Here is a 107,418-nt window from a genome sequence, read left to right as displayed (position 1 = left end):
CTGTGTGGGCAGCAGATGCACACAATTTGAAATGCAATTATTTAATTTTAACGATGTGTTTTTCCACAGGCGACTCGGGAGCCTATTAGATGTGCGTATGTGCGTGTGTGTGCGCGCGTGAACGGGGGGTGCTAGGGACACCCATTGACACATTCACCAGTGATTAATGGTTCAATCCAGATTGTTTCATTTAGGTCACAACTGGAAATGAAAGCTCTGCAGAGCCATTTACCCCCTTCCCTCCTGCAGTCAGTCAAAGGTGTAGCCAGAACGGTATGCTGATTGCAGATGTGGGCCATGGTTAAAATGAAAAAGGAAAACTTAGAATGAATTATTCAGTACAAGCTTCTGCTAGAAGAAAATGTAGAAGAACTGAAATGCCAAAGATCAGTTTATTTCTCTCTTTGGTCTAACAACAAAGAGAGTCCCATCCCTTCATTGAAATGGAAACTGGATTAAGAAATAAAAGAAAAATCGTTATCAAATTGCATGTGCAGTGACTTTATTTCCTAAAATGGTTACAACCACTGTACACACTTTTAGTCTTCAATTAAATTGCCATACATTGACAATTTACTAGAACAAGCGGTTGGCAACAACATATCAAAGGTAGCAGCGTAAACCATATATATAAAATGAGATGATAATGGGCACACGAGTTTTTAAGGTGCCTCTGGAACATCCACTGAATTCCTAAGTGATACACTGAAGTGATGATATAGTTCAACTGGACACGGTCAGCCCTAACAGATGGAGTAACAAAATACAGCCTTTATCTACAACAACATTTTATGCCTTCACAGGGCAGAAAGGACATCCTGCCAGATCCTATCAACACACGTGGGATTTACCCGCTAGTATTTGTACAGAATAGCGTCATTCAGACTAACTTTCTGCAGCAGCATGTCATTGATACAAAGCCTGGCCTCCATGATAGAGAGCGGGTCTTTAAGGCATGGATGGTCCCAGCAAGGCAACACAGGAGTCAGAAAAAGAAGCAGAAGCTTGCAGGAACATTAAACAAATAAGACGACTGAGCCCATTTATCTTTGGGATTTCTTCCATTCCCCTTCCCCTGGCATTACCAGAAGACTAGGATGTCAACTCCTGCTAACAGGACACAGCTCCCTTCCCTTCCCTGGGCTCCCGAAGACTTGCAGACATTTGCATTTGTCACAGAGCATTTGCTTAAAACAGAAAGTAAAAAACCAAACAGACAAAAAAAGACAGACATTGGCTATTATACTGCAGCATTAATGAAGGAATACTTTGGTTTACAATTTTCCTCTGTTAATACACTTACCTCCACTGCCACTGAATCTTTGTGATGACCTGTTACAATCATTGTTCATTCAAGTGGGACTTGTTCTGCCCAAGAAGTGCAAATATCACTGAAATCTAGTCCTTGAGGATTAAACCTCATAGAAGATTAGAATTATTTATTCTCTTTAGCTGTGACATGAATAAATACATATGTTGCCTTGTCTCTAATTGTATGATGCCTGTATTTAACTGTAGGATCTTATACAGACTCTGTGCTTGCAAGCAAGGTAACTACAGGCAGGAAGGAATCGACCTCCTAACATTGTGCCGAGTACGTACTGCCTTACAAACAGGAGACTGTATCACCCTTCTCTGTCATTTCCCTCTGTAAATAAATCTAAAGAAAAAAAATACTTAAATTGCAATTGTTCTCCATTTAAAAAAACATTTCCATTCACTTCTTCCATTGGCATTTCCAATGTTGAAAAACTTTTTCAAGATGAAATACTGGTTGGCAAAGAAGGAATACCTAAAATAATATACCACTTATTCACTGCGTAATTTTTGTAGTTTGAGATATATATAGATATATATAGATATATATCCCCTCCATGTATATAGCTAATCCAGCAACTGTACCTAACAAAAAGATATGCTCTCAGCTCTCAGCTCCTTGATGGATAGGCACAGAGTAGATTCACTTCAGAGTTGCAGGAGCTATTCCTAATACACCTTGTCATATTCAAGGCACTTAAGATTTTAAATGGCCAATATGTCACTAACAATTTAATAAACACTGCTACTCTGGCACACACATATCTTGGGTAAATCACTTTATCTATTTGCCAATGTTATTTATTTGCCAGTCGGAATAGGAAAGGATAAAGTATGAGCCTTCAAAGGAACAATGAAACAATCTGAAGGATGGCATGGATTTTTACAAATAAAGCTCCAAAGTTTTTACCACTCCTTTAGTATTTACTCTGAGCTATAGAAACTAAAATGCAACATTAATAAAAATATTCCTAAACCACAAATTTTGGTTTCAACAGTACTTGATTTCTTCTTGCAAACTATGTCTTTATTTTACAGAGTAGTTTACAATTTGTACTGCTTGATCACTTTACAGAGATACAAAATAGCCTCTGACTTAACAACTACCAGGAGACTTAAAAAAAACTTTTTTACTATGACCCCCCCCAATAACAAGTACCTTATTTCCAGTTTTGCACATGATTCTCCTAAAACTCTCCAAAAGTATTTTTATATTTTCTTAAGCATGAAACTTATAAATCTTCACTTTTCATGATGATTAACTGACAAGTGTTACTTTCTTGTATATTGTGTATAGTCTCAGTGTTATTTTTGTTATGGACAATACATTAAAGCTTAATTATCATAGCTGTCTAAAACTGACTCTTGATGAGAGAAGGTTTATCAGTTTAATAGTCAAATAGGAAATTAAAGTGCACACCTCCAGAAACTGGTTACACTAATTTACGGTGCATTCACCATGTGTTACATGGCATTACAAGATTTAATTACCTAGTAAAATACAAAATCTGAGAAGTATTCAGTTTATGGGAATGCAAAGCTCTTATCTGTATTTTGCTTCAGCAAACATGGCATTCTGGTCATGATACTTAGGTACCATGATGTGGGCTCTGCAGCACAAAACCACTGAACATTAAACAAATAACATGACTGTTCAGTGTCATTTGGACAACAAAGCCAAAGCTGTGGAGACCGAGTAACCTCAGTATCTCCTTGCTTAGTGTTTGTCTCTCACAACCCTCCGTAATGATGCCACTGCTCTTGACAACCCTGAGCATCCTTGCACACCTGTCCACACCCAGCTGGTTTTACAGGCCAGTAGGTAACAGCCAGCCATAAGCATCACCACTGCAACCTCAGGCCTTTCTTTCCTGTTAGTGTTCTTAGAAGTTAACAGTGGAGGGTCCGGCACCCTCCATCTCCCATTAAACAGTACACACCCAAAAGACCAGTGAACTGCTTAAATATCCAACAGTTTCCTTTCTTGAAAATAGGCCTTTATACCATATAGTAAATTCTGCATGGCAAATACAGAGCATACTGTAAACAGTACTGGGCTAAGACTACTTCAACCTTATGCCATACATTTCAAGACAAGGAAAACACCGTTAGGTCAATTAAAGGAGCATTCTAGCCCTCAGTAGGATGCTGGCAGCAGAAGTTAATACAAGTTAATAACCTGAAGCTCTTTGTCTGCTCTGCATTCTGGCAGGAAACCAAGTTAGACCTTGTCCTTCTGCCCAAAGCACAAGAAATTCTTCATATATTTTTTTCTGTTGAATGACCACCCAAGGGCAGCCTAGAAGGAGTCCCTGGAAGGAGATGCCCCGGACTCTTGCTGGGTAGAAAATGGATATCACAACACAAGCTTTTGTAACGATAGGAGAAACAGCAGTTCATCACATAATCCTAAGGACTGTCAAGCACTTTAAGATCCGAGCTTACAGATGTCACATTTGCTCAACATCTTCCAAAAATCACATTATCAAACTGAAGGTTGCCTGCTAACTAAGAAAACGATGTTGTTTTAGAAGAACAAAGCTTCACTAAGCAGCTGATTATGCAAGTTTCTGTTTGCATTTCCAGGAAGGCAAGAGAAGGCCACCCTTGGCAAAAATGAAATCTGTTAATATATAGTGTTTTCCTTCTGCTGATAGCTAGAGATGCACTTATATATATACTGTTTTTTTTAAAAAATAGTGGTTGATTAAAGAAGATTTGTTCATAATTATGCTAGAAAAATACAGTTACTCAGGTAGAAAAAAATACAAAACACACATCACCCATTCACATTATCTACAGTTGATAACATAGGGACATGTTCTATGCCTAAAGCAGCTAACATTACAACTGCATACTGATTTTCAAAGTTGGTTGTGTGCATATGTTTGTAAATATCTGACACGTTGCTTCCCAGATAAAAGTTTAGAAAGTATTTCCCAGATGTAGAATCACAAATCTTGTGCCTGAAGATGGTATTGACTGGTTTTGTACCCATAAAACAGGCATGGCAAAAACATCTGCACATTCCTCAGTTTGAAAATCCAGACCTATTGCTCTTCGGCTGACAATATTTGTATTTTCAAACTTGCAGCCAGAAAAACAATACATATCAGTGCTGTATCAGTATGAAACAAAACATGGCTTTTTTTTTTTTCCTTCTTTTTTTCCTTTTTTTAAATCAAGTCCTCTGTGATTGCAGAATGTTGTCCTTATCTCTTCTAACCCTTACAATACTTGTATTCTTCGTATGCTGGATAAATTAATCCTATCTGCATACTCCAAAGGGATTAAAGCTCCTCTGCTCCGCACATCGGAAGGAACCCCTTAAATAGCAGGAAGGGTGCGTCTCTCTTGTGCTGTTAGCTCAGGGTGCCACACATCCACAATGAATATCAGGCGGTAAGTTTCAGCATCCTGCCATACTTCATGTTCGAAAGAGTCATCAAAAATCAGAACTTTCCCTTCTTCCCAGGTTCTGAAACACCAAAAAGAACATGATTTAGTGTAATATTTGAAGTGCCGTGGAGCAGGCAAGATATATATCAGCTCTGAAGATGGTTTTTTACAGTATGTATTCCACAGTCAAGATTTCAGTACCTAATATAAAGAGATTGGAATATTAGAATTTTAATTGAAATAAACTACAGAAAGATTGGCCTAATGGACCTTCATGTTTCTGAGGGATTGTTTCCTCTCACTCCGCATAGTTATGCCCACATGTGCCCACATAGACATTCAGACATTTTCAATTTTTGTTATATACTTTTAATGAGTTGAGTCCCATAAGCAGGGAGCATTGATCAGGCTCACAGGTATAACGCTAGTGTAGTAATCAACTTCTCTGCTTTTCTAATCAGACAAATCCATAATGACTAATGGAAATGGAGGGAATGACCAGCAATATGGTCATATGGTTTGAAAATAAATTACATTAAATCAAGCTGCTTTTTCTAAAAATCAGAACAACAGAATTAGGCCCTGATCATGCTTAAAATTTCAGGGATGTTAACAGTCTTGTCCCATAAATCCATTCAAAGCACAGAGTCTAAAGATTTTTCTTCAGAGGAAAGTTGCAATGCCATAGTGTACACTGGCTTAACTATACAATTAAAGCTGAACTGGAAGGATGAAACCATGTAACTTAAAGTCCCTCTGCTTGCCAAGTACTGCTTAGGCAGAGCAGCTCACTGAAGTAAGTACCCTGGGTAAGTGTTCATTACAGCATGGAAGAGCCAAGTTTTAACAGTGGTACTTTTCCAAGGTCTGTACCTTTGTTAGGCCCAAAAAGGGATGCATATAATTTATTCAAAGTGGCTTGTCTTTGAGTACCTTAATCATCTGAAAAATTAACAAAATTACCAGATTTAAAAACAATGGCAAGAGGCAATGTAGAAGGGAGATATTAATTGTCAGAAGAATCGGTGTTCCTGTCAATTTTATGACAGATAGAATCACAGAATACTTTAGGTTGGAAGAAACCTTGGAAGGGCATCTGGTCCATGCCTCTGCTCAAAACAAGAGTTACTGCAAAGTTACATCCAACTGTGAGGTTAGATGAAGTATCTCAGGTTTGCAACTACTGGATTTTTGAGTGTCTACAACCAGGAGTATTCCTCCATCTCTTCCAGTATTTCACTAACCTCATTGTGCAAATTTCCTTCTATCTAGATGGAATTTCCTTCACTATCGCTTGTGTCCATTACTTCTCATTCTATTACCTCCAAAAAGAGTCTGGCACTGTCTTCTACACAGTCCCCCATTAGTAGTTGAAGACAGTAACTAGCCTTAACTAGGCTCCCCTTTAGCCATCTCTTTTTCAGACTCCAGACCAGCTCTCTGAGCCTCTCCGTGTGTTGCATGCTGCAGTCTCCTAATCATCTTTTTCATCCTCCACTGGAGTCCCTCTAGTTTATCAATGACTTTTGCGTACTGAAGAGCCCCAAACTGGACACAGTACTCCAGAGGCAGTGTCTTGAGTGCAGAAGAGAGGGAAAAAATTGCTCCCCTCAAACTGCTTCCTATGCACTTACTAACACAGTCCAGTACACAGATAGCCTCCATCAAGACAAGAGCACATTATGACTCATGTTCAACTTGTCCCCTAGGACCTCTAAGTCCTTTTCTTCAAAGCTGCCTTCTATGCAGTCATCACCCAGTCTGCACTGTTGCAAGGTGTTGATCTGTTACCATTTGCAGGGCTTTGCATTTGCTTTGTTGAACTTCAAGAAGTTTCAGCTGGCACCCTTCTCCAGCCTGCTGAGGTCTGGATTCGTAATTTTGAATAGAGGTTAAACACCTGGTTAAATGCAGTCTTGATACTGCAAAAAATCAGCAGCTGATCAGTGACCATTAGTTATAATGTCAGAACATGTCAAAAAGCCACTGTGCTAGTCATTTCTCGCTGCCCCTCAGATCTCAATCTTACCTACTGCATTTAGACACAGCAGCTGATTATGTGTTACATGATTTGCCTATTGTAAAGTCAGGCAGTGGCATGAGCAAAGCACATTTATTTTGCTTTGCAGCAGGACGAAAGCATGGACCCAATTATACCCCTTCAGGTGAGACTGGATGAATAACAGTCAGTCCAGGCAATATTGGTCAAAGAAATGTTACCTCCGAAAGCCACTCTACAATGACCACATAATCAAGTTTTCTAACAGGATCCCTTAGGAGCTGAAGCAGTCCATGAGGATGGATGCCCTTAAAGGGAATTAGGAACTGTGAATAATAGTGATGGTAAAGAAATAAAAGATCTTGCCATCAAAGATAGAAATGCATTGCTTAGCTCATTCAACTGTGTTCATTCACATAGAAAACTTTTTTTTTTTTTTTTTTTTAAAACAGGGTGAAAATGAGATTTAGACTCCCAAGTCATTTCGGCATTTTAATTTTTAATTCAACAAAAGCAAAAATTAGCCATCAAAATTTATGGGGTTGTGCTGCAATGTTCTGAAGAGAAATGGAAATTGAAATTGGATCATTTCAACTGAAATGATCACCTAAACATATTTTAAGCAAGAGTAGATAAACCAGAAAGCATAACATAGTAAAAAATTCACACTGGCTTGCTCACATGCATCTGCCTTGAAGGCCCAGATAATGAGCCTTTTGCAGGTTTCACCTATGATCATGTGTTTTTTCTGCTATCACATCAGTTATCTGATAACAAAAATGTTTTATGTCATACAGACCCTGAGCCTCTGCTACTGCACTAAAGTTACATTGGTATTATAATCAAGCCGACTTTGGGGTTTTTTGGGGGGGTGTGGTGGGGTTTTTTTGTTGTTTTTGTTTGGGGGGTATTTTGTTTGGGCTTTTTTTGTTGTTTGGGGGGGGGGGTGTTGGGTTTGGGGGGTTGGTTTTTTGCCTTTTTTTTTTTTTTAAATTAAACCAAGCCTGAAAAATCCTGCCCTAAATAGCCTGAAAGTACAGCTCAGTTAAGGACAATAAAAAATCCAAGCACCCAGATGAAGTAGCTTCAGAGGTTAAAACCCAGGATCTATCATTTGCATCATAATGGGATGGGCTGTTTTACACAACAAAGAAAAAGTCATAAAGTTGACAGAACTATTAGCCCCTTTTGAATAGATTACAAACCCCACCATTAGCATGCCAATAAATATTTTCTAGAAGCCTTCATGGTGTGAGAAACACTTCACTGTGGGACCATAGGGATGATGATATTCTGCTCTGGTGCTGAGCCACTTTGGGCTAATTTCTATGTCACCTGCACAGCTCTAGTGTCACCTGTTACAGGTGAGATCTTGGACTGGCTTCTGCAATAAGGCTGTAATTCTGCACCTTCATTTCAAAACACGATTACCTTGTCTGACAGAGATGTTTGATTTTGGTAACTAGATATCATTTACCTGCCATTTTTGTGCATTGTACCCTACACTTTACAGAGTTGGGACCTCAAAATGGCCCCATGACTTAAAATTGCTATAGCTGTACTGAATACAATGAGGTGTACCAGCTCCTAGCAGCTGCAAAAAGACTTCTGCAAGTGAAGGAGTAAAACACAGTACTAGACAGAGCCGACCTGCCTGTCCAAGTGCTGAGTTGGATTAAATGCTGAGTTGCACTACCCCTCTAACGACCCACACTGGGTGGCACAGAGGTAACCAAGCACAAAATTCTCATTGTTTCTGGTCTCTGTCTCACACACACACCAGAGGGACAGAAGGCCAGAAAAGGCCTGACCTATGCTAACCTTCATATTTGAGCCAGCTCTCCTGTTTGAAACCACCAGTTTACTGCTGCTCTGAACCACCAGGAGGGGAGGAACTGACAGTGCCCAAGGTAGGATTTCTTCCTGGCACCATTCCCTTCCACAGTAGTTCACCCACCTGCCCTTTCATGGGGGAAGGGATGTAAAAAAACAAACAAACAAAAAAAAAAACCAAACCACCCTTTTCATTGCCATCAGTAGACACACTTTCAATGTTTTCAGGGAAAATCCTGCCTTTGATTCTGAATGTAGAGCTCTTGCCAAAAGTAACTAAATTTAACACATTCCAGCACAGGCTGTAGCCAGCTCTTGAACGTTTTACATTTCAAATGAGGGAGTCTGATGCATAAGACTGAGCCAGGTTCAGGCGCCGGGACACTGGAGTGCTCGGTCTGCAGCACACAAGCAGCAACAGGCGTTTCTCCGCTCCTGACTTTGAGTGTTGCTACCAAGGAGCAGGTCATTAAGTTCATTTTCCACACTGCTATCCCTTCTGTTCGGGTTAAGACACAGAAGGGTGCCAGCCATAATAAAGGGCGGTGAGCTGTGGACACCTGCTCTCTTGGCAGCAGATGAAAACCACCACTTTGGTCACGCAGGCCACTAAAGAGCTACCTAACGGTAATGCCATTCAGTCACCACCAATCTGAATTCACAATACTGTCCTAAAGTGAAAAGACTCCACATTTCCATAGTAGTCCTCTAAGCCCGTTAGCTACCTCTCCCTCCATCCAAATGTCTATCAATCAAACTTATTTTGGATGTTGGATAGGAATGCTGGAAGCAAACGTCCATCACTACATAGATGTAGGTAGTGTAGATTGTAACATTGACTGTGACAGATTATTAAATAAACTATATGTTGGCAGGAGTCTATAGTGACAACATTTTTTGTTATTAACTGTGGGATACTTCTATCCTCAAAAATTCTAAACATTTCTTGTGGTAGTTGTTTTCAAATGTTCTGAAAAATATCTTTGATACATACTGCAGTCATGCAGACAGGAGGGGCATTTCATTCATCAATATCAAATATATCTGTACATTATTACCATGAAAAGAATTAAAAATTAATGCTTGTTGCACTCAGATGCTGCAGACAAGACACAGAATCTTCAAAAAATATACATATAGATATTAAGCATCATTAGAATTTCACATAAGTGTCAGAAAATTAAGTCTGTAAGCAAAAAGCAATATAGTTAATACTATATTTTTCTGTGTTTAATAATATAATGCAAAAACCTATCACATTTGCTCATATTTCCCAGGGGAGTATATGCCCTGACTGTAAATGTATAACTTTTGCATTTTATTTGTTTTTTGCACCGAGCAAACAGAGACAAAACTGGTCTTCAAATCAGCATAATTTTTCCCTAAGGGGTAAGAATTCTCACTTAAAATGCGCTTTAAAGAAATTTGCTACCTGTGTAACTGATTGGGTCAAACACTTCATAGGTGTGTTAATCTTCAAATTAATTTCAATTGGAATATTTTTAACTGAATTATAACAAATAATACTAGCTAGGAAGGAGGCTTCTGCAGTAATACAGGAGTATTCTGCTACAGTGGTGAAAAGGGAGGTATAGCTTAGTCTCAGCTTTTGCTGAATAAGCAAAGAATTCTAAGCAAAAAAAAAAAAAAATTCAAAACAAATAGAGGTACTCTGTTGGCAAGTACATTAGACTGATGTTATAAAAGTAAACACAGAGAGACTTCATGGACTAATTTCACTGTTATTTCCATGCTATAGCAGAGAACAACAGCTTTGTCTCCCAAGATTCTTCTGGCATTGTTTGACAAATGATATTTATATGTTTGTACCAAGAGTTAGGGTGTAAATTGCCTGTTTAATGAAATATATTACGCCTTCTGATCAGTAAAACACCTTTTTTTTTTCTTTTTCTTTTTTTTTTTTTTTTTTTCTTTTATCACATGCAGTCCTGCCCCCTTTTCAGCCTTGAAGAAGGTAGAAAAAACTCCAAAAAACCCCAAACCATACCTGTTGTCTTGGGCACACCGAATTCTGCAGCCTTCCTTAGGTATCACCAAGCCCAAATGCATCCTCAGCCGACAATTGGTGGGCCCTGTGTGGGGCCAGACATGAGTCCCTGGGTGCATGATAGAATATTTGATCTGCAAGAAGAGAGAGGCAGGCCTTCAACACGTTCATCTTCACAACATACTGCTAGGAGTTCAGGACTTCATTATGTCTCATCCTTGATGATGGGCCAAAAGTGCAATGTCACCTTTTGTTAGTCTCAGCAACAATTGTGCTTTCTCACGTCTAAAGGCATTCAGCACTACAAAAAACATGTCTTGTGGGGTGTGTGTGCATCCAGGTGTGTGCCTGTGTAAAAGTGCATATTTTTCATTTTGTTTAAAACAATCAGTATTCATATTTCAACCTGAAAATCATTATCTCCTATCTACCATCAGGAGAATACCTTCTTTCTTATGGAAAGACTTACAGACACTCTTATGGTTTAAAAGGATGGACCACAGGAGACACAAGGCCTGTGTTAGCCAGACTGACTGGCCACTCTCAGATGACATCTGGGTTGTAAGGGTCATTGTCAGCCTTGGCTGGAGCAACCATGGGATGGCAGAGCTCAGGATCACGAGGGGAGGGAGAAAGGCAAAAAGCAGGATTACTACCCACAGCTTCAGGAGAGCAGCCTTTGGCTTATTCAGGGATCTGCTGGGAAAAAAATGTCATGAGATACAGCGCTGGGGAGGAGAGGGGTCTAGGACGGCTGGCTGGTTTTCAAGGATCACCTCGTCCAAGCTCAAGAATGGTTCATCCCCATGTGCAGGAAGCATGGAGACCCAGACAAAATTGAAACACAAAAAGGATGCACACAAGAGGTGGAAGCAGGGTCAGGCCACCCAGGAAGACTGTAGAGACACTCTGAGCATGCAGGGATGAGGTTAGGAAAGTCAAAGCTCTCCTGGTATTGAATCTGGAGATGGAAGTGAAGGGCAACAAGAAAGGTTCCTTTCTACAAATACATTAGCAGTAAAAGGAAGTCTAGGGAAAACATGGCCCTGATGCTAAATGTGGCAGGATATCTGATGACAAAGCATATGGAAAAGGCTGAGGCACTACATGCCTTCTTTGCCTCAGCCTTTACTGCTACAACTGACCTTCAGGAATCCCAGGTACCTGAGACCAGTGGAAAAGACTGCAGCAAAGATGACTTACCCTCAGTGAAGGAGAGCGAGGTTAGAGAACATTTAAACAAACTCAACAAACTGGTCCATGGGTCCTGATGGGATCCACTCATGAGTGCTGAAGGAGCTGGACGATGTTGTGAATCCACACTCAATAATCTTTGAAAGGCCATGGCAACCAGCAGAAATCCCTGAGGACTGGCAGAAAGCAAATGTTGTTCCTATCTTCAGGAAGGGCAAGGAGGAGGATCTGAGGATTAAATATATATATAGGCTATAGGCTAGTCAGCCTCACCTCAATCCCTGGGAAGGTGATGGAGCAAATAATCCTGGAAACCATTTCCAAACACATGAAGGAAAAGAAGGTGACTGGGAGCAGTCAGCATGGATTTATGAAGGGGAAATGGTACTTAACCAGCTTTCTTTGGTGAGATGTCCAGCTTGGTGAATGAGGGGATATTAGTGGATACTGTTTATCTCAACTTTAGTAAGACTTTCAACACTGTTGCCATGAACATCCTCATTGACAAACTGATGAAGTAGAAACTAGGTAAGTTGACAGTGAGGTGGATTGAAAACTGGCAGTTCAGTCAGGCTCAAAGAGTTGTGATCAGAGGCACAAAGTCCAGCTGGAGGCCACTCATCAGAGGTGTACCCCAGGGCTCAATACTGGGTCCAACACTGTTTAAGAGCTTCACAAATAACTTAGATGATGGTACAGAGTGCATCCCCCTCAACAAATTTGCAGATGATAGAAAATTGTAGAGGAATGGCTGCACACTACATATTTTTTTCTGCCATTTATAGTGACCTTGGCAGGCTGGAGAAAGGAGCAAACAGGAATCTTACGATGTTGAACAAAGAGAAGTGCAAAGTTCAACAGTGGCGAGGAATAAGCCATGTATCAATACAAGCTGGTGGACAACCGTCTGGAAAGAAACTTTCCAGAAAAAGACCACAGGGTCCTCATAGACAACAACTTGAACATGAGCCAGCCATGTGCCCTTACAGCAAAGAAGACTAACAGCCTCCAGGGCTGCATTAGCCTTGGCAGCAGGTTGAGGGAGATGGCTCTTCTCCTCTACTCAGAGTTGGTGAGACATCTCGAGTGTTGGGTTCAGTTCTGTGCTACCTACTATGAGAGAGATATGGACATACTGGAGCAAGTCTACTGAAGGGCTATAAAGGTGATTAAGGGACTGGAGCATCTAACATACAAGGGGAAGCTGAGAGAGCTGGGACTGCTCAGTCTGCAGAAGAGAAGGCTCAGGGGAATATATATAAATACCTGATGGGAGGAGTGAAGAAGACGGAGGCAGGCTTTTCTCAACAGTATCCAGTGAAAGGCAAAGAGGCAATGGACACAGATTGAAATACAGGAAATTCCATTTAACCATAAGAAAAAAAATTTTTTTACTGTACACTGGAACAGGTTGCCCAGAGAGGATGTAGAGTCTCTATCCTCAGAGGCATTCAAAACCTGACTGGACACAGTCCTGAGCAACCTGCTCTAGTTCATCATGCTTTGAGTAAGGGGTTGGACTAGGTTATCTCCAGACGTCCCTTCCAGCCTCAACCCTTCTGTGATTCTACAGCAGTGCAATGAACAAGAAGTGTGAATAACGCATGACAGTGGTGAGAAGTGTCTTTTCAACTGAGATATCTGTACATCAGGCTGGGATAGGATAACTTTGATAAATCTTAGGGTTTAAGGTATTGCTTGCTCTCCAGCTGTAACAAAATCAGCAGAAGACAGTGTGTGTCTAATGCCTTAGCTGTTCCCACCATCTGCAGTTTCAGCTTACCAGCAGTTTCTTATGACAACAAGTGATAAGCTCCAACACAGATGCTCCAACCCACCACCTCTGCTACACCAAGATGCGTTAACTTGATTGCCCTGTCAGACCACAATGCAACGCCAATAACTGGCTATGCAGGATAGTTACTAATATCACAGAGAAACAATTTCTTTAATGCTAATATACCAGCACTGTGGAATGATTACTGTCATATATGTTATCTGTCCATGCAGATCAGTCTAGATATATCTAGATAGATCAGTCTGTGAATTATATGTATGTGCTGTACTCAAGTACTATATACCAATAATCCTGAACTACCGATGAGTTATACTATGGTTGTAATGCAAAACTCCAAAGAGTTAAGAAATGCCCAGAATGAAAACCACCTGTGCTACTTTTAGTTTACTGCTATTTTTAAGAAGAATGATATACCTTTAAATAATATGATCACTTGCTATTGTTCTACACAGTCTCTCAGCAGCACTGAGCAGGTAGTTGATTATTTTACATTTGTTTTGTCTTTGTCAACACATGAGGTGCCCAAAGCATCCAAATGGTCTATCTACCACAGAATTCCTAATTTCCAGATTGTGTTCCCATTGCTTCCAAGTATTTCAGTACATGAATAGAGATTAGGTGATATATGAAATTTAATTTACCAGTAAGAATCTGAGGCATGGCTAGCATAAGACCAAAATTGTCCTAAGCATCCTCTAATATTGCATCTAAAACTTAAGACTTCTAAAGCACTATTTTCCAGATCATTTTACATTTTATATGTTCAAAACACATGACTACAGATATAACTGTGAATACACAATGTTTCTGCAAACTATACCTCGGTGATAACATGTGGGGTGCCAAAAAAATGATGAACAAAATAGTAGCTCTCAAAGAGAATTTGCTCTCTGGGATAGATCCATTTTGGCTATGGATGCCACACAAAGCAGTTTTCTTGCTGTTAGCCACACTGAGCGTGATGACCTCTTTCATCAGTTATATTCACTACAACCAGCCTTTGAACAAATCAATGAAACAATAGCCTTGTTCATTCCCACAACAGTAGCCATCTAGTGTGCTTCTGCACATCAAAAGCAAGAGTCTGGTGAAAAAGCTGAACACCTATTCTCAAGGCTCTGAATTAGGGTTGTGTTAGCACTGTGTTTTCCAACTTCTGCATCCTAAATTTTATAACATGAAGGTCATTCTCATGTAGTCATTACAAATAAAATATAGTAACTTGAAAAAAAAAAATGAAAAATTCTGTCTTACAGAATCACATGATATCTGTGTTGGGCCATTCATTCAGCTGCGTATGTATTGATCCATACCATGTAAGTCTACTGCATGACTGAATGAGGTTAATTTGTAGCTCAGTAGTCGGTGTAGACCAGGCACTTGAAACCAACTTTCTTGGTACCCAAGGCCACAGTTCATGGATGTAAAATTTCCTTCCTTTACCTTTAGGAAAGAAGTATGTGACAGCAGTACTGTTGTTTGGCTTCCATGAGGCGATTCTCCTTCTGTCTAACGCAGCCAGGCTGGGGTAGATGGGTGAAGTTTATCATAGTGAGAATCTGTCTCACTGAATGTCTTGTAAAGTTAGGTTCAGACCAGGAAAAAAAATCAGGTTAGAAAGGACCTAATCCAACCTCCTGCTCAAAGCAGGGTTGGCTATAGAAAGGCTTCAGCTAACATATTTCACCTTGTATTTGCTGAGGACTAAAATTGGCTGTATTTTTACTGTTAACTTCATTGTGTGCTTGAGGCATCATTAAATATACCAAGGTTATGCATCCCTCTATGCATGTTCCTCAAAATCACCTGCTCCCAACATTAGGAATTTGCAAAAATGAAGAAATTTGCCAGGTACCTGCCCTCTTCTGCAGCCAGTAGCTTCTGGGAATCTTTCCAATAAAGCGCATGTCTTCGGAACACTTTTACAAGCATTCTCATTTTTTCTTCCTGGTGAAAATAATGGATAGAGCATTGGTAAGATCAATGAACAAACATTTCCTTGTTTTCTGCCTTGCAGAAGATCAACAAAGCTGTCAAAGAGCTGACACTGAAAGAGAGGTAAATATTACTATTCCCATTTTACAGATTATGAAACAGATGTATTAACACATTGTAATATCAGAGCAGTCTGCAACATCTTTGCTTTTAAATTATTTGTGAAGAGCAGGCTTTCTACTATTTTTACAATATGATTCTAAAAGTATAATCATTAATGAGGCTTCATAGAAAAAAAAAAAAGATTAAAAATGTCACCAACATCACACCATTTCAGCACCTGATTATATTTTGATACAAGCTGCTTTTAATATTTTATTTTACAGTACTCTTTCACATGCAGAGTCTTATAAGAATTTAAGGTAATTCCAAGAGTTGGGCCTCCCACTGCAGAGCTCAGGGACAGGGCAGCAGGCTTATTAAAGCTCATATTCTTTTGCTCATACCATTTCTGAATGATAGATCTCACCTAGCTGACAACACAGTATTGAGGATGTGCCTTCTCCCACGTTTCTGTCTTCCCTCAGGCTGATCTGTACTATGCATTACCGTGCAAAATGTTGGCAGCCTTGCCAGGAGAGGAGTGTTACCCTCAAGGAGTTCTTAGAAGTGCTTGGGGACACCATGGTTTAGAATAAAGAGCCCTTGTTCACTGTTGCAGGGGTCCTAGACACTATTTTATTAGCTCCCTTCTTCTACAGATTCAGTAATTACAAAATCAGTTCTGGAAAAAACTGTGTTGCTACTCCTTATGACACTATATTAATCTGAGAAAGTGAAATTGGAGAAGGAGAAGAAATACCAAATGTTTTACCTTGTTGCCATAAGGTAAACTGGCTCCAGTCTCCTTTTTCTCGTAGATTCTCATCTTCAGGCAGGAAGAGGCTTCTTTTTTTATCCATCACAGCAAGCCCCTCATCCCGAATGAGCTTCCAGTTCTTTTCTAAGGACTGTTTAGAGAGCCATGTTACCACACTGAGAACTTACTGTGTTTGGCTTTAGTACTGTTTTTATTTTTCCCTGCCATTGTTAACTTTTTTTTTTTTTTTAATTTAAAAGCACTAAAAAAGTGTTCATCATCATTATAAAGTTTCTTTGCATTCAATTCCCTTCTGACATGTTAAGGCAGGAAAAACAACTTTCACAGCATTCCTCAGATTCAATTACATTGGGATCATAAAATTTCAATAATCCCCAGCCTCTCTGCAGGCTAGGCCTCACTTTGACTTTCTTTTTGATTAGCCTAAGGGCTCTTTAACAGATCATTTTGTATTGCTGGCTAGGAATAGTATTAATCTTCTCAAAGACAGCGCATGTTACCTGGAAGCACTCCTGCGACTACAAAACCACTCGCACAACCTGGAACTCCAGGCGCTGGCAGAACATCATGGTTCAAAGAGTACAAATGTAAACAGGCCACTTAAGTTGACAGTTATGATTTAAACCCTCAAAAAGGTTTGCAAAGATTCACTTGCACATGCTGATGCTACTGAAAAAGATCAAATACGATTTGAAATGCCAGGTGATGATTTATGAACACAACCATTAAAAATGTGTAAGCTGCTTGTACTTCATACATACCAAAACCACAAGATTGTAGAATTAAAAATTCTGTTCTCTGCTGCCTTAGGACATTATATTTGTAAAAATCAGATAGATCAGAAAACCTTTTATTCTACCAATAAGTCATTTTACTGTTACAGCAATATAAATGAAAAACCCACAGCGTAACAATGGACTTGGATAAAAGTGACTTCCATTTCCCAGCTACTTACTTTACTCGCTAAACCTTATTTTTGGTGAATAGTTTTCATTTTTACTTTGTGCTGTTGAACAAAGCATTTCGGTAAGACATTTTCAATCAATTTCATACTGAAAATAGGCTAAGGTGTGTTCCCACACTGCCTCTTTATATGATGTGTAAAGCTGAGTAAAACTCAAAAGTCTGTGAGACTAGGTGATATAACTGCCCCTTTTTAGCCTTAAAACTCAATATGGTTATTAGCCTTCCCCATTTAAATTAAACAGTTGCATTTTCCACTTGAGTTTTTTCAATTAAAAGACAAGCTGATCACACAAAATAGGCTGTAAGTTGATATACCATGAAAGGCTCAGCAAGCCATGGCTAGAACATGCTCTCTATAATACAGTGACTTTCTCCCACTAGAACATTTTCAGGTAGGCTAAGACCTATGAAAATTAGGATTGCACTTCTGTTATTACAGTACTCCCTTCTTCTTCCTAGCAAATTGTTTTCCCTCTCATCCATCAGTAAAGGGGAAGAGCACTTATCATTTTTTCTGGTGCATTCACCTTATTCTCATCCACTGATGGGTTTCCATAACACCCGTTTAACAGTTAACATTAAGCAGAAATGTTTCTTAGAGTATCTTTGGAAAACTGACTTCTCCAAAATGCAGAGTACAAAACAAGACTGAAAATTTCCACCTGATCAGAGATGAATACAGGAACAGTGCTGGTACTGATTCAGCACTACCATATCTACAAAAGGAAATACCAGCGTGAGTACCTGATTTTGTACTGGCTGGAGAAGAGAAAGAAAACAATAACTTACATTTACACAGGCCTCAAATTAAATTGACACAGATCAACAAAACTGGAAAACTTTAAAAGATATTACAAGTACTTCTCTGTTTCCTCAAACTCCTCCTACTCCCTTGTCTGAAAAAAGGTAAGAGGGAGCATTCACCCATGCAGACAAGATGATGCATGAAGAGCACTGGTGCTCCAAGGAGTTGCAGGCAACAGCTGCTTTCTCACCTCTAATCCTTCACAAGTGGCACAGGCTGAAAGTTAACCTCCAAAGGTGCGTGCTTGTCCTTGCCTTTTAAGACTCCTTCCCTAACATGTTGGATATGAAGTGATTTAAATACATATGATTGATTTTGAACTAGCTCCTCAATGGTTTTAGATATAACTTGCACTGAAATCAACAGTGTGTCTATACTCCTATGGAAGACGCTGACAGTGCTTTACTATGAGTAATAGGCAACTCCTAAGTAGAAAGGAAGTGGAGAGTTGAAGGAGTTCAAACACAGCTCAGCCTTGATCTCCCTGATTTTACAGACTCTTAGGCATACCTTGAATGGTAAGAATGCATAACACCATTAAAACATAATGACTAAGTCCAGCACTTGGACTTAAGGCTCTTGATTCAAGAGGTAGTATCTACAGAAAAAAGTTAAATATGCTTATGCTCCATAATATGTAGGGATTCAAGCCTTAGGTTAGAGCAACAAATTCATTTTATATTTCGTGCAATATCCTGATTTCAAGTGAAGAATCAGGTGGCGAACAGCATTGGGAGCATATGTACTTGTTTCCTAGCAGCTGATTCCCATAAACCTCCGTATGGCTTTTTAAATACAGTTCCTAACAATAATGGAAGTTTACAGTTGCTTTACATCTGGCAATAGTGTAGATTTTATTGGCAAAGACGTTACTATATTTAAATAGGGATTTCTTAATATCAGTTTATTTTTATGTGTGACTATTATATTAAAAGAATCCTTACTCTATGCTGTCAAACCCTTTCAAATGCGTGGTCATAAATGACACAGGCAGAGATTAAGAGGTTAGTACCCCTCATGTGAGGCATAACTACTGACCACATGTCCATTTTAATCCATTGGACTATAAAATAAAATCATGGTGAAGACTTCAATCTATTTCACTTTGTTACTGAAAGAGAATAGGAGAGTATTCACGACCAGTTACCGTGTCTCTGCTGGGGAACGCTGAGGACCTCCAAGTAAGGGGCAATATTTTAAACCTTTCAAAATAGATTTCTTGCACCCATTCAGTCACTCAGAGAGCTTGAACATCAGCATGTGTATGCATCATCTCTGCTCTTTTCAACACTAGGCTTCCCTTAAAGGATCCAGCCACACATTAAATGCATATTTCAATTTAATTTCTCCATTAAATGTGAATGTTTCACTATTATTAGCTAAACCATTAAGCCCTAGCTGTCACTCTACAGAAAACATTATGGATATGTGCTGTTGCCAGTACTTTCATTCTCTTTCTGTGCTTTTCATGCTGCACTTTAAACTTTTAATTAATAAAATCTAAGCCATCAGAGGAAACTGACAATGCAAGATCTACTTTAATCAGTCAGCTATTCACTGTAGTACATTATTGGCAAAGCATCCTCTGGGTCCTTTCCAAAAGTCAACGGACACAACATGAGGAAAGGACAAAGTGACCTAGGTCATTACCTATGTATTAGTTTCAGAGTGGTGAAAAGTCTCTAGGATCCAATAGCATTGTACCTCTTTTATTATTTTTTTAAACGAGGATCAGAATAGAAAAATAATGCTATACTGAGGTTCTACAAAAGGTACCAGAGAATGACAAAATGACTCAGTAACATCACAGTGACAATGACTCAGTGACTTCAATCCATGGAAAGCTAATTGCCCCAAGGGAGGACGACAGGTTGTCAAAGATAAAAGTAAGGTTTCCTTTTAGCTGAGCTCAAACAAGAAAGAAAGAGTTTCTTGAATCTCCAAATCCAAAGGCCTGAAATACTGTAGATCAGAAACATTAACAGAACATTACTACATAAATCACTTGACACACTTTTCCTAATTTAAAGGCTTGTTTTCTGCTCCCTGAGAGATCAGGTGCCCCTTCCTATTCTTTCAAGGAAACTACAAAAAACTTAAGCATTAATGGGCAGCAGCTAAAGAGATGCAAAGATCCACTTCCCTTCAGCACAGTAGCACTAACCAGGATTTACCACTGTAATACACGTCCCATTAAATGTTATTGAGACATTCTCAGTCTTTTTTTAAAGAAACTAAAATAAAACCCTCTTCCTTAAGACATCCAGGCAAGTAGGTAATAGTGAAGTAAATAAAGTATGAAATTGTCTTTAATCTTACCCATCAGGCAGTTAAATATCAGGCCTAAATTAGTTGTCTAGGCTTCTTTTTTTTAGTAAAGCAGTAGCAAAGTTAACACCACAAAGGGAGACATGCCATCCTTAGATAGTTATTTAACATAGTAAAAATTAATCATTCTCTGGAAATACTTATTTTTTGACCTGTAAACTAGACCACTAGCCTCCTGTCTGTATGGCTACAGTTAGGTAAGCTGAATGCCCCTCAGAAGGAATGTATTAAACTGGAAATACCAAAAAAAGATATTTTTTTCTTCAGGTTTTCTGTGGAAAAAGCAAGGCACTGTCCAAATTCACATATCCATCTCCAATCCCAAGAAACCACATGACCCTTTATAACAAAATCAAGCCAGGTCTGTGCTATAAGATGCTACTGACCAAAGCTGTGCTGGTTAGTAGAATGAACCAAAAAGAGCTTGCCAGTATGGCTTTAGCACTGTCTCAGCCACAAATGAATCCTCAGTTAGCATTGTTAAGCTACCAAGATATTGAAAATATCTTGTTCACGTTTGACAACAAGTGGTGAAACACAGGGAGAGAGGGTCCAGGCCTCCGGTGCTTTGCCCTTCATACAGCAGTTTTCCATGTCAAATTCTATCACTGGGATTTGGTAGCATTTTCCCCACATCCCACAGAGATGTAAGAGGAACGTAACGAGATGAAGTAGTAAGAAAAAACTGCTGATTGGTTTTTGCTCTGTGGAATGGGGAAATAATGTTTTTTTAACTAAAACACGTATAGAAGTTGGAATATTTCAGAAATTAATCAAACCAATGTCTTCAATATTTTTTTTGCCACTTTCTGGAGAATACTACTTCAAATTTTGCTTGCAGCATCGTATGTTATTAGAATCAAGCCTGCTTTCTTTCAAAACTTCAAGTACTTTCTTGAGTTATGGGGGAAACACAACAATACAAATATTTCTCCTGAAGCATTTAATTTATATTTTGGGTTTATACTTTCAACTGTGAACATTATCTTGAAGAATGTAAATCTTACCACCCCCAAACTGTGATACGTATGTAAGTAAATTAGCAGTCACTATTTAGCCCAGATTCAATAGAATCATAGACAGAATCATAGAATTGTTAAGGTTGGAAAAGACCCTTAAGATCATGAAGTCGAACCGTTAACCCAGCACTGCCAAGTCCACCACTAAACCATGTCCCTAAGCACCACATCTACCTGTCTTTTAAATACCTCCAGGGATGGGGACTCAGCCACTTCCCTGGGCAGCCTGTTCCAGTGCTTGACAACCCTTTTGGTGAAGAAATTTTTCCTAATATCCAACCTAAACCTCCCCTGGCGCAGCTTGAGGCCATCTCCTCTCGTCCTATCGCTTGTTACTTGGGAGAAGAGATCGACTCTCATCTCGCTACAACCTCCTTTCAGGTAGTTGTAGAGAGCGATGACATATTGCTAATAAAACAGCTAAAAAATATACCACAAAATGACTGGATTGAAGAGGTATGAGTGGATTTCAGAGAGGCAGTTGTGCTGTGGAGATCAGGGGTGAATTTCTATCCTTGTCGGTCTTCTGAATGGCTCTTCTAGGAGCCACGCAAGATGCTGATCCAAACCAAGACCTCCATATATGGTCTGTTCCATTTGAAAAAATCCCTTCAAGGTGGAGCCCTGGCCATTTTATAACAGGAAACTGAATTCTTTCATCATTCAAAGATGACTTGTCTCCTCACGCCAAGGGTGAAGGGACCATTACCTTCTGTGATTCCGGAATCTGAATGGTTTACATGTAAGAGACTGTAAAACACCACTGCAGATAGCTCTAAAACATCAATAAAATAATATATATTATTTCTTTTGTGTTTGGCAAAAGTATGATGCAAAGTTCCCAGTTTTTCCAATGCGTTTATGGCAGGGCGTGTCTATTCCTACACATTCCTCAGGAACGAGTTCAATACAAGCACATTTCAAATCGTCCCAAATGCTAGTCCATAAAGCTAATTGCTTTTTTTGTGTGACTGAGATTACACTGGAGAATCACACTTTAATTTAAATTTCCTAGCCTTATTTGTGCTCCCATCAAAAGCATAACAAGGAGTAATCTTCCTTTTTTCTTTCTTTCCTTTTCTTTTTTTTTTAAATATAATCACCTTTTCATAGTAGGTTTTTTTAACACATTATGGTAACTAAGTGTAATGAAACAACCACTCTGAAGGAACCCATCTCTTGCAAATACACATTTATGTTTTTAAATTATTTGTGCAGAAAAATTTTGCTAAACCACACACCAATAACTAAAACATACAGGAAAAAAAAGGTTCTTCCCCCCCACCCCTTTTTTTTTTAGGAATTATGATTAAAATTATTAAAATTAAAATAATAAAAATTATGCTATTTTGGAAACACAAACTATTGTTATGAATAATAACCAGACTACTTGCCTTGCATTAAAAAGAACTTCAAAGAACTTAAATTCTGTGTTGTTATCTTTTGCTAAATCTATCACTGGGAGTCTACGCTTGTTTCTCTTATGCAATTAAAAGCTTCCAAAGAACTCACCAAATATTACACAAGGGATGAAGGACACAGCCTTTCCTGACTAATTAAAAATTCACAATGGGTGTCCCAGACATTACCAAACTTTGCTGTGATTTTACACTTGAGACATTACGGTTGTCTACCATCCAAATTTTGTATTTATTAATCATTTCAGCCATCCTGTCCCCATTCTCAATTTTGAAATGCCTGAACTCATTTTATAGTATCTTAGTTAAACCTTGTGCTCAGTCTGAGATTGGTGTTTGGTACTCACAGGCAGTGATTCAGACTTCATAGATTAGAATTTTCTCTGTTTAATACCTTAGATTATAGTTGTTATTAAAAATAATAAAATCAAACTATACAGAAACAAACTGCCTTACCTTCACCAGTTCCGTATAACCAGTTTCCCTTGCTGTCCACCAAGGCTGAGCTTTCAGTCCCTTGACATTGTAGAGGGAGCGCTGCCAAACTGATGCAAAGTGACCTCTTTGGTATCCAAGTTCATACCACTTGTATGCCTAAAAGATCACAGCTCTTAACAACCAAATTCATATCAGCTAAGCTCCCACAGAAAAAAAGTAACTTATCCTTTTTTTGGTAAGGTAACAGACTGTCTCTTTGGATGCCGGGGTTATTCTTCTAATGTAATGTAGTAACGAACACTTCAAGGAAACGAAAACAAACAAACCCAAAATCTCCAACTAACAATCCCAAAATAGATCAGTCAGCCAAGGCTGTCCAATCCAACATTAGCAAAACAGGATAATCTTCTCACAACCATTCAGACCAAATATGGGTCAGTAATCTAGGCGCTGTCCTTGGACTTGGGAGATCCAATTGTTTGTCATCTTGGTCAACCTTATTTTCTCTCTGTTTCAATTCTCTACCTATGAATTAAAGATGACTGCATTCTGTTGCCAATGGAGACGCTGTGATGATGAAAACAGTGCTGACTTTATGGATCCAAATTGTTACATAATTAACTAATACATACATGTACTTGAGTTTCTTCAAATATTTGTTGCCACACCAGAATTCAGCTGATGCTACTAATTTTTCTTGTCCCTTCCCTTTATTTCACAAACCTATTGAGGCTAATACCAGACCTTTGTTTGTCTTACTCTCCCTTTCCACAACTTGCTTTACAACTGCATAGCAGCAAAACAAGGTCCTGCAAAGGAAGAAAATGGGACGCTTGGAAAGAAAAGATCCAGCATGAGTAGCACTGTGATGAACCATATACAGAGAAGGCTACATATAGCTGCCTCCTTCCTGTCCAGCATTGCTACTACAGCTGCAATATTTCAGACAACACAAAAAAACCCGAGATATGACAGGACAGCTAAGTAGGGAGACATGAGGTAAGAAGTCCAGAGCAGAGGGAATGAGGCAGGTAGCAATCCCTGCCTTGAACAGAAACCATCCAAAAACCTCTTTACTTGGAGTCAGGCACAGAGTCCCTCTCTAGCTACACTGCTTGAAATTCGGTCCTTCCCAAGCCTGCAACCTATCCAACTCACCTCTGCCTAAGCATCACTCATCCAAACTTGGACCATGTTCTCATGCTCCTTCACCCAACCTGATATTTATTCTTATCTCACTCTACATAAAACAGCGTATAATTTCACCCTTGTGCTTCCAGTTAACAATACTCCCTCTATACCTCATCATTAGCCGCCTTCCCTGGTTGTACCCACCTCCTCACCAAGTTCTTCTCAAAAAAAAAACAAACAACCAACCAAACAAAAAAAAAAAAAAACAAAAAAAACCAACCCACAAAAAACCAAACCAAACCCTCCACTTTTCTTTCCAGAAGGTGTATTGAAAATCCGGTGTGCTGGTTTTGGCTGGGATACAGTTAATTTTCTTCATAGTAGCTAGCATGGGGCTGTGTTTTGGATTTGTGCTGAAAACAGTGTTGAGAATACAGGGATGTTTTCGTTACTGCTGAGCAGCGCTTACACAGAGTCAAGGCCTTTTCTGCTTCTCACCCCACCCCACCAGCGAGTAGGCTGGGGGTGCACAAGAAGCTGGGAGGGGACACAGCTGGGACAGCTGACCCCAACTGGCCAAAGGGATATCCCATAGCATATGATGTCATGCTCAGCATAGAAAGCTGGGGGAAGAAGAAGGAAGGGGGGAACATTCAGAGTTATGGCATTTGTCTTCCCAAGTAACTGTTACGCATGATGGAGCCCTGCTTTCCTGGAGATGGCTGAACACCTGCCTGCTGATGGGAAGTAGTGAATGAATTCCTTCTTTTGCTTTGCTTGCATGTGTGGCTTTTGCTTTACCTATTAAACTGTCCTTATCTCAACCGACGAGTTTTCTCACTTCCACCCTTCTGATTCTCTCCCCCATCCCACGAGGGGTGAGTGAGCGAGCGGCTGCATGGTGCTTAGTTGCCGGCTGGGGTTAAACCATGACATCTGGACAAGATGAACACTGTCCCCAGTAGCATTCTGGTATGGTAGTTTCCCTGCATGACTATTTTAATTGCTATTTGTTTTTCAAAGACAATAATTTCTCCTATTCTAACTCATGAGCATATGACAGTTGTCCATTAACCTGTCCACATTTGACATGAAGGCTAAAACACAAGACTTAGAGACAAAGACCACAGTACTAACTCTTTTTATGTATAGGGTCTAATGGAAAGCGAAACATACAATCAAATAAATGCATCTCTAGGAGAACAATTCATGTCAGCTTATTATTTATGTTTACCTTGAAGTCAGTAAACTAGAAGGAAAAACAAAACTTTTTTCCATACAAATCAGCCACGAGAACAGTGTGTGACTTACTAAGACTTACTTAGTCTTAGCAGTCAGTCAGTCAAGAAAACAAAGAGCTATTGGAAATTCTTCATGTAATGGATTATTTCTAAAAACTTCCAGGTGTCATCTTAGAGATCTCTTATTTCAGATATAAGGTAAGAAATAACTTTGGGTGGTTTTGTCTTCAAATTTTTACGTAAGTCTCTATATTATAACCATAGATTATTTTTTGAGGGTCTGTAAATTTTCTTCAAGCTTTTAAAAAATGTGGTCCTCTGATCTTTATAACTCTCTTGAAGTATGGACGAAAGGCCACAATAGAATGTTGTTGTACAGTATTTACCTGAGGTACAGAAAAACAGTGTGGATGAACGGAATAACAGCAGACCATATATAACCCTTCAACTTTTTTCCGTAGAGAAGCTTTGTAAAATTGTGTATGGGTTAAAAAAAAAAAAAAAAAAAAAAAAAAAAAAAAAAAAAAAAATTACCTTTGGGTAATACACAGTATATCTTTAAATTTTGATGTTATCTTGGTTAAGTCTCTGAAATGGAAGTATTATGATTTATGACGTATGTTTCCCAAGATGTAAGTTGTAATAGCAGTGAGATATCAATAGACTGTTCATGCTGACTGCCTGCATTCATTTGCACTGTCTGGAGTTAGCCCAAATGATAAGGGGAACGAATCACTCGTTTCAGCCACTGACTGATGACTATGAATGTTGCTGCTCTTTAAGATCCATCAGCTATAATCACGATGTATAATACTATTAATCCTTTTCTATTAGAAGAATTGTGCTATGAGGTTGCCATTGACGCATGGAGTAGGGTTAGGTTGCCTCACTCATCCTTTCCAGTCCTGAGTTTCCATGAGGAATCTTTCTTTTCGCACGCAGATCTTGGCAGTGGAAAGACTAAATAATGACCACTGTACTATTCACGACAGCTACAATAGTATAGCTTCTTCTCCAGCGAAGTAATTGTTTGAGATGCACTCACTTAATAAATTCTGTGTGAACAGCACTTTGTTCTATAATACCTTCCACAGTTCTAATTTATCTTTTTTTAAGTCAATTTGGCATTTTATCAAATTATAGTTGGAAAGGGCATACTCAACACTGTTTCCCTAACACTTACCAAGACCACATTCATAATTCCTAATTTAGCTCTAATAGATGAATATCTACCTTCAACAAACCTTCAGTGATGGCAATTTCACATGTTCCTTAAATATTGATCTGTTTCCTTGATTAAATCTTGAAGTTCAGCAAGCCTAGCAAGGTCAGTGAGAAAAATTTAGCTTAATAGTGGACTTTCCACTGATAAATTTAAAAGTGTTCTCTATGCCAAGAAGTTCATTTGTCATTGATTACAACTTTTTCTACAGCAGATTTGACCATTAACTCCATAAACATTAACACATAATTATCCTGGGGATTGGGATGATATACATTAATTACATCTGTGTGGTATCTTTAGTCAAACATTGTAAGGGGATGCTCTAGGCTCAATCATTCAACCCAGAATATCCCACGGAAGCATACAGGGATTTCCTTTTTCATTTTCTGTTGAGAGAAGGACAGAGTCAGACAGAGAGACAGCATACGTGCAAGCAGATGCTGTGTGTGTTTACGCACATGCACGTGAGTGTGTTTCTGTATAGAATGAGGCCAACTAATTCTCACTTGTAAATGAACTTTTAAATTCAAAGAAACTTAACTGGAAGAATATTTTATTGTACTTTCAGAGAAGGCAATCTAACTTTAAAAATACAGATATTATTACATTTCAACGTATGTATAACGTATTGTAATGAGAGTTCCACATTTTATAAAAAAAGAGAATTAACCTGATGAACTACGCTTAAGAAAGATCACTAACATAGGCTTCATTATAGTCCACCTGTCTATAGCTCATATTGGAGAACTGCCTACCAACTGGGCCAAGATACTCAAGAGGTCAGCATTCTTTACAGTATTTTACGTATCAATATTTCAGACCTATTACTAGATAACTGATTAAAAAGCAGTTCCACTATGCTTTTTTATTCCTATTCTTTTCACATTTCCCATCCAAGAACTTGAGTAGGGTTTTTTAGTTTGTTTTTTTTGTTTGTTTGTTTTTAAATTCATGCCCATAGTAAAGTTCATTACTAATAACAGTCTTCAACAAAAGCCCTTTGCTCCCCTACCATGGCAACAGTGCTAATTCACACATTTAAATTTGGCTTTTACATTAATTTTGGTTTTAAATTACAAATTGGAAACTCTTATGGTTTTCAGTTGCATATGTTTGCTTTTGTTGGGCATGCAACAGATTTGTTGCACAAATCTCTGCTTTTCTGATCTGTTTGCTACTTTAATTATTGAACAAATACCATAACTCAGACCACACATTCAGTCCTCTCATGGTCGTCTTTTATCACATACTCATCGGTGCTCAGTCACTTTGGGAAAGAAGTGAGGTTTACAAAACACTGTTATATCAGAGCTATGAAAACTTCTATACAGTGATATACATTTAATTGGTTTTTTTTAACTCTGGTTAAAATCTTTGTTGTAAGTGGTAGGAGCAGAAAACAGACTCTAAAAACACCTTGACTGAATTTTTGAAAAATGTTTGGTGTCTCAGTTCAAACTGCCCCATGCAAGCTTCAAAAGTTTAGGTTAGTTCTAAAGCAAGGGGTGCTAAGAGATTGCATTGTCACACCAATGGCAGATTTTTTGCTGTTGCTCATCTTGACCTCTACACACATATGCTGGATTGTTATTGTAATAGGACTACTCATGTTTTCAACATTGAGCCCGTGATTAAAAGTTTTTCTGGATTCTGAAGTCCCTCAGAGGTTTAGACTTTAAAGCAAGAATATGTTAAATGCGTACCTCTTTGTCCCCCATTCTCTGCAAGGCATCACCCAGATGAAAATAAAAGCGTCCGTCATTTGTGCCGGGGTCACCAGACTCTAGTCCTTCCTAAAAACAACCAAAAAAAGTATAAGAGAAACTTCAGTAGGACTTTTAAAAGAGTTCATTTGATTGCTGTAAATAGGCTGCCAATTACTATGTGAGAGACGGGCTATGAAATTGGCTGTAAAATACAACCACTATGGTAACCCGGAACTTTGGTTGAATGAATACAATACTTCAGTAAAAAAACACTGAGAAATGTTATCGGTTTTCCAAATGCCATGGCCTCTCCCCTCAGTCCCTCCAAGACAGAGGTGTATTCAGAGATGGATGCTTGCTCCTGACCCTATATACATATACACAAGCATTTTAGAAAGCTGGATTAAGGTTTTATTTTGTTGTATTTCTTCCCAAACACTCAGAATTATACACAAGCCCTCTCTGGATTTTTCAAGAACCTTAAGTTTTCAGCATACTGTCAAACTCATAACAATTTGAGACTCACAGCTGTGTACTTAGGGTTAACTACTAATAAAACAAATATTTGATGTTTAAGAATTGATGAGTCTCAATGTACCAGCTTGTTCCAGTTCATAGGCAGTGATATAGCAATATAACTCCAACATGTAGCTTAAATTGTCATTTGTGATTAGCATGCTTCTACCTTGACATGTTTTATACATTCCAGTTTTATTTTTTTACAGGTAGAATATTTACTGTAGGTGAGAAAAGAAAAATACCTTTAGATAGGGTATGCTCTCTGCTATCTTGTTTTCTGCCTTCAGGATGAAGCCATAATGCACTTTGGCAAAACCATCATTTGGAGCCAGGCTTAGAACCTGTTTGAGAGCAAATGAATGAAATACTCATGTATGGATCTATGCAAATTAACAAACCTGTGCGCATATTACTATTTAGTGATGCAATGACATTTTCTTTCATCACTGACTCTCAGATAAATTCTTGGTTTGGCTGTATTTCTTTTTCCCATTCACTTTTGTGCCTCTCCATAAAAATCTATTACAAGCCACACTTTAAAGTCTCAGATGTAAAATTATTCCAACTGGAATCTCTTAATTGCATTATTTTTTTGTTATCCATCTTTCTCCACCCTCTCTCTTGAGCTACAGCATGCTCCATTACAGAATTAACACCATTCATTAACACTTAAGTTACCTATCCCAGGTCTGACTAATCTGAAGGAAAGCAGCTGCTTTTGAACAAGTCTACAGCACATTCACGGGAAGCGCAGTGTAGAAATATACCTGAAATAGTTTCAAATTAGATAGGTTTATACGGGTGGCAAACTAGTCTTGGCAAGAGAAAATAGACTACACTGCAAAGCACAGTGAGTACAATTTAGAAAGATGCTGTGAAATAATGGTTGCATCACGTGATGGGACTGCGGAAACCCTGGGAACACAAAGGGCATTCTCAGCACGACAGTGAACTGGAGCATGCTCTGGAAGAGCTTACTCTTGCTTGGCCAAGAGAAAGCTATCAGATGGTAATGCAAGGTCTAATGCAGTAGTGATTCAACATTCTTTCACGTTAGAAGGTGATGGATAAATTATTCTTGTATAGTTGTGTGCTGCGCTCTTTGACCAAGACCATGACCTAGTGTGCTAAATTAAGCTAGAAGATTTTCATATCCTGAACAAGATTCAGATAACGTCTGAGTTATAACCTGACTTAATTTTGCAGGAAAGGAAAACCCACAAGCAAATATCCAGAGATGGATATTTCATGGGGACTGCGCAAGAGAAAGATTTGTGAATACAGGGACAGCTGTAGGAAAGGATCACTGTACGGGGGAGTGTTTCAGCGAAAGGAAGTGTGAAGCTGGCTGGCTTGAGTTCTGAAACATGTACCCCCAACATTACTGAGATAATTTAAGTGCATTTGGTCTGCCTCAGCCAAGGGGAAAATTAGAGAATGTCTTGATCTACTTTCCAGCACCACATTTCTCTGATTTATATATTCAATATCATCTTTACCTCTACCTCAATTATATGGTCAAGTTAATCTGCTGTTACACCTCTTCTCTCCTTAAAATAAGGATGGACAGTCTTATCAGGAGAGATCCTCAGTCTGTGAGGATCATAAATGCCTGGGAGTCAGTGGAATCACAAAGGCTGACACCTGCTGAATGTCTGGCACAGTCACTAAATGCAAAACAGTGGACGGATGAGCAATTTCCCTTGCCTAAATCCATTTTTGAAGCTACTAAACTTATGCCATGAATAAAATGTCTGCATACATTATAGCCATTTCCCTCTGCCTTTTCCAGTCACTGTCTAACCTAATTTTTCAATCAAAATAATTACAAGCCAAACCATAACAAGTCCTCTGGGCCAATTTCTCTGCTTTCTCAAATCTTATTACATACAAACTACATCTGAGCAAAACCAAAATCAGTGCAATGTGAGTATAAAATGTTATGAGTTAAAAATAACAGCATTTCACTTCTTTGTGCAGAAAATAGCTACTATGAAAGAACAATCAATTTGAGAATCTGTCTGAAGTCCATAATATGACACATTATTAACAAAAAGTGAACTTGGTAATTCATAGTCAGGATGAGCTTGATCCCTAGTTCAGAATATGCTACCACCTTATGCAATTTATGCTTTTGGCCCCGGCACTCTGTGTATAATCATTTTGGTCCAAGAACCTGTACCTGCAGGGTGAAATAAAATGACTGACAGAAATATTTATTAGCCATATAATTTCGTTACAGTTCCTTTAACTGTAGGATAAAGCTATCTGATTAGTTAAGACAGAATAGAATTTTCTGTATTACAGTTCATTTAAACTATGCTGAGTTGCATTAAGGCGTGATCTACATTCAGAGCCCCTAAAGAGAAGCGAAGAGATACAATCAGCAGAAATTACACTGGAAGTATTTAATGTAAATTGTATTACTCTGTTGCTGTTGCTGCGTGCAATATTAATTATGTTTAGAAATAAGTTTTACTAAACTGCTCATAGCCTATTAAATATTAATCATGAATACAGAAATTAACCTCTGGGGCTATCAATAGCTAATTAGCCAGGGCAGAGGACTGTGTTAATGTGGATATTCTGCTTTTGGTACCTGAGATAGCTCAATCAGAGCTGGCTTATGCGTGTCTGTATAATGCTGCACTGAGCCATGCAGACAGGCCTCAGCATGGCGGGCAGAAAAAGTGCTACTAGCAGAGTAACTGGTCTTATAAAGTTCTCTTCCACTGTATTTTACCATAATCTGTAGATCTTTGAAAACAAAAATAGCTCTAAATTCTACTAGGACTACTTTTAATGTTATGTTTCCATGTCCCTAAGTGTAATGTTCAAAAGAAAATGCTTTAACATTAGAGATAAAACTGAAATCCTCTCCAATTGGACACCATTTTCCATTTGTGGTTCAGCACAAAGCCTGGCAAATGCATATTAGAAAAGTATATTTTGTGTCAGTTAGACTATACCACACTACAGCTGTAAGTACCAAACTCTTGATCTGAAGTTCAGTGTTTATACACATTGCTTCTGTAGCTAAAAGAAGAAACATATCATATTTAAGACTTTTGAAATAAAAATGGGAGTATAACACTTCAACAGCTGCTAAGACACATCAAATTTGAAATGCAAAATAAGAATTGAATGGAAAATAAGTAAACTGGCTATTAAATGTAAAGCAGGAAGCTTTCATTCACTAGGATTCCTTGGGCATCTATTCAATTTCTTGGAGAGATGATGCCAGCTACAGTTAGTCTGGTCTGAAATGGTATATACTGTAATCCCAATGTAGGGGATAGTGCCTGTGAAGGGTTCAGCTGGTTGTGCATGCTCAGTCCATGCCTAACACAGGCTGATAACACTGAATTAAGATCAAACTGTTATAGCAGGAAGCAAAGGAGGACATGGGTATCTTTTGCCCAAGAATCTAGCAGATTCCCAGGATATGGGAAATTTGGAGTCTAGATTCTCGTGCATAGAAGAGCGTTCAACTGCCTGGGAACTTGCCTGAGGAGCAGAAACAAGTAGCACATACACAACTAGTTAGACAACCATGAAGAAAAGAATGGGACCCAGAGGGGAATCTGCAAGAAGCTGAGCCTTCAGTCAAACAAGGGGTATGTGCTCTTGAGGATGAGTCCTGAGCTCTCTTCTCTCTTCCTAGGTGCCCATGTCTTCCGCATTAGAGAACACTTGAATAAAATGTATGAAAAACCATGAACAACCTTACAGTGGGAACCAGAACCCAGGATTCATAAATATTGGAGGCATCTACTGTGCAGCACTGAGTTCATGCTCTTGTCTGTGGTCTTATGTTTTCCATCAAATGACTAATTTGTCCTACACTAGTGAGAAGGGGGATTTAATCATAATACAGAAGTTTCCCAGGTTTCTCAAAAATCATGGGAAGAGTAAGACGTCTCCTGAAGGCTCCCAGAACTAGTCTTCACAGTTTGCCCCACTCTTTATTGACTATACACAGAGCCTGAGTACCTATGGTAGGAGCTCCAAACCATATGGCAATCACTTTCTAAATATGCATTGCAACAGCTGAGAGAAGCACTCGAGCAGACCATATGGCCCCTAAGCGATCTGCCCAAAATCATGTAAGAAGCCTTCAGTATCACCAAAAATAAAAGCAAGTACACATGACGTTCTGCCTGTTCCTTGGGTTATATTTCCTTTCTTAAAATTCTTTATGTAAATTTATCTTGAATTACAACAAAGAAAAAAAATTACATTAATGCATTGGAATTCAACCTGAGGAATAGCCAGAATATGGACAAACCCCACACGATTTTTAAAAAGAATAAATCCAACTCCTTTTAAAAGGTATTTATTTGTTGCTCTTTTACAAGGACAGAACTTCAGTATCTATTTTAGTGTTTAGTGAACTGCAAAACAGAGTAATTATGCTGGATAAAGGCTATGGAAGCATGGAAAATAATATATTAAAAGCAGACTTGTTCTTATTTTGCATATCTGTTCTTAATCAGAGCAGTATACACTTCTGAAGTATATCAAACTCAATATCAAAGTAATTATATAGCAAACTCATTACCTTCTTCCATTTATAAAAAATCCTGTAATTAATGATATTGAGAAATTCTAACATCTATATTGTTTGCAGCAAAATACTGAAAAATTGCAAAGGAAAATCTTGCCCTAAAAGAGTATGGTTTTGTTTCTTCAAGTTCCTTGCAGCTTGCGAAGCAGGTTCAGTTAATACATTCTATCTTTAAAAGCTGATGTTTCCAATCCTCTGGGAAATTTTGACAGCAGGCCAAAAATTATTGAACAGAAATGTTTTATGGAGGGGCCTACAAAGCAGCCAAAGTAGCAAAGCAAACATTATTCTGGCAACATCTGAGACTGCCAGAGGAGCTTGAGGAAAAAAAAAAAGAAAAAATGGTATTATCAGGGTTCGGCTCCTGCTTCCAACCACATGGCTGAATGTCCTCCTTCTCTTTGAGAAACTACCTGAGATGAGAATCCCCTCAGACTCACAGATGTGGGGGATGGAAAACCAGGCCTTTATTCTCAGGAGGTGGTACTAATCATGCTGACTTGTCCTCCGTCTACATAACCAGCCAACTACTGTACTACACCTGTACTAAACAAGCACTGCAACAAGTGTGCCAACATCAACAAGACCATTTCCGATCAGGTGCTGACAGCTTGTGCTCTACCAGTGACATCAAGCTCCGCATCTGTCAGAGAGCTGCCAGATGTTAACGGGGTTTCTAGATCATAGGAGCAGAGCGGCCCTTCCTGGCAGTGAAGTTTCCCCAACCTGATAACTATAGTATAAGATAGGAATATAAATCCAATGAACTGTCCACACTACAAGCGTCATGAAGGAAAAACAGAATTTAGGCTGCCTACAATAGTCATGAAAAAACAAAGGTTAAATAGCTGTGTGAGTACTGAACTACTTTATCACACAGTTAGACACGGTGTGCCTGTAAAGAAACAGGCTTACTTCTGCTTTCCATGTCTTGCAGATAAGACACCTTTTTTTATACTATGCATTACATCTATATGTATTGTCAATATATTCCAAACGTGGCTACCAGAAGGTATTAGAAATCAAATATTATTAAGCATATGAAAAACATCTGCATTTCTCTATGAGGAACAACACTTAGCATGACAGTATCAGGACATCTGAATTAAAATTAGAAGGTAATTAAGAACTGCACAAGAAGAAAAATCATATCTATAATCAACCCTTCAAAACCAGACATGCAAAATGTTTAACAACTAAAAAAGTTAAAAGGAAGCAACCTTTAGAATGAGCACATGAATGCAAATAATATTTTTCCTCGGTTGGAATGGAAACTCACCTCTTCATATACTTTCTTGGCATTGCTGTTATCTCCTATCAAGAGGTAGCCAACACCAAGGTCATTCTTGAATGAAGTATCACTGGGAAACAGCTGAACTAATTTCTGTAGAGTAACCAGGGAACCTCTCATGCGACCTAATTTGATTGAACAAGGCTTAATTACTACTACAGATATGAGTAACAGTAGTAAGACGCTTACACAACATCTAAGAAAACATAAATCAGGGCAAAGTGTTCCACTTTCATTAACGATCAAGAAGCAGAACTTGAAAAAAACTTGTGCAGATAGGAGTATATTCAGCTACTTTGTTGTCACTGGGGGTGTATCTGTACAAGGAATATTTCAGGAAATCACTGCGAATGCATATCATGCAGTGTTATGGTAGCCTCTAGTGGAGAACCGTTCACAGTGTGGCAGTAACGACATTATTTAAGCTTTGGTTGCTCTTTCATACACAGATGTCAAAGTGCTCGACAAAAGTAGCCAAACATATGAAAATAAACTTAGTCTTAATTGAGTAAGTAATTAAATGCATTTCTAGTGTTAAGCAATGGTTCCACTATATTTCCATTATGAAATTAATTAAAATTAAGCTTAAAATTAAGGACATTCCTCGACTTCCCAGATGAGGTTTTGCTGAGGAACAGCAAGATCAAAACAAGTTGATATGAAAATCCAGCCGATGGGAAGAGAACTCTTTTCTCCACCAAAGTTGACTGTGCCTCATATTCTAATCAGCACTTCTTGTACATCACAGAATTGAGATCTAAACTTTCATATGTTATCCCTGAGTTCAATTCCATTCTTCTCTATGTTTACTGAACGTTTATTCTGGGTATGTTTACTCTGTGTATGCCATTAGTTTCCTCATGATTTCCCTCAGCTTCAGTAGAAAAAGGACATTTTCTTCTTTTTCTGTCAATAAAAATTTTTTGACCACCTACCATCATGGCTTCTCATAGCACCTAGTGTACTGCTATCTACAGACACTATTATCATACAAGTAATTATATACACTAGTTCCCTAGAAAAATTTTAAAGAATTTTAAAATATTTTTCATAAGCATTTACGAGATTAGAAACATAAGTCCTACCTAAAATTCAATAGAATCGGTACTTTTAAGTCCTTAGTGATCTTTTGAAAGTCTTGCTCACACAACTTCCATAATTTTTACTCTGTCCTCAAATCTTACCAAGAAACTGCTGCCTGTCTGCTTCTCGTTTCAAGCTCAGTTTTATCAGATCTGAAGGGACATTTGGCAGACTAACCACCTCATCATAGGTGTTGATGGCTTTTTGCAGCATCTCATTACTTCTCATTTTCTCAGCTAAGTCATCTTCAGACTAGAAAGAATCACAAAACCATTATTAGAACACATAATAAACCATTAGTCTTAAAAATAACTTTGTTTTCTTAAAAGGCAAACTATGCAATTGTTAGACTATGGGAATAATTTTAGAATTATCTTTAATCTATATAATTTTGGCATAACAATGGAAAACTTATTTGGTTGTGCTTTATGTTAAGGAAGATTAGAATTACTGTTAATTCTTGTTCCCTGCAAACTGTTTGAAAGCATAAGCATGACAAAATTTGAACCTAAAAAATACATTAACACATGGGTTTGGTTAATATTCGTAGAAGTCATAATTTCTGCTTTTGAAAATAAATGAAGCAATCTGTTTTAATAATATGGAAGAATTGTAAATCGCTGCCTACGGATTATTTGTATACTAAGCCTCACACTGGCAGTAATACACAGATCAAAACACACCAACAAACATTACTTTCATATATTCCAATACAAATTTATTTACACTTGTTGTTGGAAAAATAATTAGGAATTGGCTTTGCTCTTGCATATGTTGATAGAATAGCTACCCTACAACTCTTTAGAACTTAAAATTCATTCATCAAGCTCAGGAGCAGACCAAAGGATACACAAGATCTCTACTGTGAAACTACAGCTTCAGTGAAGCCAATGGAAGCCACTACTGATTTCACCTGGGGTATGGCACATTCATAATTTGTTTCCACAGCTCAAAAAAATACGACTATATCTCAAATGCTGAATTTTTAAAGCATTACTTTGAATTTTTTACACAAATGTATGCATTTTCGTGTGTTTAATGCATTCTTCCCAAATACTTCTTTTTATTGGCTTATGTTCTTAAGTCAATTAGCAGAGCACGGTGTGGGTGCATCGCAAACACTGCAGGTGCAGAAGCTCTCATTGGTCTATCTAAATTCACTGTTGTATCAATCAAACACATCAATTTAAACAGCTTCAACTGTGCTAGCTGCATATGCTGTAGTAAATAGTTAATATATGGAATCTTTTTGCACTTCTGTCCTTTACTTTTTTCACTTGGGTTACTTTGAAATTTAGGATGGGAAATACCAAAAAATATGGTTACTCAGCCAAACAGTTGATCAGAAGGTTTCAGAGATAACTTCAGAAATCAGTTTTAAGAAATAATTTATTTTTCTGATGTACATTCACTAGGAATCTGCTTTTCCTTTTTTTTGAGGGAATAGCAGGGCAAAGAACAGTAAAAGATACACAAGTAAGAGGCAAAAATTGTCAGCATAAAATCTGCATAAATTCACCAGTACAGACACTATCAATAATATAAGGAGGTTTAAAACCTATTTACTCTTCTTTTCAGCCTTAAAGATGTTAACAATTTCTGTAGGATACTTTTCATCTGGCCTAAGTGTAGCTCCAGAAATCAAATTAGGAATTGCTCAAATTTCTGAAAAACACTTCTAATTATGAAATTTTGCATAATTTTGGGGGAAACAGTTGCCTTTTAAAGCTATTAAAAGATCCAGAAAAATGAATCCTCATGTCTTATTAGAAACTGAATCTACAAAATTAGCATGTAACATTGGTTCATAGAAATGGAGAAGTACACTCTTGTGGTGAATTCCTGGCATTTACCTTTACCCTTCTCTGCAGTTTAACCTTTAGTTAGTGATGAGAGATAGCAAATTTGTATGTGTTGTGTTGGTATAAATACCCATTTAATTGTAACACGTTACAATGTAAATCCTAAGAATAATCCGTCACTGAAGCCCATGATTTTCCCATTCCTTCAAACACCTTCAAGTTACACATACTGGATTCAATAAATTGTCATTGGTCATGTTAATATGAGCGTTCAGTAAAAAGACTTGTATAAGCCTACAAAGGCTACTGAAAATGGAAATGAATTTATAGTTATTTTTATACATTCCCACAAACTGTATGCTAATTATGACTTCAGATCTTGGTCTGTAGGACCTTTTAAGCATTACTAAAGTATTAAGTTGTGACTACAAATTGTTGTAAAGGGACAAATAAAGTTGTGTCACTGGGGAGAATTCTGAGTAAGTTTCACAGCTGGCTTCAAAGATCTGCTCTCCTCCCTAAAAGCAGTGAGCTAATGAGGAGACAGAAGGCATATTCTCTTAGATATAATGAGCAGATTCATTAAAGGGGTAAATATTAAAAGTGTAAGTTAACAGAGTTAAGTCCATCATATATATGAACCGAAGTGGTCTCCTGCTGTAAGAAGGCAAATAGTTCAGCACACTATCCCTCACACAGAGCACTAAAGTATTTGGTCTGCTCTGTATCAAGCGCTTGTGTGATAGTTTTTTGGATAATCATGGCTTTGGTTTTAGCATGACTATTATTAACCAAGTGAAAACTGGTTGTGACTCCAATTCAAGTGCCTCATTAATTGTATAACAGCACGATTCCCTTCTACGGTAAGGGTTCCACTTTGCTCATCTTGATTAACAGGAGTTCAAGCAGTCTTTTATTACACCTAGTGCAGTGGGATTATCCTACTATTTATGAAAATACAAGGGTTATTCTCTTCTGAGATATCCCAACACGGCTCAAAAGTATTACGAATGCAGAGATTATTTTCCAATGCTTTCTCTTTTTTTGGATGAGAACAGCTGGAACAGAACTCACTCCACAAATAAAGGCTAATTAAGCCTCCTTGCCTACAAATTTGGGTTCTTTATCCTTTAACACTCTCTCTAGAAAAACTCCAAATCCCTCTCCCTATTCCCACTAAGCAAAAAACAGCATTTAGCCCAGAGCTGACAGATGTGTTGATTTACCAGCTGCAGCAAACAATATGTAACAACTAAGTTCTGCCTGTTGTTCCTGCACTAGGACATTAGTTGGGATTTATCTCTTACTGTTCATCTGACATTTTTTGTGACATCTACAGGATGTATCTTATTTTTGTGTTATTTACAATATTTCCCACTACACTGAAGTTAAGACAAAATCTTCCAAAGTAATTGGGGAAGGATAGAGAACTGAAACAGTTAAAATATGACAGACCACATAATTCTTTTTTTCCTTAGGAAACATCTCTAAAATTATAAATGGAATCTGACTAGGGTTTAGAACTCTATTTTTAAAAAAGGTTTATTTTATCTTTTTTAACATTTATGGCTTTTTTTAGTACCTGTGCTTTCCCATATCTTGCTCGAGGACTCTGTGGATATTGACTCACTAATGCTTCAAAGGCCCTTAGAGCTTCTTCAACTCTTCCCTGAAAGGTAGAGATATTTACCAGCAATTCTATCTAATAAAAATGCTGAAGGATGCATGACCTAATAACACATTAGTTTCCCCAATTAAAACCAAACCAAACCAAAACAAAAGAAAACAAAAAAAACCCGCAGACTGAATCAACAGTTTTCACTCATATTTTTGTTGGGATTGCCTGCTTATTTAGGAGAAATTCATTGTCATTACTTATGAAACAATATTATCTACTTTCCATGGTTAAAATTAATAGCTTTGTTTTTATTTTACTCACTTTCCCTTTGTTGACTGGAAAAAATGCTGAAATGACAATAACCTGTCTATATCAAAACGTAAAGATTCTATTGCTAATAACAAAATCCAAACTGAATGTAACAGAGAATAAAAAGCAAGTTCTACACACATCCAGAAATTTCCTCTCCGCATACCTCACATGACCAGCAGTATCATGACTGTGGTTCTTCTAGGGGAAATACTAGACTCATCCATAGTGTACGGCTCTTTCCTCCAAATGTTTTGAATAACCATGTCCCTCAGGACATCTCACATGTGCTCTGTGTCTCTTCCCTGTCCCACACAAAGTTCAAATGTAACTATGGTATTCTCATAATTGATGCTGACTGGCAAGTAAGGATGGAAGTTGAGGAAAACCAGCTGCACTGTTAAATAGGAGCTGAGCGCTGGTCAGCAAAATTTGGCATCAGATCTCGCTGCCACTTCCAACACTTACAGCTTTATAAATATGAGGGATTATTATACACAACTGTCTTGCTATCTTCAAATATTACATATGTCTGATTTGTTACTAAATTTATCCTGCTTCCTACTAAACAAAAGCATGATTGTCTGCAACTCATCAAGGGACACAGGCAGCAAAAGAAAGTCAGGCAACTGACCCTATCGGCTCATCAAAAGTTTCTGTTATGCCTTTCTCTGATCAACCAATTGTTTAAGCAACAAGAAGCATGAAAATGCTTTTCATTTTTGTATTCTAACATGTAAACAAGGCTCCTAGTGAAGAGAAGCAGCAGAGGCAGCCTGAGGTTAGTGCTCTCTATGTAGTAGCCCTTCAGCCCCATCATAGACCTACAGGAACTCTGGGGCTGCATGGATGGCAATGTAAAGCTAAATCTGCACAGTCAGTCTTCTGAAAATCAATAATAATCCCACATCTGCAATGACTAAAATGTTTTCTATTGTACTGTACTGAAAATAGTGTCTCTCATTGTTCAGTCATCTCAAATCCAGGGTAGAACGAAGACCTGCAGTTGTTCTCCACGTGCTATGACAGTCTGTGAAGCATACCAGAGTTTTTACAAGACTTACACCCAAAAGACTTAACGTCTTTCATTTCTAAAAGTCACGTAGTCTGGCTTCACTATTTAATCTCACATCTGGAAAAAGGACACCTCTGCAAAGGTCTTATTTTCTGAAACATTCAAATAAAAGTATAAAATTGGAAGTTATCAGAGATGACTGAAGAGTTTTTGTTTATTGTTGGGGTTTTTTAGTTTGTTTTTCACAGTCAAGTTATTAAATTCAAAACTACCAAAACTGATTAATTGATGTTAAGGTCTTGCTGCCACTGGTGAGAAGTAGGAACATCTGCTTCGTGCTGTAAGTAGCTGTACGGGAGACAGCTACTTACTTACAAAGATTTACACCTAATGCTCAAGAAGCATGTGAACACTTACTGCGAGATCCGTATTAACACACTTATATTATCTAAGTGCTCTGATAAGGGTTGACTTCAGTACTCAAATGGAAAACAATGATAGGATAGATCTAACCCTGTTCTGTGTGATTAATTTAAGCAGTTTTTTGATGATAGGAATTCAACAGTTAAGCTAAATATTTTCAAGGTTAAAGGTGAGCAAACACACATGAATAGACATACACTCATGACTTCAAAAAGTTAAGATAAACTATCCAACAGAGACGAAACTTGAAGGATAAACATGCTCTGAGTATTTGATTTTAAAAAGTTAATTTCACAGAAAGTAATCTAAAAGTAATTTTCCCTTTTTCTAAGTTAATTTTTATTGTATTCATTTTTGTCCACTATGTACAGTCCTGAGGGAAATGTTCAAAACTTACTTTTTTACGTAATTTTTCTGCAGCATCTAGTTCAGCTTTAATGGTCTTATCAAACTTGTTTAAGAGCTTTGGCTTCTTCTTCTTTTTAGCTGGAAGAGATTTAAAAACACACAGTTCATTTCCTCTTTTGCATTTCACAGCAATTGTTTGGAGTAATCATCTTTAACTAGAGACTAGTACTATGCTGGTAAAGTGTACAATTTTCAAAAAAGGCAGTTTCAAAATACATTGGAAAGAAACTGATTTCTTACTTATTACAATCACAAACTCCTGTAAGAAAAAGCAATCTTCAGTCATTCAAACTCAATAACTTTGCAGTCAAGTCTTTGACAAAGCATTTTTCATCTCATATAGTCAAGGATTTTTTTCCAAATGGTTCAATTGACATGGAAGAAGAGAAAGAACTGTTATTTTTCCACGTTTATATGGTATTATGAAAAATATCATTACCAGAACATGTTAATAATTTCCAAAGTTGTACCTATATATGTCTACTTCTTTGTCTAAAACAATTAAAAGAGTTGATAGAAATCATAGTTACACAGGGTAGGAGGGACTCAAAAAGTCATGTAGTCCAACTTCCTGCTGAAAACGGGTTCACTGCTGAAATGGCTGATCAAGACCTCTTTAAGTGATCAAGTTTCCACAGATTAGCAAGCTATCACACAGTTGCAGAGCAGCAGCAGTATGTAGCAAACCACTCGTGAAGTAAATTGTGTAAAGTACATTGCATTTGAAGCAAATTGAAGTAAATTCTGCCAATTTAAACAGCTATTTACTTCATAGCAGCTCACTCTTAAACAATGTCTATTTGGTGGCATTAAGTGTACAGATGTTAAAAAAAAGCAAATACACTACTGAAGGATATGACATGAGGTAATTGCTTTTCTCCACATTTGCTATAGCTAAACTTTGTTTTTGCACTTAATTAAAATAAAAATAAAAATAAAAAAACAAAAAAAAAACCAAAAAAACCAAAAACCTTTTCTGATACAAGTAAGGAAAACATATATTGGCTGACACAAGTAACTACTAGTTATGTACATCTGTAATTAGTAGCACATATTTTTGCTTAAATTATGTGTTACTGTTTTCCCCCTCTATGGACAATAAGTCATTAATAGCATGAAAAAAAGTAAAATTACTATTTTCTTTGTAGAAGCGTAAACAGGGAATGCCATAACTGGTATGCATAAACCTAAACCCAAACACCATACAGCTTAACATCACAAGATTCCTGCAATGCTGTAGCATGTATTTTGGATAACCGCTACAAGGTATTGTAACTAGTCATGTTTTATTCTGCTTCCCAAGTCCTCAGGTGCACTGTTCAGGGATGACAAGAGCATCACATGCTACTGGAAGCTACTGGAAGCATGATTCATTTAATAATACTTTCTCTCTGAGACTCTGATCCTACGCAGAGCTTTAGGCAGACAAACCACTTTGTCTATGTTAAACCTCAGAGAAAGATCAACGCCTTAGTTAATGCTAAACCAACCCTAACCCCAACCAAGCATTACAGGATCTCAGGAGTCTGAGCTGCTTCTGCACAAAATAAAAAAAAAACTTGACCGCCTTTGATTCTTTCTGGTAAGACTTTTACTGTTACGTTCGACACTGAACTTGGACAGCTCTGCATGGAGAGAGTTATTCTTACGTTACCTTTATAAACTATTCTGCGGCATTGGTGTGCACAGTTAAATAGATGCTATTGCTTTTCAGGGGTGGGTGGGGGGAAATAGAATTTAAGCAGGATTGAAGCTATCCTACTAAATTCCATTTACTTATTCACATAGGTCGCATGAAACTTTAAATATAAAAATGTCTTAAGATCTATAAAGGAAAGGTACTAAAGAAGCAGTGCATTAGGATTATTATATCCCTGTTGATCCTTCTTACAATAGAAGTGACTGTAATTTTCCAAGGCATTAGCTACCAAGAAGGTAAGAAGGAAAAAACTGCCTGACATACAGGGGCTTACTCCTTTTTCAGGATAATCCACCAAATAGCATACTTTTATATATTAGGTTTTGCTCCCCTAAACACTTCAGGGTTTCATTGTACCCTATGACTTTAAATCAAGCATTTATACTCAAGCACACAATAATGCAGTTAAGGAATGTAGTTATCATGGAACAGAACTTACTAAAGAGATGCTTTGCTCTTTTTTTTTTTTTTTTTTTTAATATAATAATATAGATGGTTTTCATGTCTTTTGCTCATTCCCCATAGTTAATATACTAGAAATGCATTTCAGTCTGTGGCCAATTCCAGTCTTGCTATGTCTTACTTTAATATTAACCGTTTCATAGGTTATGAATCCAGCAGAACTCACAGAACCCACTCTCATCATGAGAGCAAGGGTCCCTCCACCCCAGACCTTGCATCCACAGTGACTAACAGGTATGGACAGAAGTTTCTCACATAACATCACTGGGCCTGAAAAGAACAATCCATAACATGCAAAAGGTTTGCTGGTTTTCATGGGTTTTATATTTTCTTTTCTGAAAATATGCTAGCTCAGTTTTTCAAGAAACCATTGCTATTTCTAAGGCCTGGCTTTCTCAACAGTAGGTGTGGATGAACCCGAAAGCATCAGCCCAAGAAGCCATTAAAAGCAAGTGTCCCTGAGGACTTTTTAGGTTGGTTGAGCTCACAGCTGCTACATGAAACTGTCATTTGTTGTTAGCAAGAAAACTGAGGCATGTCAGTTCCTCTGGGTACATGATCTGGGGAGCTTCCAGCTGGACATCACCACCAAACACTCAGTTTGTTCCCATTCTCTAAGTAGAAGGCTGTAGATAGAAGAAATGATGTAACCCACAACTAAAACGTCAATTCTCAGTTCCTATGGCATGAATGAAAATGTTTGTCTAAAACTGGCCAGTTACACAGAAACTGTGGGTTCAGTAAGAGAGGACAGCTATTTGTCAGCTTTCTAACTTTCGGTATTTATGGAAAGACGTAGTCATTTGGTCCTTCTCAAACTCGGTAAGCATGGCAACAGCAAGGTTCCTTCAAGGCAATGGAAAGAAGCTTTCCCACCCACCAAGAAATTCTTACTGCCTGTGGGACACTGTTTCCACAATTCCTGTGAGTTTACAAGGAGATGAGACAGAAACAGCTCAGAAGAAAGAGTGAATGAAAATCCTACAAGTCTGTGGCACAAAGGTATGACATCTTTCCCCTCATATCTGACTTTGGTGATGTGTTGGAAGAACCTTTTTGCCACCCTCTATTACAAAAAAGTATTATCTTCCCATTTTCAGTACAATTATATACCAGCTCTAGACCAGCAGGAGATCAATATGAAAAGCTGGAAAGGAGCTGTTAACATAAATATTATTCAGCTGCTAGGCACCGATATAACACAGTAAACATTATGTAACGAGCAATCATTTTCATCTCCCATTCTACTCCTATGTTAAAGGATTCACCGGGGAGCTTTCAGTGTAACCATCAAGCATTCCTCTATATTAACCAGATAGCCTGCTATCTCCCTGCAGGGGTATTTTAATAAATTATCCATTGCCTCCTTCTAGTGTAATAATCTTTTAGCAGATGTGACCCGATATATTAAATTCAATGTTACAAAGAAGTTAACTTATCTGTTTTCAGCGGAAAAAACATGTAGTTTTTCTTCAATGACTTACAGATTTCACCATGTAGCTGAAGTAATGCATGATCACACAACTGCTAGGGTGATTTGTAGTCCAAATCTGGTTGAGAATTAAAATGGTAATAATTCTTTTATATATCATACTACGGTCTTGCAAGAATAATACTGAGGATTTTCAATAATGGCCTTGGATGTAAGGATAGGCTTTCTATCTAGGATTGCTGAAGACTCCCTCAGAGAAAACAGTTTCCACTGTCAAAGCAGCAAGCTAGGAAGAAGTCTTAGAAGAAATTCCATGCTAGTTCCTTCTGTTAGAGAATAAACAATGGCCAGTGACGACAAGCAATCTCTTATCTCCCTTCTGTATTAAGATACAGAAGAGAAGGAAAAAAAAAAAAAAAAAACTGAGAAGGAAAATATTTTGGAAGTAGTAATGTATTAAATGTGCAGTAAACTTAATAGCCTGTATGTCATCCAATGAAAGATGATGAAATAGGTATTTTATATACCTATAAAATACCTATTTATATACCTATAAAATAAAATGTTTGGTGGTGATGTCCGGCTGGAAGCTCCCCATATACCTATATTGTTGTATAAGAAGTTCAAAAATAAATGGATCAGTTGCAGATTATCTGATTTGTCTAATGATCATGCTTTTATATTCTGCAGCTTCTACTCAACCATTAAGCTTCTGTTCATCTCCTTTCTCTTTCCTTCTCCTGTCATCCTCTTCTCCAACCTCTCCCTTTCTCAATATAGGTATTTTATATCTATTTTGGCATATGAAAACTAAAATACCAGGCATATTTTATGTTGAAAGGCACCTTGTCATCACCAAAAGCAGTGACAGTCTTTTTCTACAAATACCTTTTGAAAAATAAGGAAGGCGCTGCTAGATACTCTTCAGACCACAAGAGTATCACGTGAAAAATAAGGAAAAGTAACCAAATGATTAAAGGTGATTGATTGAATCACTTCTGAAGAATGGTTTAAAAATATTTTCTCTTTAATTGTTGGGGGCGGCAGAGGGGAAACATTTACATCTGAATAAGCAAGAACAAAGAGGAAAAGGTAGTAGTAAAGAGTTTGCCACTGGAAGAGGGGTACATACCACTCTGTAAAAAGTAGCTACAGAGATGAAATGAATAATTTGTTCTCTATATCACCATAGTCAGGACAAGGAATAAAAGGCTTAAAATTGCTACAAGAGAAAATTAGGCTTGAACATCTGGAGCTAGTATCTCTGAGCAAGCAGAGTAGAACAGATTGCTGAGGATAGTTGTGGAATTCTAATTACTGGAAATTTGTAAGAACAAGTTGTATAAGCATCTGCCAGGAACGATGCACACAGTTCATAAGGCCTTTGCTCAACAGAATAGATAAAGTAAACTGCAGGGTCCCACCTAGTCTTATTTTCTACAATTTCTGTAATATACTGCTATATGTCAATGCACTTTAGTGCCAAGACAATAATTACACGGGGAACTTCCCTTCTCTCATTTGTTAATTGAAGAAATTCTCCCAGAAGCTCACTGTGCCAGTCATCACTGTGATTCAGATTCCTCCTAGCCCTATGCCAGCAACAGAATACCGAAGTTCAAAAATAAATGGATCAGTTGCAGATTATCTGATTTGTCTAACGATCATGCTTTTATGTTCTGCAGCTTCTACTCAACCATTAAGCTTCTGTTCATCTCCTTTCTCTTTCCTTCTCCGGTCATCCTCTTCTCCAACCTCTCCCTTTCTCAAGCTTGATGCCCTACCACATTTCTTCCCTTTCATTTCTACACTAGTTCACAATCTGTTTCTTGGTCCAGCTCTTCCTATTTATCCCCAACTTGTTCATAGATACCTGTCTTCTTCCCCACACTAGCTGCTCATGCTCTTCCTCAAGGGTCTTTTCCCCTAAACTCCATTGCTCCAAATCCCTGTTACTGTTCATCTGCTCTACTGCTACTCTCCACCTCTGATGCATACTTCAGAAAATTATTAAGGCTATAAGCAGCCATGAGAGTCACCCAAGGAAAGATGAATGCAAGTGCCAAACCTCTCTTCTGTTACAAAATTACATGTGCCCCATACCAAATGGTGCTAACATAACATAAGTATCCCTTTGCAAGAAACACTTCACCTGCGTCTACACGCGATGCAGCACTGTGTTAATTACCTGCAAATTATCACAGCCTGAGCACAAAGCAATACAACTACTTGGCTCAGCAGCAGTACCTCTCTCGCTAAAAGTTCATTGATTTAGTCATCACCAGTGCAGTGACAGCTTAAAATTAAGGCAACTAAATTTAGGTTTCTCTATGTAGACACCTAAACCCTGCTATAACCTTTAGAAATCTAGTCATTACAGTCAATGGAGCCTAAAAAGTGAGTTCAGCATGAAGTAAACACCTACTAGGTGGTTAGCTGAAGGCTCCACTGACTGTATAGGTGACCATTGTATACAACCCAGTTTGGCCACGACACTGGCACATGAAGCCACATGCACATGTCTGGAACCGAGTCCCGTCCAGGCTGTTCTCCTCACTCATTGACATTACTGTTAGATGACAACTCCTACTCCTGCAGACTGTTTGGAAGCCAGTAGTGTGAACACTGAAAGACTCGGGAAACTGTTCTTTCCTTTCTTTCAGGACCGGATCTCACAGAAAGTTTCAGAGCTGCGAAGCAATAGCATCAGAAGAAATGCTACTCAGCTCTAAAGATCTAGACCAGAATACGCCATCCACTTTGAGACAAGTGGAGATCCAGCAGCAAACAGGGCCTGGGCAGGGGATGGATAATTAAATTTAGTGGCCAAACTCAGATGTTTCTTCACTGATGTCTATTAGCCAGCATGTGCATGTGTGAACTAATATTTTTTAGCTGTTAATACTACACGCTCTTGCAGAGGAAAAAACATACACTAAGTTTGCAATAAAAGCTTTTTCTTTTTTTCATTTAAACACTGGGGGGGGGGGGGTGGGGGGGTGGAAATCAAAGAAATCAGTGCAAGGAACACCTTGTGAAGTCACTGAATCTTTTCCTTGAAACCTTCCAAAATCAATTTTTAGAAAGGCATTTCCAAAATGAGTTTTCCCAACACAAATTTTCGTCTCAGTGGTATAATTTCAGAAAAGCTACAAGTGATTAAAAAAAGTGCCTTGTGATAGAAAGCAATCTCAATTACAGATGCTATTATTAGCTTTTTCTGTAAAAACAAAACGAAAAGGTTAATAACATTAACAAAAATCAAGTTCTGTAAAACTTAATCTGAAGCAGATCTATCTTTTTCTCTTAAGTAACTGTCCAGACAAAGAGCATCAGGCAAATAATTTTGCAACTTCTATGTTGATTTTATTCACAGAAGGCAAACATAATTTCTCGATACTTTACAACTTTTTATCCAAAAAGTTGCCTAAAGAAATAACAATCAAGGAATGAAACTTTTCTAGAATTTCTAGACAAACGTCCTCAAATGATCAAATGTCCGTATGGTCTTGTATAACACAGCAGAAAACAAGGCTTGAAATTGGTGTAAAATGCCAAGTGAGCCAATTATGTTAATGTGGTAAGTGCATCCAAGCCAATTACATGAAGTAACAAGGAAAAAAACACACAGAAAAAATCAGAGTGATGACTAGTACATGGCAAACAATTGATTACATCTGACCATAAGTCCAAAGAAATAGAGAACAAACTGGTAAAAATATTATATCAGAAATAACTAGTAATAATACTTCAGTATCGGAGTAAGTGAATCCTCTCTAGACTCTCCAGACTGGGGGGGGGGCACGGGGAGTCAATTCTCCATTTCACATTTTCATCTGAAATACAAAACAATCAGCTAGGCTAAGGAAAACCTCATCCTCCTAAAGCAGAGAACACTGCTGACCTGACTGATTAGACATCAGTCTCAAAACAGTTAATATTTTATTAGCCAGAATTGGACAAAAATATTGAATACTATCATAATTATCTTTCATGATTAATATACATTTTTATCCTAAAGATACAGCATGCACTTGGCATTTTAACAGATATCAAGTTACTTCTAAGTGGCTCTCTGATATTGTCTACACTGTAAAGACCTCAACTAGTTGTTTTCTGAAAAGATCATTTAAATGATGGGGTACCTATAGCACAACACATAGCATGAACTGTTCTGTCCTTGCTGACATACTCTGAGCCTCTGATCAAAGGATACATGTACAGTTTTGTTCCTGAGCAAAGTAAGTGGGAGATAATATCACGCTGCTATTAAAAATCCCAGAACAATTACTGTTTATCTCCGAAACCAGTATGCACTTTCATACACTTAACAAATCACCTCTCAGTCCTGTGCCTTGTAAAAAGTTGGGAGCAGATATTCTACAACTCTATGATTTTATTCTGACACAACAGAGATGTCAGGAAGAAGGACACCACAAACAGCGAGCTTGTTAGCTGATGTGCAACTGTGGCCAGGAAGAAATCTCAGCTGAGACTAGCTCAGGCAGTTTTCCACCTGTTCTTGCTGCCCTTTTCTCCTCTTCCTCCATCTTTTTGCTCTCTGCTCCCTTTCTTATGTTCAGAGCCTAGGATAAGTGGGGGAGCAGGAGGGCAGGCTTACCTGCTGCACTGGAGTTGGCACCTTGGACCTATCCTGTGCATTGATAGTGGTGACTGACAACCTGCTTTGTCGAACTTGGAGGTCTGGGAGGAAGGGTGCCCGTCTCATTTTAATATTTGGAAACTAACGCTGTAGGATTCGTAGACAACGGAGAGTGGCAGTAGTCCTCTGTGATTACGAGAGTCCATATTACACTATTAGCGTGAGTATTGCTTGTTAAACGTGTCTTCTAATGAAATTTCTAGTTCCTCAGAAACGGCGAGATGATAATGTCACGATCTCTCTGAGGGTGTGGGGAGAGAACATGAGGATAGAAAGACACTGCGTCCTATCTAAGAAACCACCTCACAAGTGGGGTTTACTTCTTGTCATTAGATTATTTATTTATTTATTCCTATTGTCATGATAATGTCAAGGGAGCATTCCCAGTGGCTTCCTCTATCTTGCATCTGCTACTACTGGCATGCAAAACAGAAAGCAGCTAGGACTCTGGCTTTTAGTTAATTACTTTATAAGGATTCAAGATAAACCATGGTCTTTACAGCCACCTTGAGGACACATCGTCCCCAGTTTTTTAATTGAAAACTAAACTGGAACAATCCTGCTGCACTGACTGTATGTTGTGCTCATCGCTAGCAGATAAGTTTTATTTAAGTTTTAAATAAAAGCTATAACTACATAACTGTAGAGGTTGTAACTACATAATGATGTCTCCTTATTCCTCTCCCATGTTGACAAAAATAGACAAGTGGGGGGGTGCCATCTCTAAATGTAGTCTGGAATAAAAACCTCCTCATGTGACGTGGTCTCATAGTCACTCGCAGCGAAGGCTCCTCCTGACAGTTCTCAATCTTATACTGTCAAAATCTATGGAAGTAATTTCCAAGGGAGCCATAAGCTTTGTTTTCTAAACACCCTTCTATCCCTGCTGTGATACAAATTCAGTAATAATGTTCTTGGCAACTTGTGGATGGACGCCTTAAGACAATGATAAGTAGATATTGACAATCATGGTCTGTAGAAGTTTTCCAATGAATTTTGTGACCTTCTGTTTTACTAATTCCCCCCGGCCCCTCCCTCAAATACTCCCACCTTCCCAGTCCAAGTTTCGAAGTTTCAGTTATGGGCTGAAAAACATACATATATATTAGGAGACCAACTACTTTTACCTGGAATTCAAAATTTGCTCAAGTAATTGTCCTCCCTCCTCATAGTAGGCCCATATCATTACCCAAATTAGTTTTTGAAATTGTGCTGCCTCTCAGTGGGGGCTTGAATGAGAATTTGATGATGATGAAAAACTCCTGTCATTGTCCTGTTGTTTGGGAAGCTCATTAGGTGAGATACAGATAGCATAAGTGATCCACTTGTTTTATGGGCTTCTATAAATGATAACTTAGAAAGTATAAAAACAAGTAGCTGTGTCTAGACAATTTAAAGCCAGTAGCACTACAATAATTAAAAGATCTTTCTAAATTGTACTGGTAGAACAGGCAAAACCTCTATAATCAACTTATCTGGGGAAGCAATCAGACAATAAAAACTGAGGCATTTTAGGGACTAATAAAGCTGTGGAATCTAATGACTATAATAAATCTTTAGCTGCAGTTATTCCAGAACAATTTCCCTTGCAGTAAAAAGTATTCTACAGGGTTTTCTGTCTGAAATTACTGTTGGTTGGTTAGATGTTGATCATAAGAAACAATTGCAGAATGATAATTTTATTTTTAGCATGTATTTCCATCATTCATCTCTCCCTTTCATCATGAAATCTTTTGGCTTCGTTCAAAAGGCTAGAATCAAGCAACCCTGTGACAAGACCAGAAATAAATTTCTTCATTGACTTTCTGTACAAAAGTACACACTAATATTCTAAGGTGTTATACATTTAGTTCAGCATGGTGTTATGCAGCAGTTTTGGACTTTGAGAACTACACTTCTATGAAATACAACATTGGTTTTTCTGCCCACAGCTCATATTTGATGCAAGCTACAATTAAATATATAAGTAAATCAATAGGTAGTATGTATACCCTTAAAAGTAGTGGTTGCAAGGGTGGAACTCAGGCCACCTAACTTGAGGTGACAATGCCAGAGGTGAGCTAAGCATGTAAGCTCTTTCTACAGCCAGTGGAGCTCTGGTTAAGGTTCTCTATGGAGTTTAGGGGACAACTCATCTCACCCTACAGCAAAAACCTACATTTAGCCAGAAGAACAGCACTTTAGCCTCCACAGGTTATACAGGTTAGACCTCTACTGATACCACAGTGGAATCCTGCATATCCTGTTCAAAGGTCTATAGCTAGAGTAAACCAAAGTGAATGTTGACCCTGGTATCAGAATGACACTTGCAGGGCCACTTGTGGAATGACATTGTCCTAAGCCTGGCTTATGTATACCTGTGTCCCTGATGCAATACAACTGAGTGCTCCAACCAAATGGCATTCATTTTCACTTTCATGTTTTATCAGTTTTGTAAAGAGAAAATTATTATTGTAATTACCTATGCTGATGTTCAGTGTATGAAAGAAACATGTTCACCGCAGAAAATGATTATTCCAGTTTTTATATCCATTCTTTACCAATATAAATGAATATTCAATATATGCCAATATAAGCCAAAGTAGAAAAATGAAGCTCCTTACTTAAATTTAAATTTTGTTAGCCTATGTGATCAAAAACAACTAAAACCACCTCATATGGAAAGACGTCTTATGGATACCGTATATATGCCCCGGACTATACTACCTGTGACACATTTTAAATAATTATTTCTCAGATTCACCTGAAACATCTATCCCATTTAAATTACTTGTTTAAGTATAAAGTCTGATCACATTCTTATGCAGAAGACAAAAAATCCTTCTGAATTAAATATAACAGAGCAAACTTGAAGTAATAGTACATTACAAATGAGTTTAGTTTAGTTTTTGTTTCTTTAGAGGAGTTTCCAGAGGAGTTTCTGTTAATACAGAAGAAGTTTCAGTGAGACTTTTAATAAATTTAATGAAATATTATTAAAAACTGAAATTTACAGAATTTTTAAGACATTTTGCTGACAAAGTACTATGAAGACAGCAGCAGTGAAAAATGTTAATGTTATAAGATCCACTCAAAGCTGTAAACAGTTTCTGTGCAGAAGGCCTTTCAGAACTTGTATGTCGCAGTATCTGAAAACAAATGTGGACTTGCACATACATCTCTGTGCACTGTCAGAATCATAAGCAATCCCTAAACCCAAGCCAAACATGAATTTTCAAATTCCCAGCTCCTTAGATTTCTGAGTTTTCTATATATACCAGACAGTCACAGTGCAGTATTTTTTTTTTAAATACATCTCTCATTCATTTATTGCCACATCTTATTAGGGTAATTTAAAATAAACCAGTTCAATAGTACTTTAACCCACTTTCTATGACTAGGATATCTATAGCTAGACACTTTCATTGAAAGTGAAAACTTAAACAGTTCAAACTATGAAAACTTAAACAGTTCAACAAAATTCAACTTGCATGAAAACCATACAAGCCGTTTAGCTATAAACGAATTTCATAAAAAATGCAGGGTTATTTTTCCTTGTAGGATGCAATATTTTATCAATTTAACCTAGAAAACAAAACCAGATCTTTTTCCAATTTATAGGATTCCTGTAATCTGCAATGGCAGGAGTCAGCAGAAGAATTTATTTAGTTGCTCAGTGTTTTTATAAAAGAAAGAAAACCACACAGCACTTAGGGTGCAAATGGAAAGTGGCTCCACCTCGTCATACTTTCAAGTCATACAGTGTCTTACAGTTCTGGTTAATAAACGCTGCATAATAGTAAATCTGTACATTTTCATTTTCTTAAACAAGCTAGTATTTTTACCTATGAATGCTTTTCACCCATATTGGATAGCTATTGTATGTTATTTTATTCTACTGTTCTAACAGGTCAATAAAACTAGCACATAATGGTGTGTTTTTTTTTTTTTTTTCTACTATCAAGTATGTAAGCCTAGTGCAGTAAGGTATTTCCTTCTGTAATCCTTTTATAAATGGAAATGTGGATGTAATTGCCTTGCTTTCCAAGCAAACTGGCTAATGGTACATTTACTTATTAAATGTAATGCTTACATTTGACATATTTAATACTTAAATAAAATGTTTAAAGTTTGCCAGTCCTAGAAATTCATATTTAAAATACAAACATACAAAACCAAACCCAATAAACCTTACCAAAAGATTGTAAAAGTAGCATTGCTAAGTACTCAAATACAAAATAACACCCACATAGAAAAATGGAAACAGAGAATGAAAAAGGAGCAGCAGACACCAGCAGAGTCACTGAACCCCTTTTCCTCCATCTCGAAGCAGTGATGGAGCTACTTATGGCAGGCACCATACCCGAGCGAAAAAGATGCAGGTACAGGCCCTGAGGCTTTTGTGTGTTGCGAGCTGTAGTGATGTAGCTAGGGGCAGATACAAACCTTGATCCCAATGAAGGAGGATGGGCAAGCTTCACGCAGTGACAGGGAATGCACAGGGCCAGCACCAATGTCAGTGCAGGGAGAACAGATTCACAGCGCTCTTGGCACCACTCACTTTTTTTCCTCCAAACTTGCCTGTGTATGTTCTTACCTAGCCTGAGCCAGACAGAAACCCTTACTGGGTAAACACGGAGTTGACGAGGACTGATTTTAGTTGAGGAGGACTGATTTTAGTGCCACCTGTCTCCCCAGGCTTAGCACAACAGGCAGTGCTGAGCCTGGATTTTGGGGCAGTGCTGAACCCGGCTTTCCAGGCTGGGCAGCCCAGGTCGCCTCTCGCCCACAAACACCTGAGGAGCCTGGTGAAGCTGTGACCTCCGGAGTCCTGAACTAGGAATACAACACTGAACATTTGACTCCTGAAACAGCAGAAGTTTTTAACAGCAGCCTGTGACCACGTATGAGGGGAATACATTACTGTCAGCTTTGGAAACAACTGTGTGTTTACTTCCAAAAGCGGATGCACTCTGGATGTTTATTCAACTCCAGTTTATCTACACAAGATGTACAGGAGCTAAGCTTCAATACTATTTAATCTGATTTAAACCAGTCCTCCCAGAAAGCAGGCTTTTGAATTTCAGAAGAACAGAATGTTACTTTCAGACTTACCTTTTTCTGCTTTGTCTTGTTCAGTTTCTTTTTCACTTTTCCCTAGAACATTAAAAATATAATTTCAATGAAATAAATTTATGTTAACAGTTTATGATAAGAAAGAGTTACAATAAAATTACAGCTTATACTCAAAATATAATTGGGCCAACAGGACTTTTTTATTTCACATTTATTTTTTAAAGTAACCTTAGATTGCTGTCTGAACTATAGTTACATAAAAGGCCCTTCTCTGCAGATGCTTCAAATATTACATAATTGCTCCTGTCACAAGATATTTCATAAGCTTTCCCCTTTAGATATTTGGTAGATTTTAGTGATACACACTTACGATGCAAGCTAGTTTGCAAGGAAAAAAATCGTTCACTAATTAAAAACTCTTGGGAACACTAGCTTAATATATATAGTTGATTAAATGTATAAAACCACGAAAATCCATTCGGAACCTAGGTCTCATTTTCAAAAGTGACTTGGACACTTGGAAGCTTTTGTCTTACTTCCACTTTTAAGATAATTTAACCCAGGTGTTTTGTAAACATCTGAACGCACAGGTAAAAATGTTAAATAAGCACAAGACACTCTGTAGCAAAAGACAGACTACATACCCTACCAAAATCATGTACGTGTATATCGTGAAGGTGGTACATATAAAGACAGGCTTATCCTCTCCTCTTTTTCTCCTCTCTAAACACTTTTTGATCCTGCCGTACTCTATAACGTTTAAAGCATCTTGCCTCACAATTATAACATTATCATTCTCTTTCCAATTTCTTCCCAATAAGCTTCCAATATTTCCTCCCAATATACTAACATGAGAGGTCAGTTGGCTTTTTAGTTACAGTTATTTTCCTCTCTAACATACATTCTTTAATTTTGACGTATTCTTATATATAAACATTCTTTAATTTCTAAATCAATTAGAGACATCTTGACAGAATACTCAATTTTCACAGTTTTTTAAACTGACTGCTCAGAAGCCTTATATTGTGAATAAAAAAAACATGTAAAAATGCTGAAAAAAATTCTTTTTTTCATGGAGAAATTGGGTTATGCGCACACATTAAATCAAACTATTTCACATTCTAATTTCACCCTTTACTACAAGCTGACAACTGCTACTACCGAACGTGCAGACAGTACGACTGAATATTCAGCACAAGGCAGAATGAGTATTAACTTGATTATGATACGGTAAATTAAATAAATATGGTCACATTGAAAGTCATTCACGTCTTCAATTACATCATAAAATCCAGATTGTCAATTAAATTGAAAGAAATGACAAAAAGATCTATAGAGTCAGTTACGTACTATGGGATCACTTGGAGAAGGAATATTATTACTATAACAGTGTATTAATGAAAGCATTGCTCCGTACTTTCTAACATACTGGCTTTTTTGTTTTTATTTTTTCACGCATACCACGCAATAAATAAAATGGTTATGTCCATCTGTATGTCATCAGAAATACTGTATTTTAAAAAGAGCAATAATGCAGCTCCAGATGAGACACACAATGGTTTACATACTCATATTTCTATTATTTTTACCAACTCAAAGCACACAAACAATTCATTACAGGATAGTAAACCATGATACAGCATGCTACTTAGCCACCTATTTTCCCTTTATCTTTTCCATTATCAGCAACACTGATCTTCTCACCTGACGTCTCTAATTCCCTCTAGGTCACTCAGTGACCCTCTTCCACCCATCTTGGACATCCATGTTATTTCTGCAACTTCTTTTCCATCACAGAAAGGAGGAATGAACTCATCACTCTAAAGCCTGCTCCTATCTCCCATCTCTTGTCTGGCTTCACATTTCTTTATTACGGAGGCTCATATAACATATAACCTATGGTTCTCTATAACCATTTATGTACTAGGATCAATTCTCCAAATCCTCTCTGTTAGTCTTCTAAATTAGCTGCCATTGATTTTACCAAAGCTTCTCCAATGATCTTTAGATACTCCAGCTTCTCCTTCTAGGTTGCTGTTTTTGAAATTCATCACAACTTGACCTTGTTAGCTCTGAAGATCTTGTTTCTCTTGCCTCTCACCATACTTAACTAAGAACTCACTTCAGCATCGTATTCAGCACATATTGCTTTTTCCCTCCACACTGATCCCTAGCTTACTTTGATGGTGCAAATGGTTTTAATTATGCTATTTCTGACAAAGGTTTAAAAATGTGCTGTCTCAAAGACAGGGATATGATAATAGATCTTGAGACTATTTTATCATCCACTTAAATCAAGCGTAGCTCAAAAAATTTTTCTTAGCTTTTCAAACTACTCTTATGCTTTACTCAATTTCTCTGTTTCCAGAAAAACAAATCTAGATCAAAATCATAGACAGAACTGTTTTAACCAATCTCTATAGACTAGGACTGCTATCATAGAAACATAGAATGGCTTGGGCTGGAAGGAACCTTAAAGATCATCTAACTCCAACTCCCCTGCCGTGGGCAAGGATGCCACCCACTAGACCAGGTTGCTCAGGGCCCCGTCCAACCCAGGCTTGAACACTGCCAGGGACGGGGCATCCACAACCTCTCTGGGCAACCTGTTCCAGTGCCTCACCACCCTCTGAGTAAAGAATTTTTTCCTAACATCTAATCTAAATCTCCCCTCTTTCAGTTTGAAACCGTTCCCCCTTGTCCTATCGCTGTCTGCCCTTATAAAGAGTCTCTCCCTCTCTTTTATGTAAGCCCCTTCAAGTACTGAAAGGCCGCAATAAGGTCTCCCCAGAGCCTTCTCTTCTCCAGGCTGAACAACCCCAACTCTCTCAGCCTCTCTTCATAGCAGAGGTGCTCCAGCCCTCTGATCGTCTCTGTGGCCCTCCTCTGGATCCGTTCTAAAGGGTCCACATCACTGTGCAACGTATGCACCAGGTATTCCCAAGAAGGTTTATACTGTAAAGAGTCTATTTATTTTTCATATTACAATGTGTCTAAATATTTGTGAGTGACAATGATCCAAGTCACAATGAAAACGTATTTCATACCTTGTAGATTTTACATGATTCCCAATCAACAATATAAATGTACAATACAATTTCTTATTTACATATATGTAGTTTTTGAAACACGTAAAATTGCACAGTGATATTCAGTAAAAACGTCGTATTTTTCAGTATCTTTCCAATATCCAATCTTATCTGTTTTCTTTACTTCTTATAAAGAACAGTGTCATGATATGATACCTTTTCGATTACTGAGAATGTGAAAAAGTCACTGAAAATTGTAGTAAATTTTCAATGCTAAAATACAACTTTAGTATCCTACTCTTATTTAAATTTTGCTTTCCTTATTGGTATTTCTTCCTGTGATTTCCAAAAAAAGCAACTGAATCCAAGATTTCATAGACTTACTGAGATACAGCAAGAAGCAACGTAGCCATGTGAAAATATAAAGAAAGATGTCACCTTTTGACTTCTTAAACTACAGTTATTTATTCAGCAATATTTCATCATAAGAATACGGAGGTGTTTGAAAACTGAAAAGGTCACGGAAGAGTTTTGTTTTCAAACAGAGAACTGCACAGACATAACACCCTTGCTAGACTTCTGATTTAAAATATGGACCATAACCTAGAATATTTCTCTACAAAAGGTAGATATCATACTGCCCACACACATTCACCTTTGTTAAAGAATGATATCTCATCCATTTTAAGTCACAAATAGAAATTGCATATCATGGGCAAAATTCAGGCCAAATTGGTTGCAGAAGAGCTAATACTCCAAAAGAAGCAGCACAACACAATTATAGAAGAGACAGACCTTAGAATATTGCCCATTTCCTTCACATAATACCACCCAGAAATAAAAACTGTTTCTACTTGCTATATTTATTCCTCTTTGTAAATAATACTTTCAAATCTATTTTTAAACATTCAAAATTATTACTTTGAAAAATATTAATATTAATTAGTGGCTGAGGCAAATATTTATCCCCATAGTTAATATCTACCACATTTTGGAAAAAAATAATGACACTAGAAAGACAAAGATATTCTTCTGTGTTTTATTGCAGCCAAACATTAAAACAGATTAAATATACATTTTTTTAATAGTCCTCTTGACCTTGCTCAGATTGGCATATTTTTGTAAACATGAAGCACGTAAAATCACATACCTCGTTACAAAATACTTAAGATTTGATCACAGCATAATATACTCTCACAGTCCCATAATTCTACAAATAGGCTGCCACTGTTATATAAAAAGTCCTCCATTCACCATTCTAAAATTATTCCCAAACTTCCTCACAAAATATGGCTTTGTAAAAATTATTGCTCTGCAATTCACAATCACAGGTAATTTTACTAGAATATCCCAAACCACATCACAGTCTAAGAGTATTATTGCTTTCCTGAAAAGTCTAAAGAAATCACTTTGGGACATCTTCTGTGTTTGTTGATCAGATGTAACACTCGCCTATGTTGAGTCTTATTGAAATCCCAAACAAAAAGAGGCAAGCATGTATGATGCCCCTTTCACTACAAATGTAAGCAACTAAAAACCTGACTTCAAAACAGTGTTACAGAAATTTAAAATCTCCCTGTCAACCAAAAGGCAACCACTGTTAGGGTTACCAAATTGATTTTTCTTCTTAAAAATTTATCTTATTTTATTTCTTCTAAGCTCCCATATCAGGCTTGGCAATTTCCTAAAATCACAGCAATTATTCCTGAGCCAAAAAGGAACACATGCAAAATGCCAAAGAATAAAATATGTCTTCGTAATTGTGGAACAGCAGCACAGAACAGGTAAAAAGTACACCTGTTATATTAAAATTCTAAATCACTCAAAGTCTAAATTTCAGACGTACCATTTACAAGAGCATTTATGACTGTAAATTTTGATACCCTGTTTTTCTTAAGGTTGAATTTCCAAAGCTTCTTTTTTTTTTAAATAAAATTTACAAGTCAAGTATTTGAGCAAATTTTACTTTTGTAATAATTTATGGATTATAAAGCTTACTAAATCCAGCTTTGAGATCATTATACTGGTAGCCAAACTAGAAGAGTTTTACTGAGCTCAACCTGATTCCAGCAACTCAGTTTTGTTGTAATCTACACTGACTCCCTGCCAGGCTATTATATAGTTTCTAGACATTTTTGCTTTAAAAAGCAAATGTGAATAAAGAAAATGTTCTAATTCACTCATAAAGGGTTTTTGAAAAAAGCAATTTAGTAATCTGCCCTTTTACTACTATGAATTAAACATACACATTTTGTATCTTGTTAGACTATTTTAAAAATCACCTGAAATTCATGTAGTGTAACTGTTGACATAACATCAGTGCAAAAAGATACAAGTCAAACTTCACAGCATAGTGTGCGCCTGATTAATGTTTTCTATAAAATGCAGTTAGGCTGTATGCTATATCAGCAGTTATAAAACATTTAAAAATTCATAATATTATAAATTTCATTTGACCAAACTGCTCTGTACATACTGTATGAATCCACAACAAAAGATATATATTAAAATCTGAAAAAATGCACTTGCTGCCACATTATAAATAGAATATTAACAATTGCTTGAACAGCACATATGAAATGCAGCCCAAAGTCACAACTCTGTCACAAACACAGAAGAAAAATAATGAATTCACTAAACTTGACCAAAAAAAAAAAAATATCAGACAGGAATGTAAATTAAACATCCAAGTGTTAAAAAAGCTTACTAAAATGACAGTTGGCTACAACCCATTTACAATATCTTAGTGTTCGTTCCCCAAACCCTGAACTGCTTGGTAATTACATCATAAGATCTATTACAACCATCTGCTCCCCTTTTGTAGCGTATGGTTGGGGCTGGTCCTCCTGATGTAGGGACTTTTCTTTTGAAGCTTTAAGTATCTGAAAAAATAAGGGGAAATCTACATTAAAGGACCAACCAAAACACAGCTTAGTCTAAAACAAACAGAAAAAAATCTTAAATGCTAAAAAAATGCAACTTTGTATCAGATTAGTTAATTTGAGAAAGCTATAATTTCTAGGAGCTATCTTAATGAATATACACAAAGTTGCTGTATAAGGTGGGAAACGTAAACTTTTAAATATTTATCTAAGCAGTAAATTTTTTCTCAGCATATGGCACTTCATTTATCTTGTAAAGGAAATCTAGGCCATGTCACAAATACATTAAAACAATTTTTTTTTTTTTTTTAAAGTCAAGGACACGTACAATTGGAAAAGAGGAGCCAGGGAGTGAGGAAGGGGCAAAGTTGTAAAGTGGAAACTTCTCTACACATAGGGGATTTCAGCAGTTGGTAAAATAAATGTAGGGTTTTAAAAATGTCAAAGATACAAGATGAAAGGGGGGGGAGGGGAAACAACCCTTAGATATTTTAAATCTGAACATATACAAGAGGGATCAAAATCCAAATACAGAGAGTAAAGGTATCCCAAAAAACTGTAATATGTCTCCCTTAAACTGTGTCTCCAACAAGTACCACTCAATCACAACCACTGCAATTTATGTGCCAGTGCAAAACAGGATTAGCCCGAAATCCTACATCAGTAGTATTTCGGGCTGGCCTACCATACCACTCAAGTGCATTAGTTTACAAAAGTACAGATTATAACTGCAGGTAAAATAGCCTACTGCTGGAAAGTAATATTGGTAATAATTTTAGAAGTAAACTTAGAGAATTGGAAAACAGTACACACAGATACCTAAAGATGCAGTTGCCTATTATTATTTTTTTTGTGATATGCCCTGAAGTCAGCAAAAAACTTTCCACTTGCACTCCAGCATATTCAAATCCCACACCCAATCTCTTCACTGGCGATGTGAGAATGTTCCTGACAGCTGAATTCATCCTCTGAACTATCTCCTGTTTTCTTCCCAAAACAAATAAGTTCCTGTGTTTCAGATAAATATCAAACAGCTGCTCCTAACCCGATACAAACTGGTGCCACCATGTTTCAGATGAAGTTGCCTGAATTTGTAGTACCTAAGAATAAGGACTCTATAGTGACATTTCTGAGTATCTTTTACACTACCTGAAGTTATGTTGATTACATAAATTGATAAGTCTTTCATATATCTAAAGAGTGCATATGTGTATATAGGTGTTCTTAATTCAGAATAGAGTTCTTGATTGTCTCTAGTACAATGAACTTTAATATTATTATTGCTGAAATAACAGGAAGTACTAGCTTTGAATACCTGGTGAAATGAAATCACATGAACAAAGAAGAAAAGACTTCTGACAACAAAGAAACCCCTTACTGAATCCTCCATCACGCATAAAAAAAGAATATCCCTGGTAAATATCTATTTCATACTCTAAGAGGAAAATGTGAGAATAATGTTGCCTTCAAACTGAAACTTTCACAACCAAAAAAGGCAGGTAAACATACTTAGTAGTAGGAAAAAATAATAATTTATTAGTAATTAAATTTTTGTTTCTGGTCAGTAGTTTACATACATCCCCTGTTTCTTTTCTCAATTTTCAGATTGTATTTGAATTCTACTTTATGTGCTGACACAATAAGTTTTTTACAAAAACTGATAAACAATGATTCTTCTGCCTTCAAAGTGGTTGCCACATAATTACACAAATTACTAAAGATTCTTGAGTATGTTGGCACACTGTTGCAGATTTTGTGCTGATCAAATTGTTTTCATTTTCTACTTCCTAAAGGAAGAATCACATACATGGTACTACATCTAATAGTTACTTGTGTGTTTAATAACTGAATAAATAGGTTTTGACAGATGCTTTCACCTTTTTCCTGTGAGGAGAAAAAGAAAATATTCACTCCTTCCAGTGATGCTATTATCTATTTCCACAAGATATACCAGGATAGAGCTAACATACCCTTGAAGGCTAATCTCGTGGTTTAAAAAGTGTGTTGCACTAGTTTTTAGAACAACTGAAGGTGAGAAAAATAAATCTAAAAAACCTTTTGAAAGGATCAGAAATACACACTATTTCAAAGTAAAACAAGTTATTTTTGATTCTAACAGTGTTTGAAAACAACAAGGACTCTCTTTATATCACAAAACAATAAAAGGAGAGTGGACAACTAGGTTCAATTCCACCATCTTATTTGAAAGTCCACCTGCAATTAAAGGCGTGATCGTCCCTTTGTACTCTGCACTGGTGAGGCCGCACCTCGAGTACTGTGTTCAGTTTTGGGCCCCTCACTACAAGAAGGACATCGAGGTGCTGGAGCGTGTCCAAAGAAGGGCAACGAAGCTGGTGAAGGGTCTAGAGAGCAAGTCCTATGAGGAGCAGCTGAGGGAGCTGGGGTTGTTTAGTCTGGAGAAGAGGAGGCTGAGGGGAGACCTTATTGCTCTCTACAACTACCTGAAAGGAGGTTGTAGTGAGGTGGGGGTCGGTCTCTTCTCCCAAGTAACAAGGGATAGGACGAGAGGAATTGGCCTCAAGCTGCGCCAGGGGAGGTTTAGGTTGGATATTAATATAAATTTCTTCACCAAAAGGGTTGTCAAGCACTGGAACAGGCTGCCCAGGGAAGTGGTTGAGTCCCCATCCCTGGAGGTGTTTAAAAGATGTGTAGACATGGTGCTTGAAGACATAGTTTAGTGGCGGACTTGGCAGTGCTAGGTTAATGGTTGGACTTGATGATCTTAAGGGTCTTTTCCAACCTAAATGATTATATGATTCTAACTGGAATATTTGGAAACCATCCACTACTGCACAATACACATAAACTTGTTTTTTTTTGGTGAAGGTAGGAAATTCATTTGCTGCTGCAAGACTGAGCCATAAATTACAGTACAAAAAGTGATAGAAATATGGTCCATGAAAACAAAAATTAAAGATTTCAAGTTGATACTTGGATTCTGAACTTAAATAGTATAAGTAAGTCAAGAAATCATCTCAGTATCCTCATATCAATACAACTGACACTGTGCAGTGGAATTATCTACTGTTGAAATTTTGCAATAGTCCTGTAAGGGCCTTTTTGTTATTTTAACTTTAAGGAGCAACATTTTCTGAGAGAAAACATCTTATCTTGTTCTACAGTTCCAACTTAAAGCACAACAAACCAACTGAACACTACCTTTGCTGAACTTCTTGCCTATGCTGTCAAAGGTAACTACTGCTTATTCCTACATTGACTATAAGCTGTGGTTAAAAATATTTCGTATTCATTATGAAACAAAACATTTTTAGATAAGGCATCTATTAATGAACACCTATGGCTTCAAGCATTTCAACACCCTATGTGGCTGTTATGATAAACAGTTAGAAAGGCCTCACAGACAACAGTTACATGTTAATATGAGCATTTCAAATCACCTCAGTTAAGGTTCAGCATGTAAATTAAAACATGAACTAAACCATGCCTCCAATCTGTACTGGGCAACCACAAAGGCCTCCTATGTTTTTCACTTCTCTGGATACTTTTGGCATGCCCAAGAACCAAATACAAGTTTCCTTTCCCACAAGGAAAAACAAAACCCAACAGAACTACCTGGGCACCACACCACTTAAGATCTTCTGCATACTGGAAAGATTAACTAACCCAGAAAGGTGCTCAAGCTAATCAAAACAAAACAGAAATATGGCTCTCAAGGCTCCTAGATTGCAGCTTCTGTGATATACTGCCCCGAGATACGGCTCAGTGTTTCGCTCAACACAACTACTTTGTTACGAAGAACAAACTAGCAACTTGTAATAATTAACTCCAAAAAGCAGATGACATGTAACAATATGCAGTCTTCAAATTCAGAAGCCATTTATCTATTCTTAAAATGGTTTGGGTAAACTCTGTGGTTAGTACTGTCAGGCAACAGATGGAAGAGCTGGAACTGCTGCTGTTCTTAAAATCAGTTACATCAAGAAAAATGTAATGGCATGACAAAACAGTCCTGTTTCCAGATCAGTGGCCAAAGAACATGCCGCAGTCGGACTTCAATAGATCTGACTGATACACAGAGTAGTGACAGTATCACCACCCATAATCAGTTACTCTAGAAAGGAAGTACGCACGTATTTTGAGACCTGAAATTTTTATATTTCCCTTAAAACAAAATTATCCAGCCGTGTCTGAAATCATTAAAAATTAAGTTGTAAATTAAAACTGCTAACAGTTTTATTTGGAATGCTTCCATATAACCCAGTAACTATTACTAGCATTTATCCAGTACAAGATAAAAATTACTGCTTCAAAAACAGGAAGCAACTTTAAATAACAATAATGATATCCCTTCACTCCTCTCCACAAATTAATTTGTTTACAAACTTTCCATGTAGCTATAACTTCATTTTTTGGGGAAAAAACACAAGCACTTAAGATTAACTTACCCACTACATCATCATTTGAATAATCCTCAGCTTGAACAGGCATTTCTGCAAGTCAAAAGTGTACAAACAATTCAAACAGGACAGTTCTATAAATTTTCATAAAAAGCTGAATTGTTTTTCCTTATGCTCAAAACAGCGACCTATCAAGACTGCTCTGTAATACTACTTCTGCAGAACTCAGATGCAAATTTTCCTCAGCTGAATTTTTCCAGGGAAAAGATTAATACTTAAGTAGGCCAATGAGTAAATTGCAGGATTGCATAGTTTCAAAACTGATACTTCTAAATTCTGAAACTATACTATCCGAAGCATAAATCTCCCACAGTTTCACATAGTACTACAGTATGGGCTTAGAAAACATTCATGTACTTATTATGTTCCCAACTGTAATTGTGAAATATTTACTTCAAAATTTAGTTCTTTTTAATTCTGTATGTATGTTTAAATTAGACACATCACATATCACCATGTGCTGTTACTGCTAACAGACTGAAGGTTGCACATAGCTCCCTATTCATGCATGGAGGGAGTGAGGCTCAACAGAAAAGAATTCATAATAGCCAGGATGCTGGCTGTAGACAGAAAGAAGAACTGAAGAAAGGGAAATACATTCTCTGACTTGAGAAGCCCATAAATAAAGTGCTCAAAGCTGGAGAGATATTCCACTTTATTTTATTTCTTACAAATACTGTTTTTCCTGAGTACGCACGACTGGCTGGTAGGAAACAGAGGATAGCAAAGAAATCTGCAGCTTCACATGACCTAATATGGCCATTTTTATCGCTATAAGTTTTTCTGAACTGGGAGCACTCTCAGCTTCTAAAACTGAAAAGTGCTCTTTAAGTCATTAAAATATTGTCATTAAAAACCCCAAGATGCTAGATTCCAACACAGTTATGTTTGGCCTTAATAGAAAAAAGCTGCAGAAAAAATGACAAATGTATCTTTATTGCACCATAGAATTCTATTCTATGATATTTATCACTCTTAAAGTAGAAAACTCATGCAAAAAATAATATACAAACCTGATTCCTCTGGTTCAGTGGCCACATCATCTTCTGTATGCTTACTTTCTACTATTACAAGAAAATAAGTGTTGAAAGTTACACACAGAATGTTCACAATTTTGTTTTTATTCCCCACCAGCCACCCAATCAAATTAGTATCAAACAAAAAGGAAGACTTAAACTGCAGAAGAACCAACTAGGTCAACTTAACAGTAGAAAAAAGGTACCGAATGCATGTCTTGTCCAAAAGTTTAACTCCTCTTTGTTATTGACTTCCATTCCTAGTACACCCCCCAAAAGTCATTTTTGTTACAATTGTTGTTCGTGTGAAAGAATAATGTTTGTTTCCCCATTTAATTATATTAGAACACATTTTTCAAGTGGAAAACCTAAATAAATATAGCATCTAATCCTACACACCCTGTTCAGATTAATTTCCTTAGATCACTTTGCTCTAGCTGACTGAATTAATGTCATGTTTGAAAAAAAAAAAAAAAATCTTGCTTAACGATATTTTTAACTACTTAAAGCAAATCTTCTTTGACCCAGTACTCATTTAAAATTCCCTGACACCAGCACAACCAACAAAAATTTAAAACTTAATCTTTTTGAGTAGTAACGTGGGAAATTAACATATTCCATTCCTCAAATTGAACCTCTAAGTACCTCATAAGAACGTCATGAAGTTCAACAAGGCCAAGTGCAAGGTCCTGCACCTGGGTCAGGGCAACCCCCAGTATCAATACAGGCTGGGGGATGAATGGATTGAGAGCAGCCCTGTGGAGAAGGACTTGGGGCTACTGGTGGATAACAAATTGGACATGAGCCAGCAAGGTGCGCTCACAACCCAGAAAGCCAACTGTGTCCTGGGCTGCATCACAAGAAGCATGGCCAGCAGGTCGAGGGAGGCGGTTCTGCCCCTTTATTCCTCTCCCACCTGGAGGACTGTGTCAGCTTTGGGGTCACCAGTACAAGACAGACATGGATCTGCTTGAGCAGGTCCAGAGGAGGGCCACGAAAGTTATCAGAGGGATGGAACACCTCTCCTATGAAGAAAGGCTGAGAGTTGGGGTTGCTCAGCCTGGAGAAGAGAAGGCTCTCGGGAGACCTTATTGCGGCCTTTTGGTAAATAAAGAGGTCTTATAAGAAAGATGGAGACAGACTTTTTACTGAGGCCTGTAGCAACAGGACAAAGGGCAATGGTTTTAAAGTGAAAGATGTTAGATTTAGATTGGACATAAGGAAGAAATTTTTTATGATGAGGGTGGTGAGACACTCGAACAGGTTGGCCAGAGACGTGGTAGACGCCCCGTCATTGAAAGTGTTCAAAGTCAGGTTGGATGGGGCTTTGAGCAAGCTTATCCAGTGAAAGATGTTTCTGCCTGTGGTAGGGGAGTTGGACCAGATGATCTTTACAGGCCCCTTTCAACACAACCCATTCTATGATTAGCTTGCTCAAAGCCCCATCCATACATTTCTCTGCTTCGTATTTTGTTTAATTATATTAACAAATATAAATGGAAGAAAAAATGTTTTGTTTCACAAACTATAAAAACTCATACCTGACAGCTCTTTATCAACATCAAAATCTTCAATAATTTCAACTATAAGAGAAAGCATAAAAAGAAAAAAATATCTAGTGAACTTTTTTTTTTTTTTTTTTTTACACATCAGATTTCAAAATGCATATATTTCACAAAACACTTTAAGATCACAATTACAAAGTATATACCTGGCTCTGTGGCTTCATTCACCTCCTCTGGAAGGTCCTCAACAGCTAAGAAAACATTCAATTCAGAACAATAATGAAGTCAAGCCCTCAACTGATGAAACTTACATACAACACATAAGAACATAGCTAGCACACAGACACGTTTAGCTGTGAACAGTAAATTGCTATAAACAAACAGGAACTTGGAGGAATTTGAGGGAAGAAATTACTTCTTAAATTTTCTTCCCTGTTTCACTAAAGAACTGCTGTATTCATTAGGTAAATATTTCAAAATTGTACCTTCTGAACAAATGTTGCTTGCATTATGACACAGTAACTTTAAAAACTGAAATTTTTAAAGCACTCCTTAATCTTTCTAAGCATAACCAGTACCTCCCTCTTTCATTTTTTGTAGCATCAACTCCATCTGCTAGACATATTAAAAACCAAACCAAAAAAAACTATAATCTTTTACTTTAAAAATCTTTTTATTTGGATAAACATACAATTCCATGGTGGGTCCTACTTTCCTTCCTGAAGTACAAGGATTAAGTTCTTCAATTTAAATTATGGATTCCATGGAAAAATAAATTATTTTAATTTTTATTTTCTTTGAATATGGCACCTTTTAACTTATTTGACTGTCCTCTTAAGCTTATGATCACAAAGGTGGCAAAACAGATACTTCAGATACTTCCAATTTATTTACACTAGAGAATTTCTTGACTTCATTCTAAACTGAACAATTGTGTTGTCTTCAACTAGCTGTCTGAGACGACTCTCAAAAGAGCTGGTATTTCAAGACAACAAAGTATACAGGATCCAGAGAGAGGACTGCAGACAAATACTTTTTTAATATTTTCTGCTAATTAGACAAAGGCACTAGCAAAAACTATGCACCAAAGCAGAGCCAGTATTGACAGCCTGTAAATTTTGAATGATCTTAAGCATTGATTACAAGGTTATGAGCAAGGCTCATGGCAGGCAGGAGGTTGAGTGTCTATGCTGAACTACTGTGTTCCAAATGTCCACAAAAAGCCTCACATGCCCCACTTTGTGTCACCTGAGACCTTAAAGATGAATCTTCAGGGATGGTATATTAAAAGAAGGTGTCTCAGTTCATAGTCAAAAACCTAACTTTATAACTACACAGACCGTAATGCACCTTTGCCATAATTGGCAATATATTATGAGTGAAGGTCAGACAGCTCACATATTTCAATATATATAAATAGCAAGATTAAGTTAATGATTTTTATGCTAATTTTAATAAAATATTTCTCTGAGTTTGCAAATCATTTCTATTCCAAATACATTTATTTTAGAGGTATTTCTACTTAAATTACATATGAAACAAAGATTTTTCTAGTATACTCCATATATAAAAATAGAGTGTACACACACCCACCCACACACATATACATACACACACGCATATATACATACATATATGTATATACCTGTATCTTGAGTCTCAGTCTGCTTTTCATGTTTTGGTTCTGAAAGAAAAGAAAAATAAAGTTCCTGGGTGGTTGATATGCACAAAGTATCCTAAAAATCTGGTTGTTAAGCATCCAGTTCATTTCTTTACTGATAAATGCAAAGCTTTCAAAGACTTTCTCCAGTTTTGGGGCCTGAATAGATATATGAACCTTTACTGGAGCTTATAGTAGCAATTCTAGACATAAAACAAATACCAAATGTAAACATAATGCTGAAATTTCAAGCATTTCTATCTACACAGATGAAATACTGAAAACAATGACAACAATAAAGCTGTCATTCTGTTCAATTGTTATAATTCATCTACACTCCTAATCTTTGAGTAAAGAGCCAGTCTAATTTTTGTAATGCTGAAGAAGAAATAGGTAAGAATATTCATTACTTTACTTTAGATAATGTCTGGAAATAGACAAAATGCTATCCATTAATTGTCTGAATTTTCAATATACCTTTATTGTGAATTTTAGAACTAAAGAAGTTCAGTGTTCATCCAGTGTTTTGGATAAGGAAGCACCACCATTGGAGAAAATATTACATCAGAGGGTCTGTCAGAAGAGGGGAAACACATCTGATAGAGATGGAGCTAGGTCTCTCTTGCTTTTCTGTCCTATTGATGCTGATATAATTTGTCAATGGCATCATAGCTGAGGCAAATAATTCTTTTCTGCAGACTGAGAAAGACATGGACTAAGGGCTGAATACACCTTTGGGCTACTGAAAGTCCTTCAATGGGATTCTGACTTCCATCCCAAAGGTGGATGTCAGAATTTCCCTCTTGATGACAAAGAATGAACTGCAAGTTTTTCTATCTCAAATAGTTTGAAGTTAGGAATGGCTGTACTTTGCTCAGGTTACATAAACATGGAAAATAAACAAGAGCGCTTTGAAGATATGCTTAACTTCTCTGAAGTATAGTAGTCCCCCAGAAGGATCTCATAGAAGGAATCACAACCACATACCTTTGTTTCAAGACTGTGACCACTAGTAGTCTTGTTTACTTTTTGATTTGGTCTCAGCAATCATTAGCAAATCATTAACCAAATCAAACTAAAACAGAATCACCTCCAAAGAAGTGGTAGTTACTGACAAGACAAAAAGGTAACACTGAGCTATACAGATGCAATGAACCACAGCTGATTTGGCATGGGTTTCATAAGAAAAAGGGCATGCAAAGACTTCAACATTCTTATGCCACATAAGCACTAAGTATGACAAAGGACAAATACGGGAATATAACCTATACACATAATCTACACTTGTTCCAGTGTTAAAGACAAACTGATTGCTTACATACATATGGGGTTTGAACATAAAAAGAAAGAAAAAACCCTTAAGTGAGAGCTTTCAAAGTAATGTGACAGCATGGAAAATTTTAAGACATAGTAATTTCACTTTCATATCAGTGAAAGACTTCAATACTGTCATTTCACTAAATATAGCAGTTGTCATACCATGGTCTTCATTATAATCCCCATGCACTCTATCCTCTGTTTAAAGAAAAAAAAAAAAATCAATATGAAAATTCATGGAATCTTAAGACAATAAATACACACAAATAATACAGTGTCAAGTTTAGAATATTTTTTTTTGTCCTGAATAAACTATAGTATTTTATACTGCATTAAAGTTAATAAGAGTTCAACAGAGATGAAGATTTCTAAAAGATCCTGCGAACAGACCTGTATCATTTTTTGGCATCACAAGGTAGACTTAAAGATAAAGCACTATCAGTAGGCTTTTCTTATACAGTTCATGAAATCTTCTACAAATTGCTTACAATTCACAATAGAAATACTTATAAATCATTTCTACATACAGCAAACTTCTACAGTGGAACTTTGGAATCCATTTGTTACGGCTTACTTGCTTTTTAAAAACAATTTTTTAAAAGATACTACTTTTTTCCTGACACTTATCACACTAACTTCAACATCTTTGGCAAATTCACATTACTGTTTATCCACAGAAAAATTTCTATACAATTTAAAATGGAAACATCCATTCTCCTGCAAATTTAAGCCTCCAAATATTATTCTGCCCATTTGGTTGACATTACAGAAAAGTAGTATTCATGTACATCTTGGTATTTTTTTATAACGTAAATAAAAATCTAGATGTAATAACTTACTAAGAAACTGATGCTATCTATGAGCTCCAATGTTTTGGGGTTTTTTTTTTGGCCCGGTTTGGGGCCAAAATTCAATGAAATTTCAGTAAAAAGAAGCAAGACTCTGGACTGTACCTGTGTAATGTTCAATAGCATCTTCTAGCATTAGCTCAGAGTCACCTTAAACATAAATAGTTAATATTTTATATTCTAATCAAATTTTCATGCAACAGCTAAACAGCACAAGACAAGTTAAAAAGGTCACATATTTAGCTCAAGAGTAACAGAGCTAAGCATACTGAGATAATACTACAATGTTTTATTTGAAAGTGACAGCTGGACTGTAAAACACATCTAGGAGCTACACTGTAAGTCACACAATATAATAAGTTAATGCATATTTGTATTTAGGCTTAAAATTAGGAATACAAATAGGTCTTAGACAATCCACTGATTAGACTGGAAGACTCCTGACAGAACAAGATATTTATGTAAATATTTGTGGATTGGATTCCTGGAGTGTTGTGTTCACAACTGTAATGGCAACACAGCTGCAAAAATCAGGCTTGTTTGAAACTATCTAAAAAACTGTTTGAAAATAAAACTGTGATGAAACTGTCAGTATGACACATTACTTTGAAGCATGTTTAAAAAATTATAAGTGATTGTATTATAATCTGAAGTCATGAAAAATTTACAAACCTGGAGCTTCTGGATCACTTACTGTCTTTTCCTCATCCACATCATACTCATATAAAACTGTAAATTAAATAATTAGAAAAAAAATTAAAATAAATTAATATGAAATATTTTTAACAGTCTGTTATTTTAACTTGCATGCATAGTGTGTCTGTCAAGAGTAAATGCAACTCCTGAGTTGAAAACTGACAAATTAAAACCTTACAGACAGACACTTACAACTTGACACATGGCAATCTAATGGAAGGTGTTGGGCCACCCTCTCTTCTAGTCTTCTGTTATACTCTCTGTATGAAAACCAGATCCACAAGAGCCATTAGTCTCCATGAATAGTTTTTAATAGTTCCTCTAATATGAACGAAAAATGTAATCTTCCCCTATCCTCAAAGTTCTAAAGTAGCTTCTTTACTAATGCGCAGGAGGACCACTGGTGATGATCCACAGAAGACAAGATAAAAGCCAGAAATCAGACCTTGAGAAATATGGACATTCGCTTCTGGCATCACAGATTTAGAGCAATTTACTTTTTTTCATTGCATAGCTAAATATGTGGATTAATTTCCTCTGTGACTACAGTTCTTTGTGATGTTATTAATATACTCAGTATGATACATCTGACAACACATGGTACTGAAGGTAAAGTAACTATCCTTTTACTTTGGAAGCATTGCAGTTTGGATTCTAAATCGGTAACTGGAAAGCAGTAATCTCCCACAAAGACAGGAATAAGCAGTTTTAGCTGTATCAAACAAATGAAAGTATTTTCCTGCCATATTTGGCATCAAACAAGACTTTAAAGTCCAGAACTAACATTGAGCCAAAGATAAGAAGCCTAGTTCAAACAGAAATCGATGTCTAATGTAAATGGAAGAGGCTACCTGTACTACAAAGAAGCATTATTAGCATCCAGAAGAAAATATTTATCAGATAGCAGAGAAACCGTAATATCCACCTAATGTTTCTTCATAATGGAAAAGATGAGCTAATGTCATTGTATGTGATATCAAGCACAATATGAAGACGACTAAAAGCTAATTGGATTAGTCCAGGCAAAATTTCAAAAAGCTTTAAAGATGAATTAGGGTGTGCAGGAGGACAGTGCAAAGATAGTTCAGAATGAAGTCCTTGGTGCTGACTCACTCTGGTAATATAATCGGCCCTAAAGAAACACAGTCCCAAAGGAAAGGTTACAAACTGGATGCTTCTGAAAGGTGACAGGTTCCATGTGAGAATACAAGTTTCTAACGCCAAGAATAATAGGCTAGAAAAACCTTAGCATTGTCAACTGTAAGAAGACAGTAACATAAGCAATAAATCTCATTCTCACTTTCTTAGAGTGTACAATCACGGATCTCTTGCCTATCCAGATCCCAATGATACACAACAACTCCATTTTTACTTTTTCATGTGTTTCTGTTTTTTGCATCAATGAAAGCAAAGTTTCCATACCTATCATCTGTTCTTTTTAAGAACCATTTGCAATAGTGAATATGATACAGTCAGCTCAGTCAGAGTAAAAATATCCAAGACAATCAAGAACAGTTGTTTGGAGAAAAAAACATTTTCAAAATTACATATTACTAAACCAGTCTAACCTTTTCTATTCTGCTTTCTCATATAATTTGCTACATTTAGGCAGAAACCCAATATTACCAAGTTTGGAAAAACAAAATTATACCTTGAGCTTCATATGGTTCAGGCTCCATTGCTCCAAGATCATCTGCCAAAAGATCAGCATCTGAGAAACAAATATGTATTTACAAGTTTTAAAATTTTTAAATCAATACATTCTACCACAAACCCTATAACAGAGTATTATGTAAGAATAGTCAGATTTCTAAGCAGAAATTCTAAGCAAATTTCTTCTAATGCCAGCAAGATATGTATATAGATTGAAAGAATAAAATTTGTAATTTTATTCTTATAATACCGAGAATGTGCATGCACACATAAACTCTGTAGACATTTGCTCAAAAAAAGATGACTCTCCCCAGAAATTTCTGTGTAAATGTAAAGAAAGTAGAACATATTCACTTTGCCTTCTTAATAGTAATTTTAAAGATTTAAAGTAACTGGAATTTGAATTTCTCCTCTATTCCCTTACTTGAACTTGCACTGTGGATGAATAGAACAGGTAAAGAAACAAAGAGGTATATTAGACCCAGACTGAAAAGAATTACTTCAGCTGTGAAGAAAGAATCTCAGTGTACTTCCAGCCATCGAAACTTTTAGATGACATCCATTACATGAGTTTTTCAAAAAGAGGTATTAAGATATATGTAAAACTTTCAGTACTGCAGATAAAAAGCATTCAGAAATATTTTTCCCTAAGTTGGATTTAGATCATATTATTCTGCTTTGATATTTTGATTACAATTTTTATCATCCTGTCAACGCCCCAAGGCAGCAGGATATAAGCATCTTCTTCATATGATGTTCTCAGCAGGACTTGCAATATAGTTCATGTATAACATTCTCTTAGAGAGCCACATTAGAAGGAAAGTAGAGTGAGGATAAGTCTGTCTACAAAAGGCTGTGCTAATAAACTCTTAAAATTTAGTTTAATAAGCTAGAAAGTCCAGAAGCAGACTCCATACAGATAATATAGAAGCCCCTCTACTGGGGGGAGATATGCATACCTGGAGCCCAGACTGATTTGTTTGGTTGAAAGCCAATATAGCAGTAAGTAAACAATAATATATAGTTACCTGGATTCCAAATCACATGGCATTAAAATATCCCACTTTGATTTAAAAAAATATTTATTCGCTAAATAATACTTGCTGTGGTTGACATTTGCTAAGTCTCTATTGCAAGGAGAAATTACGAGTCAACTTTTTAATGAGACATATTTCCATTTGTCTGTTCTTATTGTTGGCAAAATTTAATTTTAAATATATTTAGTTATTCAGATACCTTTCTGAACTGAGTCTGGTGTCTCATATGCTTCTGGCATTTCATTCTCTAATTCTCTGTGCAAGTCATCTGTTGTAGGAGCTTCAAAAGTTTCTCCGTGTATTTCTTCCTTCACTTGCCAGTGGTCATTTATACTTTCATCTACATCTTCGTGTCTCTCTCCTAATCGATAATACGGATTGTTAGAGAATAGATACTCTTTGGTAAATTCTATTACCAGCACATATTCAGTCTGCAGCACACCCTTCGTGTTTTCAACTAGTCCCCAAAGGGGATGGGGAGGGGGACAGATGACTTGTCTGCACCTTCCAGCAGTATAAACCCAAAGTATCTGCACTGACTTGCCAGCGTCTTCTTTGCTCCTGGAGAAAACCACAGTAAAAGCCATCTCTGTTTACCCATTCTTGCACTCTACACAGTATTTTGAGGAAGTTTTTGTCAACTGACTGATTTGAGCTACTGCTGGCAAACACCTCTGGGTAAGAGGCCACAGTTTTAGGATTTGGTGACTGAACTTTCCAGATTTTCTTGAAAGTGACAAATTAGCTGAACAGAATGTTTTGTGCAGGCAAAGTACTTTAAGTGCATACCAAAACCAGACTCTGAGATTCGTCTAGCCTATGGCAGTATTTATAAATTCTTCAGTGATTTCTAAGTGTTAATGCATTACCAGGCTGGGAATGGAGAGCTTCACGAAGAACAGACTGAATTTCCTCTTCCAATTCTATGCCAGCATTCGTGTGCTCTAAAAAGATTATAAATTGCAGTGAAGGTAAGTGCAAAAGGCAAAATCTAAACATTAGCTCAAGGCTTGCAGCTTTTAGTAGCCTCCGTAGAGTTCCTATTCCATTCCAAAAAGTTCCGTAGAGATTGACTTGATGAACTCTCTGTAACTCATGCAATTACTAAAACAATTTGGTTTTGCTTACTCTCCAATATGGAAAGTATTGCATCAGTCACATCAGATCCATTCTGAAGATGAATTGGAAGAATTTATCTACACTGCATTTTCTGCACATATCTTTTTCTCAGTGGCAGTAACATTAATAACTTCAGATAACTATTCAAACCAAGAATTCTCTTCTAAGCAATTATTTTACTAACACTTTCATCCATTACTTTCCTACAATTTAGGCAGCAGCACTAGCATGTCACATTTGACAATGAAATGTCACTTGCAGAAGTGGGGTTTTGTTGGCTTTATAAACAGGGAAAATAGATACTAACATTACAATATCAAGGTCTTCTCCTAGCAATTCATAGCAGAATAAATCACAAACTGATTTCAGGGACAAGTGGTTGTCATCTAACACACCAGCCCAGGATGTAACAGGAATTTGTATGAAGTGTTGCCTTCATATAAATGTCCTGAAATTAACATTGAGAAACTCAACAGCACAAAACTAAATCACAGCTGCATTTTTCAAATAAAGATCCAAAATGGTACGAGTTATGGGAGGAAGAAAAGAAAAAAAAAAAAAAAGGCAACACCATCTCAACTTGATATGTTTTATAAATGATAACTTAAGAAAAGTAATGCAAGTCTTTCAAAACAAATTCTATATTCCATTTTACTGACCATATGCTCCACATTTGTGGGTTATTGTGTTAGGTTCACATAAACATGAAGTAGGATAAGCCTCTTCCAGGAACAGGAAAAAATATGTACTCTCTGCATAACACCAAAATGCAAATCACATATCTGAAATCTGACGTGTAAAAATATTTTTTTCTTGAATTCCTATTGAACCTAATAAATTTTACCAATATTTATGGGGCTTTTGAAATGCTTAAAGGATTTTTTTTTTTCAACACTACAAGCTATATTTATTGTAATTATAATACACTATTTGTTTTAGTGGAAAAGTGAATATTTGATTAATCTTATGAAGTTGGTTGTGGGGGGTTTTTTGTTTCATTTTTTTTTTTTAAAGGTGGATAATCTGCTGCTATTCTGACTGGGTATACTGCTGCATATGTATCAAAACCACAACTGTACATCAGCAGAAAGTTATTCTGATGTGATATGGTCCCAACAGTAACCATGAGAGCTGACAAGAGTACCTTCTATACATTTAAATTCTAATTTTTTCATGGTCAGTGATTTATATAAAGTTATCAACAGCGATTCCCGTTAAATAAATTGTAGCAAATAAGCAACACATAAAATTGATGAAAGATTTATTTTTCTACCCAAAGAATTAACACAATGATTTTGCATGCTCAGGGAACAGAATTATAATTCAAATGAAGCATCATGTCTTTTGTTTCACCTATGGTTTACGACAGGCCTTACCTGATTCAATATATGACTTCTTAGCAGGCTGGATGGTCTCCTCAGATTCTGGTGATGTTGGCTGTGCTGGGACAGATCTTTCTTTAAGGCCTGCATTTTTCAGTTATAAAGTTAACTTTATGCTCTTTTTGATCTGATTCAAATACAAACTAAGAAAGTTGTTTCAATTAAATTAACTGATGTTAAACTCTCCAAAACATATTCAAACAATTAATCACAATTACAGGGCTGTCCTGATATACAGTGATATACACAAAGACTAAAGTGTATTCAGATAGCAAACATGTTTTGAAGACAAACATACAATGAGGGGAAAAAAGGGACAGAAATTTAAGACTTGCCTTTAATTCAAAGTAACTAACAAATGACTATGCTATTCTCAACATCTATTCAGTATCCAGAAGAAAAACAGGCAGCAGGTTTTGCCTCACTGTTTTTCTCTTTGGGCAAAAAGTGCTTTATATGATCAATTTTATAGGTTTTATGAAGAACTAATTTGAGCTTTATAACATGCTGCTCAGAATGAGAAGAGGTATTTTAAATTCATGTGTTAAACCTTAGAAGATCTGATGAAGAGAACTGTAGTTTCTTCAAAATAATCTGAATCTCCAGTTTCTTTTGATAACTAAATTACTACAGAAAAAGTAAGACTGATGAAATTTTGCCACTAAGATGCTTACTATCTATACCACAGAGTCCTTCCAGACCAAAACACAATGAAAAGAAAGCAACCAATCACAACAATGATCAACACCATGGTAAGAGAGAAAGGTAATTCGTAGCCTTGAAAGATTATGCCACATCTTGAGACACCACCTCCTCAAGAAAGAATGTATTGGTATTAGCCTAATCCTCCTCTCAACTACCCTTTACGAAGGATTCAAGCACGACTTAAACAAGAGAGGTTCAGACTGGATATAAGAAAAACTTACACACACGCACGCACGCATCCACATGCACACCCCACCATGAAGACAGTCAAACCAGTGGAAAAGGCTGCACAGAGAGGCTGTGCGTTCCCATCCTTGGAGGTTTTAAAGACTACGCTGGATAATGGCCAGCGTAACCTAGTCATACCTCTGAGATCACCCTGTTTTGAGTAGGATGTTGGAATAAGGATCTCCTCAAGTCCCTTTCAAACAGAATTCTCCTACAATCCTACATCATTTTTCCTAGTTTCATATTTAAGTATAAGTTCCAAGGTCAATTAAGAGAAAACTACTGTCTTGAATAAACACACACACTGCCCAAAACAAACTAGTTTCTCAAGAGCCATATGCACAGAAATCAATAGAAAAATAATATTTAAGAAAGCAGAGGTTACACTATAACGAACACTCCTGCACTGCTAATAATCTTGTAAAAGTTACTTTTAAGTGGAACAACAGAAGTATTATATTTCAAGCCAGTAAAGTTTTAAAAAAATAATTACCAGGTTTCTGCTGGAGTCAAACATATCTCAATACAAATAGGACTAGTATGCCTCAAAACAACTGTGTGTAAACTCGAGAGATTTTTATTGTTTTATGCATCGTGAGAAAAACGTATTTATTCCATTACCATATATAAGTAATGGGAACAGGAATAACAGAATTAATCCTACTTATACCTTTTCATATTAGTTAAATTACATGAAGATAAGTAGTTAGGCTGTATCTAAAAGTACTGTAACTAAGAGTCCACTACTATGGAGTCAAGATCAGAAGCTTGAAGAAAAAAGCCAAATTTACACTTCATTTTTTGCCAGTTTTCATCTGTGTCATTAAAAAACCCCTGATATACTAAAAATATTATTAAGACTTACATTCATCTTTTGCTGCAGTAATATTAATGGCTACAAGAAGTGACTTCCTTCTACAGTCATCTTTAACTACATCGGGAGATAAAACCAGTTACTTGTATTAGCCACTATCTCACACTTCAGAATCTGGAAGCATAGAAACAGCCACCCTGCTTTCACAGATACAGTTCCCTTACATATACACCTCTTTAAATATACCCTCATATCCTCTGATAACTCACATCTCCCATTCCAGACAACCACGTGCTCTGCTCTGTGAACAATAAATGGATTCCAAGTATTTCAAAAGATATTCAATATTTCACAGCCACCAAGCACTCAGGGTGTGTAAAAGAAAAGAAGGGACTACCAAGAGTATTTCTTTGTTTTGCTTGCACATTTCTCAATTTTACTTTCAAGCTTTTTATACACATCTATCATGTGCTTATCACTGATTCCTATTCAATCCTGTTGAGTACGTAATATGTTAAGTCACCTACTTTTTGCAAGATACTATTTTCTCTCATCTTTTTGTCAAAATAAAGTTGCACTCAGTTTTTACTTGCGTGGTGCATTTTTTGAGCTTATGTGGTAACTTGCCATGTTAAGTTGAATGACAATAATGTTTCATAGAGATATACAACAGCAAAACAGATCTCTAGGGCAAAAATCTCATTTTATTGTGTGGCTATCTGTATAGCTTGGAGTGCTGCTCAAATAAAACATTTTTTTGGGAAAAAAAAACTTTTTTAGAACCAGATAAACTTTGGGTCACAGATTCAATAATATGTTAATCAGAAAGGCAAGGCAACTCATTCCAAATTTCACTCCCAGACAGTCACAACTTCTGTCACATTAGGGGATAAAATAAAAAGTGATGTGTGCTACACCACTGTGCCACCATTCTTGAGAAGTGTGATTTGAGTGCTCCTCTATCAAGTATGTATCTTAAGACCTATCAGAGCAAAGATGAATAAACACGTCTATCATCACCGAAACCTAAGAGAATGCTCATTATGCAAGTGCATTTATTAGATCTTCATTCTGTCAAGTTTTTTGCTGAGCACTATAATGTTCATAACGCACACATCTTTTCCCTCCTTCTTCACACATATATATTTAGAAAATAGCTTGGTATATCATCTCTGTTAACACAGCTAGAATCTTAAGCTACTGCACTATTTTCTACGGCTTTCATTTCAACTATTTTTCGTAAGTTTCTTCTAAAAAAAAATAATCAGATCATATCTTACCCTATTACCATATCTTATACCTCTAGGGATCAAAGCGTCTTACAGAGACACGTATGTGCTGTATCGAAAGTCTGAGATAAGTGTATTGCCAACTGTTATACACAAAACTTAAGCAAAACCCCGAACAGAATCAACCTTCAGGACTTTAATCTTACACCACCACCCACACGCAAATACTCATGCTCAATTTCACGACTTAGTTTTGTTTTCTTTAAAACAATACTGCAGTGTTACAATAATAAATCTTCAACTTCCATTATAAATTTTGTTCTGAATCTTGTGTAATTCTATTGTGCAATTAATATTTCAACACACTAAGTAATATTATTTGTCGAGTAAAATTAGAAAATATTCCTTGTCCCTATAAACTTGAAAGCAAGTATAGATTCAATAACATACTGAAATATCTCTGAAAAAATGTTTTGTAACTTTTTTTATTCTAATGAGACTGCTGGATAAATCATTCCTCGGTGCTAAAAATACAGAAGCTATAAGAGCAAACTAACACAGGAGCTTGCTTACAGAAGTATCACGTACTTCAAAATCGTTGTTTGAAGAAAATAATAGTTGCAAAAATACATAAGCTGTTCTGTAATCAAGTTCAACCAGAATACAGTAGTAGTAGCATATCTCTTCTTAAAATGTGATTGGAATCCAACAATACCCATCAATGGTGAAATAGGTGGCCTAATTTTCAGAAGTATTAATTACCAGATGCTTGGAAAACTTGGAAAAAATCAGGACACAGTAAACCGAAAAGTGACAGTGAATCAAGTTTTCAGACCTAAACATAGCTAAAAAATAAAAAAGAAAGAAAGGACAAAAGAAAAGCAGAACATATTGTCACAGGATCAATAAACAAAGTGTTGCAACACTTTGGTTGAGCATACACTGAAGTCTTAAAAATAAATGCAACACTAAAGTTGGTTTGAGTGTTTGTGTATAAAATAGTTTTCTCAGGCTACTTAGGGAAAAAAAGTTTAGCAGGGAATAATTTACATTTATTTGCTAAGTTCCTATGACAGTATGTTCTATTAATGCTCCTCTTGGTTGCTTTTGTGAAACAGAAATATTTTTTTGTGAGTTTCCACTATATGTGTCCAGATAACCCTCTTAACATTGCTTTTAAACTTGTATTTGATATACAACATTACACTTTCATGCCCGCATCAAGAAAATAGCATTTTAATACAAGGAAACAAAAAAGGAAAAAAAAAAAAAAACAAACAAACAAACCAAAACCAAACAAACCAGATTTAGAGTATGCTTGAAGTATTTGGCATCAATTTGATATTTCTGTTTTCAATACAGATTGTTAGCCAGGCAAATTAATATATGTACATACTTGAGTTTCACAGCAGACATTTTTGCTTTGTGTTTACAATGCCAGTACATGCTTAACAGTTTTCAAAAAATGATTATATATAGCCTTTGTTCACACTTATTTCCAGAAAACATTATCTTCTTATTGCCATATTTACCACATTCATATAAATATGCTGAACTTCTCATTCTTGAGGTCTGTTCCTCATTAGCACAACCAGAACTCTGTTTATTTCTTTTCTTTCTTGTCTTCCTTGGATGGGTTTTTAACTATCTTTTTTGTTTCTTTGTCTTTTCCCACCTGAATAGTACCATCCTTTTCACTGGCTGATTTTTTTGTAGCCTCCTTGGATTTCACATTTTTGTCTAGACTTTTTTCCTTTTCCTTTCCTCTGTCTCTTTTAGCCTTGTCAGAATCTTTCTTTAATTTATTCATATCAACAGCTTTCTTGTCCTTTTGATCAGTAGCATCTTTTCCTTTCCTGGCTTTCTTTTTTCCTTCCTCATCTTTGATTTCCTCCTTCTTGGATTCCTGCTTCTCCTTTAATTTCTTGAGTGGTTCTTTAATTGCTTCTTTTACTTTTTAGTTTTTCATTTAAAAAAGAGGAAATGTTCAATAAGAGAACCATTCTTAGATCAGAAAACATCTTATAAGCAACTATCTGAAAGCTTTCATTGAATTCTTTATGTTTGTTAGATGCCAATTTAAAATTGTATAATTAACTATTTAAGCTTTAAGCCATTTAAATAAATTAGTTCTGACTTTTAGCAATATCTCACACCATGCAGCCAGCCAATAACCTTAGCTTACTGCAACTGCATCCAAATAAAGCATTAATCTAGTGAAAACCATGCCTCTATTATTTTACTGTTAGGTAACTTCTGCAGAATGCTAAAACCAGTTTTGGCTGTGAACATGAAAATCACAGTAAATTTTGGATCTTTGACAACAGTATGACCACTGTACGATCTAAAAATGTCAAAAGCATCACCAAGAGAATTCTTTTCCACGATTTTTTCAACTTCTTAAAACTACAAATGGAAGTGTTACAACACCACAAATGTACACTACAACATTTTACTGACATTGTTACCTCAGATAAGGCCAAGACTTAAAAATGCATCTTAAGTATGTATTTTACAAAAACAAGAAATAAGTACACCATAATTAAGAAGGAACAGCAATGTCCTGGTGAATTAAATAAACTCCAAAAAGTAACTTGGTTTGACTATATTCAGTGAAATCAAAGTAACAATTGTAAATTAATTCTTACGTCTTTGCTTTCCCATATATAGCATTATTAGTAATACTTTTTTGTTTGTTTTACTTTTGGAGTTGTATCTGTTGTGCTTATTTTCTCTATTTCAATGCACAATTGGCTGTGACACGGTATCTAGATAATATACAAGAAAAACAATCAGAACAGCATCTTTGAAATTTAAATGTTCAATATTTACTTCCACTTTGCCCCTCAGTTTCAAAAAACATTGTCAGTACCAGCAGCATTCTCCAGAAGAAGGAATTTTTAACTCAATAAAATCTAGAAATTTTTCCATTATATCTCTGTATGCAGTATTTATATTTAAAATTAATACTCCCACATTATTAAAAAGCAATAAAGATTTTATATATAAAATACAACAGCTCTATTTTTATTCAGACTTTTGAGAGAAACTTCAGTCTGTTGAGGTAAAGAGTGGGCAAATGACAACGTTTCTCCTGTAACATCTGCCTCTAACCCCTGTGTAACATTTCTGGGAGTTAACAATTCAATCACACAGCTCAGTCTAAAAGGAATAACATCATGGTTCCTTCCAACTGTTCTTTTGACACAAAGCATTTGAAATATATCATATCATTTCTTCATCCTTGTATCAAACATTGAAAAATAATCCAAAACTCGGGAATGAATTGTTAAATGACACTTATTACATTCTTGGAAACACACAATTTGCAACCAAGTCATACCAAGCACAATGCTAAAAATTTCAACTTGCATGCAAGATGCTAAGAAAATTCACTTTCATATGGGCATGAGAGCTTCCCTCAGCAAATGCACTTCTTTCCTAATGAGACTTTGTACTACAGACAGCGTGCATTTTTCACATACTGCTAGAAAAACACATTAAAGTCTAAGTGTCTTTAATGCAACAGACTGTGTTCTTTACATAGCACCATGCTGTGTGGAGATAACTGAGCACATCTAAAACGTTAAGCACCTGAAGTACATCTGGTAGTTTGGTGTTTTGCTGAGGCTAATTAGCTTTTTAGTCTCTCTGTTGCACTGAACACATTTAGACCATTATGACCTATTCATACAGCAATGTAATTATAAATAAATACATGGGATAGATCAGTTGCAAGCTATCCTACTTTAAGCTTTTGGAAAATATAAGTATCACCACTGCAATCAATCCTGCAAATAATATTAAAGGGGATGTTATTGACCTTTACCTAAATTTCTCCTCCCATAAGAAAGAAATAGCTGAAACTATTTAAGTACAGACTTAAGCACAAATTAAGGTGCTCAAGTCCATTTACAATATAGTAATACTATCATGAATTCATGAAAGATAACTAAAGGAGGATTTTGCACAGACCAAAATCTGCATATACATCAGAACTTTGTTTAAAACATGCAGAATATGAAGTTAACATAAACTACTTACAATCCAAACAAGACAATGGTTGTAAAAAAATTTGCACAAAAAAAATATAATCTCTAGTTAGGAAAGCACTCGCATTGCCATTAAATTACAATTGGTAGTAAAAAAAAACTTACTGAAAAATGGGGAGGATAATAGTTTGCTGCACCATTAGAAAACACTTAGCCAACATAGCTAGTATTAGTAAACATTATTATAACCTGCAATCTGTATTTGCAATGCGCATGCATTTCAGACATCATTATCTGCATAAAGCTCCACAAGAAAAAGAACATTAAAAATACCTTTGACTTTAGTTTTTTTCTTGGCTACCCCTCCTGGCTCCTCACCTGATTTGTTGCAAAATGGAAATAGGTTACGAACATATCTGTGATGTTCAACAAACACGACATAAAATTTTCCGATCTGCCATGTCATGTAAAAAGTTATCTTTACATAGCACACTGCAATGCTATGGAGAGACATCAAATGTTAACTCATTAAGAATAAAGCATCTTCAGTAGCAAGACCACCACAAGTACTGAGACGGAAGACTAATTAACCCAAGAAAAGTACCACATTACCAGATGCACGCTACTTGAGATGCTTCTTAACTTCTTAGAACTAGTTCAGTTCTCTCCAGACAGCGTGATGCCACGTAAGTATGAACAATATCCCAGCTGATTTCTCTGCTAGGTATTGTGCCAGTGCTCTCTCAAACCCGCTAACTTATATTTCTATACAATTTTATAAATATTTAATGAACATATTAACTCAAAAGATCTTCAAGCACCTGTGTACTTTAGATTATATAAATTGAGTATTTTTTTATAATGAATTACAATCTATGTTTCTTTATCCAACGGAAAAATACATGTTTTGGCAAAGGTATTGCTCATATTCCAAAAAGCAGCTGTCATTTCATTTCAGTTAAAATACTTACTGCTTTACTTAAGACTTTTTAAGACTGTTAAGACTTTTATTAAAAAAATAAACCTTACTTTCCAAAGTCTGGTGCTACCCTCTTTCTCCATTGTAGCTAACAGAAATTGAGGTCATTCAGCATCTTCATTGTGCTTTATACCTAGTTCCACAAGAGGCATGAAGGTAAAAGCCTTCCCAAAATACAAATAATAATTAGCCTCATCTTTCTAATACCATAAAAAGAGATTGGATTATCATCATCATGCTGCTGTGGATTAAGACGTAAACCCCATAAACACAACTACCTTAACCACAAAAATCATGTGCATTGCTATCCAAAAAACGACTAGGAAGTTAAGAAAAGTTAAATATATTTTTAAAACTCGTACATAATCTTATTAAACTAGAAGAGATATTCCCATGTCTCAACATTAGGCTTCTCATTCAGATATACAAAGCACCTACATTGGACATCTAAACCTCGAGCTTCGGGTTCCAGAAGACAATTAATAACTACCCAAACTGCGTCAACATACCTCAACATTTATTCTTAAAAAGCCAAAACCCCACATTCTACACTAAAAAAAAAAAAAAAATCATAAATTTAAAGAATGTAGCCATTAAAGTCGTTGTAATCAACTTGCATCTAATTTCTGTCTTACATGTTTTCGAGGTATCAAGCATTGACATTATGGCCAAAATTTCCTAAAAATGGGTTAGCCAGGTAAAAATACAATTTTTAGATCAATTTTCTTACAAACTCACACCTGGGATATGAAAGCCTTTTTAAGCTCTTCCCTCACAGACTACCATCAACGCTGAAGTCGAGAGTTCTAACTTGACTAAACTCATTATTCAATCTTATTACTTCTAAGCAGTGTGTGGAACAATAAGTAAACAATTTTCTCTTGTAAAAGGAAGAATAGACTCCAACTTTGTTATACTGCAGCATCAATGAAAACATAAATAACAAAAGGCACTCAGCAAAGTTGCACAAAGCCATATTTAAATATCTAGCTCCTCCCCTCTTTTCATAGTAAAATTAAATGTTACTGGATATTTTAAGATACACTCTTAAAACCATGCCTTGACAAGGAAAACAGAAAATTTTACAAAGGCCTGTATACACACAAATCATCATACAGATATTTGAAATTATTTTTAAATAAAAGTATCTGCACTATGCTGGAAGATTACAAAATACCTTGCTCACAGATTATTGATATTTCACTTGTTAAACATTCAGGCAAGCAGTAATTTGTTTCAACCTGCTTTTATACAATGAATAGTGTTAAGATTCTCAGCAAATTATCAATGCATGACATAATTCCACAAATCATGTATAGTTTAACATATTATGAACAGACCTATTTACAGGAAAAGTATGTAGAATAATATATTTGAAAATCTTAATATTATGCAATAATCACAAGACAGAAATCCTGCTGCATCTTGATTTCCACCTGGACTGGGTCCCTACAATGGCTACACCACAGGGAAGTCTCATTTGTGAACCCCAAACAGGCTGAGGCAAGACACGGGTGCAAAACACTTCACTTTTCCAAGACAGCAATGTCCTGGGGCATGTGATAAAATCTGGCATCTAAGTAAACTCACTGGCAAAGACTTAGGCTCTTACAGCCTTTGGGCACACAAACCAATGTCCAGAATTTTATGAATCACGGAACTGAACTTGTGGACCCTTATTCTAAGTTCCAATTCAAGTGTCTTCACGCTTTTTTTGAGCTAGTTTTTAAGTTCCTTCTTTTTTCCACGCAGTCCTACATTATAAATGTCCAGTGCTGGCAATACAAAAAGAAATATAGAATTTATAACCACACACGTGGTTATAATGAAATGTCAGAAATGGCTACGATTGGAGTCAGTGAATTAAAAAGTAGACTTCAATGTTAACATAGCTGGATAGGTTTCCAATATTTTCCAAAGAGCTCCTTTAAACAGTCATACTAAAAATTAAGTATTATGTCAAAGTGGTTATTTTTACATAATGCTTAATGGTAGATAACTTAGTATCTTAAATGATTCTTTGAAATTCAGAATATTACAAAGCATTCTAATTCTGCAAAAAAATCCAGTCGTTTTCTCTGTTTTTCCTCATAAATATCTTCAAGAACAACCTCCACAAAAAGAACCCCCAAGTGAGGGCACAGCTTTAGAATTTCAGCATCAAAATAAAAATACATGAATACTATTTTTATTCAGAAAGATAAGCATTGCAAAACAAAAATAATAGATAACTCAAAGCACTTTAGACTTTTGAGCAGTTTCACAGATGTTGACCGATAATATTCTCATGTTTAACAATATATTGAGAAACCTGGAGTTTATTCTTGCATATGCAAATTTTATATTATTCATTTAATAATACGGAAAACTTTAATATCCTTGCTATACAAAAGGCTTTGCCACATGAAAAAGTTTCTATAAATCAATTTCACCACGTCTACCTGCATAAACCCTTTTAACCTGCAGCATCATGCAACAAATGTGAGTTAATTAAGGTGGCTTATCCACTTACATGTTAAAAAGGAGGCTACTTCACATCTACCATAGAAAGTATACAGTCAAGGTTAGCACTAAGCAGCTGACAGACAGAACTTGCTACCCTTCTGCAATTTATGCAAAGCCTGCATAACAGAACAGAAAGTGTCAAGCTTTAAACATTAGGGCTTGTGTTCAGACTCTTGCCTTAATTCACAAGGTCCCATCAAAAACCTCCTTCACCACACAGAAAATTAGCAAAAGATGTTAAAAGTGAAGAACTAAAAAAGGAAATACAAATCTGTAAGCCAAAAGCATTATTAACCTTTTTTCTCTTCTTTTTGTTTTCCTTCTCCAGCAGAACTGCAATTCAGAGAAAGCTATGATTGTTTGCATACGCACCGGTACATAATTATTACTATTATTCTGCATTTATAATATGCTACAGTGGATATACAAGGTCTTCTGTTAAACAAAATAGTTTACTGACAGAAGGCTAGCACCCACTTACCTTAAACTGAACTCATTACCTGTATGCAGATTGCCGAGCATACCATAGTCTGTAACCCTCCCAAATGCGAGAGAGCTTTTTTTAATTCATACAACTAGCATAAAAAAAAATTAAAATACTTTCAATACATTCTCAGTAAGTTGCTTTAATATCTCTTGCTTATTTAATTGCCTTATTTTAGAAGAAAAATTCAAATCGGAGACACAGGGCAGAAAGCATTTTCTGAAGTCACAGATGCATATGTTGCATCTTGTATGAGAAGACATAAGAAACCAACAAGCAAGTCTTGCGTTTATTAGCCTAATCTTTAGGGATCCATCCTAACTGACCATATGAAAGACAGTATTTAATGTTTTTCATGCTGCTGTGCCATCATTAACTGATGGCAACTCAACAGAGAAAATAGTATGCATCTGTCCAAGATGACTGAACAGTGCACAACAGCTTTCCCCAGCTCTCAAATACTAATCAAATCACATTTACAATATAGGTGTTTTCTTCCCCCATTTGACCATTAACTATTATGAAATGAAACGAAAATCACTCTAATGCTTCAATGCATTCTTCTTCTACCCCTCCATCCAAATGTAACCTATATGAATAACTGTCATTAAAAAAATCAATTTCTTCTAAGGCCAGTCAATGGACACTAACTAATAATGCAAAATTACCGTAAAATGAATCCTACAGGTGATAACTCATTCACTAACCTTGAAACAAATTTCAAGAATGAAAGATTGAATATGCTCTCAGAAAAGCTGCTTTTTTTTTGTGGGGGGGGGGGGGGGGAAGTTGCTGCAACAAGAATTTCAACAAATATGCAAACAATTTTCTGTTTATTCTATTAAATTCTAAGTTATTCTATATATTATGAGCATTGTGATTTTCTTCCCCTCCTATGAAATACTGTCTTACTTTCAAATTAAATATTGTTGGAGGTGGTCACAGAAATCTGGGGTTCAAACCTTCCATAAGTTCTCAGCCATTTCAGATATATGGGTATTAAGGTTTTTTTCCCTACAATGTCTTTACATTAGTATCACAACAAAGCAAGCAAGAGCTTATGCTACAGAAGTTAATGCAATATTTTGTTTGAAGGTTGTAAACGCCTGCTGAAGACTGGCAGTTAGAATATCAAACACTTACCAACACTAGAAAATGGCAAAGCAAAACATCCTGCATATTTCTAAAAATGATGGCCAAACTGGAAGACTATAACTTTAGTCACAGACATTTACTTCTGCAGCTCTAAAATATAATATAAATGACCTGTAAGGAATATGAAGATACCTAATGAAAGCTCTGTGCTCAATTTAACATAAAATCACTAAATTTTCATTCTTTACTAGCTACAAAACCTAGGAAGTTCCTATCACTTAAATAATATGTTTTCTTCATTAAAAACATGGTTTGCTATTAATTTGCTCCTATTTTAAATACTCAAACCAAGAACTGTAGGTAGAAAACAGCAGCTTTGCCTTCTGAAATAATTATTCTAAAATAGTATCAGAAGACAAAGCTGCTACAGCTTTCTACCTACAGTTTAAAACCACTTTAAAAGTTTTCTGGACTTGTTTTAAAACAATACACTGACTGTATTTATATAATTGATAGTCACAAATCAAACTAAAAAATTATGTTTCAATTTCCTCAACTGATTTCAAACATTTTGCGTGGACCTAGAAGCAAGAGTTGAGATACAGTTCATACTCGGCTTAACCTTTTTGCTGTTAAAATGCCTCTTTTAAAAAAAACTGCCATGCTGATATAACTGAAGACTCATCTAAATCTGCCATGCTGATATAACTGAAGACTCATCTAAATCTTATTACCACCCTTACTAGCCAAGTCCTGCTTGCTATCACAACAACGAACGCAAATCAAACTCTTCAATCCCAAGCTTTAGGAGAGCTTTGACAGCTCTGCTCACCACTGGTGAGGGTTTAGGTGTTAACAGGAACACCACCAGGCAAGAGTGAACACTTCCGAAAAAAAACTATATTCTGGAAAGTAAACACTCTAGAAAGTTATTTACTCTTAATATTTCCCCTAGGTCCTTCCCCCCCTACCCCTTTTTCTCCTCCTACAAATTCTTTACTCCCACTATAACTGTTTTTGAGCAGACTTCCACACACTTAATAAAATCCACAACTTCCATGATATCAAATTGGAACTTTCTTGGCCTGCATTTCATCTCCCTAGCCCAAGTTAAACTGATGTAACCATTATCTATTTCAGTGCCTCCAGCTTTCTCATGGTTCAAGCAATCTATTTATCTCTATTTCACTTGAAACTTCATCAGATTATCAATGTGTATTTTAACTATTTGGTATAAACTTCATGATACAGAATTCTTATAGTAGATGTTTTCCTCCTCTTTTTGGCTATCTAGTTCCATGACAGAAGCATCTACAATAGAATTCAATGTTCCATGACAATTTTTCTTTCATACTAAGAGATATTATTATCCCACAATCGTGATGAAGTGCTTATTTCTAATTCAAATCTGCTTCTAAAATCAAAAGAGGAAAAAAACCCAAACAAACCAAACCAAACTTGCTTATTTCCTACATCTCAGATACTTTGCAAGTTTCTTCCACTTGCTAAGAAACTTTTCAGTAATATTCCACAGATCTACTATTTTTATAATGTACGGGGGGGTGGGGTGGGTACTATTTTCTTTGCCTTATGCTTCATATATCTCAAACTAAAAAACATGAAATTTATGTGTTAACTTTCTTATAACCTAATCCTCAAATATTTGGAAGAAAATGTGACTAGTGTTTATGTGGCTCTATTTAATTTGTAAATCTTAAGCAGCAGTATTGACATTTCACAACTTTTTTTTTTTTTTAAAAACACTTCACTTGCTTAACACTAACACTTTTTCTTTATTGCTTTTAAAAGTCTGAGTAGAACCCCAAGTGGGATGATTTAATGAAAGTTTTTTTTGAAACAGGCATGTTAAATTGCTTTAAAATTGCCATGCCAAAGCAAGTGAAAACTCATATAATTTAAATAACAGGTTAAAATTTCAGCCTGCATCCACTAGTGATAAAGTACGAGTATAAACTTTATACGGAAAACATATACAAACTTAAGCATAGCAGGCACCTCAATAAACAATTTTATATAATTTTTAATAAAAATCTGATGGAGTACACTATTCATGTATTAAAATGACAGCTCAGTTTCAGCTTTTAGTACCTGATACAAACTGCAGAACACAATTATAAACTCCCCTTTCTATACGACTAACTTTATGACAGCAGACAGAACTGATGTACATGAAAAATATTTTTGGAACAACGGTCATAAAACAGTTTCACAGAAAAGGATTAAAATTTGCAAAACTGCGTTAAGTTCTAGAATTTAGCAAGGAATAGAAGACATTTCATTCTAATTTCCAATTAGTCTTTAATATATTCAGTATTACATTAGAAATACATAATCACAGCTTCCCACTTCCGTAAAAGGCCCACCTTAAAAAAAAAAAAAATTTAGAACAGCCCTTGTGGTGCAATTGTTACATTAAAAAAATGACTGAAAACTTAGTTTGAAAACAGACAAATCAGGGGGGATAAACCATATAGTGACATCATATGTTCTGAATACAACAGATGTTAGCTAACTTAGAAATAAATGTTTCTGTAAAATTTTCAAGCACTTTTAAATGAAGTGCTTCTACTTGAACAGGTAAAAAGAATCTATCTGAGAAATCAGTGAATCACAAAATAAATTATTTATTAAAATTATATTTCACAAGAGAATTATCATTGCCATGTCTATATCAGGGATTAACATACAAATATGTATTTACATAATGCAGTCATGCCAGAATACTTTACAATCAAAGCTGTTACAAAATGCTTCAGTTAATGTTTGCTAGAAAGACAAATGCTATAGTGTTAACAGTAGCAGTTATTACACTTAGCTTTGTGCACAAAATGCACAAATTGAAGCACATACAGAAACCAACTACACAATCGCAGATACACATTTTATTCTACATATTTACACAACTGTGTAGTATTTGTCATCCTGTCACAAAAATGGAAAAGTCACTGAAAGGCTTTCAACTAGCAAAACTACATTGCATGGCTGACTTTAGTTCAATCTTTACAGCATCCACTTGGGAGTTTCCCCTCAATGCCATAAATCCCTGTTACATTAAGACTGATGATTTCATGGACATTTTCGAAAGCCAATCAAATTAGTCTCTCAGTCACTGGTTCTGTAAATCCAAAATAACACAAGTCTTTTTTCCCTGAACCCCTTCATTCTGTGACGTACCATCAACATCATCTGCAGCTTCGCTCTCTTCTTCTTCTAGTATTTCAAAAGGAGTCAATACATCATAGAGAAATGAGAGAAAGCCATAAAACCAATCAGAGCTTTCCTCTGCTAAAATATTAAGGACTTCCTCAAGGGAATCAATATTTTCATTACTGCCATCTTTGGTCAGGCCTACACAAGAATAGAGGAAAGAGAGAGAGAAAGGGAAGGAAAAAAAAAGAAAGACAGCAGTTAGGTGGAAAGAGGAAACTGTAAAAGGAGGATCTGTGAAAGACATGTCACAGACAGCAGTCTTTACAGGAATGCTAATTAGGAAATAGAAAGATGTTAAGAAAGTTGAATCTGAATTTCAAAGTACAGACTATAATTTGGACAATAAACATGCACAATATTATGCCAAAATCTTAAAAAAAGGCGGCAACTTTGCTTTCCCTTCTTCCTAGTCCTAAAACCAAATCCATTTATATTCAGTTTTCTTGCCGCAGGATTTCCCTTTAGACAGTTTTTTTACCAGTAATTGTCCACTACTTAAAATCATCCAATTTGTCTTTTTTTTTTTTAAACCACTCTGTTCAAATTTGAGAGCTTGCAAGTGATAGCTGAGAATAACATTTAAAAGCAAACAGTATTTAAACAAACTTGTCACAGACATACTGTTAAGGATAACATCTATTCTACCATGCAGAATTTTGATTTTGCTTAGAAGTGAGAACTCTAATTGCTCGGGGGGGGCGGGGGTTGCAGTTTGTTTGCCTGTTTGTTTTTTTTTTAACGTGTGTCTCAATTGTTTTTTTTCTGTGATATATATTCTACATTATATACTTGATCCTCAGGAATTAATTCCAAACCTGAAGATATACAGAACACTAGATAAAATTGAATAGGTAGCCAATATAAAGGGTGTATGTATTGTTACATAGAAAATCTAAAGCAGGCTAAAGACCACTAAAGTGGAGATGGCCAGAGCAGCAAAGAAAGACCTCATCACTTCTAAACTTTCTGATACCGGGAGTTGCTATCTCGGGCTACAAGACCCACTGATCTAACTGGTGTTTGTAAAATACAAATAAGCCATGATTGATGCTTTCTTTTTTTTTTTTTTCCCCCTCCTGTCTTTTTCTATTAAAATCCCCTTTCTTACAGTTATTACTAAATCACATTTCAACTTTTCCATTCTGGGAAAAGTACAACAGAACAATCAATGACAACTGTCAATTATTGCTAGGCTTTAAAGCAGGAGAGGGAGGAATTTTCCCCACTTCTAACCAGAACAAACCTTCGTTTGTGTTGGAAGGAGAAGCAGAAAAGTGGGCTAAGGGTGAAGACAGATTGTTGAGACATAAAATTAAGTGAACATGTTGCACATGCAGACTACAAAGCAATATTAGGTGCAGGTTAATGAAACATTCAAGATAGATAAGTTCATGGCAGAGACATTTAACATATTTCAACATGTTTTTCTTACAGCACATAGTGAAAGTATCAATGATAATTCTGAGGAAACTTCCAAGTCCGTGATGTTCCACATCCTTGTACCTGGATGTCCAGAACCTCTACTTGAGTGACCAGCCATTCTCTTTAATTTTTCACTGGATAGCCCAAAGGCTTAAAAATGACAGACTGAATCCAGGAGGCAATCAAGGTACTATAAATATCCCTCTCCAACTTCTTCCATGGCTTAGTTCTATAAAAATTAAATTTTATAGACTTAACTTTATGCACGGTACTCAGTCATCATTCTAATTTGTTTTCAAAATTTGGACCAAGCAAGATGTAAAGACATAAACCGAAGTAAGTATATTTACTGAAGAAAGAAATCTCAATTTAAGAATGGAAACGTGAATCAAAAAAAAAAAAATATCTAAATTATAAACACAGAATTCTAAATATTTGTATCATTCTGTTCTGTTGGAATATGGCATTAAAAAAGTTTTTTAAAAAAACAAACACCACTCTCAAAAAGACCCCAGGCTTTAGACAGCATTTCTGTAAGTGTGTGAAGAACCATATAGATGCCCCTGTTCTTGAACTAAGTCAAGAATAAGACTCTTGGGCAATTATCTTTATAAAATATAATATGGAGTACAGCAGCATATTTTCTTTGAAAATATTAGGACACCAAAGGGAACCATAGAAACTGGAAGAATACGTCTTATAGTCTTACCATAAAAACCACCAAACTACAAAATCCCAAACCCTTTCTTTACAATTCTTTACAAAAACTATCCAAGATGAATATGATGGCCTTTGAATCTAAAGGTTAAAAAAAAAAAAGACATTTCAGCTCAAGTTACAGAAATTAACACATTATTTAATGTATTTATCTTTTGTCTTTCTTAGAAAGAGTTAAAATAAAATAAAAAAAAACCTAAAAAAAAACCAACAACAAAAAAACCCCAAACTAATTAATACTCAAACTGGTTTTGGTCTTCATTCATCCCCATAATCAAGAAGAACTGCTTTTCCAAGTAAAACTCAGGTACTGATAAGCACACATAAGCATGGTAACAAGTGCCTGAAAATGGTGACAAAAATGGAACTGCCCAACCAGGCAGCCATACCGTGCTAAATCAGTGACTCACAGGAAATAACTACTTTATTTCAGGGGACGTCTAAACATTATAATTTAAATGAAACAGCAATTGAGGGAATCAAAATCTTTATCTATTCAACAGTGCTACCACAACCAATGGGGCAGAGGGCTTGCCTACATTCATTTAACAAGACAAAGCCTTTCTTCTCCTGCAAACAACTCTTTTATGAGAACAAGCATATGCAAGCTTTTAATATTTGAAGGTGCTACAGTAGAACATGAGAAAAATAAAGAAGAGTATGAAACTTATCCTAAACAGCTGACCGGTAGAAAAACATTCTTTAAATTCCTGTTATCTTACCACAGATTTTCTGAACGCGCAATCTTTGTGTGACTGCTTGCAAACATCTTTTTCTACTATAGGTGAATCGGGGGAAAAAAAGTTGGTTCACAGAAGACTGGATTCTACTGTTTACTACCCTTTATTTGCAGATACACTAGTGTTTGTTTGTTTGTTTGTTTTTTTATTTTCTGCATAGCCAGACTACTCTGAACTAAATGCACAAGAACAATATATTGATGACTTTCTGTAGCTGCAGTTCCAAAATTGTGCTAACTACTGCAGCCATTTAAGTAGAATTTCTCAGGATATTGTTGCTTGTTAAAAAGGGCTGAAGAATAAAAAATGGCTCGGCTCCAAAGATCCTATTACAACAGACATTGGTACTTCCTCTACATGCATTTTTTTTTTTTTTTTGTAATAATACTAAAGCCACTGTTTCTCTGTACTCAGTTCTCAAGTACAGAGGTATAACACTCCTCCTGAGAAGAATAACTTCCTTCAAAGAACAATCAGAGCGAGGTGGACAAAAAGTGGAAAGAGAATTACTGATACCAGCAGCCCTCAAAGGAGCAGATTAAGAAGCCTCTCTTCCCATTACCAAAAGGAATTCAGTAAACAGAACCTCAAAGAATCTGCAAGATAACTGCAGATTAACTTCAACAAGTTTGCATTTCCACCCCAGATAATTTTTTTATAAATGGACACAAAACTAACTCAACAAATATTTGGGGTTGGTTGGCTGGCTGGGTTTTATGTGGGGTTTCCTCCCGCCCTTTACTTGGGGAGGGGGGGGACACAGAAGAGGGGAAGAACACACTTCTTGCACACCATTTTTAAAATTACACAAATACATCAAGAGAACTTAATCATCAAACCTCCTTTCATTTCAACAAATAAAAAGATCAGACCCTACCATATCGTATACATACAAGAAATAAACCAGTAAATTTTAATTCTTCTATTTAGGTGTGCCCAAGTAGCACAGAAAACTACTAAGTTATCAGCTACTAAACCATTCTTTGAAATATAAAATAACTCACGCTGGTAGAAGCGTTTCTCAAAATTAAATTAACTTAAAAATATATTTATCATTAATATGCAAATTAAATCTTTACATTTGTAGCAAAAACTAAAGATTACGGAAGTACACAACATTAAACCACTGTACACACCACAATTTCAATGTACAGTAGTTTAGCAATAGCTAAAGAACAAAAGAAAAAGAAAAAAACCATATGACTTCTATGATTGAACATCCAATGGTAGTATCTTCTTTTTAAGTCAATATTAAATTAGCAGAGAAACCACTTGCTTTTACGGTAGCCTGACCCAGAGAAAAATCCCAGAAAGTAACAAGTCTTCAAGTACAGCATATGTACTAACAGAATCCTCACAAATAAAATACAAAAGAAGCTATGCATTCAATATTCAGAAAGTTACCGTAATGCAGTTGAATACAGGCTTACTATCTGGTTTTCTTTACCACAAAGACTTAATTCTGGAAGAGCTATTCCTCAAGAGGGAATCTAGTCTTCCAATTTCTGCATCAATGAAATAATATTAGTCTGCATAGTGTTGTTCATTTTTTAGTCCATATTAAATGTTAAATACAAACAAGCACAATAATTTACTGGGAACCTCAGTTAATAATATTATATGTTAGTTATTAGAAAAATATATTTTTATATTCATGATTTTATCAGTCATGTAACTTTTCAAAATTTACCATTTTCTTTGTACTGCAGAAAATAAATTAGGTTAAATCATATTTCTAAGCAAGTATTCAAAAATAATAAAAATAACTTTTGATCTGTGACCTTTTAATGTCACATTTGAAGTACAAGGTTTAAATGCGTGATAAGAGAAGCTTATAATAGAAACACTGTCATGTACTGGCAGACTTCCCAGCTATATCAAGTTGCATAAAACAGAGATGTAACAAAGCAGCAGCATGTTTCTGGCTACCACCTTGGCAATCTGAATCCAACTAACATGACCCACAAGAGAATGATATCCACTTTCTATACACTACCTAATAGACAAAGAAAGATTAGGATTATAACTATACAAAGTGTTATCTTATTCATCATTTATAACTAACACAGTTTGTAGCTCTGAAGTCATTCAAAGCACTGGAGATTCTTTGGAGTGCCCCTCACATGCACAACCACTGCAAACCGGTTCAGTAATTTTGATTGCATGGGTTTTCTTTAACCATGAAGGGATTAAACAAATGAGCCCCCCCAAACACTTGCTTATTTCTGCAAACATAAGTGGAGAAAAATAAACTGATGATAAACTGATGATAAACTGCTGTTTATGGAGTATGAGTTTCAAATAGCAAGCTGTAACATCCTGATTAGGACATGGTTTAGTGGCGGACTTGGCAGTGCTAGGTTAACAGTTGGACTTGATCTTAAAGGTCTTTTCCAACCTGAACGATTCTATGATTCTAATATACTACTGATAACTTTGACTAGTTTGAGACACTCCACTTTGCCCTCTGCTCAAGCTATTATTTACTATGCTGGGGTTTGTTGTTGTTTTGTTTATTTGTTTAACTGTATGCACAGAATAGGCTTACATTTGAACAAATCAATTAAAGAAAAGTAAACTTTTTAACATCAGGTATGCAAGAAGTATGTATCCAATGCTAGATTGTGAAGCTGAAGATGGTAGTGCTTTTAACTGCTAGAAGATGTAGGTAGAAGGGCAAGATGATGACGCATGCCTAGTGATCGAAATTGCTTTTTGAAAATACAGTGACCAGAAAGACATTCTCCCAAACTACAAGGAACAGAAGCCTAAAACCAGTGTCTCAGCATGAAAGGAGAAAAATCCATGTCATGTAGCATTTCTGAAGGGCAAAGAAAATCAACAGACTTGTGGAGAACTCAGAATAGAGGAAAGATATTACAAAAATATGCTAAACAAATAGTCATCTAAGAAGTACAAAGGCCTGTTGGAAGTAATTTTAAAAGGGATCTAGCTTAACATGTTAACATAAACAATGTTTTAACTCTCACAGCGTCTTAAGCCCTGCGTCTGATAAATTTATTAATAATCACAACCATCTTTTCAACAGTCGATACAGCAGCATCAAACACTTAACCTCAAAAACATCCTGTAAGTAATTAAATGCTTTCTACTTACATTGCTATATTAGAAGAAAAAGAACACAACTTGCTACAAGTTGCATACACAATCCTACAATTTGCATTAGGAAAAAAACCCACCACAATTAAATCAATTTAAGTTCTTCAATTAGGAAAAAACAGAAATATTGTTTTGACATCAAACAAAACCCAAACATGACTATGACAACTGAATTATATAATTATTCCACCTGTTTTTGTACTTGCCTAGTAATACTTTAGCATCTTCCACATCAAAATCTCCATCTCCATCAGCATCATATATCCCAAGCTTGCCTAGAAATGCAAAGAGAGGAAGAAGAAAGAATTAGGGATTCAGCAGTTTGTTTCCAGCACAGTGCTTTCAATGTGTGATGGTTGACTGTCAAGGCTAGGTTGTTACCACACTTTTTTTTGATGATTTAGTCATACTCTTCTTAACCAGATTTTAAATTTCCTGGAAAATATTACAAATATTTTAAGTTCCTTCCTCCATTTCCTAGACTTTAGGCTGAACACAAGTTAGTCTTTATTCCACACATTACTTTGGTGCTTGCAGATTTAAAACAAACCTCTAATTAAGTGATGCGCTTTATGTGAACATGCTTTGCTCAGAATAAAATTTAAGTTCACAAGGAACATTCAACATGTTTGAGGAAAAAGAAATAATAAACCAAGAGTTAATCAAATAATCACCATTTTTTTCTGATTATATGCTTCTTGCCATTCTACATTTTCAGGAAAAAAAAAAAAGACAGGTATATATTTTTAGTGCCAATTTAATAAAAGGTAAGCTACCTACTTCCTGGACAAAGGAAAAACCTTCATAATTTTATCAACAACTGTACAACATCCACTGCAGGCAAAAAAATTTTCCATCCTTTTATAGGTGAATATAGGTGAATACATCAGACTTCTCACTTTTATTTTTGAAACTGCAGCTCTACCAGACCTAAGTATAAGAAAAAGGAGAACCCAGTTTCTATTCAAAAAGACTTTTTAGCATAGAATTGTGGTATCCAGGATTAGAAGTGTCCTGGGATTACCAAGTGAGTCGAGAGCTATCTAATTAGTTCTGATAAAATTCAGACATAACTTTTAATAGGATTGAAACTCTGCACACCATTTACAGAAGAACTCTAAGCTCTTATAGTTTGCCAGTTTATTATTACATTTGTCATTCTCTAAATGGAGGCAGAACTTGATTGCCATTAAAATAAATGAAATATAGTTCTTAATATGGTACTTAGAAAATTAGAAAACAGTTTTGTGGAAAAAAATGTTCAGACTTGGGTCTAGAATAGAGAAAAATAAGGCCATCACCACTGTACGGAAGCAATCAATTAGAAAGGATCTTTATTGGTTTATGGTTAAACACAACAGAGTGGTGGAATAAATGTAATTCTCTAGAAATAAGAATTGTATCATCTTCAAACCCATGAAGAATGAGACAGATGAGAAATGACTGAGTTTCATGTCACTATAAAAGAACAGTAAGTCTCTAAAAAATTAAAAACAAAAAAGTAAATGAAAATTTTTAGCCAAAGGACTGTAAAGCAATCTTATTTCTCTAATATCCTACCTTGTAGGACCTCTGACAAGTTATAACGGAAATCCTTTGCTTTGGCTGCATGCATGGTAAAAATATAGAAACATTATTTGCATCACTAGACCCAATTAAGTTTCAAACTAGAAGCTTCTCTTAAAATTTGTCCAGATCAAAAAAAGCATGTACCAACAGACTTTTAAAGCTGTAAAGCTTGCAGAAGTGCATGTTGAAGCCTACAAGATCAGGGACAATAGCTCTACCTATGGATATATACCTTGAAATTTGAGACATTAATTTTCACCCGTAGATATTAACAATAGTATCTTAACATTGTTATATTGAGATACAATTATCACCATTATAAACTTAAAACTGAGGTCGTGCAACAGCTTATTCACGAGAGGATGACTGATCCGTTGTCCTGAGTCTATAGGCAACTCGGTCCATCAGAGGAGTGGCAACATCAGCTGCCCACTCTCCAACATTGTTGCAAGTTTCTGAGAGCTTAAACTGAAACAATGCATATTCAGCTGATGTTTCAAATGTCAGCTACATGTTACGTATATGTTATATTATATATATAACAGCATATGTGTTACAAAGAGATACAGATCTAACCTTGCATATTTCTTCAATTCTTTACTAAATGCAGTATGTTAATAACCTTTTCCGGTCTTATGAGAATCCCATTTTAACATCATAATAGAGTTCAGCATGAAAATGTACTTTTTGAACTACATTGCCTATTTTTATCACGTAGGTCATTTGCAAACATCACAGCAGTCAATTCAGCTATCTAGAAATTTAAAATGCCCTCCATTTAATGTATATCATAATAATTATTAGAAGCGTCTTAAGATTTAAATTTCTTACCTAGAACTTCTTCATAATCTACAAGTTCAAACCAGACAACTGCTACTGATGTCCAAACTCCCAGCAAAGCAATTACCATAAACCAGGTGAAAAATGAGCTTCCAGAGAGGCCTTCTTTCTTTCCATTCTTGCTTCCTCCGTGCTTAGTCTCTGTTAAAGTAAGGCAAACAAGTAGGAACAATGAATTTGTATAAGAGTTAGAAAATTATGGTTAAGGATATAATTATAAATCTTGCTTCTTATGACTACACAGAACACAAGACATTTGACTAACACTTTTTTTTTTTTTTTTAAAAAACTTCATCACTGTTACTTGCTTTTCATATCACTGTGTACTACAGTGGGAAGCTTGATGATTATGGAAGTAGAAGTCCTATAACCAACCAAACACCAAAACCCCACATCTAATTTGTCTTAACAACTTAGTTGGAAATCCTCCCTTCCTCCCCTTTAGTGTATATTTATACAGAGCTTAACATTTTTGAGATGCTTTGCATTTGTGCCAACAGTTCTCAAACTGCCACCAGAGGGCAATATGACCAGCAGAAACAGTTTGGAAGAAAAGCGTTTCTTAAGCAGCAAGTTTCTGAGCTAGTTGAATTAGCTTACAGAATCAACATGAAAATTCAGATAGCCTAAGAAGCCTAAAACCTAAACCATATTAAGGGGAAGACTGCAAGTTCAGACAGTCTACCAACTAAAAATATCTTCCCTGTTGCTTAGAATCAAGCAGAAATTCACTGCATACTCAGTACCTTTAGACTTCCAGTCCCATGGAGTATACAAGTAAAAGGACGACACAGAGATTTAATGCAAAACACAGCTTCATTTACAACCGCACATATGGAAAGTAAATGTATATAAAAAATACAGTAGTTATAAACAAACCGCTGGAAAAAGAAAGACCTCAACCTAGCATATGGGTAGGGGGGGTTCAAATGGGCATCACCACTAGAGAAGACATAAATTGCTCAGTCCACTGCTTTTGGATCATTTTAGGGAAAGAAGGATACATGTAGTAAATAAATGTGATCCAAAAAGATGACAGTGGCCTTTCTCCAAAGCTCAAGGTCTGCTCTTCTGCCTCCTGACACCACTGCTGCAAGGCTGGCACTCAGCCGCAGTTTCATGTCTGACAACCTACTCCCCTTCATTCCTTTCTAAGCACCAGCCTTTGCCCGTTCAGCCACAGTCAGTCCTAGTTATTGAAGTAAAACTACTTCTTGCAGATTTTGAAATACTCGAGGAACTCTGTCATGAATATTGTGATAAGATAAAAAGCTGGGGAGTTAACTTTACCATACTAACTGCAAGTAGTGTTCGATGTATTTATCAACAATGATTATAAAAAAATACTCTCAAAGCCTAAATATCAACATGGTTGTTTTTTTAGAATAAAATGGAGTAGCTCTAAAAGATGAGTAATGAGAGATTGGTGACCAACTTATTTCTGTAGTAGATATTACACAGAAGTACTTTCAGACCCTGCTTGCCATCAGGTTCACAGCTGTATTAAACTAACCCTTTATTACATTCATTGTGCTATCTACTGAGTTCAGACCAATTAAAAAAAAAAAAAAAAAATCCCACAAAACCTGGCTCACATCAGCTCTTACTCAGCTCAGCATTTTATCGGGGGGGGGGGGAAGTTCTTTTATTAAGACTACTCCATACAAAGATCAAATACCAACTATTTAGTTTCTTTTCTATATTAAACAAAAATTTGCCTTGGTATAGGCTGTCCAATAATATTCAGAGAGAAACCGAGACTACTTAGCCTCACATCGAGCGTGTATCGCTTGCTACTGCACAGTACCCCAATTACATACGTGCAAGGTCCATATACTTAACTCATTATAACATCTCTCTTGTGGGAAAGATGCACAGGTAGCCTGAAAACAGAGGCAAAGACAAGCAGCATGTGCCAGTACATTCAGAAATATGATCGACTGTATGTAAAAATTATTTAATGTGCTCTTGAGCTGGAAGTTTTAATATTCAGAAATAAACAATTACAGAATCATAGAATCGTTTAGGTTGGAAAAGACCTTTAAGGTCGTCAAGTCGAACCGTTAACCTAGCACTGCCAAGTCCACCACTAAACCATGTCCCTAAGAGCCACATCTACACGGCTTTTAAATACCTCCCGGGACGGGGACTCAACCACTTCCCTGGGCAGCCTGTTCCAGTGCCTGACTGCCCTTTGGGCGAAGCAGGCTAGCTTATACTATGTAACAGCATATGTTATACTATGTAATAGCAGAACTTCACTACACCTGGGTTCCAATGTAGTCAACGGAAGCTTTGTACGTATTTAAAATGAAACCTTAAGGCTAAAAACATTTTAAATGATTCCAGGTTACAACTTTGTTCTAGAGCAAACTAGGTATCAGAGGAGGCAAACAGGAAAGTGAATATTACTGTATTTCACACTTACTCGTTTACCTTACTGTTTTGTAGTGTTTACTGCTAGTTGCCTCTGAAGAAAGGGGCTTTACTTATTAGAAGAAAGGAACGGGGGGGGGGGGGGGGGAGACATTTAAGTAAGCAAGCATAGCTGTTTGTATTTTTTCCAGTCTAAAAGACCGTTTCATGCAAATCCCCCAAAAACAGATTCTGCTATAAAAATACCATTCAACAACAGTCACAAAGGTACGTTTTTATGCTGTGGCCTCCTACCTTATAGAAAAATTATTTTCAAAACTCTTGAAAAATTCTGCTATGTATTCAACCATGGCAGCTCGATCAGGCAACACTTTAATATAAATCAGAGTTACGTAATACAAAATTTACCTATGGTCTGCACAGACCACCCTACACATCGGGTCAGACCAAAAGACTGCGAGGACTGAGGCTAGCTCGGAGCTCATTCCCGGCAGTTAATTCTCAATTCAAGCCCTTTCCCTGCACATGCTGCCAGCCATGTCAGAAGTAGGTCACTTGCCATATCTGGTAAGCCTGCGCTTACACCACCAGATGTCTTTATGCAGACATCAGAAATTCTTAAAGTGTGCTCTATGCCTCAACGGCAAATCTTTGAAAGTCCTATACCGCACCCACCCCACATTAAGAGTCATGCCTAGACAAAAAGGTATGAAAACCTTTTTCCTTTTACTTCAGTTTACAGTAAAGACACCTAGTAATTTCACATACTCCAAAAATAACTTTGAAGTCAGACATTTGAAGACAAAACAATATCTTTTATATTAATGTGTGCTCTACTCAAGCAAAAACTGAGTTACAAGTAACCACCTGCCATAAACTCATGAAATACCTCTACTCCAGAGAACATTTAATCAAAGCGAACAGAGGCAGCCCGTAATACAGACTAGAACAGCAAACCGGCTAGAAAACACCGACATACCACAGTAAGCCAGTTATTTTGCTGATTACAAAATCAGACATAGCCAGTATTTGCAACTACACATTTTCCATTTGTTCACAAAAAGGTTAGGATTATACCTGTGTCGTCAGCCATAACATTAGCGCTCGATTTCCACAGACAGAGCGAGCGTGTCGGTATCTCCAAATTAATGTTGAAGGCAGAATAAGAAACGATTTATCCTCACTGTAGTCTTGCAACAGGAGCAAACAAATTTCCTAAAGCCAGCTCAGCTGGAACACGAAACTGAACCCAAGAGAAACCTCTCCTCCAAATCTATTTTTAGAGCAGTTATCCTCAGGAGCCAAACGCTTTTCAGAACTCATATGGCAATCTAGTTCTGACGACAATGAAATTCACTTACTCCTCCTAATAGAGCATCCTGGGTAGTTGATCCTTTCCCCTCCCCTTAATCCTCCAACATCAAACACAGCAGGGAATGAAACCAGGCACATTGTACTGTAGTATTTTTGCTGCAATGTATGCCTCAGTGCCTGAGCTCTAAGGACATTAAATCCACCAGCATAAGCTGAAACACAAGTCTGGACACAAAGCTTGCCTGCTTGCATTTGTTAAGTTGGCGCTCGCCCAAGAAACTTTCTCCATGCTGGCAACCCTCTACCAGGCTTCCCGAGTATCCTGTAGAGACTGCTCATTTGAAACTTGCTAACTACTTTAAGAATCAAAGACAGCTAATTTCTAAAATGTAGGTTTGAGTCTTCTAAGAGTTACTTGAAATCAACCATGCGCATTCTTGCCAAAGAATTTTCAGATCTGAACTGTTCCCCTAGTACACCTTATATTTGCTTCTAGCAGACCCAAAGGAGGGTTACTGACAGTTTTGCCAAAGCAAAGGCTGTTTCCCTAGAGCACAAAATACCACATGCCATAAACCAGGCAAAATTTCTATTGCATATTTGTTAAAAGTAGTAGAGGTGTTGTTAAAGGTAGCAGAGGGATCTGGACAGGCTGGATCCATGGGCAGAGGCCAACTGTATGAGGTTCAACAAGGCTCAGTGCTGGGTCCTGCACTTGGGTCACAACAACCCCATGCTACAGGCTCAGGGAAGAGTGGCTGGAGAGCTGCCCAAAGGAAAAGGACCTGGGGGTGTTGGTCAACAGCCACCTGAATATGAGCCAGCAATGTGCTCAGGTGGCCAAGAAGGCCAATAGCATCCTGGCTTGTATCAGAAATAGTGTGGCCAGCAGGACCAGGGAAGTGATTGACCCCCTGTACTAGGCACTGGTGAGGCCGCACCCCAAATACTGTGTTCAGTTTTGGGGCCCTCACTACAAGAAGGACATCGAGGTGCTGGAGTGTGTCCAGAGAAGGGCAACAAAGCTGGTGAAGGGTCTGGAGCACAAGTCTCATGAGGATCGCCTGAGGGAGCTGGGGTTGTTTAGCCTGGAGAAGAGGAGGCTCGGGGGAGACCTTATTGCTCTCTACAACTACCTGAAGGGAGGTTGTAGCAAGGTGGGGGTCGGTCTCTTCTCCCAAGTAACAGGTGATAGGACAAGAGGAAACGGCCTCAAGCTGTGCCAGGGGAGGTTTAGGTTGGATATTAGGAAAAATTTCTTCACGAAAAGAGTTATCAAGCATTGGAACTGGCTGCCCAGGGAAGTGGTTGAGTCCCCATCCCTGGAGATATTTAAAAGACGGGTAGATGTGGTGCTTAGGGACATGGTTTAGTGGTGGACTTGGCAGTGCTGGGTTAACAGTTGGACTTGATGATCTTAAAGGTCTTTGCCAACCTAAACATTTCTCTGATTCTATGATTTTGCTTTGTTGCCCTCCCTTTCCAGAAAGGACTAACACTAACTCATCTCACTCACCTCTCCTTTAAATTCTGACAATAGTCACACTACCTGTACAATTTAAAGCTAACACAAATGATTAATGATCAAAATACCCTCTTCTTCTTAAGGAACAGAAAAGGAGGAGGAAAAAAAAAAAAACCACTAATATACTATTCAACTTATTTACATCTTCAGTTTTAGCAAGCTATTCTTTTCCCACTGCATTTCAGACAAAAACCAGCTCTTTTTGTGTGGGAGGAAGACAGAAACAAACTCATGTCTCATTAACAGCAACCCTAATAAAAACTTTATGATCTAGCACTCCGCCCTTCCTCCCCCACGCTTCTTTAAATAACATAGCCATCAGGTAGATGGAGTGAACAGTGGAATGTTACAGCTACTTTGAAAAACAACATATACCTCCTGTGGTTTTAACATCCAGCAGCTAACTCCCAAATGCACTTCCTAATAGCTCAAGGGAGAAAAAAGTGAGAAATAACACCGAACTGAGTTTAAGACTTTTCAAATGGATGTAAAGAAACTACAGTCAGTTGATTCTATAACTAGTGTATCTTTTAACTATTTTTAAAGCCACTTGAACACATCAAACAGAACAGATGCTTTAAAAAAGATCTCCTGACTAGTACATTTCAGCAACTTACGTGATGCACAAATGATTTAGAGCAAGATAGGAGGAAAATTTAAACAAAGGGTAAAAGTAACCAAATATACAGAGAAATCAACGGCTTATTATGGGAAATAATTGTACGGGCAATTATATGTAGTCTATTGCATATAAAACCTATATTGTTTTGACAGGCATTAGATTAGGCAATTTGTTGCAACTTCACTTCAGCTGCACCTGCATTTGCAGATACCAGATCTTACTACAGGTGGATTCACAGAGCATACAACGTATGCATGCATACGTATTTTGGGGGGATTGCCCCAAACTAGATCTTACCTGGCTGACTGCCCATAAGCTGTTGCAGCATACCTTTCTGTTTCA

General features: G+C 36.5%; 1 protein-coding gene across 1 annotated transcript; it reads right to left on the bottom strand.

Moving 5' to 3' along the window:
- Positions 1–4,098: 4,098 nt before the first annotated feature.
- ASPH (aspartate beta-hydroxylase) lies at positions 4,099–104,831 on the bottom strand. Its single transcript, XM_082321476.1, has 14 exons — positions 104,693–104,831; positions 101,231–101,380; positions 99,037–99,105; positions 41,665–41,753; positions 39,485–39,571; positions 36,202–36,352; positions 35,006–35,142; positions 29,402–29,500; positions 28,638–28,727; positions 23,356–23,493; positions 16,358–16,493; positions 15,404–15,495; positions 10,557–10,690; positions 4,099–4,795 (listed from the first exon to the last, which is right to left on the bottom strand). Exons 1-14 carry the CDS (start codon positions 104,706–104,708, stop codon positions 4,645–4,647), a joined length of 1,539 nt encoding a protein of 512 aa, XP_082177602.1. The 5' UTR covers positions 104,709–104,831; the 3' UTR covers positions 4,099–4,644.
- Positions 104,832–107,418: the final 2,587 nt, after the last annotated feature.

Source organism: Platalea leucorodia (genome assembly GCF_965183815.1).
Source record: "Platalea leucorodia genome assembly, chromosome: 1".
Lineage (NCBI taxonomy): Eukaryota > Metazoa > Chordata > Aves > Pelecaniformes > Threskiornithidae > Platalea > Platalea leucorodia.
This window is presented reverse-complemented; position numbering and strand designations above follow the sequence as displayed.

Coding starts and splice junctions, on each gene's coding strand:
- ASPH (XM_082321476.1), bottom strand. Junction 36,353..39,484: donor CAAGATATGGGAAAGCACAG/GTACTAAAAAAA, acceptor GATTCTTTCTAG/TCTGAAGATGACTTAGCTGA. Junction 23,494..28,637: donor AGAGAATGGGGGACAAAGAG/GTACGCATTTAA, acceptor GTGATCTTTTAG/GCATACAAGTGGTATGAACT.